The sequence below is a fragment of the Canis aureus genome, chromosome X (assembly GCF_053574225.1).
Source record: "Canis aureus isolate CA01 chromosome X, VMU_Caureus_v.1.0, whole genome shotgun sequence".
Classification (NCBI taxonomy): Eukaryota; Metazoa; Chordata; class Mammalia; order Carnivora; family Canidae; genus Canis; species Canis aureus.
This window is the reverse complement of record NC_135649.1, coordinates 70,347,041-70,491,219: the sequence shown is the minus strand read 5'-3', so window position 1 is coordinate 70,491,219 and position 144,179 is coordinate 70,347,041. Positions and strand designations below refer to the sequence as shown.

Here is a 144,179-nt window from a genome sequence, read left to right as displayed (position 1 = left end):
ATATCTCATTATTGTTTTAATTGGCAATCCCTAATGACATATGTACTGTTAGTCCTCCAACTTTGTTCTTCAATATTGAGTTGGCTAGTCTGCTCTTCTGAATCTCCATATAAATTTTAAAATCAATTTGTCTCTATCCACAAAATAACTTGATGGAATTTTGATTTGGATTCTATTCAACCTACAGATCAAGTTGGAAAGAACTGACATCTTGACAATAGTCAGTCTTCCTATCCATAAGCACAGAATACCTTTCCATTCATTTAATTCTTCTTTGCTATCTTTCTTAGAGTGTTGTAGTTTTCCTCATCTAGATCCTGTGCATATTTTGTTAGGTTTATAAAGATGTACTTCATTCTTTGTGCTAATGTAAGTGTTAATGTGTTTTTAATTTCAAATTCCACTTGTTCACTGTTGCTATAAAGAAAAAGAATTGATTTTTGTGTATTAACCTTATATACTGCAACCTTGCTATAATTACTTACTAGTTCTAGGAGGTTTTATTTTGTTAATTCTTTTTAAAAAGTATTTTATTTATTTATTCATGAGAGACACACAGAGAGAGTCAGAGACATAGGCAGAGGGCGAGGCAGGCTCCCTGCGGGGAGCCCAATGCAGGACTTGATCCCAGGACCCTGGGATCATGCCCTGAGCCAAAAGCAGACGCTCAACCACTAAGCCACCCAGGTGCCCCTATTTTGTTAATGCTTTCATATTCTCAACATAAACAATAATTTCATCTGTGAACACAGACAGTTTTCTGTCTTCCTTCCTGACCTATATACCTTTGATTTCCTTTTCTTGTCTTATTATATTAAGTAGGACTTCCAGTACAATGTTGAAAAGTAGTGGTGAGAGGGTCACACCCTTGCCTCATTCCTGATCCTGGTGGGAAAGCTTCAAATTTCTCACCATTATGTACAATGTTAACTATAGGTTTTTTGTAGACATTCTTTATCAAATTGCAGAAGTTCCCCTCTAATATTAGTGTGCTGCGTTTTTATCATGAAGTGTTTAATTTTATCAAATGCTTTTCTGTACCTATTGATATAATCAGGTGATTTTTTTCTTCTTTAGCATGTTGTTGTGATAGATTACATTAATAGATTTTTGAATGTTAAATGAACTTTGCATACCTGGGATAAATCCCACTCAGTCAAATCATTTTTCTCTTCATGCTTTCAAAATTTTCTCTGTCTTTAACTTTCCACAATTTCATTATAATGAGTCACAATAATTTGTTGGTTAATTTTGCTTTAGGGTACTTTGAGCTTCTTGTATCTGGATGTCCATATTCCTCTCAAGATTGTGGAAACTTTCAGCCAATGTTTCTTTAAATGAGGCTTCTGTCCCCTTCCCCCTCTTTATTCTGATTCTAGGAACCCTAAAATGCATGTATGTTCACTCAAAGGTATACAATAGGTCCTGTATGCTTTCTTTATTCTTTGTTGTTGTTGTTCCCTTAACTGGCTAATTTCAAATGACCTGTCTTTAAGTTCACCAATTATCTCTTCTGCATGATTTAGTCTGCTGTTGAAGCTCTTTATTAAATTTTTCAGTTCTGTCATTTTGTTCTTCACCTCCAGGATTTCTGTTTGGGCTTCTGTTTCTTTATTAAACTTCTCATTTTGTTCATGTATTGTTTTCCTGATTTTGTTTAGTTGTCTGTATTCTCTTGCAACTCATTAAGCTTTTTTAAGATGATTACTTTTAATTCTTTGTCAGGCAATTCATAGATCTTCATTTCCTTGGGTTGGTTACTGGAGCTTTATTAGTTTCCTTTGGTGGTGTCACATTTGCTTGGTTCTTCATAATCCATGTAGCCTTGTGTTGGTGTATGTGCATTTGAAAGAGCATTTATTCTAGGCTTTACAAACTGGTTTCAGCAAGTAAAGATCTTCTCCTGTCAGGTACCTGGGATGATGGTACTGTCTCTGGGATTACAGTGAAGTGAAGTTGAAACTGGGTCATGTGATTGCTGCTGGGTCCTCACTGGGATCCATGAGTGTCAGACCAGTTACCAGGGCCTTGGGAAGGCATGGATTCTGTCTGCTTCCTGTGTGGACAGAACTGCCTCTAAGACCTTGGTCAGTAGAGCTGGCTGGTCTGCTCCTGGGTAAAAGACAGCAGGTTTGTTATCAGATATGCAGATGAGTGTGGTTCCCATTGAGCCTGTGGGAAGGCTTCAGGAGGTAACTGGGACTTTCCCTGGGTGGGAAAAATTGGCCCTGGAATGAGGCTGAGAAGTAATGGAGTTGCGTTACAGGGTCCATACCTGGGAACAGGCTTGCCTTCAGGGGAATGGGCTGGCCTGCCTCCTACCAGATTTCTGCAGTCAGGGCTGCCCTTCACACTGCAGCTGAGTGGAACTGGAGCCAGATCACAGGACTGCTTCTGGACCAACAGTCAGGCCAAGATCAACAGGCCTGCCTTCAGGGGCACAGAGAAGTGTGCCTCCCATTGGGTTATTGCATGGGCAGGCCTGCTCCTGAACCATGGTTGAGAGGTTGAGAGACCCAAGTCACAGGGTCACATCAGGCTCTGCAATCAGACCAAGATCAGTAGGCTTGCCTCCTGCTGGGGCACAAATTAGCACATCTCCTTCCAGGTCCCTGGGTGGGCAGGTCCATGTCCAAACAGTGGTAGCAAGGGCCTAAAGTTGGGTTACAGGGACGCTTCAAGATTTGCAGCCATTCCGAAGTCAGTAGGTCTATCTCTGAGACCATGGATGGATATATCCCTTCCAGTCTCTGGGTAGGCAGGACTGGCCACTAATAGGAGCTGGGCCTGTGTCATAGGCCACTTAAGGTTCTACAGCCAAGAGGCACAAGCAGGCATGATTCCTGCCAAGCCCTTTGTCAGACAGTACTGGTAACAGGACCAAGGCCAAATGGGGTTATAGCCAAGTCCACAGGTGGGTAGGGCTGTTTCTGGATCTGTAGCTGGACTGTGGTCAGTGAGTCTACCACTGAGGCATAGTCCTGCCTTCTCAAAACAGCCCTCCTCAGTCTTTAGCTCCAATGGGAGTTTCATAATCTCCTAATGGATCCCAAAGCTCCTATAAAGGCATTTTGTCCATGTTTGGCTGCCAAATTTTTGTTGTTGAAGAGGGATATGAGCAAAGAACCTTCTACTCTGTCATCCTGTTGATACCACTCTGCCTTGTGTGGTTTTAATTGAGCAATTTCTATTATTCCATTCTCTCCTTTCTTAGCATATCAATTATACCCCTCTCTTTTACTTTTTTTTAGTGGTAGCTCTAGTTTGCAATATATGTTTAAAACTAATAGAAATACACTTTCAAATCACACTATATCACTTCATGAGTAGTGCAAGTACCTTTTAATAACAAAATATTCCTAATTCCTCCCATGTATCCCTTATATCATGGTTGCTATTCATTTCACTTGTATGTATGCATACATAACCATATAGTCATATATATGACATATATAAGCATACATAATCAAATACATTGTTGCTATTTTTATTTAAACAAACTTATCTTTTAGATCAATAAAGAATAAGAAAAAATGTTTCTTGTTTTTTTTTAAAGAATCCTTCTTTTAAAAAAGATTTTTTTAAAAAAGATTTTATTTATTTATTCATGAAAGGCAGAGAGAGAGAGAGAGAGAGAGAGAGGCAGAGACACAGGCAGAGGGAGAAGCAGGCTCCACACAGGGAGCCCGACATGGGACTCAATCCCGTGTCTCCAGGATAACATCCTGGGCTGAAGGCAGGTGCTAAACCGCTGAGCCACCCAGGGATCCCCGAATAAAAGTTTTTATTTTATCTTAACTTATTCCTTCTCCAACACGCCTCTTTTCCTTATATAGATCCAAGTTGTTGACCTATATCATTTTTCTTCTCTCTGAAGAACTTCTTTTAACATTTCTTGCAAGGCAGGTGTATTGGCAAAAACTTCCTTCAATTTGTGTTTGTCTGAGAAAGTCTTTATTTCTCTTTAACTTTTGAAGTATAATTTCACAGGGTGTAGAACTGTAAGTTAGTAGGATTTTTCCCTCTCAACACTAAATATTTCACTCTATTATTTTTTCCAAATTAATTTTACTTATTTGATTGGTTTTTAAGTTCTTATTTAAATTACAGTTAGTTAACATACAGTGTAATATTAATTTCAAGTGTAAAATATAATGATTCATCACTTCCATACAACACCTAGTGCTCATCACAGCAAGTGCACTCCTTAATCCCCATCACATGTTTAACCCCTCCCCCTCCCCCACCTCCTCTCTGGTAACCATCAGTTTGTTCTCTGTAGCTAAGAGTCTGTTTCATGGTTTGCCTCTCTCTCTTTCCTTTTCCTTGTTTTGTTTCTGAAATTCCACATATGAGTGAAATAATATGGTATTTGTCTTTTTCTGACTGACTTCTTTTGGTTAGTATAATATTCTCTAGCTCAATCCATGTCGTTGCAAATGGCAAGATTTCATTCTTTCCAATGGCTGAGTAATATTCCATTGTATATAAACCACAACTTCTTTATCCATTCATCAGTTGATGGACTCTGTTCTTGCTTGCATGGTTTCTGAGAAGTCAGATGTAAATCTTTTTTTAAGATTTTATTTATTTATGAGAGACACAGAGAGGCAGAGACACAGGCAGAGGGAGGAGAAGCAAGCTCCATGCAAGGAGCCTGATGTGGGTCTCAATCCCGGGAATCCGGGATCAGGCCCTGAGCCAAAGGCAGACACTCAACCGCTGAGCCACCCAGGCATCCCGAGATGTGATTCTTACCTTTGCTCTTCTATAGGTAAGGCTTTTTTGCCTCCAGCTTCTTTTTAAAAAAATTTTATTTTAATTTATTCATGAGAGACACACACAGAGAGAGGCAGAGACATAGGCAGAGGGAGACACAGGTTCCATTCAGGGAGCCTGATGTGGGACTCAATCTCAGGACTCCAGGATCACACCCTGAGCCAGAAGGCAGACGCTTAACTGCTGAGCCACCCAGGCGTCCTGCCTCCAGCTTCTTTCAAAAGTTTTTTTTTAATCTTTAGTTTTCTAAAGTTTGAATATGGTATGCTTAGGTATATTTTCTTTTACTTTTATACTACTTGATATTCTCTGAGCTTCTTGGATTTGTGATTTGATATCTGACATTAACTTGGGGGAAATTCTCAGTCATTGCTTTAAACATTGCTTTTATCCCTTTCTCTCTTTTTTCCTCCATATATTCTAGTTATGAGTATATTACATTTTTAGTAGTTGTCCCACAGTTTGTGGATATTCTGTTTGGAGTTTTTTTCCAGGCTTCCCCCCCTCCCGCCTTTGTTTTCAGTTTTGGAAGTTTATATTGTCATATTCTCAAGCTCAGAGTTTCTTTCCTTAGCAATGTACAGCCTATTAATGAGCCCATCAAAGGCATTCTTCATTTCTGTTACAGTGTTTTTGATCCATAGCATTTTTCTTAGAATTCATATATTTTTGCTTACATTATCTATCTGTTCTTGTATGTCATTTACTTTTTGCGTTAAAGCCCGTAGCATATTTTTTTTCAAATTTTCATTTAAATTCTAGTTAGTTAATATATAGTGTAATATTGGTTTCAGGAGTAGAATTTAGTGATTCATCACTTACATATGACACCCAGAACTCAACCAAGTACCCTCCTTAATACCCATTACCCATTTAGGCCATCCCCTCCATCAACTCTCAGTTAATTCTCTATACTTAAGACTCTCTTATGGTTTGCTTCCTTCTCCTTTTTCCCCTTCCCCTATGTTCATCTGTTTGATTTTTTAATTCCACATATGAGTGAATTCATATGGTATTTGTCTTTCTCTAACTGACTTATTTCACTTAGCATAATATCATCAAGTTCCATCCACGTCATTGCAAATGGCAGGATTTTATTCTTTTTGATGGCTGAGTAATATCCCATTGTATGTATAAGCTCTTAGCATATTAATCATAGTTTAAGAAAATATTTGTTCTGGTAATTCCAACATTCCTACCATATCTGAATTTACTTTTAATACTTGTTCAGTGTTTTCAAACTATGGTTTTTTTTTGCCTTTAGTATGTCTTGTAATATTTTTCATTGAAGTTTAATTAACATGCAGTGTTATATTAGTTTCAAGTGCACAATATAATGATTCAACAATTCTATACTCCTTATATAACTCCATAATAACTATACTCCTAATACTCTTTTTTCACCCATTTCCTCCACCCATATCCCCTCTGGCAGCCACTAGTTTATTCTCTGCTTTTAAGAAACTGGCTTTTCTGCTTGTCTCTTTTTCTTTATTTATTCATTTGTTTTGTTTCTTAAATTCTACACATGAAATTATATGGCATTTGTCTTTCTCTGATTGACTTACTTCATCTAGCTTTATACTCTCTAGGTCCATCCATGTTGTCACAAATGGAAAACTCTCATTTTTTTTGTATATTTTTTATTGGAGTTCAATTTGCCAATATATAGTATAAAACCCACTGCTCATCCTGTCAAGTGCCCCCCCCTCATTGTCTGTCACTCAGTCACCCCATCCTCCTGCCCACCTCCCCTTCCACTACCCATTGTTCATTTCCCAGAGTTAGGAGTCTCTCATGTTATGTCAACCTCTCTGATTTTTCCCACTCATTTTCTCTCTTTTGTCCTATAATCCCTTTCACTATTTTTTATATTCCCTGTATGAGTGAAACCATATAATGTTTGTCTTTCTCTGATTGACTTACTTCACTCAGCATAATACCCTCCAGTTCCATCCACATTGAAGCAAATGGTGGATTTTCATCCTTTCTAATGGCTGAGTAATATTCCATTATACATCTTCTTTATCCATTCATCTTTCGATGGACACCAAGGCTCCTTCCATAGTTTGGCTATTGTGGACATTGCTGCTATAAACACTAGGGTGCAGGTGTCTTGGTTTTTCGCTGCATCTGTATCTTTGGGGTAGATCCCTAGCAGCGCAATTGCTGGGTCATAGGGTAGCTCTATTTTTAACTCTTTGAGGAACATCCACACAGTTCTCCAGAGTGGCTGTACCAGTTCACATTCCCACCAACAGTGCAAGAGGGTTCCCCTTTCTCCACATCATCCCCAACATTTGTTGTTTCATATCTTGTTAATTTCCCCATTCTCACTGGTGTGAGGTGGTATCTCATTGTGGTTTTGATTTGTATTTTCCTGATGGCAAGTGATGAGGAGCATTTTCTCATGTGCTTGTTGGATATGTGTATGTCTTCTTTGGTGAAATTTTGTTCATGTCTTTTGCCCATTTCATGATTAGATTGTTTCTTTGCTGTTGAGTTTAATAAGTTCTTTATAGATCTTGGATACTAGCCCTTTATCTGATATGTCATTTGCAAATATCTTCTCCCATTCTGTAGGTAGTCTTTTACTTTTTTTAAGATTTTACTTATTTATTCATGAGAGACACACAGAGAGAGAGGCAGAAACACAGGCAGAGGGAGAAGCAGGCTCCACGCAGGGAGCCCAATGTGGGAACAGATCCAGGGTCTCCAGGATCATGCCCTGGGCTGAAGGTGGGGCTAAATCGCTGGGCCACCAGGGCTGCCCTGTCTTTTACTTTTGTTGACTATTTTGCTGTGCAGAAGCTTTTTATCTTGATTAAGTCCCAAGAGTTCATTTTTACTTTTGTTTTCCTTGCCTTCGTAGATGTATCTTGCCAGAAGTTGCTGTGGCCAAGTTCATTTTTTTTTAAATTTAAAAAAAAAATTTTTAATTTATTTATGATTGTCACACACACACACACACACACACAGAGAGAGAGAGAGAGAGAGAGAGAGAGAGGCAGAGACATAGGCAGAGGGAGAAGCAGGCTCCATGCACCGGGATGTGGCCAAGTTCAAAAAAGGTGTTGCCTGTGTTCACTTCTAGGATTTTGATGGATTCTGGTCTCACATTTAGATCTTTCAACCATTTTGAGTTTATCTTTGGGTATAGTGTAAGACAATAGTCTAGTTTCATTCTTCTGCACTTGGCTGTCCAATTTTCCCAGCACCATTTATTGAAGAGACTGTCTTTTTTCCAGTGGATAGTCTTTCCTGCTTTGTTGAATATTAGTTGCCCATAGAGTTGAGGTCCCATGTCTGGGTTCTCTATTCTGTTCCATTGATCTATGTGTCTATTTTTATTCCAATACCACACTGTCTTGATGCTCACAGCTTTGTAGTACAACTTGAAATCCGGCATTGTTATGCCCCCAGCTCTGGTTTTCTTTCTCAATATTCCCCTGGCTATTCGGGGTCTTTTCTGATTCCACACAAATCTTAAAATGATTTGTTCCAACTCTGTGAAGAAAGTCCATGGTATTTTGATAGGGATTGCATTGAACGTGTAAATTGCCCTGGGTAGCATAGACATTTTCACAATATTAATTTTTCCAATCCGTGAGCATGGAATATTTTTCCATCTCTTTGTGTCTTTCTCAATTTCATTCAGAAGTGTCCTGTAGTTTTTAGGGTATAGATCTTTACCTCTTTGGTTAGGTTTATTCCTAGGTATCTTATGCTTTTGGGGGCCATTGTAAATGGGATTGACTCCTTCATTTCTCTTTCTTCAGTCTCATTGTTAGTGTATAGAAATGCTACTGATTTCTGGGCATTGATTTTGTATCCTGCCACACTGCCGAATTGCTGCATGAGTTCTAGCAATCTTGGGGTGGAGGCTTCGGGTTTTCTATGTAGAGTATCATGCCATCTGTGAAGAGGGAGCGTTTGACTACTTCTTTGCCAATTTGAATGCCTTTTATTTCTTTTTGTTGCCTGATTGCTGAGGCTAGGACTTCTAGTACTCTGTTGAATAGCAGTGGTGAGAGTGGACATCCCTGTCTTGTTCCTGATCTTAGGGGAAAGGCTCCCAGTGTTTCCTCATTGAGAATGATATTGGCTGTGGGCTTTTCGTAGATGGCTTTTAAGATGCTGAGGAGGGCAGCCCTGGTGGTGCAGCAGTTTAGCGCCGCCTGCAGCCCGGGGTGTGATCCTGGGTACCCGGGATCGAGTCCCACGTCGGGCCTCCTGCATGGAGCCTGCTTCTCCCTCTGCCTGTGTCTCTGCCTCTCTCTCGTTCTCTCTAAATAAATAAATAAATAAATAAATAAATAAATAAATAAGTCTTTAAAAAAAATAAGATGCTGAGGAATGTTCCCTCTCTCCCTACACTCTGAAGAGTTCTGATCACGAATGGATGCTATATTTTGTCAAATGCTTTCTCTGCATCTATTGAGAGGATCACATGGTTCTTGTTTTTTTCTCTTGTTGATATGATCTATCACGTTGATTGTTTTACAAGTGTTGAACCAACCTTGCATCCCAGGGATAAATCCCACTTGGTCATGGTGAATAATCTTAATGTACTGTTGGATTCTACTGGCACAGTATCTTGTTGAGAATTGTTGCATCTGTGTTCATCAGGGATATTGGTCTATAATTCTCCTCTTTTGGGTGGGGTCTTTGTCTGGTTTTGGAATTAAGGTGATGTTGGCCTCATAGAACGAGTTTGGAAGTATTCCGTCCCTTTCTATCCTTTGGAACAGCTTTAGTAGAGTAAGTATTGTTTCTTCTTTAAACGTTTGATAGAATTCCCCTGAGAAGCCATCTGGCCCTGGACTTTTGAGTCTTGGGAGGTTTGTGACTGCTTCAGTTTCCTCACTGGTTATTGATCTGTTCAGGTTTTCTATTTCTTCCTGTTCCAGTTTTGGTTTTGGTAGTTTGTGGTTTTCCAGAAATGCAACCATTTCTTCTAGATTGCCTAATTTGTTGGCGTATAGCTGCTCATAATATGTTTTTAAAATCATTTGTATTTCCTTGGTATTGGTTTTGATCTCTCCTCTTTCATTCATGATTTTATTGAGTCTTTTCTCTTTTGTTTTTAATAAGGCTGGCTAATGGTTTATCTATCTTATTAATTCTTTTGAAAAACCGACTCCTGGTTTTGTTGATCTTTTCTACAGTTCTTCTGGTCTCTAGTTCATTGAGTTATGCTCAAACCTTTATTATCTCTTCTTCTGTTTGGTGTAGGTTTTATTTGCTGTTCTTTCTCCAGTTCTTTTAGGTGCGAGGTTAGCTTGTGTGTTTGAGTTTTTCCCAATTTTTTGAGGGATGGGAAAACTCTCATTTTTTCTTATTTCTGAGGACTGTCCCATGTATGTATGTATGTATGTATGTATGTACGTGCATCGTATTTTCCTTTTTTCCCAGGTTTTTATTTAAATCTCAGTTAGTTAACATACACTATAATATTAGTTTCAGGTGTAGAATTCAATATTCATTACTCACACACAACACTCAGTGCTCATCACAAGTGCTCTCCTTCATACTCATCACCATTTTTCCTTTTAATAACCTCCTTAATGCCCATCACCATTAATCCCACTGCCCACCTCCCCTCCAGTAACCCTCAGTTTGTCCTCTGTAGTCTGTTTTCTGCTTTGCCTCTCTTCTTTCCCCATATGTTCATCTCTTTTTTATCTTAAATTCCACATATAAGTGGAATCATATGGTATTTTTCTTTCTCTAACTGACTTATTTCACTTAGCATAATACTCTCTAGCCATAACCATGTCTTTGCAAATAGCAAGACTGCATTCTTTTTTATGGCTGATTAATATTGCATTTTATATATATCTTCTTTATCCATTCAGCAGTCAACGGGAATTTGGGCTCTTTCCGTAATTTGGCTTTTGCTGGTAATGCTGCTATAAACATCAGAGTGCATGTATCCCTTTGAATCAGTATTTTTGTTTCCTTTGGGTAAATACCTAGTAGTGCAAATACCAGATCATAGGATAGTTCTAGTTTTACTTTTTGAGAAACCTCCATGCTGTTTTCCAAAGTGGCTGCACCACTCTGCATTCCCACCAACAATGTAAGAGGGTTCCCCTTTCTCCACATCCTCACCAACACCTCTGTTTTTCTTCTGTTGTTAATTTTACCATTCTGACTGGTATGAGGTGATATCCCATTGTAGCTTGGATTTGTATTTCCCTTATAATGAGTGATGTTGAGCATCTTTTCATGTGTCTGTTAACTGCCTTCTTTGGAAAAATGTCTATTTATGTATTCTGCTCATTTTTAACTGGATAATTTATTTTCAGGGTGTTCAGTTTTGTAAGTTCTTTGTGTATTTTAGATACTAACTCATTATCAGATATGTCATTTCCAAATAACTTCTCCTATTCCATAGGTTGCATTTCAGTTTTGTTGATTGTTTCTTTTGCTCTGTAGAAGCTTTTTATCTTGATGATGTCCCAATAGTTTAACTTTCACTTTGGTTTCTCTTACCTCCGGAGACATAACTAGGAAGAAGTTGCTATTGCAAATGTCAAAGAGGTTACTGCCCATGTACTCCTTTAGGATATTAATGGTTTCATATCTTACATTTAAGTCTTTAATCAATTTCAAATTTATTTTGCGTATGGTGGAAGAAAGTGGTCCAGTTTCATTCTTTGTTTGCATGCTGTTGTCCAGTTTTCCCAACACCATTTGTTCAAGAGACTTTTTTTCCATTGGATATTCTTTCCTGCTTTGTCGAAGATTAATTGACCATAGAGTTGTGCATTCATTTCCGAGTTTTCTATTCTGTTTCACTGATCTATGTGTCTGTTTTTGTGCCAGTATCACACTGTCTTGATCACTACAACTTTGTAATATAACAACATCTGGAATCGTGATGCTTCCAGCTTTGCTTTTCTTTTTCAAGATTGCTTTGGCAACTCAGAAGCTTTGTGTTTCCATACAAATTTTAGGATTGTTTGTTCTAGCTCTGTGAAAAATGCTGTTGGGATTTTGATGAGGATTGCTTTAAATCTGTAGATTGCTTTGAGGAGTATAGACATTTAACGATATTTGCTCTTCCAAACCATGAGCATGGAATGTCTTTTTATTTCTTTGTGTCCTCTTCAATTTCTTTCATCAATGTTTTATAGTTTTCAGAGTACAAATCCTTAACCTCTTTGGTTAGGTTTATTCTAGATATCTTATGGTTTTTTTGTGCAATAGTAAATGCAATTGGTCTTTGATTTGTCATTCTGATGTTTCACTACTAGGTGTATAGAAATGCATCAGATTTGTGAACATTGATTTTGTATCCTGAGACTTTACTGAATTTATGTATTAGTTCTAGCAACTTTTTGGTGGAATCTTTCAGGATTTATACATGGATTTATACATTTGCAAATATCATCTGCAAATACTGAAATTTGACTTCTTCCTTGCCAATTTTGAAGTCTTTTATTTCTTTCTGTTGTCTGATTGCTGGGGCTAAGACCTCCAGTGCTATGTTAAATAACAGTGGTGAGAGTGGACATCTGTCTTGTTCCTGACCATAGAGGAAAAGTTCTCTGTTTTTCCCCATTGAGGATGATATTAACTGTGTTTTTTTTTCATATATAGCTTTTATTATGTTCGGGTATGTTCCCTCTATGCCTACTTTGTTGAGGGTTTTTATCATGAATGAATATTGTACTTTGTCAAATGCTTTCTCTGCATCTATTGAGAAGATAATATGGTACTTTTCCTTTTATTAATGTGGTGAATTACATTTACTGATTTGTGTACATTAAACCACCCTTGCAGCCTAGGAATAAATCCCACTTGATTGTGGTGAATGATTCTCTTAATGTACTGTTGGATTTGATTTGCTAGCATTTTATCCAGAACTTTTGCCTCCACATTCATCAGGGATATTGGTCTTTAGTTCTCTTTTTTAGGGGAGTCTTCTTGTGTTTTTGGCATCAGGGTAATGCTAACCTCATAGAATGAATTTGGAAGTTTTCCTTCCTCTTCTATTTTTTGGAATAGTTAGAGAAGAATAGGTACCAGCTCTTTAAACATTTGGTAGAATTCACCTGTGAAGTCATCTTGGCCCTGGACTGTTGTTTGTTGGGAGATTTTTGGTTACTGATACAATTTCTTTGCTCCTTATTGGTCTATTCAGGTTTTATTTTTCTTCTTCTTTCAGTTTTGGTAGTTTTTATGTTTCTAGCAATTTATCTTTTTCTTTTGGATTATCCAATTTGTTAACATATAGTTTTTCGTAATTGTCTCTTACAATTGTTTGTATTTCTGTGGTGTCGGTTGTTATTTTTCCTCTCTCATTTGTGATTTTATTTATTTGGGTCCCTTCTCTTTGATAAGTGAGTACGGCTTTATCAATTTTATTAATTTTTTAAAGGAACCATCTCCTGTTTCCATTGATCTGTTCTACTGTTTGTTTGGGTTTTTTTTAGTTTTTTTTTTAAGATTTTACTTACTTATTCATGAGAGACACACAGAGAGACAGAGACACTGGCACAGGGAAGAGAAGCAGGCTCCATGCAGGAAGCCAGATGCAGGACTTGATCCCGGAACTCCAGGATCACGCCCCAAGCCAAAGGTAGACACTCAACCACTGAGCCACCCAGGCGTCCCATATTTTTCATTTCTATGTCATTTATTTCTGCTCTAATCTTTATTATTTCCCTTCTTCTTTTGGTTTTAGGTTTTGTTAATTACTCTTTCTCTAGATCCTTTAGGTGTAAAGTTAGGTTTTTTATTTGAGATTTTTCTTGCTTCTTAAGCTGGGCCTGTATTTCTATATACTTCCTCCTTACGACCACCTTTGCTGCATTCCAAAAGTTTGGGACCATTGTATTTTCCTTTTCATTTGTTTCCATGTATTTTTAAATGTCTTCTTTAATTTCCTGGCTGATCCATTCATTCTTTAGTAGCATATGCTTTAACCTCCATGTATTTGTGCTCTTCCTAAATTTTCCTTCTGGTTGACTTCAAGTTTCATAGCATTGTGGTCAGAAAAGATGCATGGTATGATCTCAATCTTTTTGTACTTGTTGAGGCCTGAATTGTGACCTAGTATGTCATCTCTTCTGGAGAATGTCTCATGTGCACTTGAAAAGAATGTGTATTCTGCTGCTTTTAGATGAAATGTTCTGAATATATCTGTTAAGTCCATCTGGTCCAGTATGTCATTCACAGCTCTTGTTTCCTTGTTGATTTTCTGCTTAAATGATCTGCTCATTGATGTAAGTGGGATGTTAAAGTCCCCTACTGTTATTTTATCATTATCAATGAGTTCCTTTATGTTTATTATTCATTGTTTTATATATTTGTGTGCTCCAATGTTGGAGACATAAATGTTTACAATCATCAGATCTTCTTGTTGAATAGTCCCCTTATTGTGATATATTGCCCTTTTTCATCTCTTGTTAGAGCCTTCAATTTAAAATCTAGTTTGTCTGAGGGCACCTTGGAGGCTCAGTTGGTTAAGCATCTGACTCTTGATCTGAGCTCAGGTCTTAATCTCAGGGTTGTGAGTTGAAGCCACATGCTGGGCTCCATGCTGGGTGTGGAGCCTACTTGAAAACTAACTAACTAACTAACTAAATAAATAAATAAATAAACTCTGTCTGAAATAAGTGTTGCTACTCCAGGTTTTTTGACATCCATTTGCATGATATATATTTCTCCATCACTTCACTTTCAACCTGTAGGTGTCTTTAGTGCAAAAATGTGTCCATTGTAGGCAGCATATAGATGGGTCTTTTTTTTTAATCCATTCTGACATCCTATATCTTTTGATTGAGCATTTAGTCTATTTACATTCAGAGTAATTATTGATAGATGTATATTTAGTGTCATTTTATTCCTTGTTTTGTCATTGTTTCTGGATATTTTTTCTATTCCTTTCTATTTTTTGTCACTTTTGGTCTTTCCAACTCAAAGATTCCCCTTTAGTATTTCTTGTAGGGCTGACTTAGTGTTCACAAAGTCCTTTAGTTTCTGTTTGTCTGGGAAACTCTATTTTATGAATGATAGTCTTGCTGGATACAATATTTTTGGCTGCAGATTTTTCCCATTCAGTACATTGAATATATCATGCTATTCTCTTCTGGCTTGCCATGTTTGTGTGGAGAGGTCTACTGCTAAACTTATGGGTCTTCCCTTTTAAGATAGGGACTTTGTCTTGTTGCTTTTAGGATTTTTTTCTTTATCACTATATTTTGTAAATTTAACAACAATGTATCTTGGTGTTGGCCTGCTTTTGTTGATTCTGGTGGAAGTTCTCTGTGCCTCCTGGAATTGGTTGTCTATTTCATTCTCCAGATTAAGGAAATTTTCAGCTATTATTTCCTCAAATAAATCTTCTGCCTCATTTTTCCTGTCTTCTTTTTTTAAAAAATATTTATTTATTCATGTGAAACACACAGAGAGAGGCAGAGACATAGGGAGAGGGAGAAGCAGGCTTCCCGTGGGGAGTGTGATGTGGGACTTAACCCCGGGACTCCAGGATCATGCCCCAAGCCAAAGGCAGACACTCAACCACTGAGCCATCCAGGCATCTCTCATTTTTTCTGTCTTCTAGAACTCTTGTGATATGAATGGTATTATATATGATGGAGTCACTGAGTTCCCTAAGTCTAGTCTCATGATCCATCATTTTTCTTTTTCTTTTGTGCAGTTTAATATTTTCCATAATTCTATATTCTGTATTATTTATTTGTTCTGCTTCTTCCATCCTTGTGGCCATTACATCTAATCAGTTTTAAATCTCAGAAATTTCATTTTTCATTTCTGCCCGATTTTTTTAGCTCTTTTATCACTGCAGTAAGGATCTCCCTGATGTCTTCCATGCTTTTTTTAAGCCCAGAAAGTATCCTTAAAATTATTGCTTTAAATTCTGAATTAGACATATTACTTATATCTGTTTCAATTAGATCTCTGGCCATGATCTTTTCTTGTTTCTTCTTTTGGGATGAATTCTACCATCTTGGCATTTTGTCTGGGTCTCTGTCTTCTGTATGTTAGAAAAGCCTGCTATGTTTCCTGCTTCTGTGAGTAATGGCTTTATGAAGAAAAGGTCATATAATATCCAGTGTCTGGCACTTCAGGAAGTGTCTCTGGTGTGTGCTGCATGCACTCTGCTGCTGTGTTTTGGCTGTTCTATCCCTCAGGTCAGTCATCTGCAGAGGCTCTCTTTGCCTATAGTGAACAGGGTTTGGACCTTGGCCAGAGTGTGGTGAGTTTTAACTATATGTGCTCTGATCTGCTTGTTAGATGAGACTTAATTCTATTTCCACTATAACTGAAGATTTGCAGAACTCTATGGTCAGTAGACATAGTGTTATGTGGGGGTTTGTGCTGGTCTTCTGGGGAAGGGGCCTGATGCACTGGTCTTTAGGCATACTTCCCCGAGAAAAGCAGTACCAGCAGTATGCAGGGGTGCAGGACCTGGTGTAAGGTTAGGCAGCCAGTGTTGGTTATGTGCTCTTACTAACTTGGTTTATGCTGAGGGCAGGGGAGAGAAATGTCACCAGCAACTCCTTTGTCCCCAGAGAAAGGAGTTCATACTTGCTACTCTCAGGGAAGCCCCCTCAGAAGAGCAAGTAATTTCCCATCATGCATCCTAGGCATTTTTCAGATAGCTGTTTTCACACTATCTGGGTTGCTTGCCTGCCTGGAGTAGTGCACTGCATATTAGGCATTCCACCTAGTAGTGGAATTATTGTATTATATGGTAATTATATTTTTAATTTTTTGAGGAAACTCCATACTGTTTTCTACAGCAAAAGAACTTACATTCCTACCAACAGTGCACGACAGTTCTGTTTTCCCCACATCATCACCAACACTTATTTCTTGTGTTTTTAATTTTTGCCATTCTGACAGGTGTCAGGTGAAGGAAAGCTTCCGAATTCATTCTATGAGGGCTACGATTACCTTGATAAAACCAGATAAAGATGCTACAAAAAAAGAAAACTACAAGCCAATATGTCTGATAAATATAAATGCAAAAATTCTCAACAAAATATTAGCAAAGTGAATCCAACACTACATTAAAAATACTTAGCATGATACAGTTGGATTTATTCCAGTGATGCAAGGTTTATTCAGTATTTGCAAATCAATCAACATGATACATCGTATTATAAAGAGAAAGGATAAAACCATAATATCCTCCAACAGAAGCTGAAAAAGCATTTGACAAATTACAATAGTGATTCATAATAAAAACTCTCAACAGAATAAATCTAGAGGAAAAATACCTCAAAATAATATGCTTGGTAATTTTTTGTTGAAAGGTAGACATGATGTACTGGATAAAAGGAGCTATGATAAGTGGGTCTTTAGTAAAATAATGGTAAATTGCATGAGAGGGAGTAAAGTGCTCTAGAGTCCTATGATTAGGGCTCAATCTTTTGTTCAGCCTACACTTCTAAACTGAACTTCACCAGTGTTTCTCAGTCATCCCCTCCCCATTAGGTGGAACAAAAGGGCTAGAGGGGACTGGAGTTGGGTATTTCCCTTCTCCCACATGGAAGATGAGTGCTGGTTGGAGTTGGATATTTCTCTTCTCCTTGTAATTTAAGTTCTGTTAATATCCCAGCAGGTTAGGCTGTGGTTAAGTAATTTGTCCTGAAGGCATACCTTGTGAAGAACAGAAGGCTCTGGTATATCTCAAAATGGTTCCTTTCCCTCTCCTCCCGCTGGAAGCACAAAGGAATATTTTGCTGTGAGAACCTGGTAGGACTCCTAGAACTAAAATTCTCAAATGCATAGGTACCCTGCTATGACTTGGTCCCCCTGGAATTTTTAACTTTCAGACTTGTCAGTCTAAGCCTCCAGTAATTTATCAATTACAGTTCAGATTTTCTAGCCTGGCACTGGCTCCCCCCAGAGGTTTCTGCTTATTAGTTTCTGGTATTAGTACTGGTAGGTTGTGATTCTGTTTCCACCTGTCCATCTGTCTTTCCAAGTTTGGAGGCAACCGTCTTCCCAGTGATCTCACTTCTCTGACGGTTCAAAGAAGAGTTGTTGATTTTTCAGTTTCTTCATCTTTTTTTTGCCAAGATGCTGTGGTGACTTCTGAGCTCCTTGTATACTGGACTGGAAACTAGAAATCCTATGTGTTAAATTAAAATATAAAATTTTAAAAACAAAAAAATTCTCAGCTATACCCATAGTCCAATGATGACTCATTGCCTTGTACAAATAATGGTGAGGGGCATGAATGGGCTTGAGATAAAGATTACAAACTTTCAGTGATAGCCTGTAAGCCCCAAATCTGTCATATGTTCTTGATCACTTGGGAGTTTGCTATTCAAATACTGTTGGCACTTAGTCTACTGTTAACTAAACCAGTGGTTCCTAAAGCTCAGTGGCATCAGAACTATTTTGAAATAATTAATCCTGGCCTCCATCCCCAGAGTTTCTGATTTAGGAAGTCTAAGTTAGGCCCTAGGATTTCTGTGTTTGTCTTTATATTTCTTTTCTTGGCTGTTTTTTTCTTCTCAGCCATTCTGATGTACAGCAAGATTTAAAAATTGCTACTCTTTCAGTCAAAAATCTAAAATTCAAATTCCAAGCTTTCAATATGCATTTCTTCTGTATGACCTGCAGGTGGTGTTGTTGTAGTATCTCACTATAACTGAGCCCAAGAACTAAAAGGGAAATAGGTTTAGGGAGGAATTAATACAAATTTAGGGCCTTAGATCCAACAAGAATAAAAGATCTCATTGTTCAGGTGACAGAACAATGAAGGTTCATTCATAGCAATTATATTACTAATATAATACCTTATATTACCCCCCAGTGGTTCTGAAATAACATTTTTAGGGGAACTCCAACTCAAATGAGGCTATACATAGCTACCCAGTAGGTTCAGGTTTATAAATACTTGGGCTCCTTTTATAACATCATTGCCTTTAACTACTGGAGAGTTACCATAACCAGAAATCTCTATTAATCTTTTACAAAAAAAAAAAAAAGCCAATGCCCCTGGAGAGATTTGAAGATTAAATAAACCTCTGCCATAGATTTTATACATGGATATTATGTCTAGACTCCTAAATCAGAGTGTAAGTCCTTTCACTTCTCAAAGATGAGCATCCTGACTATAAGACTCAAAAATCAGGGGTGCTTGGGTGGCTCAGTTGGTTGAATGTCTGGCTCTGGATTTCAGCTCAGATCATGATCTCAGAGTTGATGGATCAAGCCCCACATTGGGCTCCATTCTCAGCATGGAGTCTGCTTGAGATTTTTTCTCTCCCTCGCCTTCTGTCCTTCCCCCTACTTGCATGCTCTCTCTCTCTCTCAAATAAATAAATAAAATCTTTGTTTAAAAAAAGACCCAAAAATCAGTTGAAGATCTGATAAGGAGTAGCATTTCCATTTCTTGTTCCAAAAACATCTCTCAGGTAGGTGACAATTTACTTGCAAAGTGGGTTATCTGGCCACAAACCTGGCCCTACGATAATGTTGGTAGCACTTGGAGATAAAGTTCAGGCTCTCAATTGCTCCAGGAAATGATGTTTGTAGATCTTAAGATAGTTATGTCCTAGGTCAAACAGGCACATGATCAGGGAGTAATGGTTTATACTACTTATTTCTGAGCTTCCAGGGCATAGGTGCCATCAGAAGCAAATGCCCTTCAATAAAGCAGAGCTTCCCAAACTGTGAGCTGCAACACAGATATTAATCCCTCAGCCTTGGGGATCCCTGGGTGGCTCAGCAGTTTAGTGCCTGCCTTTGGCCCAGGGTGCGATCCTGGAGTCCCGGGATCGAGTCCCGCATCGGGTCCCGCATCGGGCTCCCAGCATGGAGCCTGCTTCTCCCTCCTCCTGTGTCTCTGCCTCTCTCTCTCTCTCTCTCTGTCTATCATAAATAAATAAATAAATCTTAAAAAAAATTTTTAAAAAATCCCTCAGCCTTAGGTAGCTGGGCAGAACCTGAGGCAGCTGGAGCCTGAAGCAGCCAACTCTGACTATGAGTAGACTTCATTTAATTCATTGCACTATACAAGTGCTATCATCTTCTATGTGCACTTTAGCATGAGAAAGATTGGGGTTTTTCCAATAAATTCTGCCATGACTAGGTCAAGCCTGGGCCAGATCAGTGTACTGGGCCTACTAGACCAAATTCCCCAATACTCCCAAAGACCAAGCATACATTTTTTTAAAAAACTGGTACCACTACCCTCTCTATAGTTTCTTTGATAGCCAGGACATTTCCCGACTCAGTGTGAGGCTCAGATAAAATTAGGGTTATGCCTGAGCCTACCCCATTTTCCTGTCACTAGCAGCTAGAATGTTTTCCAGACATGGGTTCAGGCCACACAGCACAGGGTCCTCTTTTGGCCTGCTCACTAAGCTACTATCAACTAAGAGTATCTCTCTCTCTGACCTATATCCTCATGCACTGTCTCAAATGTATTCTGTACTAGTCTCTATATCAGTGTGACCAAGAGATAAAGTCAAGTGACCAGCAGACTCTTAATTATAGGGTGTCTAGGAGTATGGCTGGTTCAGTAGTCTAGGCTAGTTTGTCTCAGATAAGACTCCTTCTTGCATAGCCTCAGGGTAAGATTGTTCGTGTGTGTGTGTGTGTGTGTGTGTGTGTGTGTGTGTGTATGGACAGGTCAGTAGAATGTGATGGAATAATGACTTACTGATCTTTACTCATAGTAAAGGCAGAAAAGAGAGGTGTTGGCATGTTCTATTAAGACATGGATGTAATGTGGCTAGAAATATCATGGAATCTTTTCTGAGGGGGCTACTGCCTACGCATAAGGAACAAACTATCTTTCCCTTATAATAAACCTCCCTTATCATCCCTGCCCACCCACCCCACCCCCGCCCCCATGCTTGGAGATACATTCCAAGGCCCCTGGTAGATGCCTGAAATCATGGAATAGTACTGAACCCTATACACACTATGTGTTTTTTCCTGTACATACCTACCTATGATAAAGTTTAATTTACAAATTATAGTAAGAGATTAACAACAGTAATAAAATATAGCAATTATATTGTATTGTACTGTACTCACTCTTGTGATGATGTGAATGATAAAATGACTATGTAATGAAACCAAATGAGGTGAATGACGTAGACATTGTAACTAGGAGCATTAGGCTACTAATGACCTTCTGACCATACGTGAGGAGGATCATCTACTTCCAGACCACTGTTGACTACAGGTAACTGAAACTGCAGAATTGAAACCATGGATAAGAGAGGATTACTGTACCTATTTGCCTCTCAACTGTACCCCCTTAGGAGGTTAGTAGATCTGTGATAAATGCCATTAACTCAGGAAGTCCATGGAAGTCTACAGTAATAGAGACAAAACCCGTTGTTGGAAGTCCAAAGGCATTAGCTTGAGTCCAAGGATCATCAGGACTATGAATACAAGGTTAGCATCTCTGCCCTGGCCTCTCCTCTTGGGGAAAATGTAACTTCCCTCCATCATTCCAAATTCTCAGTAAAGTCCAATATGCACACTTAGCCTTTTGTGGTGAAGTATGTTGAATAAAGGGATAGGGTTTCAAAGGGGATGTCCTGTACCCTGTTCTCCCACTCAGTGAGGCCTCTCAGTGAGGGAACTATAGTTCAGGATGTATATATAGGTGGTGACATGGTGAAGCAAAGGGCAATAGTAGCAAGGATAAGCATGTGGAACAGAAAAGCATTACTCAGTGTACAACTCAGTGGTAGACATGAGACAAACCTCCTACCCCCCTCAAAATATACCAGAGGGTATGACTCTTGAGAGAACTTTGATATTGAAATCCTTAAATATTTATTATTTTAAATAATAGCTTTATCAATATATAATTGACATATCATAAAATTCAGTTTAAAGTCTACAATTTAGTTGTTTTTAGTATACTAACAAAGTTGTGCAACTACAACAATCAATTTAAAAATATTTTCATTCCTTCTAAAAGAAAACTCATACTCCTTAGTAATCACTCCACATGATACCACTAATCAACTTTCTGTCTTGTCTCTATGGATTTTCCTTTTCTGGACAATTCATATAAATGGAGTCATACAATATGTGGCCTCCATGATTTGTTTCTTTCACTTAGCATAATGTTTTCAAGTTTCATGCATGTCGTACCATGTGTCAGTCAGTACGTTATCCCTTTTTATGGCCAAGTAACATTTCATTTCATTTTATTTTTTTAAAAAGATTTTATTTATTTGGGATCCCTGGGTGGCGCAGCGGTTTAGCGCCTGCCTTTGGCCCAGGGCTCGATCCTGGAGACCCGGGATCAAATCCCACATCAGGCTCCTGGTGCATGGAGCCTGCTTCTCCCTCTGCCTGTGTCTCTGCCTCTCTCTCGCTCTCTCTCTGTGACTATCATAAAAAAAAGATTTTATTTATTTATTCATGAGAGACACACACAGAGAAAGATACAGAGACATAGGCAGAAGGAGAGGGAGGAGAAGGCAAGGAGCCTGATGCAGGACTTAATTCTAGGACTCGGGGATCACGACCTGAGCCAAAGGCAGACACAACCACTGAGCCACTCAGGTACCCCATAATATTACATTTTAAAGATATACCACTTTTATTTATCCATTCATCTATTGATAGACATTTGGGTTGTTTATACTATTTGGTTATTGTGAATAATGCTATCATAAATATTAGAGTACAAGTCTTTGTTTTGACATATGTTTTTATTTCTCTTAGGTAGATACCTAGGAGTAGAATTGTTATTATATAGTAACTCTATATTTAACTTTTTGAGAAACTGCCAGACATTTTTTTATTTTCTAAAGTTATTATTACGAATATCTACTGTTTTTAAATAAAAAATAAAAATAAAAATTCACAGTAGAGAGTTGAAACCAGAAAAACTTCTATAATCATCATAAACTGACTCAGAAAATCACTCAGAACTCATATTGTCACTTTCTTCACACTTTTCCTTTTTTTTAATTTCTTTTTAATTCATGACATTCACACACAGAGAGAGAGAGAGAGAGGCAGAGACACAGGCAGAGGGAGAAGCAGGCTCCATGCACCGGGAGCCCGACGCGGGACTCGATCCCGGGTCTCCAGGTTCGCGCCCTGGGCCAAAGGCAGGCACCAAACTGCTGCGCCACCCAGGGATCCCCACACTTTTCCTTTTGTCTGACCCCTAGTTTCTGTCCTATTGGTATTGTACCTAAATGAAGGCCATTATGCCGGGAGTGGCAAAGGCTCTCAGGTTTGAAAGTATACTTGCTGAGCTCAGGGAACAATAGCAAACAGGTCCATGTGCCTGGAATAGAACAAGCAAACAAGTGAGAGTGGTAGATGAAGGAAGAGAAGAAACAATGTCAGTCAAGGAAGGCCTCTCTGACAAGGCAGTACTTGAGCAGTTATCTGGAGGAAAGCATTCCAGAGTAAGGGAACAACCAGTACAAAGGCCCTATGATGGGAACATGTTTGGCTTGCTTGAGGAATAGCCAAGGAAGCTGATATATGGCTGGAGGAGAGTGAGGTTGAGAGTGAAAAGTGAGGAGGGCAGTGAGGCACGGGGTGGGGCAGATATTGTAGAGCCTTGAAGGCCATTGAGAGGGTATTTACTTTCAGAGAAATAGGGAGCAATGGGAGCGTTTTAAGGAGAGAAATGACATGATCTGACTTATCTTTTAGAAGAATCTCTCTGGCTGCTGTGTGAGGTGAGGCTGCAGAAATTAACAGGAGTTGGGATCCCTGGGTGGCGCAGTGGTTTGGTGCCTGCCTTTGGCCCAGGGCGTGATCCTGGAGACTCAGGATCGAATCCCACATCAGGCTCCTGGTGCATGGACACTGCTTCTCCCTCTGCCTGTCTCTCTCTCTCTCTCTCTGTGTATGTGACTATCATAAATAAATAAAAATTAAAAAAAAAAACAGGAGCTCTTTAACTACCCTGACTTTTTGAACCAACTGAAATGAAACCCAAGCTTTACAAAGCCTGATATACAGCTACATCAGCCAGAGATTTGTTTTGTTTTTACTAAGTTAAATTTGACTAAAGTGTCCCCTGTTTAACACCCTCCAGTATCTCCCCATCACACTCAGTAAATTCCAGTGTCCTTGCCTGGTGATTTCTTTGTCCTCTCCACCTCCTACTGTCTCCCTTCCTCTCTCTACTCCAGCCACATTGGGCTGCCTTCCTAGTTGCCTTCTTCTACATCCATCAGATTTATTCTTGCCTCTAGGCCTTTGCACTTGTTCGTTCTGCTCGAATGTTCTTCTCTAACCTCTTTCAATGGCGTGCTTCTTATTAGTATTCAGATCTTAGCCAAAATGTCACCTTTTCAGAGAAGCTTCCCTAACCTCTCACTATAAAGTAGCCCTCAGGGCTCTCTGTACCACAGCACCCAACTTTCTTCCTTCTCAGAACTTATCTATCTTTGCAATTCTATAGACTATTTACTTACTATCTAAGTTCATCACTAAAATGCAAGCTCCTTAAAGATAGGGACTTTATTTTATTTAGTGTTGTATTCCCAGGAACCTAGGATAGTATTAGTACATAGTACGCAATTAATAAATGCTTGCTGAACAGATGAATGTATGAAAATCAAGCCTTTTTCCTCTTGATTTCTCTACCACTGTAGAGACAAATTTGATTTCTTGAAAGAAAATGCACAAAAAATAAAGAAGGCTAAAAATAAGATGAAAGAAAATGCAAAAAGTATAACAGAGCTTTATAATAAAGTATGGGTCACTGAAAGACTTAGTGAGACTGCATCTACCTGAAACCAACAGGTAACATCCATCATACTTAATAGTGAAAGACTGAAAGCTTCCTGCTAAAACCAAGAAGACACAAATGTCTACTCTTGCCAATCTTTTTCAATACTGTACTGCAAGTTCTAGGGAAATTGGGAAAGAAAACCAAATAAAAGACATGCAGTTTGGAAAAAAGTAAAACTACCTCTATTTGCAGACGGCATGATTTTGTATATAGAACATCCTAAAGAATCTACTAAAGAACTATCAGGAATCCCTGGGTGGCGCAGCAGTTTGGCTCCTGCCTTTGGCCCAGGGCGCGATCCTGGAGACCCCGGATCGAGTCCCACGTCGGGCTCCAGGTGCATGGAGCCTGCTTCTCCTTCTGCCTATGTCTCTCTCTCTCTCTCTCTCTCTCTCTGTGACTATCATAAATAAATAAAAAAAATAAAAAATATATTAAAAAAAAAAGAACTATCAAACCAATAAATAAGTTGAGCAAGATTGTAGGCAGCTTCCAGGGCAAGAAGAGCTAGGAAATGGGTTTTCCTGCCCCTCCCAAAACTGTTGGAGTAACTCACACACTTCCTCGGTACCGTTTTCACAGAATGAAAAAGTCTAGATAGACAAAAGCTCTTTCTGCCTTCTTGCAAGTTTCTCCCTTGCCCCATCTCCATCAGTCCTTTGTGAAAAGATTGAAGGATTATATTCTCATATCCTGTGTGCCCTGTTAGCTGTGCCAGCCAAGCTAATCTGTAGTCAGAGTATAGTTATCTCAGGATAAGGAATCAGGACTCTGTAATGTATCTTTTCCTAAGCTTTTGTATTTTTCCCCCTCTCCGGTTTGTTTTTCACTTGGTTTCCTAGCAAATTTCCTTTTGAGAAATTCCAATATTGTCTCATCTGAACCGAAGGAAATAGGATTTGTCTACATCTCAGCTGCTACACAGGACTAGCTTGGGAGGTCGGAGGTCCCTTAAGGCCAGGTGTGGGGGTGGCTGAAGCCAGCACAGCTGGAGATGCAGGGAAGGGTTGGAGCTGTGCAGATTTGTGGGGTGGTTGTTTTTTTTTTATGGATGATGGCTTAAGATACTGAAATGATAGGCTTTTGGCTAAGGATCGAGTGCATCTCACTAGGGAAGAATGTGGTTGCCTGGAGACTTGCCGATCTGATCAAGATGACTTTAACTGGAAATGGGGGAGGGGTGCAAAACATGCCCATATCAGACCATAAGGCCAAATACTATAGACAACAACAGGCATGTCAGCAACAGAAAAATAATAGTGAGAGACACCCAGTGATTTGTAGAAGAAAATGACTGGGAAGGAAATTGGGAATGGTGCTTCCAACCTCAACTGTCAATGTGTCAGTGTGAAAAGTGAGAGCAGAAAATAAAGTAAACTGGGATTTTTAATACAAAGAAGTAAAAAAAAAAGTCAAAGATATAACTAAGACTTAGAAGAAAGGAATTCACAGCTGAGATGTACTCAAATGTATTCATGAGCACTTCTAAAGACACAAATTGATAGAAAGATTCAGGTTACCCATCAGTAGGAAAATGGACCTCTGCCTGCCTGCTCCAACTTTGTGGCAGCCTAAGGGTTAGGTTAAGAATAGAGAATCAGGGAAGGAAGTGCTAAGGGAAATCAAGAATTGTGAAAATTCACCATTTCCTCATTTATTTAGTGCCCTGCATTCATGAGAGGGCAGTGAACAAGTCAGACAAGATTCCTATTCTTATGGAGCTAGTTTTGAAGGTAAATAGACAATAAACACATGAACAAGTCAATTAACAAGATAATTTCAGATAGTGAAAAGTTCACAGAAAAAATAAAACTGATAGACAGTGAAAGACAAAGAGAAACTATTACAGTTTGGGTGGTCTTGAATGGTCTATCTGCAGAGGTGACTTTTGAACGGAAATAGCGGGGGAGGGGGGGAGGTGTGGTGTGGTGGTAGATAAGCTATGCAAACATCTGAAGGAAGACCATGGAAGCAGAGGAAATAGCAAAGGCAGGACTTGGAGCAGGAACAAGCTTGACCTGTTGGAGAAAATGGAAGATGGCCATTATCTCAGTTTTATTTCACCCAGATGCAGAACCTGAGACAAGAATTTGAGTGCTGGTAGTTTATTGGGATATGTGGTGAATACCAGTAGGTCAGTGAGAAAATGACACAGGGAAAGAAAGGCAGCTGGTAAAGGGTATGTTAATAAGCCAGCTGCACAGTGGCTACAGCCCTAATACCTCAGGGAAACACTTGGAAATGGACAAAACATGTCTCAAAATTACCCCATTCACGGTGTAAGAGAGTTGAAGTACTTATGCTCAAACTCCCAGAGTCACTGGTTGATCACTGTTCTCCATGAACAGAGTGACCTTCCAAGCCTCCCAGAAAAAGCAGCCAGCACAAAAATGCAGATATTGGTCAACGGAAAGTAAAAGTGCACTGAAATGACAGATCTGAGGGATATGAGAAATTGCTGACAGTGTCTGCTATACCTAGTAAGCCTGGGAGCGAAATCAGAAAAAGGGCCAGCTGGAGAGTCAACCAGGGACCCAATCACCTAGAACAAAGACCAGTTGCAAACTAGTGGCAGGCAGAGGAGTGTGGCCAATGTTTTGAACAATGTTTTTTCTTGTTTGTGTTTATTTTTATTCTGTTTTTAATTGCCAATAATTTTTAATTATTGATTTTTAATCAGAAGATCTCACATCTAGACCTAGATTTCCAGTTCTCTTGGGGGAAGAAAATGTAAGATCTGAAAACAGTGAGTCCTCATTTGGCAAGGACTCATTTGACAATCTATTGGAACTGAGTAGCAGATCCTCATTTACAGAAGGGTCATGTGTTATCCACTTAATCAGTCCTCTTCGAGCTTTGAATCAGTGTCTAGGCATTGTAGGACATGATTAGGAGTTAGGGTTTCATTCTAGAGTATGGGCAGATTCTTAGCTGTGTGCAATCCATTCTGTGTGCAGAAAGAGTCAAGAGTAGAAGCAGGTAGATAAACAAGGAAGCTGTGGGAATAGCTTGGGCAAGAGATAGCTCAGCCTCTGGGGTCTTAGAAATGGGTTACAGTAGAGATGGAAAGCAGTGAACGAATTCCATATATAATTTGCAGTGGATTTGAAAGAATGTGCCAATGGAGGGAAAAGGAGACAATTAGGATTACATCCACATTTCTGACTTTAGTATCCATGTGTATAGTACCACAACTCACTGGGACTGAGATGAAGAGAAACTGTTTTTTTTTTTTAGATTTTATTTATTTATTCATGAGGACAGAGAGAGAGAGAGAGAGGCAGAGACACAGGCAGAGGGAGAAGCAGAAGCAGGCTCCATGCAGGGAGCCCATGTGGGATTCGATCCCGGGTCTCCAGGATCATGCCCTGGGCCGAAGGCGGCACTAAACTGCTGAGCCACCAGGGCTGCCTGAGAAACTGGTTTGAAGGGAAAATCAGAAGTTCTATGTTGAACATATTATGTTCAAGATGCCTATTAGACATCCAAGTGAGGATGTGAAACAGGATATATGTGGTATCTCCTATCTAGGAGTATGGGGTGAGGTCAGAGGAGACAAATTTGGGAGTTATCAAACTATAGAAATGGGAATATACCTTCCATTACTGGCAACATTGTACATGAGATACTGACAATACCTTCCTCTTTTGGTTGAAGGAGAGATTTGCCACCAAACATCACACTATCCTTTTAAAAAGGCCCTGTGCAGTTTTGTCTTTGGATTTACTTTTAATATCCTCTAAATTTTAAGCAATTACATGACCAGTTTTAAGGTACACTATCAACAAAATTAAAAGCAACAAATAATTAAATGTTAAAATACCAATGTCCTCTCATGACTTACTTTTTCACATCCAGACCTGGAACACACTCATTTTTCTATCTTTTGATACTATTTTTAAGATGATTTTTAATGAAGTGTGATATAAACAGAAAAGTATTCACTCTCTCCCAAAGATAATGCTATCCTAACTTCTAACATCATAGACTAATTTATCTGTTTTAGAACTTTATAGAATGGAATCATATAGTATGTATTCTTTTATGTCTGGCCTCTTTCACCCAATATTGTATTTGTGAGAATCATCCATCCATGTTGTGGTGTGTAGCAATAATCCATTCATTCTCCATTGCTACATAGTATCCCATAGTGTGAATATACAATTTATTTGTTCACTCAACTGTTGATGGACATTTGGGTTGGTTTTGGTTTGGGGCTATTATAAATAGTGCTGTTGTAAACATTGTCTTTTGTCTTATACATGTCTATTGGACATATATATGTAATTTCTATTGGGAACATACGTAGAAGTGGAGTTTTCTTTTGATTATCCCTTGCATTATTTCCTGGGTTTATCTTATCATTGAGTCTATATCATCTTGTCCAGGAGAAACAAGTCTATGCCATCTTAAACACCTCTCCCATCAGTTTTCTTCTATTTTTTTTATTTCTAATCATTTTCTATTTTTTTGTTGAGATACTCTATTCATCCAATTATTACAGCCATTTTTTTCCCATTCCTGTTTATTAAAAAAAATCTTTAAAGTCCTTCTTTACCAATTCCAACGTATGACTTATCTTCCATTGGTTTATATTGACTTCTGTTTCTCAACATTGGGTCACATTTTCTTGTTTCTTCACATGTCTACTAATTTTTATTTTATCTTTGACCTTATGGATTATACAGTGTAAAAGCTGTAGATTTGATTTTGTCTTCTAAAGAGTGATTTTTTTAATAATAAATTTATTTTTTATCGATGTTCAATTTGCCAACATACAGAATAACACCCAGTGCTCATCCCATCAAGTGCCCCCCTCAGTGCCCATCACCCATTCACCCCCACCCACCCCCCGCCCTCCTCCCCTTCCACCACCCCCAGTTCGCTTCCCAGAGTTAGGAGTCTTCATGCTCTGTCTCCCTTTCTGACATTTCCCACACATTTCTTCTCCTTTCCCTTATATTCCCTTTCACTATTATTTATATTCCCCAAATGAATGAGATCATATAATGTTTGTCCTTCTCCGATTGACTTATTTCACTCAGCAAAACACCCTCTTGTTCTATCCACGTTGAAGCAAATGGTGGGTATTTGTCGTCTCTAATGGCTGAGTAATATTCCATTGTATACATAGACCACAGCTTCTTTATCCATTCATCTTTCAATGGACACTGAGGCTCCTTCCACAGTTTGGCTATTGTGGATGTTGCTGCTAGAAACATCGGGGTGCAGGTGTCCCGGCATTTCATTGCATCTGTATAAAGAGTGATTTTTGTTCTAGTGGACAAATAAATCACTGATTGATAACACTGAACTTGTGGGGGCACACCTGAAAATACTGGATAAAAGATCACAAATATTCTTTTAAATACATGGCCGAGCTCAAAAGGAACCAAGTGAAATCCCAAAGAGCCAAAACAGGAGCCACGCTTAAAAGAAGAGCCCTGGGCTGATGCTACTTTATGAATACCCTGAAAGCAACTATGAATTACTAGCCAAATAGACATTGAAGAATTTGGGGTTTGTTTATTTTGGATCTCTTTTGGTTTTATACTTTTTTAAGGGTGTATCTATTTCAATTTTGCCCTTAGTCTTAGGGTAAGCCCTTTCATCTTTCAAAATAGTCTCTACTCCAAAGTAAATTGTCTTCTGGGATTTCTTTTATTTTAAAGATTCTTAAAAAAGACTTTATTATTTATTTATTTATTTATTTATTTAGATTTTTTAGAGAGCAATGTTGTTTTAATAGTAAGCATAGCAAAAACCTCAGCAAAGAGAAGTCCTATTTCATTTTTTCTGGATAGCTGCTTATGACCAAAAGCAGGTTAAATTAAATTAGATGATGAAGAGGTGGGTGGTTGAAGCTTTTGTAGCAGCTCTGACGTTTATTTCAGGGTGCTTTCAAGGGCTTTAGAGTTGTTGACTTTGGTTCTTTTTTATTTTTGTATATTTTTTTTAGTGGAGTTCGATTTGCCAACATATAGTATAACACCCAGTGCTCATCCCATCGAGTGCCCCCTCAGTGCCCATCACCCAGTTATCCCATCCCCCCACCTACCTCCCTTCCACTACCCCTTGTTCATTTCCCAGAGTTAAGGAGTCTCTCATGTTTTGTCACCCTCTCTGATTTTTCCCACTCATTTTCTCTCCTTTGTCCTATAATCCCTTTCATTATTTTTTATATTCCCCGTATGAGTGAAACCATATAATGATTGTCCTTCTCCAATTGACTTACTTCACAGAGAGAGAGAGAATGAGTGAGGGGAAGCAGATTCCCCACTGAGCAGGGAACCCAATGTGGGGCTCAATCTCAGGACCTTGGGGTAAAGACCTGAGCCAAAGGCAGACACTTAACCAACTGAACCACCCAGGCATCCCTGTCTTCTGGGATTTCAGTGGAAACTTTGGGATATTTACCCCTTTTATTGGCAGTACTCAAACTATAAACCCTGTCTTCCCTGGGCAGCAGGGGGCAGCAGCTAAAATCTCTGTTCAGGATTTTTAGCATTCTAGCTGTTTTGTTTGTTTGTTTGTTTGTTTGTTTGTTTTTGCCACGTCCTTGGAGTACCCCCACGCATGTGACGTTCAGGGTTAATCAAAGATTTTAGGAGCTCACTCCATAGTTCCCTTTTTACCATACTTCTCTCTGCAATTCTCAGCTGCTCTGGCAAGTACAAACTCTGTTTTCTGACACTTCAAGAAAAAAATGATATGACTTTCCGCTTTAATTCAAGCCATTCTGTGACACAAGAACTGAGGATTGTTCTCAGGGAATAGGACATATAATTTTGGGTCCAAACCTGGGAGATTCTCTTATTTTTAAGAGTCAAATATCTTCTAGTTTCTGCCTGGTTTTGTTCAATGCATTCAAGTGGTTGGTCATTTTTCAAATAGTAGTTTTAAAAAGATTTGTCTAGAGTTTATTATTGTTATCTGTGGGAAGGCTAATCTGATACAACCTACTCTGCTATTACTGGAGCCCAAACTCTCTCTTGACCTCTCTTTTAACTCGGAGCCTCATTATCTCTGATCTAGGCTATTGTAATAGATTCCACACTGGCTCCATATCTCCAGTTGCTCTTGTAATTCATGCTGTGCATTACTGTCAGAATAATTTTTGAACGTATAAATTTGATCCTGGTATCTTCTGATGACAATTCTTAAGGGCCCTTCCCTCTTCAACATATGTAAAATAAAATCACAGTTCCTTAGCATGACCAGGTTCATGCCTATCTCTTCTGCTTCATATTTGGAGAGCTTCTCATCCCCCTTGATATCTATGCTATAACCATACTGAATTATTTGCAGTTTCTCTATTATAACCTGCTATCTTGTTCAAGGGCTTTTGAACCCTGCTCTCTTGCTGATATTAAAACAAAAAGATTGAAAAACCCATACTGTGATAATAATGATAACAGACAATATTTATTGTGTGCATTCTATGTGTCAGGTGCTACACTAGCAGCTTTTGCAGTATTTTCTTTAGTTTTTGCAACAACCTTAGGAAGTACATACCACTGTAATCCTCATTTTGCAAGTGATAAAACTGGCTCAGAGATGGTAAATGTTAGAGCAGGGTTATTCTAGAATCAGACTATTCTCTACTGTCTCCCACTCAAGCAAAATATACTTATAGGACTTAGAAATGAAAGAACTAAAATTGCCCTTGAGAGTTAAACTGTTGAATTAACATAAGATGAATATTAACAGAGATATGCAGTGACATCTTAATAAGACAGAATGGCTTCCTTGTCAGCAAGGCTTGACTATAACCTGGTGGAAGTCATTGGCATATCTAAAGAAATAATGTGTTAAACAGACAAGCAGCTAGTAATCTATGAATGCACACACAGAAAAAGCTACAGAGACAAACATGAGTAGCTCTCTCCAGACACATTCCAAAGTATATAGCATCTTAGCCTAAAGACCTAACCCTGAAAACCAGCATACTTATTGTGGAGAGGGAGATATCTAGATTTCTGGCCAATTTTTTTCTTAAAGATTTTATTTATTTATTCATGAGAGACAGAGAGAGAGAGAGGAAGAGACATTGGCAGAGGGAGAAGCAGGATCCACGCAGGGAGCCCTATGTAGGACTAATCCCAGAACCCCAGGATCACAACCTGAGCCTAAGGCAGATGCTCAACCACTGAGCCACTCAGGCGTCCATGGCCAAATATTTTTATATATTTAAATAATATAACTAGTTTTCTTCACTTTTATTTCATGCTCATTAGATACGCTTCCTTTTATAATTTTGACTTCTACTAGTCCTTGCCTACAGGTAAGAGAATGCACAGGTAAGATTTACATATATGTTTTGCAACCACTAGGGGAACTAGAGTAAGAGAAAATGTTAAGGATGGTATCATGGCTAAGGTGGCAGAGAAAAAGACATACCTTAGATTCTACATGATATTGCGGAGTCACTGAATTAAGCAGCTTGGAACTTTCCCTGTCACTAGAGTTCTTGTTGTGGGTGAGAAAGTGCATGTTCTTTATTATTTATATCAGTTGATTTGGCATTTTCTATTATATGCTGCCCAAAGTAGCCCAACTTTTGGAATGAGGCAAATGCCAATCTTTAATGAATGTGGGCAGAGGAGGAATTACTGGAATATTGGCAGAGGACAGAAGTGAGTTGGAGGAAGGGCAATATTATTGATGAAATGAAACTGATAGGAAACAGGTAATGCCTAGCACATCATTATCACCAGGATGTTTTCCCTGCGTTACTCCATACTTCCTCTTAACCAATCAGATCTTGAACTCCTCCCGGTCTTTTCAAATAGCCTAAACCTTTCTACTATGCCCTCTGGAACTCACACCTTTGATCAGCCAAATCCCCTCAGGTACTTCTTGAAATGTTTCATCAATCTCCTGCCATAATTACAATCTAGATGGTCCCTTAGCACACCAATTTTCCTATGGGAGGTTTTTCTTTTATATGTCATACATCAGAAATGTGAGATAAATATCCTTCTTGCTCTCCATTTTCCCCTACAAGCCATTATATTCAATCCTTGTGTAAAATCCCTGCTCGTGCCATCATTCATACTCAATTGTCTTTGCCAACTGGCTCTGGCTAATGGAAAACACTGATTGGAAATTGGAGTGTGGAGGCGGGGCAAGATGGCGGAAGAGTAGGGTCCCCAAGTCACCTGTCCCCACCAAATTACCTACATAACCTTCAAATCATCCTGAAAATCTACGAATTCGGCCTGAGGTTTAAAGAGAGAACAGCTGGAATGCTACAGTGAGAAGAGTTCGCACTTCTATCAAGGTAGGAAGAGGGGGTGGGGGAGGAAGAATTAAAGAAACAAAAGGCATCCAAGGGGGAGGGGCCCCGCGAGGAGCCGGGCTGAGGCCGGGGCCAGTGACCCCAGGACAGGAAAGCTCCAGCCGGGAGAAGCAGGAGCTGCACCAATCTTCCCAGCAGAAAGGGGCTCCCAGGGAGTTGGAGCAGGACCCCAGGAGGGCGGGGAAGCCCTCGGGCTCCCTGGGACACTAACAGCCACGAGCGCCCCGGGGAGAGTGCACCATACCCCGCGGCCGAGCTCCCTAAGGGCTGCAGCGCACACGGCGGGACCGGGAGCAGCTCGGAGGGGCTCGGGCAGCGGCTCTGCACGGAGGGGGCTGCACGGCCAGGAGCGTGAATACGACAGCGCAGGCCCCAGAGCACTGGGTGCCGGGACACAGCCCAGGATCCAACCTCTCCCCGGACAGGCAGAGGCCGGGAGGGCCCAGGACAGCAAGGACACTCCTGCCCTGAGCTGAGCAGATCAGCGGCCCCGCCCCGGAGCCTCCAGGCCCTGCAGACTGAGAGCTCCGGAGTTACTGCGGGAGCTGAATCCAGGGCTCCAGAGCTGGCCCCGCCACTGGGGTTGTTCCTCCTGCGGCCTCACAGGGTAATCAACCCCCACTGAGCCCTGCACCAGGCAGGGGGCAGAGCAGCTCCCCCAAGTGCTAACACCTGAAAATCAGCACAACAGGCCCCTCCCCCAGAAGACCAGCTACACAGACAAGTTCCAGGGGAAGTCAAGAGACTTAAAGTAAACAGAATCAGAAGATACTCCCCCGTGGGTGTTTTTTTTTTTATATCTGATTGCTTCCCCCACCCCCTTTTTTCCCTTTCTTTCTTTTTCTTCTCTTTATTCTTTTTTTCTTCCTTTTTATCTTTTTTCTTTCTATTTTCTTTCCTTCTTGCTCTCCTCTCTTTTTCTCCTTTTCCCAATGCAACTTGTTTTTGGCCACTCTGCACTGAGCAAAATGACTAGAAGGAAAACCTCACCTCAAAAGAAAGAATAAGAAACTGTCTTCTCTCCCACAGAGTTACAAAATCTGGATTACAATTCAATGTCAGAAGGCCAATTCAGAAGCACTATTATACAGCTACTGGTGGCTCTACAAAAAAGCATAAAGGACTCAAGAGACTTCATGACTGCAGAATTTAGAGCTAATCAGGCAAAAATTAAAAATCAATTGAATGGGATGCAAATAAAACTAGAAGTCCTAAGGACTAGGGTTAACGAGGTGGAAGAACGAGTGAGTGACATAGAAGACAAGTTGATAGCAAAGAGGGAAACTGAGGAAAAAAGAGACAGACAATTAAAAGACCATGAAGATAGATTAAGGGAAATAAACGACAGCCTGAGGAAGAAAAACCTACGTTTAATTGGGGTTCCCGAGGGCGCCAAAAGGGACAGAGGGCCAGAATATGTTTTGAGCAAATTCTAGCTGAAAACTTTCCTAATCTAGGAAGGGAAACAGGCATTCAGATCCAGGAAATAGAGAGACCCCCCCCCTAAAATCAATAAAAACCGTTCAACACCTCGACATTTAATAGTGAAGCTTACAAATTCCAAAGATAAAGAGAAGATCCTTAAAGCAGCAAGAGACAAGGAATCCCTGACTTTTATGGGGAGGAGTATTAGGGTAACAGCAGACCTCTCCACAGAGACCTGGCAGGCCAGAAAGGGCTGGCAGGATATATTCAGGGTCCTAAATGAGAAGAACATGCAACCAAGAATACTTTATCCAGCAAGGCTCTCATTCAAAATGGAAGGAGAGATAAAGAGCTTCCAAGACAGGCAGAAACTGAAAGAATATGTGACCTCCAAACCAGCTCTGCAAGAAATTTTAAGGGGGACTCTTAAAATTCCCCTTTAAGAAGAAGTTCAATGGAACAATCCACAAAAACAAGGACTGAATAGATATCATGATGACAATAAACTCATATCTGTCAATAGTAACTCTGAACGTGAACGGGCTTAATGACCCCATCAAAAGGCACAGGGTTTCAGACTGGATAAAAAAGCAGGACCCATCTATTTGCTGTCTACAAGAGACTCATTTTAGACAGAAAGACACCTGCAGCCTGAAAATAAAAGGTTGGAGAACCATTTACCATTCGAATGGTCCTCAAAAGAAAGCAGGGGTAGCCATCCTTATATCAGATAAACTAAAATTTACCCGGAAGACTGTAGTGAGAGATGAAGAGGGACACTATCTCATACTTAAAGGGTCTATCCAACAAGAGGACTTAACAATCCTCCATATATATGCCCCGAATGTGGGAGCTGCCAAATATTTAAACCAATTAATAACCAAAGTGAAGAAATACTTATATAATAATACACTTACACTTGATGACTTCAATCTAGCGCTTTCTACCCTCGGTAGGTCTTCTAAGCACAACATCTCCAAAGAAACGAGAGCTTTAAATGACACACTGGACCAGATGGATTTCGCATATATCTACAGAACTTTACATACAAACTCAACTGAATACACATTCTTCTCAAGTGCACATAGAACTTTCTCCAGAATAGACCACATACTGGGTCACAAATCGGGTCTGAACCGATACCAAAAGATTGGGATCGCCCCCTGCATACTCTCAGACCATAATGCCTTGAAATTAGAACTAAATCACAACAAGAAGTTTGGAAGGACTTCAAACACGTGGAGGTTAAGGACCATCCTGCTAAAAGATGAAAGGGTCAACCAGGAAATTAAGGAAGAATTAAAAAGTTTCATGGAAACTAATGAGAATGAGGATACAACCGTTCAAAATCTTTGGGATGCAGCAAAAGCAGTCCTAAGGGGGAAATACAATGCAATACAAGCAGCCATTCAAAAACTGGAAAGAACTCAAATACAAAAGCTAACCTTACACATAAAGGAGCTAGAGAAAAAAGAGCAGATAGATCCTACACCCAGCAGAAGAAAAGAGTTAATTAAAATTCGAGCAGAATTCAACGAAATCAAGACCAGAACTGTGGAACAGATCAACAGAACCAGGAGTTGGTTCTTTGAAAGAATTAATAAGATAGATAAACCATTAGCCAACCTTATTAAAAAAAAGAGAGAGAAGACTCAAATTAATAAAATCATGAATGAGAAGGGAGAGATCACTACCAACACCAAGGAAATACAAACGATTTTAACAACATATTATGAACAGATATATGCCAATAAATTAGGCAATCTAGAAGAAATGGATGCATTCCTAAACAGCCACAAACTACCAAAACTGGAACAGGGAGAAATAGAAAACCTGAACAGGCCAATAACCAGGGAGGAAATTGAAGCAGTCATCAAAAACCTCCCAAGACACAAAAGTCCAGGGCCAGATGGCTCCCCAGGGGAATTCTATCAAACGTTTAAAGAAGAAACCATACCTATTCTACTAAAGCTGTTTGGAAAGATAGAAAGAGATGGAGTACTTCCAAATTCGTTCTATGAGGCCAGCATCACCTTAATTCCAAAACCAGTCAAAGACCCCACCAAAAAGGAGAATTACAGACCAATATCCCTGATGAACACCAATGCAAAAATTCTCAACAAGATACTAGCCAATAGGATCCAACAATACATTAAGAAAATTATTCACCATGACCAAGTAGGATTTATCCCCGGGACACAAGGCTGGTTCAACACTCATAAAACAATCAATGTGATTCATCATATCAGCAAGAGAAAAACCAAGAACCATATGATCCTCTCATTAGATGCAGAGAAAGCATTTGACAAAAGACAGCATCCATTCCTGATCAAAACTCCTCAGAGTGTAGGGATAGAGGGAACATTCCTCGACATCTTAAAAGCCATCTACGAAAAGCCCACAGCAAATATAATTCTCAATGGGGAAGCACTGGGAGCCTTTCCCCTAAGATCAGGAACACGACAGGGATGTCCACTCTCACCACTGCTACTCAACATAGTACTGGAAGTCCTAGCCTCAGCAATCAGACAACAAAAAGACATTAAAGTCATTCAAATTGGCAAAGAAGAAGTCAAACTCTCCCTCTTCGCCAATGACATGATACTCTACATAGAAAACCCAAAAGACTCCACCCCAAGATTGCTAGAACTCATACAGCAATTTGGTAGCGTGGTAGGATACAAAATCAATGTCCAGAAATCAATGGCATTTCTATACACTAACAATGAGACTGAAGAAAGAGAAATTAAGGAGTCAATCCCATTTACAATTGCACCCAAAAGCATAAGATACCTAGGAATAAACCTAACCAAAGAGGTAAAGGATCTATACCCTAAAAACTATAGAACACTTCTGAAAGAAATTGAGGAAGACACAAAGAGATGGAAAAATATTCCATGATCATGGATTGGCAGAATTAATATTGTGAAAATGTCAATGTTACCCAGGGCAATTTACACGTTTAATGCAATCCCTATCCAAATACCATGGACTTTCTTCAGAGAGTTAGAACAAATTATTTTAAGATTTGTGTGGAATCAGAAAAGACCCCAAATAGCCAGGGGAATTTTAAAAAAGAAAACTGTATCCGGGGGCATCACAATGCCAGATTTCAGGTTGTACTACAAAGCTATGGTCATCAAGACAGTGTGGTACTGGCACAAAAACAGACACATAGATCAATGGAACAGAATAGAGACCCCAGAAGTGGACCCTGAACTTTATGGTCAACTAATATTCGATAAAGGAGGAAAGACTATCCACTGGAAGAAAGACAGTCTCTTCAATAAATGGTGCTGGGAAAATTGGACATCCACATGCAGAAGAATGAAACTAGACCACTCTCTTGCACCATACACAAAGATAAACTCAAAATGGATGAAAGATCTAAATGTGAGACAAGATTCCATCAAAATCCTAGAGGAAAACACAGGCAACACCCTTTTTGAACTCGGCCATAGTAACTTCTTGCAAGATACATCCATGAAAGCAAAAGAAACAAAAGCAAAAATGAACTATTGGGACTTCATCAAGATAAGAAGCTTTTGCACAGCAAAGGATACAGTCAACAAAACTAAAAGACAACCTACAGAATGGGAGAAGATATTTGCAAATGGCGTATCAGATAAGGGCTAGTTGCCAAGATCTATAAAGAACTTACTAAACTTATTAAACTCAACACCAAAGAAACAAACAATCCAATCATGAAGCGGGCAAAAGACATGAAGAGAAATCTCACAGAGGACGACGTAGACATGGCCAACACGCACATGAGAAAATGCTCTGCATCACTTGCCATCAGGGAAATACAAATCAAAACCACAATGAGATACCACCTCACACCAGTGAGAATGGGGAAAATTAACAAGGCAGGAACCCAAAAATGTTGGAGAGGATGTGGAGAAAGGGGAACCCTCTTACACTGTTGGTGGGAATGTGAACTGGTGCAGCCACTCTGGAAAACTGTGTGGAGGTTCCTCAAAGAGTTAAAAATAGACCTGCCCTACGACCCAGCAATTGCACTGCTGGGGATTTACCCCAAAGATTCACATGCAATGAAATGCCGGGACACCTGCACCCCGATGTTTCTAGCAGCAATGTCCACAATAGCCACACTGTGGAAGGAGCCTCGGTGTCCGTCGAAAGATGAATGGATAAAGAAGATGTGGTCTATGTATACAATGGAATATTACTCAACCATTAGAAACGACAAATACCCACCATTTGCTTTGACGTGGATGGAACTGGAGGGTATTATGCTGAGAGAAGTAAGTCAATCAGAGAAGGACAGTGTATGTTCTCATTCATTTGGGGAATATAAATAACAGTGAAAGGGAATATAAGGGAAAGGAGAAGAAAAAGACTCCTAACTCGTGACACGAACTAGGGGTGGTGGAAGGGCAGGAGGGCGGGGGGTGGGGGTGAATGGGTGACGGGCACTGAGGGAGGCACTTGACAGGATGAGCACTGGGTGTTATTCTGTATGTTGGTAAATTGAACACCAATAAAAAATTAATTTATTTTTTAAAAAAAGGAAATTGGAGTGTGGAGGAAAACACAAACAAGGGTATTTTTCCCTCTCTTTCCATCAAGGGGTATTTTCTGACAGTTGGCTGCATCTTCCTCCATTGTTTCAGCTCCCCATCAAGTATCTCCATTGCAATCCCAGATTCCTCCAGCTGGCTTTGGCTTTACCTAATCCCGTGTGTTTCCCCAGCACAGGAGATGGTAGAGGCTTCCTGCTATGACTAATCTGTATTGCTTTGCTACCCTCCATTTGGCTTCTCAGCTCTTTCTGTGTTACCAATTCCCTATGTTAAATTTTCTCTGTTTTATCCTTTTTCACAGTAGTCCCAAGAACTTTAGTGTGAGTTGCACTTCTTAGAAACCCTTTAGTCACTCTATCAGTTTTTGATCTGCAAAAACCTCCCCAGCCCTCTCTACTTTCCTCTCTTTTCTTTCTCCCATCCCCCAAACCTGCTTATTTCTTTTTTTTTTAAGGGGTATAAGTGTTTTTATTTTTAAAGTTTTTATTTTAATTTCAGTTAGTTAACATAATGTTATATTAGTTTCAGGTGTACAATATAGTGATTCAATAATTCCATACATCACCCAGTGCTTATCACAACAGGTGCCTTCCAATCCCCATCACCTATTTAACCTATTTCCCACCCTCTCCCCTCTAGTAAACATCAATTTGTTCTCTATAGGTAGGAGTCTGTTACTTGTTCTCTACCTTTTTTCCATTTCCTCTTTTTTTTTTGTTTCTGGAATTCCACATATAAGTGATATCATATGGTATTTGTCTTTCTCTGACTGATTTATTTTGCTTAGCTTAATACTCTCTAGCTCCACTCATGTTGTTACAAATGGCAAGACTTTGTTCTTTATATGGCTGAATAATATTCTATTGTATAAATATACCATTTTTTCTTTATCCACTCATCAATCAATGGACACTTGGGCTGCTTCCATATCTTGACTATTGTAAATAATGCTGCTACAAACTTAGGGGTGCATGTATCCCTTTGATTTACTGTTTTTTTTTTAATTCATTGGGGAAATACCCAGTGATTGCTGGATCATATGGCAGTTCTATTTTTAACTTCTTGAAACTCCATGCTGTTTTCCACAGTGGCTATACCAGTTTGCATTCCCACCAACAGTGCAAGAGAATTCCTTTTTCCACATATCCTCACTGTCTGTTGTTTCTTCTGTTATTGATTTGCCATTCTGACAGGTGTGAGGTGAGATCTCATTGTAGTTTTGATGTGCATTTCCTTGATGGTAAGTGCAAATGAACACCTTTTCATGTATCTGCTGGCTATCTGGATATCTTCTTTGGAAAAATGTTTTTTCATGTCTTTGGCCCACTTTTTAATTGGGTTGTTAATTTTTCAGGTGTTTAGTTTTATATGTTCTTCATATATTTTGGATACTAACCTTTTATCAGATATGTCATTTGCAAATATCTTTTCTCATTCCATAGGTTGCCTTTTGGTTTGTTTATTGTTTCCTTCACTGTGCAGAAATATTTATTTTGATGAAGTATGAATAGTTTATTTTTCTTTGATTTCCCTTGCCTCAGGAGACATATCTACAAAGGAGTTCCTACAGCCAATGTTAAAGAAGTTACTGCCTCGGTTATCCTCTAGGATTTTTATGGTTTCAGATCTCACATTGAAGTCATTAATCCATGTGAATTTATATTGGGGTATGGTATAAGAAAGTGGTTCAGTTTCATTCTTTTGCATGTTGCTGTCTGGTTTTCCCAGCACCATTTGTTGAAGAGACTGGCTTTTTCCCATTGGATATTCTTTCTTGCTTTGTCAAAAACTAATTGACCATAACTGTGGGTTTTCTATTCTGTTCTAATGATCTATGTGTCTATTTTGTGCCTATTTTGATCACTATAGCTTTGTGATATAACTTCACATCCAGAATTGTGATGCCTTCAGCCTTTCTTTTATTTTTCAAGGTTGTGTTGGCTATTCAGGGTCTTTTGTGGTTCCATACAAATTCTAAGATTGTTTGTTGTATTTCTGTGAAAAATCCTGGTGGTATTTTGATAGGAGTTGCATTAAATATGTAGACTGCTTTGGGGAATATAGACATTGAACAGTATATGTTCTTCTAATCCATGAGCATAGAATATCTTTCCATTTCTTTGTGTCTTCTCCAATTTCTTTCATCAGTGTTTTATAGTTCTCAGAGTTCAGGTCTTTCATCTCTTTGGTTAGGTTTATTCCTAGGTATCTTATTATTTTTGGTGCAATTATAAATGAGATTGATTCCTTAATATCGCTTTCTGCTACTACATTGTTGGTGTATAAAACTGCGACAGATTTCTGTATGTTGATTTTGTATCCTGTGACTTTACTGAATTCATGCATCAGCTCTAGTAGTTTTTGGTAGAGGTTTTTTTGGGGGAGGGGAGGGTTTCTATACATGGTATCATGTCATCTGCAAGTAGTGAAAGTTTTGCTTTTTCCTTATTAATTTGGATGACTTATTTCTTTTTGTTGTCTGATTACTGTGGCTAGGACTTCCAATACTATGTTGAAGGAAAGTGGTAAGAGTGGACATCTTTGTCTTGTTCCTGATCTTAGGGGAATAGCTCTCAGGTTTTCTCTGTTGAGGATGATGTTAGCTGTGGGTTTTTTATACATGTTGAGTTATGTTCCCTCTAAACCTACTTTGTTGATGGTTTTTTTTAATCATGAATGGATGTTGTACAATGTCAAATGCCATTTCTGCATCTAATAAAATGACCATGTGTTTCTTACCCTTTCTCTTATTGATGTGATGAATGATGTTGATTGATTTGTGAATATTGAACCACACTTGCAATCTGGGAATAAATCTCACTTGATTATGGTGAATGATTTTTTAATGTATTTCTGAATTCACTTTGCTAGTATTTTTTAAAAGATTTTTTAAATAAATTAATTACTTTATTTAAAGCATGATTAGGGGCAGGGCAAAGAGAAAGGGAGAGACTCTGAAGCAGACTGTGGGCTCAGCATGGAGCCCTATGTGGGGCTCAATCTTACAATCCCAAGATCATGACGTGAGCCAAAATCAAGAGTCAGAAGCTTAACTGACTGAGCCAACCAAGGTGCCCCCAGTTTGCTAGTATTTTGTTGAGGTTTTTTGCATCTATGTTTACCAGGAATATTGGCCTACTACAGTCCTCTTTTACAGTGGTGTCTGTATCTAGTTTTAGTATCAGGATCATGCCGGCCTCACAGAGTGAATTTCAAAGTTTCCCTTGTTCTTCTATTTTTTGAAATAGTTTGAGAAATATAAGTGTTAACTCTTTTTTAAATGTTTGGTAGAATTCATCTGTGAAGCCATCTGGTCCTGGACTTTTGTTTGTTGGGAGGTTTTTTTATTGTTGTTTTCTTTAGTTTTGTTTGAGAGAGAGAGAGAGAGAGAGAGAACAAGAGCTTGAGTGAGGAGGGAGGGACAGAGGGAGAAAGAGAGAGAATCTTAAGTAGGCTCCATGCCCAGCATGAGCCCAATGTAGGGCTTGATCTCACAATTCTAAAATCATGACCTGAGCTGAAATCAAGAGTTGGACACTTAACCAACTGAGCCACCCAGGGACCCCTGTTGGGGGTTGATTATGGATTCAATTTCCTTGCTGGTTATCAGTCTATTTGAGTATTTTAGTTTTGGTAGTTTATATGTTTCTATGAATTTATCCATTTCCTCTAGCTTGTCTGATTTGTTGGCATTATAGTTTTACATAATTGTCTCTTATAATTATTCATATTTCTGTGGTGTCGGTTGTTTTCTTCTCTCTCGTTTATGATTTTGAGGTTCTTTCTCTTTTATCTTGATAAGTCTGGCTAGAGGTTTATCAATTTTTATTTATTTTCAAAAAAAGACCATCTGGTTTCCTCGACCTGTTCTACTGTTGGTTTTTGTTTTGTTTTATTTTTAGGTTCTATATCATTTATTTCTGCTTTAATGCTATTTCCTTTTTTCTGCTGGTTTGGAGTTTTGTTTTTTGTTCTTTTAGCTCCTTTAGGTGTAAGATTAGGTTGTTTATTTGAGATTTTTCTTGCTTCCTGATGTAGCCCTGTATTGATATAAGCTTCCCTCTTAGAACCACTTTTACTGCATCCCAAAGATTTTGGACCATTGTATTTTCATTTATAATTGTTTCCATGGTTGACCTGTTCATTGTTTTGTAGCATGTTATTTTACCTGGATATTTTTTTTTGCACTTTCCAGAATTTTTCATTGGGCCCATTTCTGATTTCATAGCATTGTGGTCAGGAAAGATACATGGTATGACTTTGATCCTCTTGAATTTGTTAAGGCTTGTTTTATGGGCTAAGGTATGATCTATTCTGGAGAATGTTCTGTGTACACTTGAAAAGAATGTGTATTCTCCTGTATTAGGATGGAATGTTCTGAATATATTTGTTAAATCCACCTGGTCTAGCGTGTCATTCAAAGCCATTTGTTTCCTTTTTGATTTTATGTTTAGATGATCTGTCTTTTGATATAAGTAGGGTGTTGGAGTTCCCTGCTATTATTGTATTATTATTGTTTAGTTCCTTTATGTTTCTTATTAACTGTTTTATGTATTGGGGTGTTCCTATGTTGAGTGTATCAATATCTACAATTGTTACATCTTGTTGTTGGGTTGTCCATATAATATTACCCGTCTTTTTCTCTTGCTACAGTCTGTGTTTTAAAGTCTCTTTTGAAAAATAAAATAAAATAAAATAAAGTCTCTTTTGTCTGATACAAGTATTGCTATTCTGGATTTCTTTTGCCATCCATTTGCATGATAAATGTTTTTCCATCTTCTCACTTACAATCTGCAAGTGATTTCAGGTCTAATATGAGCCTTTTGTTGGCAGCATATAAATGTGTTTTATTTTTTAATCCATTTTGTCACATTATATCTTTTGATTGGAGCATTTTGTTCATTTATATTCAAAGAAATTTTTGATAGATATGTATTTATTGCCATTTTAGTATTTGTTTTGTCATTGTTCAGAAGATTGTCTCTGATATTTTCTTGTCTTTCTCTCTTTCATGGTTTACTGATCTTTTTTAGTAATATATTTGGATTTTTTTCATTATACTTTGCATATTTATTGGTGGCTTTTGACATATGGTTACCATTAGGTTTGTATATAACTTCTTCTGCATATAGCAGAAGTTGATGTTTAAGTTTGAACCCTTTTATTTCTCCTCTCCTCCCCATCTTTTAGATATATATTATTATGTTCTATATCTTTTCTTTTTTTTTGTTCTATATCTTTTCTTTGATGAGTTCCTTGACTAACTTTTTACAGAAATATTGATTTTTACTACTTTTGTGTTTCCTGCTTTTATACTGTCACTATTGGTCTCTCCTTTCCACTCAAAGAGTTCCCTTTAATATTCCTTCCAAGGATGGTTTTGTGGTCATGAATTCCTTTAGTTTTTGTTTATTTGGGAAACTTCTTACCTCTCCTTTTATTCTGAATGATAGCTTTGCTGGTAAGAATACTCTTGGCTGCAGGTTTTTCCCATTCAGCACTTTGAATATATTATGCCACTATCTTCTGGCTCAGAAAGTTTCTGTTAAAAAAATCTGCTAGCTATATGGGCTTTCTCTTATAAGTTACTGACTTGTTTTGCTTTACGTTTTTCTTTATCACTGTATTTTTCCAATTTAACTAAAATATGTCTTGGTGTTGGCCTGCTTTTGTTGACTTTAATGGGAGTTTTCTGTGCCTCCTGGATCTGGATATCTGTTTCCTTCCCCAGATTAGGGAGGTTTTCAGCTATTATTTCTTGAAAACTTTTCTGCCCCCTTTTTTCTCTCTTCTTCTTCTGAGATTCCTATAATATGAATGTTATTACATTTGATGGAGTCACTGAGTTCCCTATGTCTATTCTCATTTTGGTTAATTCTTCTTTATCTCTTTTGTTCAGCTTGAGTGCTTTCGATTATTTTGTCTTTTAAGTCACAAATTCATTCCGCAGCTTCTTCCATCCTGATGTTCATTCCATCAAGCACTTTTCTCATTTTGTTTACTGAGCCCTTTATCTCTGTTATATTATTCCTTATTTCTGTGTTAAGGGTCTCACTCATTTCCTCCACTCTTTTCTCAAGTCTAGTGAGTATCCTTATGATCATTGCTTTCAATTCTCTTTCGGGCATGTTATATCTGTTTGACTTAGATCTCCTTCTTTGGCCTTGTCCTGTTCTTTTTTGGAATAAATATCTCTGTCCTCTCATTTTGTCTGTCTCTTGGTATCTGCTTCTGTGTGTTCAAAAAGTCAGCTATGTCTTATACTCTTGAAAGTAATGACTTCATGAAAAAGAGGTCCTAGAGTGCCCTGCAGTGCAGTATCCTCTGTTCACAAGAATCCAGCATTTCAGGAGAGTATCCTATGTGTGTTGCTTATGTCCTGCTATTGTGTGAGTCACTTATCCTTTCAGTGCAGTCAGCTGCACTGACTCTACCCATTGTGTTCTGTGCTTTCTCTCTGTGGTATTAGTGGGACCCAGGCAGGCCAGCTCTGAGTGGGTTTGCCGACCAGGGAACTTGGGAGTGGAGCAGGGTTGTTAGCAACATTTGCTCTGGGCCATTAGTCCTATGCCAGATCCCCTGAAGCATTGCAGTGACTGGGGAACGTGCGCCAGGTTGGCCAGGAGTGCCAGACTGGGTGTGGCATGAGTGATGGCTGGGTGTGGCAGCAGTTGTGCACCTAGTGGCTGGTTGAGGCATGGGCATGACCTTGATGAAATTTGCCCTGAGCCCAGGGCCAAGGCTATCAGTCTTGTGGACAAGTCCTCAGGAAAACTCGTGGGTATTGCATATTGCTGGCAGGTTGGATAGCAAATACTGTGCAGCCCCGCCTCTCACAGATGGCTCTGTGTTTATGCTGGGTGGTGGAGGATGAAAATGGCACCTGCCAGCTACCTCATTTATAGAGAAGTCCCCCAATATGCTCTGAAATCAGTATGAACAGATCTCTACCTAGTTTGCCCCCAGTGTTGTGTAAACTGCCATTTTTATGTTGCCTCTCTGCACACGCTGCCCTCTCTTTAAAGGGCAGTGGCCCAGTTCTCACTTGCCCTCCAGGCTCAACCACTGCTGAGTCAGCTGACTTTTAAAGCTCCAGGCTTCATGTCTCACTGATTTTACAAACTCATAGAATTTGGTCCCTCCATTTTTAAAGCTAAACATTATGGGGATTAATCCTCCTCATGTGAGCTCCCTTGTGCAAGGGCTCATTTCTCTGCCCTCTCCACTTGTGCAGCCCCTTTCCTCCTGTGAGCAGCCTCCCTCCAACTTTCTGACCTTCCTAATCGTTCAGATGCAGCTTCTTCTCTATATATAGTTGTTCTGTCAGTCTTCAGGTTGCTCTCAGGTTTTTGATTTGAATGTGGATGAAATCTAGTTGTAAACGTGGGACAGAAGAGGCTTAAGGTCCTCCGATCCTGCCATCTTCCCAAGCTCTGGAAAATTTTTTCTGTTTTAAATATCTAGAGTGTTTTTTTTCTTTGATTCCAATGCCTACAGTGACTTGACTGTGACTGTGCTACATTCTTTCCAAAAATAATGTTAGACTTTGAAATAATGTTGAGCCAGGAACTCCTCCCACATGAGTTAGACCTGGCCTCTCAGGTTTCACTTTCAAAAAGAGTATGTCTTAAGGACTAGAATATTTTCCTGTGACTGTTGATGCAGATGATGTTTTATTTATTTGGTTTTAAACTTATTGAGAGACCAGGATGCCTTCTTCATAGCATTGAAGCTCTTTTTCTGGATATCCAAGATGTGTTAATAAAAGAATGGACAATGAAATTCCTCATTGTATTTTTTCTGGGACTATTGGGTAAGATGCACACTCTTACTCTCTGAGATCAAAGACACTAATGGACCGTGTAAGCCTGGAGGTGACAGAGGCTGTCTTTATAATCAGAAATCCAGGGACAAAAGCTAGCAAAGATAAAAGCAGAGCCAAGAGATAACTTTCTACACAGATACTTGGTGATATCATTTGACATCTGTATCAACTTGTACCTGTACCTGGCTAGTTATACTTATGCACTTCTTCTTTTATCTTAAACTACTTTTGGTGGGTATTCTGGCACTAAAACTGAAAGAGTCCTGACTGTGGCACTCAAACTTTTACATTTTAAATGTCACTTTAAGAACACTTTCATGCAAATAGACCAGAGAAATTTAGATATGTTTACACTAGGTGAAGTCACAAAATTTACAAAGATGTACAAATATTTTCAAAGATGTGAATTCAGATTTCAATTTCAAAGATGTAAGGCGATTATAATTTTATGCCTCTCTCTGCCTTCCATACTACAATTCACAAATTTATGGAAGGTCACAAGTAAGTTACAGAGGTTAAACCTATTTGACTTGCCTGTATTTGATCTAGAACACATTCCATTTTTTCCCCTGGGTCCTCTGGAGATTTTCCTTGATGATGATTTGGACTTCCTGAAAATAGTCCAGGGTTTGTTATCAGAAGTCACATATAGCACCATCAAGGACCAACACCATAAAGAGTGCACAAGGATTAAGTAAAGAGAAAAGATAACTGTGGTCTAATATAATCCTGTCCAGAGTCTCTGAGTTCATATTCTTTGATTTTGAGGAGTAAATGTAACAAAATATAAAGAACATGGGATTTATAATCACATAGGCTTATTTTCCAGTTCTACTTTTGCCATTTCCTAATTGGGTAGCCCTTAAAAAAATAACTTCACTTCTCTGAGCCTCAGTTCTTCCAACTACAAAATGAAGAATGTACCCTACAAGTTTGTCTGTGAGGAGTAAATAAAATGTCAACACCTATGATTGAGGTGGCTGCACTGACTTTCTAACAAGTATCCCTGTTATTCTTGCTCCCTACTGTTCATTGCCCACACAGTAACCAGAAAATTAAATAATTTGAAATAAATAAATTTAATAACATTTAATTCTATTGAGTTATAATTCACATGCAATAAATAATTCAGTTCAATAGTACAATTTGAAGGCATGACTTCTTAGGTTTTGACAGATGTATGCATCCAAGAGACCACTACCAGTCAGATACAAAACATCTTCATCATTCTCAAAAGATTCCTCATGCCCTTTATTGGTCCATTCCTCACTTCAATCCCAGCCCCACAACCAAAGTGACTTTTTAAACATGTAACTCAGATCATGCTACTTCTCTATTTCATAAACTACAGTAGCTTCCTACCCCTAAGGAAATTAAATTCCTTACCATGTCCTTTCATGATCTCTTGTGTTATGAATTTTGCTATCTTTTCCTCTCTTCCTATCACTTACTGTATTCCAGCCACACCGATCACTTCTGTGTTCATAGAACCTGCCAAGCCCTTTCTCACCTCCAGGCCTTTGCTGTTTCTTCTATTTGACACCCTCTTCCCTCAATTGTAATCATCTTACTGGCTTGTTATCTTTTAGGTTTCAGTTTAAATGCCACTCCCTCAGAGAAATATCCTATGACCATTCATGGAAAATAGATTCCTTTAATTACCTTTCTTTTTCAATACTTTATTTCTTTCACAGCCCTCATTTATTTGCTTACATGGTATCTGTCTCATTTAGTTGACTATTGTCTCCATAATATAGAGATCATAAATCTCTTGTTACCCATTGTATCCTCAGTGCCTAGGACATAATAAGCACTCAAAAAATATTTGTTGCATGACTTACTGATGCATTAACACACCTAAAAGCATGCCTGGCACATAACATGTATGGAATAAATATTTGTTTCCTCTGACAAGCCCTATCTCATCTTCCCTAATGTATTAAAGGCCATATATTAAAAAATCAAAGCTAATATCATATTCAATTGTGAAAAGCCAAAAGTTTTACCCTTAAGATAAAAAAAGACAAAAATGCCAGCTCTTACCAGTTCTTTTTTTTTAAAGATTTTATTTATTTATTCATGAGAGACAGAGAGGGAGAAAGAGGCAGAGACACAGGCAGAGGGAGAAGCAGGCTCTATGCAGGGAGCCTGATGTGGAACTCAATCCAGGGTCTCCAGGATCAGGCCCTGGTCTGAAGGTGGTGCTAAACCACTGAGCCACCCAGGCTGCCCTAGCTTTTACCAGTTCTTATCAAAATTGTATTGAAAACTGAAGTCAGAGCAATGAGACACACACACAAAAAGAAATTTTAAAAATCTTATTTTCCAATAAAAATTTGAAAAATATTTGAAAAATTATGTTTGCAGATGACATGATCATTCATATAGAAAGCCCTAAAACTGCCCTCCCAACACAACACATACACACACACACACACACAAACACACACACACAAATTGCTCTTAAGGCTCATAAATGAATTCAGCAATGTTGCTGGATACAAAATCAACAAAGAAAAATCTGTTGCATTTTATACACTAGCAAAAATTCAAAAAAGAAATTAAGAAACTATTCTATTTAAAATAGCATTTAATATAATAAAAATACTTGGGGATAAATTTAACTAAAAAACAAAAGACTTATACATTGAAAACTATAAAACATTGCTGAAAGGAATTAAAGATGTAAATAAATGGAAAGATAACCTGTGTTAATCAGTTGGTAGACTTAAAATTGTTATGATGACAACAGTATCCAAAGTGATCTACACATTCAATACAACCCCTGTCAAAATCTCAACAGAATTTTTTGCAAAAAAGGAATTCATCCTAAAACTTACATGGACTCAAGGAACCTTAAATAGCCGAAACACTCTAAAAAGAAGAAAACCTTACCACAAAGGTACAGTAATCAAAACACTGTGGTACTGGCATAAGAACAGATATATAGACCAGTGGTATAGAATAGAAAGCCCAGAAATAATCCCTTGTATATATGGTCATTTCATTTTTGACTTGGGTACCAAGACCATTCAATGGAGAAAGGACAATCATTTCCACAAATGCTGTTGAAAAATGAAGGTATCCATATGCAAAAGAATGAAGCTGGACCCAGGAGATCTGGGTGGCTTAGTGGTTAAGCATCTGCCTTTGGCTCAGGTCATGATCCTGGAGTCCTGGGATCGAGTCCTACATCAGGCTCCCCTCAAGTAGTCTGCCTCTCCTTCCACCTCCACCTATGTTTCTGCCTCTCTCTGTGTATCTCATGAATAAAGAAAAAAAAATTAAGTTGGGCCCTTACTTTATGCCATATATAAAAATTAACTCAAAATAGATAACAGGGAGATCTCTGGGTGGCTCAGCGGTTTAGCGCCTGCCTTTGGCCCAGGGCGCGATCCTGGAGTCCCGGGATCGAGTCCCACGTCAGGCTCCCAGCATGGAGCCTGCTTCTCCCTCCTCCTGTGTCTCTGCCTCTCTCTCTCTCTCTCTCTCTCTCTCTCTGTGTGTGTGTGTCTAAAATAAATAAATAAATAAATAAATAAATAAATAAATAAATCTTAAAAAAATAGATAACAGACCTAAATGTGAGGGCTAAACCTATAAAGTTCTTAGAAGACAAAGGGTAAAATCTTTATGACATTAGATTTGGTAATGATTTCTTGGGTATGACACTAAAAGTACAGGCAACAAAAGAAAAAATAGATAAATCAGTCTTCATCAAACTTAAAAACCTTTGTGCATCAAAGGATACTGTCAAGAGAATGAAAAGACAACCTACCAAATGAGAGAAAATATTTACAAATCATATATCTGATTAGGAATTGATATCCACAATATATAAAGATATTCAACTCAACAACAAAAGAAACTAAGAACCCAGATTGAAATGGGCAAAAGACTTGAGTAACATTTCTCAAAGAATATATACAAATCTCTAACAAGCAAAAAAAAATGCTCCCTTCCGACAAACATTATATGGTCTCATTCATTTGGGGAATATAAATAATAGTGAAATAGAAGGGAAGGGAGAAGAAATGTGTGGGAAATATCAGAAAGGGAGACAGAACATGAAGACTCCTAACTCTGGGAAATGAACTAGGGGTGGTGGAAGGGGAGGAGGGCAGGGGGTGGGGGAATGGGTGACGGGCACTGAGGGAGGCACTTGATGGGATGAGCACTGGGTGTTATTCTGTATGTTGGTAAATTGAACACCAACAAAAAATAAATTTAATATTAAAAAAAGATGCTCCCTTCCATTAATCATTAGAAAAATACAAATTGAAACCACAATGAAATACCGTTTAACAGCCATTAGGAGGACTATTCTGAAAAATAGGACATAACAAGTGTTGGCAAGGACATGGAAAACTTGGAAGTTTTGTGCATCACTTGTGGGAAAATAAAATGGGGGAAGCAGCTGTGTAACATAATTCAGTGGTTCTTAAACATAGAACTGCCATATATGTTATATGACTACAACATCATTCACAATAGTCAAAATGTGCAAATAACCTAAATGTTCAATAAAAGATGAATGGATAAACAATGTGGTAAGTACATATAATTGAATATTATTCAGCCTTAGAAACTAACAACATTCTGATATATGCTATAACATCAATGAACCTTGAAAATATTACACCAAGTGAAGTCAGACACAAAAAGACAAATATTGTATGATTCCATATTTTTTTATGATTCCATTTCTATAAGGTACTTAGACTAGGTAAATTTATAGAGCTAGAAAGTAAAATAGAGGTTACCATTGGCAGAGAGGAGGGAGGAATAGGGAATTATTGTTTAATGGATACAAAGTTTCTGTTTGGGAGGACAAAAATGTTCTGGAAATAGATACTGGTGATGATTGCACAAAATTGCAAACGTACTTCATGCCATTGAGTTGTACACTTAAAATGGTTAAAATCATAAATTTTATATTATGTATATTGCCACAAAAAGAAAATGCAAAAGAACTAAGCTAACTTGAAAAAAATAAACAGATAAAGGTATACCATGCTATCATTAATCAAAGAAAGCTGGAACAACTATATTAATTTCAGACAAAGAAGACTTCAAAAGAAGGAAAATTACCAGGGATAAAGAAGGAACAACATAATGATAAAGGAGCCAATTCTCCAAGAAGGCATAATAATCCTTAATATGTATGTGTCTAACAACAGTATCAAATGTACAAGGCAAAACTGATAGAACTGCATGGAGAAATAGACAAAACCCACTATTGTGGTTGCAGACTGTAACAGACTTCTTTCAGTAATTGATATATCAAGCAGGCAGAAAATCAGTGAGGATATAGTTGAACCGAACAGTACCATCAGTCAATAAAATCTAATTGACATTTATAGAACACTTCAATCAACAAGAGCAGAACGCACATTCTTATCAAGTTCACATGGAACATTCACCAATTCAGACTAAATTATGGGTCATAAAACACACTTACTCAAATTTTTAAAATAGAAATCATACTAAGTATATTCTGAGTCCCTAGTGGAATTAAACTTAAAATCAATAACAGAAAGATAGCTGGAAAAATCCCAAAATATTTAGAGATTAATCGACATATTTCTAAATAACAAATGGATCAAAGAAATTGAAGAGAAAATTTAAAACCTTTTAGATTAAATGAACATAAAAATACATCTTATCAGAATTTGCTGATGCAGGAAAATTTAGAGGGGGAATTTGTAGCATTAAATTAATATATTAGAAAAAATATAAAACCAACAATATAAGCTTCTACCTACAAAACTAAAGAAAGCAGAGCAGTTTAAGCCTAAAGTAAGCAGACAAAAGAAATAATGGAACAAAAGCATAAATAAATAAAATTGAAAACAGGAAAATAATACAGAAAATCAACAAAACTAAAGCTTTTTTGAGAAGGTAAATATGAACAATAAAGCTCTAGCCAAAATGACCAAGATAAAAAGAGAAGATACAAATTTTCAATATAAGACACAAGAGATGGGTTGTCACTACTGATCCCATGGATATTAAAAGGATAATAAAAGGCAAGATGGTGGAAGAGTAGGGGTCCTCAACTCACCTGGTCCCACAAACTTACCCAGATAACTTTCAAAACATCCTGAACACCTACAAATTCGACCTGGGATTTAAAGGAGAACAGCTGTAATGCTACAGAGAGAAAGTTTTTGTTTCTAACAAGGTAGGAAGGCGGGGAAAAAATAAATAAAAAAGATTAAAGTCGGGGAGGGGAACCATGAGTAGTCAGGCCAAAGTGGAGCAGAGAAAGCCTCTAGGACAGAAAGACCAGCCCTGGAGAAGTGGGTACTATAAAAATCCGCGCCAGTTTTTTCCCAGACAGAAAAGTGCTTAGCAGGGAAATCAGGCAAAATCCCAGGAGGGGCACTGAAGCCTCAAGATTTCTGAAATCACTATAAAAGGAGGGGCGCCTGGGGAAAACCTCACCACAAACCACAGTCAGATGTCGGTAAAGGGCTGGAGTGCCGCAGCCCTCCAGGGCATTTGGGAGAAGCCAGTCCATTAGGCAGGTGGGCTCCAGGCGGAGGTGGCTGAGCCTCATTCCCTTGAGGAGAGGCAGCCCACAGGAGCGCAGTTCCAGCGGCAGAGGGCCCTGGACCCCAGGGCACCCAAGAGGACAAAGCTGGAGATCCTGTGTTCCCTCTGGGACAGGTGGAAGTGGGGAGGGCACAGGACAGCGAGAATTCTCCTGCCATTGGCACCCCCAAGCTGTGCATATCAGCGCACCCACACCAGCCCCCAGGAGCTTCTAGGCCAGTACGGACTGGAAGACTGCGGTTAGTTACTTGCAGGGAGCTCGACCCCAGAGCTGGAAATCTGGCCGCTGCCATTGTGCTTTTTTCTCTTTGTTTCACTGTATGCCTGGGAGAGGGGGGCCACCAGGGAACAAAGGCCTCATGGGGTAAACAGCTCACACTGAGCCCAGCACCTGGCAAGGGGCAGGGTATCTCTGCCCAGGCACACGCAACTGAGAATCAGCACAGCAGGCCCCTCCCCCAGAAGAACTGCTGGAAGTACAAGGGAAGAGCAACTTTACTGAACAAGCAGCCCTGGAAAAGCTCCAGGACTGAGGGAAAATAGTATATAAAACCGGAGGGTCCTTTTTGTTCTTTTTCCATTATGACTCATTTTTATATCAGACTAAAGATTTCCAATATTTTTTTCTCTTTTCCCACATTAACTATGATATTTTACTTGCTCTTCATTTTTAATGTTTTTTTTCCTTTTTGAATATCATATTTCTACAATTACATATCTTAGATATATTTTTCACTTCTGGATTGCCTTTAACATGTTCAATTTAATTTTGGGAGATATACGAGATATGTTTTTTTGTGTGTTTTTTTTTGTTTTTTTTCTGGCTTGTTTTGTACTATAAAGGTGGAAGTTAATACCTTCTAAAGCACGACCAGTATACACCCAGAACCAAGTGGAATACCGTGCTAGTTCATTCTGTGAGATTATATTCATTCCTCCTTCCCATTCTGCCCCACTCTTTTATCTAGTTTATGTTTCAGTGGTCAATGTTGTGGCTATCTATAAGTATTGCTGGTTTGTATAAATTGGGGATTGAGCATCTTCTAACATAAAGAACAAAATACACTCAGAACGAAGAGGATCACCTTCTTCACCCCTCAGGTAGACTATATTTTCTCTCCACTACGACTTTTGCACCACCACCCTCTCCCAGCGCCCCCTCCCCTTTTTCTTTTTTCTTTTTCCTCTTTTCTTTACTTTTTTCTTTTTCTTTTTTCTTCTTCTTTGTGATTTTCGGCCTTTTATTTTTACTACTTTGTTTTAAAATTTGTTTTTCACTTTAGTGGTCCTTTTGTTTTATTTTATTCTGATTTTCTTTTTCATTTTCTGGTCTCTGACCTCTGCAGAACCATCTAGGGTGTATTTTACTTAGGTAGTGGTTGATATTTTTGACTCAGTCTTCCCATACACCCACTCTGCACTGGACAAAATAACTGGAAGGAACAATACACCAAAAAGAAAGAACCGGAAAGAGTACTCTCTGCCACAGAGTTACAAAATATGGATTTCAATATGATGTGAGAAAGTCAATTTAGAAGCACAATTATAAAGCTACTGGTGCCTCTGGAAAAAAGACTCTAGACTTCATTACTGCAGAATTGAGATCTAATCAGGCCTAAATTAAAAATAGATTAAATGAGATGCAATCCAAACTGGATGTCCTAACAGCTAGGGTTAATGAGGTGGAAGAAAAAGTGAGTGACATAGAAGACAAGTTGATGGCAAGGAAGGAAGCTGAGAAAAAAGAGAAAAACAAGAGACCAAGAGGAGAGGTTAAGGGAAATAAATGATAGCCTGAGAAGGAAGAATTTGTGTATAATTGGGGTTCTAGAAGAGGCCGAGAGGGAGAGGGAAACACAAAGTATATTTGAACAAATCATAGCTGAGAACTTCCCTAATCTGGGGAGGGAAACAGGCATTCAGATCCAAGAGATAGAGAGGACCCTCACACACACACACACACACACACAAAAATCAATAAAAACCATTCAACATCTCAACATCTAATAGTGAAACTTGCAAATTCCAAAGATAAAGAGAAAATCCTGAAAGCAGCAAGAGACAAGAGATTCTTAACTTAACAGGGAAAATATCAGATTAATATCAGACCTCTCCACAGAGACCTGGAAGGCCAGAAAGTGCTGGCAGGATATATTTAGCATACAAAATGAGAAGAATATGCAGCCAAGAATACTTTATTCAGCAAAGCTGTCATTCAGAATAGAAGGAGAGATAAAGAGCCTCCAAGATATGCAGAAACTGAAACAATATATGACCACCAAACAAACTTTGCAAGAAATATTAAGGGAGACTGTTAAAGAAAAAGGAAGCCCAAACATATAATCCACAAAACCAGGACTGAATAGGTATTACCATGACACTAAATTCATGTCTTTCAATAGTTATTCTGAATGTGAATAGGCTAAATGATCCTATCAAAAGACTCAGGGTATCAGACTGGATAAAACAGCAAGACCCATCTATATGCTGTCTATAAGAGATTCGTTTTAGACCTAAGGACACCACCAGCCTGAAAATGAAAGGTTGGAGAACAATTTACCATTCAAATGGTCCTCAAAAGAAAGCTGGGGTAGCAATCCTCATATCAGAGAAGTTAATTTCAAAGACTGTGGTAAGAGATGCAGAGGGACACTATATCATACTCAAAGGGTTTATACCACAAGAAGACCGAAAAATTATGAATATTTATGTGAGCTTCCAAGGATATCAATCAATTAATAACCAAAGTAAAGAGATACTTAGATAATAATGCACTAATAGTAGGAGACTTCAACACGGCACTTTCTGCAAATGACAGATATTCTAAGCAGAACATCACCAAAGAAACAAGGACCTTAAATGATACATTGGGCCAGATGGATTTCACAGATATCTACAGAACTTTCCATCCAAACACAACTGAATACACATTCTTCTCAAGTGCACATAGAACGTTCTCCAGAATACACCACATACTGGGTCACAAATCAGGACTCAACTGATGCCAAAAGATTGGGATTGTCCTCTGCATATTTTCAGACCACAATGCTTTGAAACTAGAATTCAATCACAAGAAGAAACCTGGAAGAAATGGAAACACATGGAGGTTAAAGCGCATCCTACTAAAAGATGAATGGGTCAACCAGGATATTAGAGAAGAATTAAAAAGATTCATGGAAACTAATGAAAATGAAGATATAACTGTCCAAATCTTTGGGATACAGCAAGAGGAGTCCTAAGAGGGAAATACATCCCAATACAAGCATCCCTCAAAAAATTGGAAAAAAACTCAAACACAAGAGCTAACATCACACTTAAAGGAACTGGAGAAAGAACAGCAAGTAAAACCTACAACAAGCAGAAGAGACTTAATAAAGATTCGAGCAGAACTCCATGAAATAGAGACCGGAAAAACTATAGAACAGATCAATAAAACCAGGAGTTGGTTCTTTGAAAGAATTAATAAGATAGACAAACCATTAGACAGCCTTATTAAAAACAAAAGAGAGGGCAGCCCGGATGGCTCAGCGGTTTAGCACCACCTTCAGTCCAGGGTGTGATCCTGGAGACCCGGGATCCAGTCCCATGTCGGGCTCCCTGCGAGAAGCCTGCTTCTCCCTCTGCTTGTGTCTCTGCCTCTCTCTGTGTGTATCTCTATGAATAAATAAAGTATTTTTAAAAAATAAAAGAATAAAAATAAAAACAAAAGAGAAAAGATTCAAATTCTTAAAATCCTGAATGAAAAAGGAGAGATAACAAACAATACCAAGGAAATACAAATGATTTTAAAAACACATTATGAAGAGCTATATGCCAATAAATTAGGCAATCTAGAAAAAATGGATGCATTTCTGGAAAACCACATTACCGAAACTGGAACAGGAAGAAACAGAAAACCTGAATAAGCCAACAACCAGGGAGGAAATTGAAGCAGTCATCAAAAACCCCCCAAGACACAAAAGTCCAGGGCCAGATGGCTTCCCAGGGGAATTCTATCAAACGTTTAAAGAAGAAACAATACCAATTCTACTAAAGCTGTTCCAAAGGATAGAGAGGGATGGAATACTTCCAAACTCGTTCTATGAGGCCAGCATTACCATGATTCCAAAACCAGACCAAGGTCTCACCAAAAAGGAGAATTACAGATCAATATCCCTGACGAACACAGATGCAAAAATTCTCAACAAGATACTAGCCAATAGGATCCAACAGTACATTAAGAAGATTATTCACCATGACCAAGTGGGATTTATCCCCGGGATGCAAGGTTGGTTCAACACTTGTAAAACAATCAATGTGATAGATCATATCAACAAGAGAAAAAAGAACCATATGATCCTCTCAATAGATGCAGAGAAAGCATTTGCCAAATACAGCATCCATTCCTGATCAAAACTCTTCAGATTGTAGGGATAGAGGGAACATTCCTTAGCATGTTAAAAGCCATCTATGAAAAGCCCACAGCAAATATCATACTCAATGGGGAAAAACTGAGAGCCTTTCCCTTAAGATCAGAAACATAACAGGGATGTCAACTCTCACCACTGTTATTTAACATAGTACTAGATAGAAGTCCTAGCCTCAGCAATCAGGCAACAAAAAGAAATAAGGCATTCAAATTCACAAAGAAGAAGTTAAACTCTCCCTCTTCACAGATGGCATGATACTGTATGTAGAAAACCCAAAGCCTCCACCCCAAGATTGCTAGAACTCACACCGCAATTCAGCAATGTGAAACGATACAAAATCAATGTCCAGAAATCAGTGGCATTTCTATACACTAACAATGAGACTGAAGAAAGAGAAATTAAGGAGTCAATCCCATTTACAATGGCCCTCAAAAGCATAAGATACCTAGGAATAAATCTAAGCAAAGAGGTAAAGGATCTATACCCTGAAAACTACAGGACACTTCTGAAAGAAATTGAGGAAGACACAAAGAGGTGGAAAAATAGCCCATGCTCATGGATTGGAAGAATTAATATTGTGAAAATATCAATGCTACCCAGGGCAATTAACACATTCAATACAATCCCTATCAAAATACCATGGACTTTCTTCACAGAATTGGCACAAGTCCTCTTAAGATTTGTGTGGAATCAGGAAAGACCCCAAATAGCCAGGGGAATATTGAAAAAAAAAAAAAAAGAACAGAGCCAGGGGCATCAAATGCCAGATTTCAAGCTATATTAAAAAGCTGTAAAAAAAAAAAAAAAGCTGTGATCATCAAGACAGTGTGGTTCTGTCACAAAAACAGACACATAGATCAATCGAACGTAATACAGAACCCAGAAATGGGTCCTCAACTCTATGGTCATCTGATATTCGACAAAGCAGGAAAGACTATCCGCTGGAAAAAGGACAGTCTCTTAAATAAATGGTGCTGGGAAAATTGGACAGCCACATGCAGAAGAATGAACCTAAACCATTCTCTTACACCATACACAAAGATAAACCCAAAATGGATGAAAGATCTAAATGGGAGACAAGAATCCATCAAAATCCTAGAGGAGAACACAGGCAGCACCCTTTTTGAACCTGTCCACAGCTACTTCTTCCAAGATATATCTATGAAGGCAAAGGAAACAAAAGCAAAAAATGAACTATTTGGGACTTAACCAGGATAAAAAGCTTCTTCACAGCAAAAGAAACAGTTGACAAAACTAAAAGGCAACCTACAGAATGGGAGAAGATATTTGCAAATGACCTATCAGATAAAGGGCTGGTATCCAAGATCTATAAAGAACTTATTAAACTCAACAGCAAAGAAACAAACAATCCAATCATGAAATGGGCAAAAGACATGAACGGTAATTTCACCAAAGAAGACATACATATGGCCAACAAACACATGAGAAAATGCTCCACATCACTTGCCATCAGGGAAATACAGATCAAAACCACAATGAGATACCATCTCACACCAGTGAGGATGGCAAAAATTAACAATACAGGAAATAACAAATGTTGGGGAGGATGTGGAGAAAGGGGAACCCTCTTGCACTGTTGGTGGGAATGCAATCTGGTACAGCCACTCTGGAAAACAGTGTGGAGGTTCCTCAAAGAGTTAAAAATAGAGCTACCCTATGACCCAGCAATTGCACTACTGGTATTTACCCCAAAGATACCGATGTAGTGAAATCTCAGGCCCCTGCATCCCAATGTTTATAGCAACAAAGTCCACAATAGCCAAACTGTGGAAGGGGCCTCGATGTCCTTCAACAGATGAATGGATAAAGAAGATGTGGTGTATATATACAATGGGATATTACTCAGCCATTAGAAAGGACCAATACTCACCATTTGCTTCGACATGGATAGAACTGGAGGGTATTATGCTGAGTAAAGTAAGTCAATCAGAGAAGGACAATCATCATATGGTTTCACTCATAGGGGCAGTATTTCTTATAAGGGATTATAAGGGAAAATGAGTGGGAAAAATTAGAGAGGGAGACACACCACGAAATACTCCGAACTCTGGGATACGAATAAAGGGTTGTGGAATGGGAGGTGGGCGGGGGAATGGGGTGACTGGGTGATGGGCACTGAGGAGGGCACTTGATGGGATGAACCCTGGATGTTATACTATATGTTGGCAAATCGAACTTCAATTTAATAAATAAATAAATAAACCTGAAAATTAAAAATAAAACAAGGATAAGAAAAGAATAGAATAATATAAACATTTCTGTGCCTACAACTTGATAACTTAGATGAGATGGACCAACTTCTTGAACGATAAATTACAAAAATCATACAAGAAATAAATAACCTGTGTAGGCCAGTTTCTATCGGACAATTTGAATCAATAATAACTTGCAAAAAAGGAATTACCAGGCACAGACTGTTTCACTGGTAAATTCTACCAAACATTTAAAGAAGAAATGATTCCAAGTCTCTGCATTCAATTTCAGAAAATAAAACCAAGCACTTCTTAACTCAAATGATAAGGCCAGCATTACCCTAATATCAATACCAGATGAAGACATCACAAGAAAAAATTACGGACCAATATCTTTGATGAATACAGATGTGAAAATCCTCTATAAAATGTAAGCAAATCAAATCCAAAAATGCATAAAATGAATTATACACCACAACCAAGTGATATTTATTCCAGGTATGCAAGGTTAGTTCAACATTTGAAAACCAAATAATAATCAGTCACATCAACAAGCAAAAGAAGAAACATGATATAATCATAAAATCAATGCAGAAAAAGCATTTCAAAAAATCAAAACCTATTCATAATAAAAACTCTCAGCAAACTAAGAAAAGTTCTCCAATTTGATTTTAAAAATCTACAATAATTCTGCAGCTAATATCATACTTAATGGTAAGAAACCAAATGCTTTCTCCTTAAAACCAGGAACAAGGCAAGGATGTACCCTCTCATCACTCACATTTAACATTGTACTGAGTGTCCTAGCCAGTGCAATAAGAGAGGGAAAGCAACTAAAAGTATACAAATTGGGAAGGAAAAAAAAAACTATGCATGTTCACAGATGACATTATTGTCCGTATAGAAAGCTTCAAAGAATAGAAAAAAGACTCTCCTGGAACTAACATATACAAAATTTGTCTGCTTTCCTATGCTAGAAATAGGCAATTAGAATTTGAAGTTAAAAATACAATAGCATTTTAAAAAAGAAAAAAAAAACATAATACTACTTGCAATGACATAAAAAAAGAGAAATACTTAGGTATTGGATATGGTATAAGAAGGTGGTCCAGTTTCATTCTTTTGCATGTTGCTGTCCAGTTGAAGAGACTGGCTTTTTCCCATTGGATATTCTTTCTTGCTTTGTCAAAAACTAATTGCCCATAACTGTGGGTTTTCTATTCTGTTCCAATGATCTATGTGTCTATTTTTGTGCCACCACCATACTATTTTGATGACTACAGCTTTGTAATATAACTTCACATCCAGAATTGTGATGCCTCCAGCCTTTCTTTTCTTTTTCAAGGTTGCGTTGGCTATTCAGGGTCTTCTGTGGTTCTATACAAATTGTAGGATTGTTCTAGTTCTGTGAAAAATACTGGTGGTATTTTGATAGGGGTTGCATTAAATGTGTAGATTGATTTGGGGAATATAAACATTGAACAATATTTGTTTTTCCAATCCATGAGCACAGAATGTCTTTCCATTTCTTTGTGTCTTCTCCAATTTCTTTCATCAGTGTTTTATAGTTTTCAGAGTGCAGGTCACCTCTTTGGTTAGGTATCTTATTTTTGATGGAAATATAAATGAGATTGATTCCTTAATATCACTTTCTGCTACTACATTGTTGGTGTATAAAACAGCAACAGATTTCTGTATGTTGATTTTGTATCCTGTGACTTTACTGAATTCATGTATCAGCTCTAGTAGTTTTTGGTGGAGGTTTATTTTGGGGGGGGGGTTCTATACATGGTATCGTGTCATCTGCAAGTAGTGAAAGTTTTGCTTCTTCCTTATCAATTTGGATGAATTTTATTTCTTTTTGTTGTTTGATTGCTGTGGCTAGGACTTCCGATACTATATTGAAGGAAAGTGGTAAGAGGAGACATCTTTGTCTTGTTCCTGACCTTAGGGGAATTGCTCCCAGTTTTTCTCTGTTGAGGATGATGTTAGCTGTTTTCATACATAGACTTTGTTATGTTGAGGTATGTTCCCTCTAAACCTACTTTGTTGAAGGTTTTTATTATGGATGGACATTGTACTTTGTAAAATGCTTTCTTTGCATCTATTGAAACAATCATATGGTTTTCATCCTTTCTTTTATTAATGTAGTATATCACATTGATTGACTTGTAAATATTGAAGCTTCCTTGCAACCAAAGAATAATTTCCGCTGGATCTTGGTGAATAATATTTTTTAATGTATTCCTGGATTCAAATCACACTTTATTCACAATTTTATTGAGTATTTTATTAATATTCGTATCCATGTCATCAGGGTTATTGGCCTGTAGTTCTCCTTTTTAGTGGGGTGTTTATATGGTTTTGGTATCAAGGTAATGCTGGCTTCATGGATGAATTTGGAAGTTTTTATTTCTTTTCTATTTTTTGGAAAATTTTGAGAAGAAAATGTATTAACTCTTCTTTAAATGTTTGATAGAATTCACCAGTGAAGCCACCAGACCCTGGACTTCAGTTTGTTCAGAGGTTTTTTATTACTGATTCCATTTCTTTGCTGGTTATTCTTCTGTTCAAGTTCTCTATTTCTTCCTTTTTCAGTTTTGGTAGTTTACGTGTTTCTAGAAAGTTATCCATTTCTTCCAGGTTGTCCAATATGTTAGCATATCATTTTTTCATAATTTCTCTTATAATTGTATTTCTGTGGCGTTAGTTGTTATTTTTCCTCTCTTATTTGTGATTGTATTTATTAGGATCCTATCTCTTTTCTTTTGGATAAACTTGGCTAGAGGTTTATCAATTTTATTGATTTTTTTCTTCAAAGAACCACTTCCTGGTTTTGTTGATCAGTTCCATGTTTTTTTGTTTGTTTTTAAGTTTCTATGTTATTTATTTCTACTGTAATCTTTATTATTTTCTTCCTTCTTCTGGCTCTGGATTTTTTTTGTTGTTTGTTTTCTTGTTCTTTTAGGTGTAAGGTTAGGTTGTTTGAGATTTTTCTTGCTTCTTCAGGTATGTCTGTATTGCTATAAAGTTCCCTATTAGGGCCACTTTTGTTGGATTCCAATGGTTTGGGACCATTGTATTTTCATGTTCATTTTTTCTATGTATTTTTATTTCTTCTTTGATTTCGTAGTTGACCCATTCATTGTTTAGTAGCAGGTTGTTTAACCTTGATGTATTTGTGGTTTTTCCAAATTTTTTCCTGTGGTTTATGTCTAGTTTCATAGCATTGTGGTCAGATAAGGTGTATAGTATAATTTCAGTGTTTTTGTGTTTGCTTAGGCCTGATTTATCACCTAATATTTGATCTATTCTGGAGAATGTTCTGTGTGTACTTGAAAAGAATGTGTATTTTGCTTGTTTTAGGATGGAAGGTACTGAATATATCTCTCAAGTCCATCTGATCCACTGTTTCATTCAAAGCCATTGCTTCCTTGTTGATTTTCTGTTTGGATGATCTATTGAGGTAAGTGGGGTGTTAAAGTCCTCTGGTATTATAGCATCATTATGAATGAGTTCCTTTATGTTTACAAATTGTTTTATATATTTGGGTGCTCCCTTTTTGGATGCATAAATATTTACAATTATTACATATTCTTGTTTTATTGTCCCCTTTATTATGATATAGTGTCCTTTTTCATCTCTTGTTACAGTGTTTTGTTTTGTTTGAGAGAGAGAGTACACACAAGTGGGGGTGGGGTGTTTCAAGAGGGAGAGGAAGAGAAAGAATCTTAAGTAAGCTCCATGCTATACACAATACCATGTATAGATGTGGGGCTCGAGCCCACAATCTTGAGATCATGATCTGAGCTGAAATCAAGTGTCGAACGCTTAATGGAATGAGCCACCCAAGTGACCCTACAGTCTTTGTTCAAAGTCTAGTTTGTCCAGTATAAATATTGCTACTTCAGATTTCTTTCGACATCTTTTTTGAGCAATAAATATTTCTCTATCCCCTCACTTTCAATTTTCAGGTGTCTTTAGGTCTAAAATGCATCTCTTTGTAGGCAGCACATAGATGAGTCTTTTTTTATTTTTTTTATTTTTATTTTTTTTATTTTTTATTTATTTATGATAGTCATACAGAGAGAAAGAGAGAGAGCCAGAGACACAGGCAGAGGGAGAAGCAGGCTCCATGCACTGGGAGCCCGACATGGGATTCGATCCCGGGTCTCCAGGATCACGCCCTGGGCCAAAGGCAGGCGCCAAACCGCTGCGCCACCCAGGGATCCCTTTTTATTTTTTAATCCATTCTGACACTCTATGTCTTCTGATTGGAGCATTTAGTACATTTATATTCAAAGCAATTAGTAATATGTATGTATTTATTGCCATCTTATTACTTGTCTTGTCATTATTTCTGGAGATTTCTCTGATATTTTCTTGTCTTTGTCACTTTTTATCTCTCTTGTACTGAAAAAACCCTTTAATATTTCTTGCAAGGATGGTTTAGTAATCATGAACTTAGTTTTCATTTGTCTGGGAAATTATTTATCTTTTTCTGAATGATAGCCTTGCTAGATAGAGTATTCTTGGTTGCACATTTTTCCCATTCAGCACTTTGAATATATCATGCTACTCCCTTCTGGCTTCCCAAGTTTCTGTTGAGAATTCTGCAGCTAGCCTTATGGGTTCCCCCTTTAAGTTAAGTACTCCTTTTGTTTTGCTGCTTTTAAAGATTTGTTCTTTATCACCATATATTTCCAATTTAATTATAATATGTTTTGGTGTTGACCTGTTATCGTTTATTTTTTTAAAAGATTATTTATTTATTTATTCATGAGAGAGAGAGAGAGAGAGAGAGGGAGAGAGAGGCAGAGACACAGGCAGAGGGAAAAGCAGGCTTCATGCATGGAGCTCAACGTGGGACTCAATCCTGGGTCTCCAGGATCACACCCTGGGCCGAAGGCAGAGCTAAACCACTGAGCCACCTGGGCTGCCCTGTTATTTATTTTGATGGGAGTTCTCTGTTCCTCTTGGATCTGGATGTCTGTGTCCTTCCCCAGATTAGGGGAATTTTCTGCTATTACTTCTTGAAATAAATTTTCTGCCCCCTTTCCACTCTCTTCTTCTTCTGGGACTCCTAAATATGAATGTTATGACATTTAATGAAGTCATGGAATTCCCAAAATCTATTCTCATTTTGCATAATTTTTCTTTCTTCCTTTTGTTAAGCTTGAGTGCTTTCCATTATTTTCTCTTTTTTTTTAAGATCTTATTTATTTATTCATGAGAGACACAGAGAGAGAGAGGCAGAGACACAGGCAGAGGGAGAAGCAGGCTCCACACAGGGAGCCCAATGCGGGACTCGATCCTGGGACTCCAAGATCACGCCCTGGGTCAAAGGCAGGCGCCAAACCACTGAGCCACCCAGGGATCCCCTTATTTTGTCTTCTAGGTCACTAATTTGTTCCTCTGCTTCTTCCATCCTGCTGTTCATTGCATCAAGACTGCTTCCAACCTCATTTATTGCATTTTTTCATCTTTGATTGATTCTTTTTTAAATCTTTTATCTCTGTGGTAAGGGTCTTACTGATGTCTTCTATTTTTTTCTCAACCCCAGTAAGTATCCTTATAATCGTTGCTTTAAATTCTCCATCAGGTATGTTACTTATATCTGTTTCTCTTAGATCTCTGGCCATGGCCAAATATTGTTCTTTCATTTGGAGTACATTCCTCTGTCTTGGCATTTTGCCTATGTCTCTGCTTTCTTCTGTGTTTTAGGAAAGTCAGTTACGTCTCCTGCTCCTGAAAGTAATAGCTTTGAAGAAGAGGTCATGTCATGCCCAGGGCCTAGTGCTTTAGAGAGTGTCTCCAGTGTAGGCTACAATGCTCTGCTGTTGTGTTTTGGAGGTTCTATCTTTCAAGCCAGTTGTCTGCAGAGGTGCTCCTTGCCTTCGGTAGGCAGTGGTTGGTCCTTGGCCTGGATATTAACTAAGTGTGCTCTGGTCTGCTTGTGAAATGACATATGACACTAACTCCACCAAAACTGAGTCCCTAGAAACTCTGGTCTGGAAATGAGGAGTGGTCAGGAGTTGGTGCTGGTCTTCTGGGGGAGGGTCCCATCGTGCTGGGATTGAGTCATCCTTGACTGAGAAGGGCAGTTGCACAAGAACCAGGCATGGGAATTAGTGTAAGTTAGGCAGCCAGTTTGAGTGCTGTGCTGTTTCCTGCAGGTGGCTCTGTGATTATGCTGAGGGATGGGGGAGGAAAATGGCATCAGCAGCTCCTTTGTTTCCAGAAAGGCATCTCTGTGAACACTGCCTCTCAGGGATGCACTCCCAAAGGAGTGAATAATCTTCCCCTACATGCCCCAGCCGTTCTTCAGATAGCAGTTTCAATGCCTTCTACCTCCAGATTGTTTGCTGGCCTTCTCTCCAAGAACAGGTAATGAGTGCCCTCTGAGCTCTATCGTAGTCAAGTACACTGATCTTTAAAGCTCTAGGCTTTAAGCTCCTCTGGTTGCAAGAACACAAAATTCAGCCCCTTTTGTCTTCCAAGCCAATGGCCTCAGGGAATTGTTTTTCTTGTACATTGTCATGTGTGCTGTGCACTAACCTATAACCCTTCTCAGCAACGACATCTCCTTCCCCTCTGCAGCACCCATGGTCCGTTTCTCCCCTAAACCATGTCTCTGCACTTCTCACCTTCTTTGATGTTGCCTCTTCTCTCTCTATAGTTGTAGAGTTTGTTCTGTCAGTTTTCAGTTTGTTTCCGGGGTATTTGGGATGATTTGATAGTTATCTAGTTGTGTTCATGGGAGCCAGATGAAGCAAGGGTCTTCCGACTCCACTGCCATATGCCTCTCTCTTGAGAATAATTAAGAGAATGGTTAAAATTTTAAAAATTGAAAATATCTAATGCTTGAGAGAATGGATTCATTGTTAGTGGGAATGCAAAATGGTGCAACAACTTTAGAAGTCAGTTTGGCAATTTCTCACAAAGCTAAATATTGTCTTATCATATGATGTAGCAATTGTGTTGCTAGATATTTATCCAATTGATTTAAAAACCTATGCCCACGTGGGAAAGTGTCATGGTTCTGGTGGCATCCAGTGAGTTGGCCCTTAAAAATCCAGGAGACAGGGTATAAATCTTACAACAAACCATATCCATATCCACAGCAGTTCTCCAAGGAGAACAGCCTCTGGCATGTTGGAAAAAATGATAATATATAAAAATAAATAAAAACCTATGCCCCCATAAAAACCTGAATAAATATTTATAGCAGCATTATTAATAATCACCAAAAACTAGAAGCAACCAAGATGTCCTTCAATAGGTGAATGGATAAACAAACTGATATATTCATACAATGGGATATCATTCAGTGCTAAAAAAAAATGGCTCAAACCACAAAACAATATAAGGAATCTAAATTCACATTGCTTAGTGAAAGAATCCAGTCTGAAATAGGTTCATAATGTATGATTTGAGTTGTATGACATTCTGGAAAAGCCAAAACTATAGATACAATGATAAGTGGTTTTCAGGGGCTCAGGGAGGTGGAGGAATAAAGCACAGGTGATCGTTAGGGCAGAAAGTATCTGTATGGGCTTGGGGTCAAGATGGCAGAAGAGTAGGGTCCCCAAGTCACGTGTCCCCACCAACTTACCTAGATAACTTTCAAATCATCCTGAAAACCTACGAATTCGGCCTGAGATTTAAAGAGAGAACAGCTGGAACGCTACAGAGAGAAGAGTTTGCACTTCTAACAAGGTAGGAAAATGGATAAATAAATAAACAAATAAATAAATAGAATCAAGTGTGGGAGGGGCGCCCACAAGGATCCAGGCTAAAGCCGGGAAGCAAAAGTCTCCAGGACAGAAAAGCCCAGTCCAGAAGCAAGAACTTTAAAAATCTTCCCAGATGGAAAGGAGCTTGCAGGGAACTCGGGCAGGATCCCAGGAGAGGCAGTGGAGCCTCTAGTCTCCCGGAGTCACTAACAGAGTAAGTGCGCCCGGGGGAGAGCGCGCCACACACCGCGGGCTGAGCACAGTAAAGGGCGGGAGCACTTGCCCAGTGGGGCCTCGGGAGCAGCTCAGGCGGCGGCTCCAGGCGGAGGGGGCTGCGCGCCCTGGGAGCGTGATTCCAGCGGCACGGGCCCCGGATCCCAGGGCGTCGGGGGACATAGCCCAGGATCCTGCGCTCCCCCCGGGATAGGCAGAGGCGGGGACGACACAGAACAGCAAGAACGCTCCTGCCGCCAGGCGCCCCCAAGCTGTGCAGATCACCGCCCCCTGCCCCCGGGAGCATCCAGGCCCCTGCAGACTGGGAGACTGTGGTAGTTACTGCGGGAGCTGACTCCAGGGCTGGAGAGCTGGCCGGCGCCAATGTGGTTGTTCCTGCTGGCGTCACCCTGTGCCTGAGAGGGGAGGGGCCGCCAGGGAACAGGGGCCTCACCGGGTAAACAGCTCCCACTGAGCCCTGCACCTGGCAGGGGGAGGGCAGCTCCCCCAGGTGCACACACCTGAGAATCAGCACAGCAGGCCCCTCCCCCAGAAAACCAGCTCTGGCCCCTCCCCCAGAAGGACAGGGGAAGAGCACGTTCTTGGCCAAGCGGCGCTGGAAAGCTCCAGAGGAAGTCAAGGGATTTACATAGAACCAGAGGATACCCCGCCTTGGTTTTTTTTTTTTTTTTTTTTGTTCTTTGTTTGTTTTTCCCTTTTTTTCTTCCTTTTTCCAGTACAACTTGTTTTTAGCCACTATACACTGAGCAAAATGACTAGAAAGAACTCACCACAAAAGAATCAGAAACAGTCCTCTCTCCCACAGAGTTACAGAATTTGGATTACAATTCCATGTCAGAAAGCCAATTCAGAAGCACAATTATAAAGCTACTGGTGGCTCTTGGGAAAAGCATAAAGGATTCGGGGATCCCTAGGTGGCTCAGCGGTTTGGTGCCTGCCTTTGGCCAGGGGCCTGACCCTGGAGTCCGAGGATAGGGTCCTGCACCTGGCTCCCTGCCTGGAGCCTGCTTCTCCCTCTGCTTGTGTCTCTGCCTCTCTCTCTCTCTCTCTCTCTCTCTGTCTATCATGAATAAATAAAATCTTTAAAAAAAATAAAAGCATAAAGGATTCAAGAGACTTCATGCCTGCAGCATTTAGATCTAATCAGGCCAAATTTAAATATCAATTAAATGAGATGCAATCAAAACTGGAGGTCCTAACGATGAGGGATAATGAGGTAGAAGAACGAGTGAGTGACATAGAAGACAAGTTGATGGCAAGGAAGGAAGCTGAGGAAAAAAGAGAAAAACAATTAAAAGACCATGAGGAAAGGTGAAGGGAAATAAATGACAGCATCAGAAGGAACAATCTACATTTAACTGGGGTTCCAGAGGGCGCCAAAAGGGACAGAGGACCAGAAAGTGTATTTGAACAAATCATAGCTGAGAACTTCCCTAACCTGGGGAGGGAAACAAACATTCACATCCAGGAGATAGAGAGATCCCCCCCTAAAATCAATAAAAACCGTTCAACACCTCGACATTTATTTATTTATTTTATTTATTTATTAATGAGAGACACACAGAGAGAGAGCGCAACAGAGACACAGGCAGAAGGAGAAGCAGGCTCCATGCAGGGAGCCTGACACGGGACTTGATCCCGGGTCTCCGCCCTAAACGGCTAAGCCACCTGGGCTGCCCAACACCTCGACATTTAATAGTGAAACTTAGAAATTCCAAAGATAAAGAGAAAATCTTTAAAGCAGCAAGAAACAAGAGATCCCTAAACTTTACAGGGAGAAGTATTAGGTTATTAGTCACTATATTATTTTCTCTTCCTTATGATTTTCTAAATAGCATTTTCTTTTCTCTACTTTACTTTATTATAAGAATACAGCATATAAAAAAAGAATACAGCATATCATACAAGTAACATGTAAAATATGTGTTAGTCAACTATTTATGTTATCAGTAATGCTTCCAGTCAAGAGTAGGCTATTAGTAGTTAAGTTTTGGAGAAGTCAAAATTTAGTCACAGATTTTCAACTGCACAGGGGTCAGCACTCCTAACCCTCATATTGTTCAAGGGTGAACTGTATTATTGCTTTATCTTCTGAACTTTGTTGCTTTTGATAAGCCTGCTCTCAGTAACCATTCTTTAAGAGATATTCTGTCATTTCTGTCTGGCTCCTCTTCAGACATTATTTTTTTTTTTACCACAATGTGTCTGTGCACAGATTTCTTTGTATTGTCCTGCCTGAGATTTGTTGCAATTCTTGAATTTAAGTATTCACGTTTTTCATCAATAAAGGAAAGCTATCAGCCAATTACTCTTTTAATTTTGCTTCTCTCTCATTTTCTGCATTCTCTCCATCTTGAAATGCAATTATATTTATGTTAGATTTCTCATTCTATCTTCTATTTTTTAATTTCTCATTTATAAATCCTACCCCTTTTGCTCTCTCTCTATTGTATTATGAGTAATTTCTTCACATCTACTTTTCAGATCACTAACAGTATCTTTAGTTTTATTTTGCTATTTAACCTGACCACTAATTTTTTTAATTGAAAATTGTAATTTTTATTCTAGAAAGCCTATTTCGTTCTCTGAAAAATTTACCTAGACTTCCGACTAAAAGTCCTGGCCATGACAATCAGACAAGAAAAAGAAATAAGAGACATCTATAATAGTAAAAAGAAGTTAAACTGTCACTATTTATAGCTGACATGATACTATATACAATACAAATTCCTGAAGACTCCATAAAAAAACTACTAAAGGTAATAAATGGATTCTGTAAAGTTATAGGATACAAAATTATTACACAGATATCAGTACCCTTTCTGCACACTAATAACAAAGAAGCAGAAAGAGAAATTAAGAAAACAACATCATTTACAATTGCACAAAAAAGAATAAAATAACTAAGAATAAACTTAAAGAGGTGAAAGACCTGTACTCCGGAAACTACAAAACACTGATGAAAGAAACTGAAGATGACACAAATAAATGGAAAAATATTCCATGCTCATGGATTGAATGGAAAGAATTAAAAGTGTTAAAATGTCCATCTTACCCAAAGGAATCTACAAATTCAATGCTATCCCTATAAAAATATCAATAACATTTTACACAAAACTAGAATATTAGAATTTGTATGGAACCACAAAAGACCACGAATGACCAAAGCAATACTGAGAAGAACAAAGCTGGAGTCATCACAATTCCAGATTTCAAGATATACTACAAAGCTGTAGTAGTCAAAACAGTATGCTACTGACACAAAAATAGACACATAGATCAGTGGGATAAATAGAGAACCCAGAAGTAAACCCATTATTATATGGCCAATTAATCTATGACAAAGAGGCAAGAATACACAATGGGAAAAAGACAATCTCTTTTGGTGCTGAGAAAACTGGAAAGCTACATTTGAAAGAATGAAACTGGACCACCTTTTAGCACCATATACAAAAATAAACTAAAAACAGACTAAAGACTTAAATGTGAAACCTGAAACCATAAAAATCCTAGAAGATAACATAGGCAGTAAGTCATAGCAACATATGTATCCTAAGGCAAGGGAGACAAAAGCAAAAATAAAATATTGGGACTATATCAAAATAAAAAGCTTTTGCACAGCAAAGGAAACCCTAAAAAAACAAAAAGGGAGCCCACTGAATGGGAGAAGATATTTGCAAATGATATATCTGATAATGGGTTAATATCTAAAGCATATAAAGAACTTATATAACTCAATACCAAAAAAACCCCAAACAATCTGATTTAAGATGATCAGAGGACTTAAATAAATGTTTTACCAAAGAAGACATTACAGATGGCAAACAGACACATGAAAAGATGCTCAACAGCACTAATCATCAGGGAAATGCAAATCAAACCACAATGATATATCACCTTACACCTGTTAGAATGACTAAAATCAAAAAGACAAGAAAGAAAAAAAAAGTGTTGGCAAGGATGTGGAGTAAAAGGAACCCTTACACACTGTTGATATGAATGTAAATTGGTACAGCCACTGTGGAAAACAGTATGGAGGTTTCTCAAGAAATTAAAAATAGATATACCATAAGATCTAATAATTCAACTATTGATTATTGACCCAAAGAAAGTGAAAACACTAATTTGAAAAGATATATGAACCCCTATGTTTATTACAGCATTATTTACAATGGCTACATATAGAATCAATCTGTGACGATCGACAGATGAATGAAGAAGGAGAATATGCTATGTACACACATACACAATGGAATATTACATTGCCATATGGATTATTCCATTTGAGCCATCATGGATAGACCTAGAAGGTATTATGATAAGTGAAATAAGTCAGACAGAGAAATACAAATATTGTATGGTTTCACTCATAAGTGGAATCTACAAAACAAAAGAACAAACAAACAAAAAGCAGAATCAGGCCTATAAATATGGAGAACAAACTGGTGATTGCTAGAGGGGACAGGAAGGGGGTAGAAGGTTGGGCAAAATGAGCAAAGAAAAGTAAGAGATACAGGGACACCTGGGTGGCTCAGTGGCTAAGGATCTGCCTTTGGCTCAGGTTGAGATCCCAGGGTCCTGGGATTGAGTCCTGCATCAGGTTCCCTTCAGAGAGCCTGCTTTTCCCTCTGCCTATGTCTCTGCCTCTCTCTCTTTCTCTCTCTCTCTCAAATAAATAAATAAAATCTGTTTTTTTTAAATAAAAGAAAAGTAAGAGATAAAGACTTCCAGTTATGGAATGAATAAGTCAAGGAATAAAAGGCACAGCATAAGGAATATAGTCAATGATATTGTAATAGTGATATACCAGGACAGATGGTAGCTACACTTCTGGTGAACACAAACAGCATAATGTATAAACTTGTTAAATCACTATGTTGTACATCTGAAACCAATGTAACATTGTGTGTCAACTATACTAAAAAAGAGAGAGAGAAAGAGACAATGCATGGACCTTGTTTGGATTCTGATTTGAATACACCAATGGTAAAATAAAGTTTACCAGACAACCAAGGAAATTTGAAAATTGACTGGAAATTTAATGACATTAAAGAGTTAGTGGTAATTTTTAGGTGCTATAAGGTGTATTGCTTTTGGTTTTTTTAAGCCTTTTTGGGGGGCTACATATTAAAATATTTATGAATGAAATTATATGATGCCCAGGATTTGCTTCAAAGCAATCCAGTGTTGATCACATTTTTTGAAAATTGCAGAGAGTAGGGAGACCCTAAGTTTGTCTCATCACTTGAATACAACTAAATAGTTATCAAATCATTCTAAATACCTGAGAAATCAATCAGAGGTCTGAGAAAACAAATACTGCAAGTCTACAGGTAGAAAAGTGACCATCTTTTGGACATTTCTTTTAACATGCAGACCAAAACATACCCAGGATCTAGTTTTGTTGTTGTTGTTTCATTTTCTTTCTTCTTTTCTTTTCTTGACAAAATGACAAGATGGAGAAATTTACCCCAAAAGAACAGGAGGTAGTACTCATAGCCCAGAATTTAATCAATACAGATAAAAGTAAGATGTCTATACTAGAATTTAAAACAATGATTATAAGGATACTAGCTGGAAAAAACATGGAAGATACTAGAGAATCCCTTACTGTAGAGATAATAGAACTAAAATTTGGTCAGGCTGAAATTAAAAACATTATAAACGAGATGCAGCACAAAGTGGAGGCCATAATAATAAGGATGAACAAAGCAGAAGAGTGAATCGGTGATACAGACAATAAAATTATGGGAAATAATGAAGCAGAAAAGAAGGGGGAAAGAAAACTATTAGAACACAAGGGTAGACTTAGGGAACTCAGTGATTTTATATAGTAAAATAACATTCATATTATAGGAGTCCCAGAAAAAGAACAGGAAAAGTAGGCAGAAGTTTTGTTTTGTTTTGTTTTGTTTTGTTTTGTTTTTTTAGGAGGGCAGAAGTTTTATTTGAAAAAATTACTTCCCTAATCTGGGGAAGGAAATAGGCATTCAAGTCCAAGAGGCACAGAGAACTCCCCTCAAAATTAACAAAAATAGGTCAACACAGTGACATATCATAGTGAAACTTGCAAATTACAAAGATAAAGAAAGGGCAGCCCGGGTGGCTCAGCGGTTTAGTCCACCTTCAGCCCAGGGCCTGATCCTGGAGAGCCGGGATCGAGTCCCACGTAGTCGGGCTCCCTGCAAGGAGCCTGCTTCTCCCTCTGCTTGTGTCTCTGCCTCTTTCTCTCATTCTCTCTCTCTCTCTCTCTCATGAATAAATAAGCAAATAAAATATTAAAAAAAAAACAAAGATAAAGAGAAAATTCTGAAAGCAGCTTGGGACAGAGGTCCTTAATCTACAAGGTTAGACACATAAGGCTGGCAGCAGACCTGTCTACAGAGAGCTGGCAGGCCAGAAAGGACTGGCATGATATATTCAACGTGCTAAAGGGGAAAAATATGCAGCCAAGAATACTATATCCAGCAAGGCTGTCATTCAGAATAGGAGAAATCAAGAGTTTCTAAGACAAACAAAAATTAAAGGCATCTGTGAACACTAAACCAGCCCTGCAAGAAATATTCAAGGTGACTGAGCAGAAAGAGAGATCAAAAGTAACAAAGACTAGAAAGGAACAGAGACAATCTACAGGAAAAGCAACATTACAGGTAATACAATGGCACTAAGTTAATATCTTTCAATAATTACTTTGAATGTAAATGGACTAAATGTTTCCATCAAAAGACATAGTTTATCAGAATGGATTAAAAAAAAAAGACCCGTTGATATGTTGCTTACAAGAGATTCATTTTAGACCCAAAGACACTCCCAAATAGAGACAGAAGGGGAGAGAACCATTTACCATGCTAATGGATATCAAAAGAAAGCTGTAGTAGCCATCCTTATATCAGACAAATTAGATTTTAAACCAAAGACTGTAAGAAGATATGAAGAAAGACACTATATCATAATAAAGGTGTCTGCCCACCAAGAAGATCTAACCATTGTAAATATTTATGCACCTAACTTGGGAACAGCCAAATATAGAAATCTAATAAGAAACTTAAATTCCTTGATAATAATACAATAATAGTAGGGGACTTTAAGATCCCATTCACAGCAATGGACAGATCATCTAAGAGATCCACAAGGAAACAAGGACTTTGAATGACAAACCAGACCAGATGGACTTGACAGATATGTTCAGCTCATTTCATCCTAAAGCAGCAGAATACACTTTCTTTTCAACTGTACATGGAACATTCTCCAAAATAGATTACGTAGTGGGTCACAAATTAGGTCTTAACTGGTACAAAAAGGCTGAGGTCATATCATGCATATTTTCAGACCACAATGCTATGAAACTTGAAATCAACCATTAGAAAAAAATTTGGAAGGACCACAAATAGATGGAGGTTAAAGAACATCCTACTAAAGAATGAATAGGTCAACCAAGAAATTAAAGAAGTTAAAAAAATACATGGAAGCAAATGAAAATGAAAACACGACAGCTCAAAACCTTTGGGATGCAGCAAAGGTAGTCTTAAGAGGGAAGTATATGGCAATACAAGTCTATCTCAAGAAGCAAGAAAAGGTTCAAATACACAACCTAACTTTACACCTAAAGAAGCTAGAAAAAGAACAGCAAATAAAGCCTAATTCCAGCAGGAAAAGGGAAATAATAAAGATTAGAGCCGAATTCAATGATAAATTTAAAAACCCAGTAGAGCAGATTAATGAAACTAGGAGCTGGTTCATTGAAAGAATTAACAAGATTGATAAACCCCTAGCCAGATTCATCATAAAGAAAAGAAAAAGGACCCAAATAAATAAAATCATGAATGAAAGAGGAGAGATCACAACCAGCACTGTAGAAATACAAACAATTATAAGAGAATATTATGAGCAATTCTGTGCCAACAAATTAGGCAATCAGGAAGAAATGTATAAATTCCTAGAAACATGTAAACTACCAAAACTGAAACAGGAAGAAATAGAAAATCTTAACAGACCCATAACCAGGAAAGAAATTAAATCAGTAATCACAACCTCCCAACAAACAGGAGTCCAGGGCCATATGGCTTCCCAGGGGAATTCTACCAAACATTTACAGAAGAATTAATACCTATTCTTCTGAAACTGTTCCCAAAAAATAGAAACAGAAGGAAAACTTCCAAACTCATTCTATGAAGCCAGCATTACCTTGATTTCAAACCCAGAAAAAGACCCCATTAAAAGGAGAACTACAGATCAGTATCCCTGATGAACACAGATGCAAAAATTCTCAAGAAGATAGTAGCTAATTGTATCCATAGTACATTAATAGGATTATTCACCATGACCAAGTGGGATTTATTCTTGGGCCTCAGGAGTGGTTCATCATCCATGAATCAATCAACATAATACACGACATTAATAAAAGATAGGATAAGAACCATATGATCCTCCTAATAGATGGAGAAAAAGCATTTGATGAACTATAGCATCCTTTCTTGATAAATACCCTCCACAATGTAGGGCTAGAGGGAACATAACTGAACATCATGAAGGCCATATACAAAAGACCCACACATAATATCATTCTCAACAGGGAAAAACTAAGAGCTTTTCTCCTAAGGTCAAGAACACAACAGAGAAGTCAACTCTCACCACTGTTGTTCAACATAGTACTGGAAGTCCTAGCCTCAGCAATCAGACAACAAAAAGAAATAAAAGGCAAACAAATAGGCAAACAAGAAGACAACCTTTCACTCTATGCAGACAACATGATACTCTATGCAGAAAAAAGCCAAAAGATTTTACAAAAACATACTAGAAATTATACAGGAATTCAGTAAAGTCAGCGGATATAAAATCAATGCACAGAAGTCTTTTGCATTTCTATACACCAACAATAAAGTGGCAGAAAGGGAAATTAAGAAATAAATCCCATTTATAATTGCACCAAATCCCATAAGATACCTAGGAATAAATCTAGTCAAAGAGGTGAAAGTCCTGCACTCTGAAAACTATAGAACACTTATGAAAGAAATTGAGGAAGACACAAAGAAATGGAGAAACGTTCTATGCTCATGGATTGGAAGAACAAATATCATTAAAATGCCTGTACTACCCAAAGAAATATACACATTCAATGCAACCCCTATCAAAATACAGAAGCATTTTTCACAGAGCTGGAACAAACAATTCTAAAATTTGTATGGAACCACAAAAGACCCCGAATAGCCAAAATAATGTTGAAAAAGAAAACCAAAGCTGAAGGCATCACAATTCTGGACTTCAAGCTGTATTACAAAGCTGTAACCATCAAGACAGTATAGTACTGGCACAAATACAGACACATAGATCAATGGAACAGAATAGAGAACCCAGAAATGGGTCCTCAACTCTATGGTCAACTAATCTTCAAGAAAGTAGGAAAGAATAACCAATGGAAAAAAAGACAGCCTCTTCAACATATAGTGTTGGGAAAATTGGACAGCCACATGCAGAAGAATGAAACTTATGCTATACACAAAAATGAATTCAAAATGGATGAAAGACCTAAATTTGAGACAGTTATCCATCAAAATCCTAGAAGAGAACACAGGCAGCAACCTCTTTGACCTCAGCCACAGCAACTTCTTGCTAGACAAATCTCCAGAAGCAAGGGAAACGAAAGCGAAAATGAACTATTGGGACTTCATCAAGATAAGAAGCTTTTGCACAGCAAAGGATACAGTCAACAAAAAACCTACAGAATGGGAGAAGATATTTGCAAATGACCTATCAGATAAAGGGCTAGTTTCCAAGATCTATAAAGAACTTATTAAACTCAACACCAAAGAAACAAACAATCCAATCATGAAATGAGCAAAAGACATGAACAGAAATCTCACAGAGGAAGACATAGACATGGCCATCATGCACATGAGAAAATGCTCTGCATCACTTGCCATCAGGGAAATACAAATCAAAATCACAATGAGATACCACCTCACACCAGTGAGAATGGGGAAAATTAACAAGGCAGGAAACCACAAATGTTGGAGAGGATGCAGAGAAAGGGGAACCCTCTTACACTGTTGGTGGGAATGTGAACTGGTGCAGTCACTCTGGAAAATTGTGTGGAGGTTCCTCAAAGAGTTAAAAATATACCTGCCCTACGACCCAGCAATTGCACTGTTGGGGATTTACCCCAAAGATTCAGATGCAATGAAACGCCGGGACACCTGCACCCCGATGTTTCTAGCAGCAATGTCCACAATAGCCAAACTGTGGAAGGAGCCTCGGTGTCCATCGAAAGATGAATGGATAAAGAAGATGTGGTTTATGTATACAATGGAATATCACTCAGCCATTAGAAATGACAAATACCCACCATTTGTTCAACGTGGATGGAACTGGAGGGTATTATGCTGAGTGAAGTAAGTCGATTGGAGACTGGTTCTCATTCATTTGGGGAATGTAAATAATAGTGAAAGGGAATATAAGGGAAGGGAGAAGAAATATGTGGGAAATATCAGAAAGGGAGACAGAACATAAAGACTCCTAACTCTGGGAAACGAACTAGGGGTGGTGGAAGGGGAGGAGGGCGGGGGCTGGGGGTGAATGGGTGACGGGCACTGAGGGGGGCACTTGACAGGATGAGCACTGGGTGTTATTCTGTAAGTTGGTAAATTGAACACCAATAAAAAATAAATTTATTATATAAAAAAAAGAAATGGGTAGAAGACATGAACAGACATTTCTTCAAAGAGGACATACAAGTGACTAACAGAGACTTGAAAAAATGTTCAACATCACTCAGCATCAGGGAAATACAAATCAAAACTATATTGACATACCACTTCAGACCAGTAAGAATGGTTAAAATTAACAACTCAGGAAACAATAGGTGTTGGCAAGGATATGGAGAAAGGGGAATCCTATTACACTGTTGGTGGGAATGCAAACTAGTGCAGCCACTCTGGAAAAGAGTATGGAGGTTTCTCAAAAAGTTAAAAATAGAATACCCAAGACCTACCAATTGTACTACTAGGTATTTATTCAAAGGATACAAAAATAGTGATTTGAAGGGACACATGCACCCCAATATAGCAGCAATGTCCACGATAGCCAAATTATGGAATGAGCCCAGATGTCCATCAACAGATGAATGGATAAAGAAGATGTGAGATATATGGAATGGAATATTACATATTATATATATTATATATATATAATGGAATATATTATATATATAATGGAATATTACTCAGTCATCAGAAAGAGTGAGATCTTACCATTTGCAATGACATGGATGGATCTAGAGGGTATTATGCTAAGTGAAACAAGTCAGTCAGAGAAAGACAAATACGATATGATTTCACTCATATGTGGAATTTAAGAAACAAAACAGACGAACATAGAAGAAGGGAAGGAGGGCAGCCCCGGCGGTGCAGTGGTTTAGTGCCGCCTGCAGCCCGGGGTGTGATCCTGGAGACCTGGGATCGAGTCCCACATCGGGCTCCCTGCATGGGGCCTGCTTCTCCCTCTGCCTGTGTCTCTGCCTCTCTCTCTCTTGCTCTGTGTCTCTCATGAATAAATAAGAAATAAAATATTTAAAAAAATAAAGTCACAGAAATTTAAAAAAAATTAAAAAAAGAAGGGAAGGAAAAATGTAATAAGATTAAAAACAGAGGGAGGCAAACCACAAGAGACTCTGTAGTATAGGAAACAAACTGAGGGTTTTGGAGGGGAGATGGGTGATGGGCATTAAGGAAGGCACTTGATGGAATGAGCACTGGGTGTTATATGTAACTCATGAACTAAATTATATCCTTGAAAATAATAATAATAATATACTCCATGTTTACTAAATTTAACCTGAATTTTTAAAACTACATGGAATTAAACACAGGCAGACAGACACACATGAATACAAGTAAATATGGGGAAATCTGAATAAATTGAATTCTAACAATGCTAAAATCTTGATTATGATGTTGTACTGTAGTTAACATGCTGTCACCCTTGGGGGAAACTAGGTAGAAGGTGCACGAAATCTTTCTGTATTTCTTAAAACCGTATGTTAATCTGCAATTATGTCAAAATAAGGTTAGTTTTGCAAGAACCGTAAATAATGTGGTATATTCATACAATGGAATATTACTGATCAATAAAAAGGAATGAGGTGATGATCAATTTCCAGAATGTCCATGTGAGGAATGCTGTGAGCCCTCTTCTCAGGGAAAAAGACAATTTCACTGCTGAAAAGTATTTTATTTTATTTTTTAAGATTTTATTTATTTATTCATGAGAGACACAGAGAGAGGCAGAGACAGGCAGAGGGAGAAGCAAGCTCCTTGTGGGGATCCTGATGTGGGACTCAATCCCAGGACCCCGGGATCATGACCTGAGCCAAAGGCAGATGCTCAACTACTGAGCCACACGGGTGCCAATGAAAAGTATTTTAAAAAACAATCATTTAAGTCCCTGGAAATTGTTCTAAGGATATACACTAAATGGAGAAACATTTATTTTTTAAAAAGTTGTGACAGTAAGTGTCTGTGGCATTTGAGCCTTACACACTCCCTTATCAACACCCCAGCTCCTACCCTAGTCATGTGCAGTCAAGACAAGCCTCCCTCTCCATCTTGCTCTCATTCTGGTACTGTGGTTTTGCCTTTGGAGGGACAGGCCACCAATATCTCTCATCTCTCCAAGATTCATGTTGCAGATGTCTATTTTGGGCAGACAGTGACAAGAAAACAAGTCTCTTTCCCCAACCCAACCCCAACCTCTGCTGATAAAGCAGAGGCTTTACTCCAGATATGACAGACTGAGAAATCTGGGACTCAGATGTCCCTGTTTCATCTTGTTTAGAGGGTAAATGGGTAAGTTAGAATGAGCTACTGTCCCGTCTGTAAGCCCTGCTCATAGAGCAGTAGTGCCACTCTGGAAAAATCAGACCATGGCCCCTGCCCCCATAGCTGTATATTGTCACTGAGGGGGATCCCTGGGTGGTGCAGTGGTTTAGCGCCTGCCTTTGGCCCAGGGCGCGAACCTGGAGACCCGGATCGAGTCCCACGTCGGGCTCCCGGTGCATGGAGCCTGCTTCTCCCTCTGCCTTTGTCTCTGCCTCTCTCTCTCTCTCTCTCTCTCTCTCTCTCTGTGACTATCATAAATAAATACAAATTTAAAAAATAATCATTATTGTCACTGAGGTTTTGCCCAGGGCAGAGACAGAACACAAGAACTGATCAGTCTGTAGCTCTGTCCAAGGAAACTGACATTGGAACAGAGCGTGAGGAAGTTCAGGTCTAACGGTGTTGTTGAAAACAAAGGAGATCTTGGTGGTGAGAACTAAAAGGAGGCTAGCAGTTCCAGAATACTAAAAGCAAGAAGCAAAATGATATACCATCTAGAAGTTTAACAAAGATACACAGGCAAAAAAAACAAAAACAAACAAAACAAAACAAAACAAAACAAAACAGCTAAGAAGAATATACCTGACAACTGGTAGCCACAAAGATTGGTAACACCTTGCTCCCACAAAGAGTCAACTTTTACCAGATCAGACCACAGCAATTTATGCCCCAGAGTAACATCAAAATCAACAGAGCAATCAGATAGCAATTAGTTGAGGCTAGCAACTTGGTGGGATAGCAATAGAGACAGACCAGCCCAGGCACTTGAAGAGACCGTGAACTTATTCAAGGCTCTGCCTCTGAGGAGTAACCTTTATTTTAAGATTTATTTATTTATTCACAAGAGACAGAGTCAGAGACAAAGGTAGAGAGAGAAGCAGGATCCCTGTAGGGAGCCTGATGCGGGACTCAGGATTACACCCTGAATGGAAGGCAGACACTACCTCTGAAGAATAATCTAACAGGTGGCATACTGTGGGGGAAATAGAAGTTGAAACATCAAGTCACTAAACCATAACCAAGAAAACAAGCAAAAAACAATAAAATACAGTCCCAGAGGAGGAAGGGGATCAGTAGCCAGGAATGCTATGATGTATTATCTAAAATAACCATTTTTCCAAAAATATTACAAAATATGCAAACAACAGGAAATTATGACCCCTAAACAGGAAATAAAGCAGGCAATACAAATTGGCATTAAGCGGGCCTAGATGTCAGACTTTGCAGACAGATTTCAAAACAGCTATTAAAGGTATATTCAAAGAACTAGAGGAAACTGGGGTGCCTGGATGGCTCAGTCAGTTGAGTGTTTGCTTTCAGCTCAGGTCGTGATCCCAGGGTTCTGGGGTCAGCCCTGCATTGGGCTCCCTGCTCAGCAGGGAGTCTGCTTCTCCCTCTCCCTCTGCCTCTCTGCCCTTCTTGTGCTCCCTCTCACACACTCTCTCTCTCTTTCTCAAATAAATAACTAAATAAAAATCTTTAAAAAGAACTAGAGGAAACTCTGATTTAAAAAGTAAGGTAAGATACACCTCAGTGGCTTAGTTGAGCATCTGCCTTCAGCTCAGGTCATGATTCCAGCCCTGTATCAGGCTCCCTGCTCAGTGGGGAGTCTTACTCTCTCCCCGCCCAGCTTGTTCTCTCTCCTTTTTCTTTCTCTCTCTCTCTAATAAATAAATAAATAAATAAATAAATAAATAAATAAATAAAATCTTCAAAAAATGAAAAATAAAAAGTAAGAAGCTATGATGACAGTGTTTCTTTAAGTAGAAAATATTAACAGAGATAGACATTATTTTTTAATGAACCAAATGGACGTTCTGTGGTTAAAAATACAATAACTAGCCTTTCGGCACTGTGGCCACAGCCATGAGTATGCTCAGGCTTCAGAAGAGGCTTGCCTCCAGTGTCCTCTGCTGTGGCAAAAAGAAGGTCTGGTTGGACCCCAATGAGACCAATGAAATTGCCAATGCAAACTCCCGTCAGCAGATACAAAAACTGATCAAAGATGGGCTGATTATCTGGAAGCCTGTGACTGTCCATTCCCGAGCTCGGTGCCAGAAAAATACTCTGGCCCACCAGAAGGGCAGGCATATGGGCATTGGTAAGAGAAAAGGTATTGCCAATGCTCAAATGCCTGAGAAGGTAACATGAATGAGAAGGATGAGAATTCTACGCAGGCTGCTCAGAAGATACCGTGACTCTAAAATTGACCACCACATGTATCATAGCCTGTGCCCGAAAGTGAAGGGTAACATGTTCAAGAACACGTGGATTTTCATGGAACACATTCACAAGCTGAAGGCAGACAAGGCTCGCAAGAAGCTTCTAGCTGACCAGGCTGAGGCCCACAGATCCAAGACCAAGGAGGCCTGCAAGTGCCATGAAGAGCGGCTCTAGGCGAAGAAGGAGGAAATCATCAAGACTCTGTCCAAGGAGGAAGAGACCAAGAAATAAAACTCCCTCTCTCTTGTCTGTACATAGTGGCTTCAGCATTAATCAGATCAGTAATTCAATAAAACAAACCTTTATCTGCCAAAACAATACAATAACTAGAATAGAAAATTCACTACAGGGGTTCAAGAGTAAATGGAGCTGATAGAAAAAAAGAATTTATGAACTTGTAGAAAAATCATTAGAGATTGTACAATATGGAAATCAGAAAAAAAAAGAAAGAAGAAAAGGTAACAGAACCTAAGAGAAATGTGAGATACTATTAAGTGCACCAATATACATGTATTGGGAGTACCAGAAGGAGACCACAGAAAGGATACCTAGAGATAATGACTGAAAACTTCCCTAATTTGATTTAAAACATTGACCTACACATTCAAGAAACTTTATGAAGTTCAAGTAGAATAAAGGCAAAGAGATCTACACCCACACACATCATAGTTAAAATGCTGAATGACAAAGTCTAAGAAAAAAATCTTAAAAGCAGCAAGAGAGAAATAAATCATAATATGCAAGGGGTCCCTTGTAGCTGACTTTTAATCAATAACAATGAAGATCAGAAGGCAGTGAAATGACATATTCAAAGTACTGAAAGAAAAAAATCAACCAAGAAATTTATATTCAGTAAAACTGCTTTTTCAATTTTATGTTTTAAATTTATTTTTGAGTGAGAGAGAGTCAAAGTGAGGGGAGGGGCAGAGGGAGAGGGAGACAAGTGGATTCCCCACTGAGCAGGGAGCCCAACATGGGCCTTGACCCCAGGACCCTGAGATGATGACCTAAGCTGAAATCAAGAGTCGGATGTTCAACTGACTGAGTGCCCCAGATGCCCCAAAAACTATTTGTTTAAAATGAAGAAAAAAATTAAGACGTCTCCAATTTGGTAGTTATTCTAAATGTAAACACGAAGTTACTTTATAAGAGCAATTCCATTCTTAGGTATATAGCCAAGAGAAGCTTTTTAAAAAATATGTCTACACAAAGATGTGTACATGAATATTCATAGTAGCATTATTTATCTTAGCTAAATGCTGCTTTCACCAGCAGATGAAATAATAAACAAAATGTTCTATGTCCATACAATAGAATATTATTTGGCCATAAAAAGGAATGAAGTACTGATACATACTACAAAATGGATGAATCTTGAAAACATTATACTAAGTGGATAAAGTCAGCCACAATAAAAACACATATTTTATGATTCCATTTATATGAAAGATCCATAATAGACAAATCTATAGATATATAAAATAGATTATGATTGCTTAGGGCTGGTGGCAGGAGCAATAGGGAGCTGAAGTGTTGTGGCTAAAGGGTACAGTGTTTCTTTTGGGACTAATGAAAATGTTCTAAAATCAATTGTGGTGATGTTTGTACAACTCTGTGAGTAGACTAAAAACCAGTGAATTATACACTTATATGGGTAAATTCTATGGTATGTGAATTATATATCAATAAATCTGTTACGAAAAAAGGGAATAAAATATGTGATATACATAACGATATGTAGAATATAGAAAACATTATATGACCAAAATAAGTAGAACCCCAAAGAGTATACACTGTGTTATTCCATCTATTTGAGATTCGAAAACAAGAAAACTAATCTATTATAGTAACAGAAAACATATGCATGGTTGCCTATGGGAGCCAAGGATTAATTGAAAGTGGAAATGAAAAAACATTCAAAGTGATGGAAATGCTTTATATATTGATTTAGAGAGGTAGAAGTATCCTATATACATTCATGAAAACTCACTGAGTTGTTTATTTAAGATGGGTGCATTTCATTGTATGTAGATTTTATTTAAATTAAGAGAGAGGGTATAGGAAACAGGAGAAAGGAAGAGAGGAGGGACAAAAAAAGGGAGAGTGGAGAGAGCAGATACAGAAGCTATTTATGAAGTAGATTCTATATGTTTGACATCTGGTAGGTTATAAGATCAGGAAAAGGAAGGTGTCCAAAACAACAAAAGGTGGCAGAGTAATATTCTGCAAGAATATCATTGACTTTATTTTTATTTATTTATTTTTTATTTTTTTTTTTATTTATTTTTTTTTTTCTCTTGGTCTGCATGGAATTGGATACTTTTCTTTTTTTTTTTTTTTTCCTTTTTTTTTTTTTTTTTTTTATTGGTGTTCAATTTACTAACATACAGAATAACACCCAGTGCCCGTCACCCATTCACTCCCACCCCCCGCCCTCTGCCCTTCTACCACCCCTAGTTCGTTTCCCAGAGTTAGCAGTCTTTATGTTCTCCTAAAGCTGTTTGGAAAGATAGAAAGAGATGGAGTACTTCCAAATTCGTTCTATGAAGCCAGCATCACCTTAATTCCAAAGCCAGACAAAGACCCCGCCAAAAAGGAGAATTACAGACCAATATCCCTGATGAACATGGATGCAAAAATTCTCAACAAGATACTGGCCAATAGGATCCAACAGTACATTAAGAAAATTATTCACCATGACCAAGTAGGATTTATCCCTGGGACACAAGGCTGGTTCAACACCCGTAAAACAATCAATGTGATTCATCATATCAGCAAGAGAAAAACCAAGAACCATATGATCCTCTCATTGGATGCAGAGAAAGCATTTGACAAAATACAGCATCCATTCCTGATCAAAACTCTTCAGAGTGTAGGGATAGAGGGAACATTCCTCGACATCTTAAAAGCCATCTATGAAAAGCCCACAGCAAATATCATTCTCAATGGGGAAGCACTGGGAGCCTTTCCCCTAAGATCAGGAACAAGACAGGGATGTCCACTCTCACCACTGCTATTCAACATAGTACTGGAAGTCCTAGCCTCAGCAATCAGACAACAAAAAGACATTAAAGGCATTCAAATTGGCAAAGAAGAAGTCAAACTCTCCCTCTTCGCCGATGACATGATACTCTACATAGAAAACCCAAAAGTCTCCACCCCAAGATTGCTAGAACTCATACAGCAATTCGGTAGCGTGGCAGGATACAAAATCAATGCCCAGAAGTCAGTGGCATTTCTATACACTAACAATGAGACTGAAGAAAGAGAAATGAAGGAGTCAATCCCATTTACAATTGCACCCAAAAGCATAAGATACCTAGGAATAAACCTCACCAAAGATGTAAAGGATCTATACCCTCAAAACTATAGAACACTTCTGAAAGATATTTTTTATTTATTTATGATAGTTACAGAGAGAGAGAGAGGCAGAGACACAGGCAGAGGGAGAAGCAGGCTCCATGCACCGGGAGCCCGATGTGGGATTCGATCCCGGGTCTCCAGGATCACGCCCTGGGCCAAAGGCAAGCGCCAAACCGCTGCGCCACCCAGGGATCCCCTATCATTGACTTTAAAGACAGACAGATGTGTACAAGTTTCCTCCAATATCTGTGGGACCTTTTGGCAATTATCTCACTTCTCAGAGCCTTGGTTTATTCATCTATTAAAAAACCAATAGTGATCCCTCTTCTGTAAGGTTTTTACGAAGATTAATGAAATAATACCTATAAAGTAACTAGAGGGTTTGATTACTATAACACAGATTTCTTTTTTTATATAATAAATTTATTTTTTATTGGTGTTCAATTTACCAACTTACAGAATAACATCCAGTGCTCATCCCGTCAAGTGCCCCCTCAGTGCCCGTCACCCATTCACCCCCACCCCCTGCCCTCCTCCCCTTCCACCACCCCTAGTTTGTTTCCCAGAGTTAGGAGTCTTTATGTTCTGTCTCCCTTTCTGATATTTCCCACACACTTCTTCTCCCTTCCCTTATATTCCCTTTCACTGTTATTTATATTCCCCAAATGAATGAGAACATATAATGTTTGTCCTTCTCCGATTGACTTACTTCACTCAGCATAATACCCTCCAGTTCCATCCACGTTGAAGCAAATGGTGGGTATTTGTCGTTTCTAATGGCTGAGTAATATTCCATTGTATACATAAACCACATCTTCTTTATCCATTCATCTGTCAATGGACATCAAGGCTCCTTCCACAGTTTGGCTATTGTGGACATTGCTGCTAGAAACATTGGGGTGCAGGTGTCCCGGCATTTCATTGCATCTGAATCTTTGGGGTAAATCCCCAACAGTGCAGGGTCGTAGGGCAGGTCTATTTTTAAATCTTTGAGGAACCTCCACACAGTTTTCCAGAGTGGCTGCACCAGTTCACATTCCCACCAACAGTGTAAGAGGGTTCCCCTATCTCCACATCCTCTCCAACATTTGTATTTCCTGCCTTGTTAATTTTCCCCATTCTCACTGGTGTGAGGTGGTATCTCATTGTGGTTTTGATTTGTATTTCCCTGATGGCAAGTGATGCAGAGCATTTTCTCATGTACGTGTTGGCCATGCCTACGTCTTCCTCTGTGAGATTTCTCTTCATGTCTTTTGCCCACTTCATGATTGGATTGTTTGTTTCTTTGGTGTTGAGTTTAATAAGTTTAATAAGTTCTTTATAGATCTTGGAAACTAGCCCTTATCTGATACGCCATTTGCAAATATCTTCTCCCATTCTGTAGGTTGTCTTTTAGTTTTGTTGACTGTATCCTTTGCTGTGCAAAAGCTTCTTATCTTGATGAAGTCCCAATGGTTCATTTTTGCTTTTGTTTCTTTTGCCTTCATGGATGTATCTTGCAAGAAGTTACTGTGGCTGAGTTCAAAAAGGGTGTTGCCTGTGTTCTCCTCTAGGATTTTGATGGAATCTTGTCTCACATTTAGATCTTTCAACCATTTTGAGTTTATCTTTGTGTATGGTGCAAGAGAGTGGTCTAGTTTCATTCTTTTGCATGTGGATGTACAATGTTCCCAGCACCATTTATTGAAGAGACTGTCTTTCTTCCAGTGGATAGTCTTTCCTCCTTTATCGAATATTAGTTGACCATAAAGTTCAGGGTCAATTCTGGGGTCTCTATTCTGTTCCATTGATCTATATGTCTGTTTTTGTGCCAGTACCACACTGTCTTGATGACCACAGCTTTGTAGCACAACCTGAAATCTGGCATTGTGATGCCCCCAGATATGGTTTTCTTTTTTAAAATTCCCCTGGCTATTTGGGGTCTTTTCTGATTCCACACAAATCTTAAAATAATTTGTTCTACCTCTCTGAAGAAAGTCCATGGTGTTTTGATAGGGATTGCATTAAACGTGTAAATTGCCCTGGGTAACATTGACATTTTCACAATATTAATTCTGCCAATCCATGAGCATGGAATATTTTTCCATCTCTTTGTGTCTTTCTCAATTTCATTCAGAAGTGTCCTGTAGTTTTTAGGGTATAGATCTTTACCTCTTTGGTTAGGTTTATTCCTAGGTATCTTATGCTTTTGGGTGCAATTGTAAATGGGATTGACTCCTTCATTTCTCTTTCTTCAGTCTCATTGTTAGTGTATAGAAATGCCATTGATTTCTGGGCATTAATTTTGTATCCTGCCACGCTACCAAATTGCTGTATGAGTTCTAGCAATCTTGGGGTGGAGTCTTTTGGGTTTTCTATGTAGAGTATCTTGTCATTGGCGAAGAGGGAGAGTTTGACTTCTTCTTTGCCAATTTGAATGCCTTTAATGTCTTTTTGTTGTCTGATTGCTGAGGCTAGGACTTCCAGTACTCTGTTGATTAGCATGGTGAGAGTGAACATCCCTGTCTTGTTCCTGATCTTAGGGGAAAGACTTCCAGTGCTTCCCCATTGAGAATGATATTTGCTGTAAGGCATTTAAGATGTTGAGGAATGTTCCCTCTATCCCTACACTCTGAAGAGTTTTGATCAGGAATGGATGCTGTCTTTTGTCAAATGCTTTCTCTGCATCTAATGAGAGGATCATATGGTTCTTGGTCTTTCTCTTGCTGATATGATGAATCACATTGATTGTTTTAGGAGTGCTGAACCAGCCTTGTGTCCCGGGGATAAATCCTACTTGGTCATGGTGAATAATTTTCTTAATGTACTGTTGGATCCTATTGGCCAGTATCTTGTTGAGAATTTTTGCATCCATGTTCATCAGGGATATTGGTCTGTAATTCTCTTTTTTGGTGGGGTCTTTGGTTTTGGAATTAAGGTGATGCTGGCCTCATAGAAGTACTCCATCTCTTTCTATCTTTCCAAACAGCTTTAGGAGAATAAGTATGGTTTGGTTTCTTCTTTCAATGTTTGATATAATTCCCCTGGGAAGCCATCTGGCCCTGGACTTTTGTGTCTTGGGAGGTTTTTGATGACTGCTTCAATTTCCTCCCTGGTTATTGGCCTGTTCAGGTTTTCTATTTCTCCCTGTTCCAGTTTTGGTAGTTTGTGGCTTTCCAGGAATGTGTCCATTTCTTCTAGATTGCCTAATTTATTGGTGTATAGCTGTTCATAATATGTTTTTAAAATCGTTTGTATTTCCTTGGTGTTGGTAGTGATCTCTCCTTTCTCATTCATGATTTTATTAATTTGAGTCTTCTCTCTCTTCTTTTTAATAAGGTTGGCTAATGGTTTATCTACCTTATTAATTCTTTCAAAGAACCAACTCCTGGTTCTTTCTGTTGATCTGTTCCACAGTTCTTCTGGTCTCGATTTCATTGAGTTCTGCTCGAATCTTTATTAACTCTCTTCTTCTGCTGGCTGTAGGATCTATTTGCTGTTTTTTCTCTAGCTCCTTTATGTGTAAGGTTAGCTTTTGTATTTGAGTTCTTTCCAGTTTTTGAATGGATGCTTGTATTGCGATGTATTTCCCCCTTAGGACTGCTTTTGCTGCATCCCAAAGATTTTAAAAGGTTGTATCTTCATTCTCATTAGTTTCCATGAATCTTTTTAATTCTTCCTTAATTTCCTGGTTGACCCTTTCATCTTTTAGCAGGATGGTCCTTAACCGCCACGTGTTTGAGATCCTTCCAAACTTCTTCTTGTGATTTAGTTCTAATTTCAAGGTATTATGGTCTGAGAGTATGCAGGGGGCGATCCCAATCTTTTGGTATCAGTTCAGACCCGATTTGTGACCCAGTATGTGGTCTATTCTGGAGAAAGTTCTATGTGCACTTGAGAAGAATGTGTATTCAGTTGAGTTTGGATGTAAAGTTCTGTAGATATCTGTGAAATCCATCTGGTCCAGTGTTTCATTTAAAGCTCTCGTTTCTTTGGAGATGTTGTGCTTAGAAGACCTATCGAGGGTAGAAAGAGCTAGATTGAAGTCACCAAGTATAAGTGTATTATTATCTAAGTATTTCTTCACTTTGGTTATTAATTGGTTTAAATATTTGGCAGCTCCCACATTCGGGGCATATATATGGAGGATTGTTAAGCCCTCTTGTTGGATAGACCCTTTAAGTATGAGATAGTGTCCCTCTTCATCTCTCACTACAGTCTTCGGGGTAAATTTTAGTGTATCTGATATAAGGATGGCTACCCCTGCTTTCTTTTGAGGACCATTTGAATGGTAAATGGTTCTCCAACCTTTTATTTTCAGGCTGTAGGTGTCCTTCTGTCTAAAATGAGTCTCTTGTAGACAGCAAATAGATGGGTCCTGCTTTTTTATCCAGTCTGAAACCCTGTGCCTTTTGATGGGGTCATTAAGCCCGTTCACGTTCAGAGTTACTATTGAAAGATATGAGTTTAGTGTCATCATGATATCTATTCAGTCCTTGTTTTTGTGGATTGTTCCACTGAACTTCTTCTTAAAGGGGAATTTTAAGAGTCCCCCTTAAAATTTCTTGCAGAGCTGGTTTGGAGGTCACATATTCTTTCAGTTTCTGCCTGTCTTGGAAGCTCTTTATCTCTCCTTCCATTTTGAATGAGAGCCTTGCTGGATAAAGTATTCTTGGTTGCATGTTCTTCTCATTTAGGACCCTGAATATATCCTGCCAGCCCTTTCTGGCCTGCCAGGTCTCTGTGGAGAGGTCTGCTGTTACCCTAATACTCCTCTCCATAAAAGTCAGGGATTTCTTGTCTCTTGCTGCTTTAAGGATCTTCTCTTTATCTTTGGAATTTGCAAGCTTAACTAGTAAATGTCGACGTGTTGAACGGTTTTTATTGATTTTAGGGGGGGATCTCTCTATTTCTTAGATCTGAATGCCTGTTTCCCTTCGCAGATTAGGAAAGTTTTCAGCTATGATTTGCTCAAATACATATTCTGGCCCTCTGTCCCTTTCGGTGCCCCAATTAAACGTAGGTTTTTCTTCCTCAGGCTGTCGTTTATTTCCCTTAATCTATCTTCATGGTCTTTTAATTGTTTGTCTCTTTTTTCCTCAGTTTCCCTCTTTGCCATCAACTTGTCTTCTATGTCACTCACTCATTCTTCCACCTCGCTAACCCTCGTCATTAGGACTTCTAGTTTGGATTGCATCTCATTCAATTGATTTTTAATTTCTGCCTGATTAGCTCTAAATTCTGCAGTCATGAAGTCTCTTGAGTCCTTTATGCTTTTTTCTAGAGCCACCAGTAGCTGTATAATAGTGCTTCTGAATTGGCTTTCTGACATTGAATTGTAATCCAGATTTTGTAACTCTGTGGGAGAGAGGACTGTTTCTGATTCTTTCTTTTGAGGTGAGGTTTTCCTTCTAGTCATTTTGCTCAGTGCAGAATGGCCAAAAACAAGTTGTATTGGGCAAAAGAGAAAAAGAGAGGAGAGCAAGAAGGAAAGAAAAGAGAAAAAGAAAAAAGGAAGAAAAAAGAAAAAGAGAAAGAAAAAGAAAGAAAGGAAAAAAAGGGTGGGGGAAGTGAACAGAAAGCAAAAAGAAAACAGAAAAAAAAAACACGGGGGAGTATCTTCTGATTCTGTATACTTTAAGTCCCTTGACTTCCCCTGGAACTTGTCTGTCTGGCTGGTCTTCTGGGGGAGGGGCCTGTTGTGCTGATTTTCAGGTGTTAGCACTGGGGGAGCTGCTCTGCCCCCTGCCTGATGCAGGGCTCAGTGGGGGTTTACCCTGTGAGGCCCCAAGAGGAACAACCACAGTGGCGGCGGCCAGCTCTGGAGCCCTGGATTCAGCTCCCGCAGGAACTACAGAGCTCTCTGTCTGCAGGGCCTGGAGGCTCCAGGGCCGGGCCGCTGATCTGCTCAGCTCCGGGCAGGAGCGTCCTTACTCTCCTGGGCCCTCACGGCCTCTGCCTGTCCCGGGGGGAGGCCGGATCCTGGGCTGTGTCCCGGCACCCTGTGCCCTGGGGCCTGCGCTGTTGGATTCACGCTCCCGGGCCGTGCAGCCGCCTCTCCGCGGAGCCCCGCCGGAGCCCCTCCGAGCTGCTCCCGGGTCAATGCAAGCACGCGCTGCAGCCCTTTAGGGAGCTCGGCGCACTCTCCCCCAGGCGCAGTTGCTCTGTTAGTGTCCCAGGGAGCCTGAGGGCATCCCTGCCCTCCTGGGGTCCTGCTCCAACTCCCTGCTAGCGCCTTTCCGCCCTGGAAGATTAGTGAAGCTCTTGCTTCTCTGGGATGGAGCTTTCCTGTCCTGGGGGCAGTCGCCCCGGCCTTAGCCAGGCTCCTCGCGGGGCCCCTCTCCCTTGGATGCCTTTTGTTTCTTTATTTCTCCCCCCCCCCACCCCGTCTTCCTACCTTGATAGAAGCGCGAACTCTTCTCACTGTAGCATTCCAGCTGTTCTCTCTTTAAATCTCAGGCCGAATTCGTAGGTTTTCAGGATGATTTGAAGGTTATCTAGGTAATTTGGTGGGGACAGGTGACTTGGGGACCCTACTCTTCCGCCATCTTGCCCCGCCTCCTATAACTCAGATTTCTAACTTTGCCCTTAGATAGGTCAAGCCCTGTATCTAGAACAAGATAAAGGTCTCAGATACAGGGAGGAGTTGTACAAGGAATACCCAAAGAAAGAAGTCAGAAAGTGAGGATGAGCAGGAGTTTTCCAGCATAATGAGGGGTAGACTTGAAGCCTAGGATGAACATTACGAGATCTACTTCTAGAAACCCTCTCCCAACCCAATTCTCAAGCTGGGAGGTGGGATGCTAGTGGTATCACCACTCTGTCAGCTCATACTCAGAGAGGCATAAACTCTTCGAACCTGTCTTCTTATTTCTGCCTGGATGGTCAGACCAGTTTTCTGTGCTGTAGATAAAGGGGCACTCTCTCAGAGAGCAATGGGATATTTCCCTGAGGTCTGTGGGGAAGCCCACATCTTTTGCATCAGATCAAGAACCTGCACCCTTTTCCATCCATGCTCTAGTGCCCAAAGTCATGCAGAGCCCAGAAGGTGGGAGATGGGCTAATACACTTTTCTCCCAGCTCATGTACCTCTGAGCCAGAGCTATCTGACAAAAAGCAGAAGTTGAGTCATGGTTTCTGGGTTAACTTCAAGGCAGACTTGGGAAGGATCATATTCTTAGATCTTGAGATGGGTGCTTGGAGATCATAGGGGGCTTCAGGCTGGTGATTTTGAGGCTGAGAATGCTCTGAGAGAAATCATTCCATTCTCAGTGTCTTAAATGCCTGGATTTTTTTCCCGTTCACTTTCCACATCCCTAGAAGAGGTCTGAGAGGTGGGGGAGTCTGGATACAAGCCAAAGTGGGTGCCAGTACTTTCCGGTCATGGCCTGAACCTCTCCAGTATCAGAATCTGACAGGTTATTTCCTGCCTCTCTCCCAAGAGATAGCCATGTTCCTGGCAGCATTGGAGAGAGGACTAGGGGTGGCTATAAGATGCTGGGGAAAGTGGCCAATAATTTGGAGGTCTCACAACCTTTTTTCAGAAGTCACCTCAGGTGAGGAAAAGTAACCTTATTTACCATGGAGGGGGCAGCAGAGGCCAATTTACAAAACCTTTACCCTACACTCAGAACTCCTGGGTTAGAATCTGTTTGTGTTTGTGCATGGAGTCATATCTGGGTTCAGCTCAATGCCAGGCAGTATGACCTCCCGGTAGGCCAGTACAGACCTGACTCAATGTAGGGAGTGGAGGAAGTCCAAAAAGCAACCAGAGAAATCAGAGAAGAGGAATGGCTCCAGGGAAGTGGGATAGCCTTGAAAACCCAAAATGCCACAATAGGTAAGTCCAAAGCATGGTTAGGGAGGAGGGCAGTTATTTATATATAGTCAGTTTTTACTATGTGCACAGATATCTCTCCTTCCCTAACTGACTTTCACATAGAAACATTCTTATCCCACTTCTCATATTCTAGGCTGAGCTCTCCTAGCCTAGAACTCCTGCTCAGAAATATTGCTTCAACTCCTCTCCCAGATCATTCTAGCAATGGCTTTTTCCCACATCCACCATACTGGCCTCTCTGGACTGGAAAAGCTTACTTCTTAACCTTTATGGTCCATAAATTTAGGCTACCCAATTCAGGGACCCTAGGGAGAGTTTCACCCTTCCCCTAGGTATACCAAAAAGGATTAGTCATTGGTCATTTCTTGGGGAAGAGGGAGAGTCTGGTAACTAGTGCTAGTTTGATTAGTTACTAACTCGGAAGACATCGGCCATCTACATTCTGCAAATGAGCTGAAAGCCAGAAACACTCGTGAAAGATAGGTCATTATTGGAGGAGTCCAGAAGCAAGCTCAGACGTCAGAGTGGAAAGGGATAGCCTGTTAACTGACATAGCAAAGCACACAATGGCATAGACTTAGGAGGCCACATAGCTGATAAAGTAAACAAGTACAGCTATAAGCCTAGACCAACTCGTGAAGGTGCTGAGCTTCCCTGAGATACATCCTAGGGAAGTCTCATGTGCTTTTCCTCCTAAAGTTCTAGACCATGTGTCAGGTTCAGACCAACCCCAAGAGATCTACTGGCTTCTTTCCTAAAGGCCTTCCTTCTTAAAGGACTCAGTCTCCTTTCCTTTTCTCTCTAAAGCCGTCCTTGGCACTCATCTCTTTGGTCGGGGCACAGCTCTTCTTTGGACTGGCTAAAGAGTGGGATGAAGTCATTCTGGCACTCCCCCCAAAATAAATCTAATGACAAACCCTCAGGTAAAGATCTCTACTGATCACCACCCAGGCAAACAGAACAGAGGTAAAAATAGCAACACAATGCCCAGACTAGATTTGGCGAATTGTTACAGTGGGATGAACATAAAACGGCAAAGGTTCCATCTTCTGAAGCCCCCCAGATTGAGGAGCCTGAGATTGAAGAGATTAGTCTCTATCTCCTGACTTCCTTCTGAGATGACCACTAGAAGTTCTATGAGGCTTTTTCCCTCTGTATTTCTTATCTGGAGGATGGGGGTCACTTCCCCCTAACACTCCACCCCCACACACAAACATTTCTCTCAACTCATGCCTGAGAAGCCCCTTCTGGGCATGGGAAACTTTTATCTCTGAGGATATTCTTCCCTGGCCCACAAGCTTCTGCTATACACAGAAATTGTCCCCTCTGGGAATTTCTTCCCAGCAGAGAAACTGAGTTAATAATCTGCTGGCAAATGTGTTTCAAGCAACAGAATAGAAAGCACCATGAAAGAAGAAAAAGAGAACACTTACCTTGTCCTACAAAGAATAGTTCAGGGTGGGCTAAAATATACTGAGGACCATGTACGAGGCACTTTGGAACCATCATGACATTTCTTCTACATTAGAGACTTATGAAGTAGCTGTTTTTCCTATTTCACTGATAGGAAAACTGAAAGGTTCTAACCACTTGTGCTCACTGGGATGTAAACCCAGGCCCGCATGACTCCAAAGTCTGTGCTATTTTGACTACCAATGTGCTGCTTTCTGAAGAGGGTGGGATCCATAGACCAGAACCCACAAGGTCAGCTGAAAGAGGCAACTTCTAGATCACTATGGCAAATCCCAAACCTGTGGAAATGAACCAGAGACCAACCCTCTGGAGGACAAGATAGCTACAGAGCCAAAATGCAGCATACACCAGGCTGTGGGCCTCTACCCAGAAGCATTGCAGGAAGAGGTTGAGGGAGGGACTTAAAGAGAAGCCCAAGTCTAGGCAACCCAGGCCTTCCCTGGGTCAAAGTCCCAGGTCATGTATAGAACAGCATTCAAGGTGACTCAGACCCTAGTGCTCAGCCACTTCTGCTGCTTTGAGACCTTCACTTCATTCTCTTTTATATCCAGCTCTGTTGGTGGCAGGGGATGAGGCAGACAGTGACAGTAGTATTGAGTTGTGGAGGATGGAACTTCCTTGTCCTCTGGTTCTATCTTTCACCTTTCACTAGGTTGTTCTCTGTGGCAGATGAGGCAGGAAGTTGTAGAGGGGGGCTTTCTGGCCTTCACAAGCAATCTGCACCATATCCCAGACCAGTAGCATTTTGGCCAAGGTCTTGCCTAGCTTACGGGGCTGGCTCCAGAGAGGACCTGAAGAGCAGTACTGAAGGGGCCTATCTGCCCACCAACAGCTGGAAAATCTACCTCTGTCTCTACAGATAGGTCTCTTATTGACCCATAAGAAAATACCTAGTAAATAGGGGCAGCCCCGGTGGTGCAACGGTTTGGCGCTGCCTGCAGCCTGGGGTGTGATCCTGGAGACCCGGGATCGAGTCCTGCATCGGGCTCCCTGCTTCTCCCTCTGCCTGTGTCTCTGCCTCTCTATCTGTGTCTATGAATAAATAAATAAAATCTCAAAAAAAAAAAGAAAAGAAAATACCTAGTAAATAAAGAAACCACTTCCCTTCTTAGGAGAAACCAATTGCATTGAAAAGAGAACCTTCATGGGGGAAGGACCTGTGATGACCTCCCAACTCTGCCCCATTAAATCTTCTTTTCCCTTTAAGGTCCTAGGTCTCACTCTGACCTTACCACTCTTACTCGCTTGGTAAAACAGAACACAGAGTCTGCCAGATTGGAGCAAAGAGAACCTTGGGAAGGAGAGCATGCTGGAGATTAACTCTCATTCCTGACATCCACCAGTGGGCCCCCATAGTAGGGCTCTGCCTCTATCTCATCCACCCCTGTTGTCACAGTATTTGCACAAAGAAATTCCTGAAACACACTGGGGGAAGCACAGGGCAATATCAGAAACCCAAACAGCCCAGATTCCACAGCACCCAACTGTGAGCCAACCATGGCTAATTCTTTACTGCGACTCACACACTGTCTGTACTACATCTGGGTTCCAAAATGGCATATGCCTGGCTCCTTCCCTTTGGGCCATAACCTTTGTTCACAAGGAGGGCAATTCATAACTCTAACCTCAGTGGGCAAGTGTTTGAGGACTGGATTCCCTCCTCAGCCAATACTGCAGAAATCTGAATCCCAGACTTCCTAGAGGACTCCTTTTTTCAGCCCTGGTGAATATGTTTCTTTCTCAGGTGATTCTCAGGACTCCATTGTGATGGATATCATTTATTATCCAGTTCAGGTAAAAGCCAGTCCCCTACATTAAGAGGCATGGCTTTGACCTTTATAGGTCTATACAGGCTCCATAGTTTGACAACGCTTCAGTTTTAGAAGACCATTAACATACAAATACTAAGCGTAGCCTACATACAGTATAACGATGGCACCTCTGTACTGTGAAATATGGGGACTTGCATGTAGCCCCAAATAATAACCTTTATAACTCTTTGGATACAACTAAAACAGCATATTTCCATCCTTGCTATGAGAAGCATGAGAAAATAGGTTTATATTTTGCTTTGGTTTGTTTTTTGTTTTTTGTTTTTTTGGTGTTGATTGCTTGTTTCTAACTCTAAAGACAATTTTATTTTAATTAAACCAAGAGCCTGAAATTATCTTTAGTACCAAATATTATCCCAGATTCATGTGAACTTGAAAAAACATTTGGGTTAGTTTCTGAGTTTTGGAATGCCCAAATCTTACAAGTGCTTGCCTTTAAACTAATGAAATAGAGTTCCTATACAAATGAATTTTAGCAATACTATCCACAGGTAGAAAAAATACAACCTACACAGACACCCATACAGACAAGACAGATGAACACACATACACAGACAAGATACAATCTCCTAGCTTTTGTTTTTACTAATATTTGTGAAAAAAACAATAAAAGCCCAATTTCTAAATATCTCCCTTTTTTTATGAAAAACTTTTCCCTATAGTTCTCCTTATTCTTTATTTCAAAGAATTGCTTGGGGCACTTGGGTGGCTCAGTTGGCTAAATGCCCATCTCTTGATTTTAGCTCAGGTTATGACCTCAGGGTCATGAGAATAAGCCCCACAAAGCTGGCTGCATGGAGCCTGTTCTTAAACAGGCTGTTCTTTCTCCCTCTCTCTTTGCCTGTCCCACACTGCTAGCATGTGCTCTCTCTTCCTCTCAGTCCCTCTTAAAAGAAAAGACAAAAAAGACAAAGAATTGCTTAGGTCTAGAGAAGATGGGGCAGAAAATTTACATCACAAAGGCAGAGAGAGAGCATCTACATTTCCTCCAAAGTGAAAATCTGGTGTATATGTTTTTGCGAGGTGCTAGAGTCTGGACATTCTAGTAGTTTTTCTTTTTTAACTCTTTTTCTCTTTTACTTCTTCAGTTTCAGCCAATTGTAAGCTGTTTTTACATTTAAAGATGTAAGATGTATAATTTCACTGTATATAAAGAATGCAGAACAATTTTTGTTTGTTTTCCAGAATTTCAGGGTACTTGCAATTTAAAATTAACCTTCCTTTCTCCTAAATACAGTACAATTTTGTTCCAATTGCTTGTGTTTTTACAATATCCACAAACACTTAAAGAGGAATAGGCAAGGGCACCTGGGTGGCTCAGTGGTTGAGTGTCTGCCTACCCCTCAGGACCCTGGGATCAAGTCCTGCATTAGGCTCCCCATAGGGAGCCTGCTTCTCTCTCTGCCTGTCTCTGCCTCTCTCTGTGTCTCTCATGAATAAATAAATAAAATCTTCAATTAAAAAAGAGGAATAGAAAAAAAAGAGAAAAAATAAAAATAAAAAAGAGGAATAGGCAAGGTTTGGGATTGGTACATAGGTGCACCTTGACATGTTTCTGGAGTTCCATTTCTGGTTTCATAGAGATTTGTAAGACAGAGTTGTTTTTAATTTTCTAAAGAACTAGATTCCAACCTCAATATTAAGCAAGTATTGGCCTGCCTTTTTAACTGAATTTACTTCTTTATATTAGGGAGATTTTTAACTAAAATTGGAATCAAAAGATTTTTGTCTATATAAAACATTTTTTAAAAGCCTTCTAATTCACACTTGGTTTCTATTAATCACTGAATATTGGTCTTTCACAGATCATTTGTAGGAAGGACTAAGAGAAATTTTGGTTACCTTTTCCCCTGAAGGGAAGGCAGTAAATAAGTCATCAACCTTTTAAATTTCTCTCTGAATTTTATGGGGTCTTTTAAAAGTGGAGGTAAAAGGGCTTATAATTTAAGACTTTGCTGCTACCCAGGAGACACAAATTCTTTTGCAGTGAGGGATCTCAGATACACCTGAAATAGACATTGCTAATGAATGCTAGGAGCTAGAAGAGCCTGGATTATCAATCCCTGAAAGGTAGGAGCAGAGCAAGCCTATTGCCACTCTCAGGTGCTTTTGTTAAATTTATTTCCTGGCTTTCAGCATTTACATGAGAAACCTGTACATTTTGAACCTAGAGATTAGAGAAGAGTACCCTGTAAATCTTATAGAGCAGATGAGGCCAGATTTTAGAGGAAATTTACGCTGGATGTTGACATTTATTTCTGTCTTAAGCTTAATTTCTGTGATTTTATCTTGTCAAGGGTGTCCCTGAGACTGGCCATTCTACTACTAAGATAGTTGAGAGCTCTCTATAAAGAATATTTTCTTTTAAATATAGTCAATTTAAAGGATCCATTGTTTGACCATTGACAAGTAGGATTTAATAGCGACTCAAACCAAGCCTTAATGGTTTAACCAAAGATACAAGAAGACTATCTCTGAGAGGATATGGATCAGTTACCAAAGAGTTCTCTACCAAATTTAACCAAAGAGTCACTAGGCCCTAAGAACTAGTTCCACAAATATTTTCTCCTGTTAACCTAAATTTAGAAAGAGAGAAAAGGACTCTCACCATTCTAGCTCCTTTGGACTTTGCAGATAGATATTCTAGGGGACTAACATGATAAGAAATCTCACTTTCTGCTGGCTGCTTGTCAGATGTCCCAAGGATCTCTCAGCTGCAGCAGCATCCTGGGCGAGTGGTGTCCAGCAACTTAAAGTGATCCTGACAACTATGCCAACTGTCAGAGAGGAAGACCTTCCTCTGCCCTATGGTCCTTCTAGCTGGATTTAGAATCAAATTGACATGAGACAGATCAACGGGAGAAAATCAAATTTAATAGGTATATATATGGGGAATCTACAAAGACATGAAATTCTCATGAGGAAATAGTTTTAAATTTAGGCAAGAAAGATGAAAATTAGTGGCAAGATTGCCAGTGAATGATGGGCTTGAGGAGAACTGTAGAAGTGGAAGAACCTCTACCCCTTTCAATCTTCAATATAGGAAAAATGCTGATCCTACCAATTATGTACTAAAAGAGAATTTCTTTTAGGAAGGAAGGAAATTAATGAGGTGATTTCAACGAGCTTAGGGTCTACAGCGGTTTCTTCCATGTCGTTTCCATTTTCCATCTCAGAGGATATTTGAATCCTCTTTGCTTGAGTCACCCCATTTATGTACCAAACCCTAAAATCACAAAGCCTTGAATGGCAAAAGCTTTAGAAATCTCATCTTGTGGTTATTTAAGCAGAGAAAGTTATTTAACTTCTACTTAGATACCTCCTTGCAGATTTCTTCACTAAAGGGAATTCACTACCTTTAGAGGTAACTATGATAGAAAGATCCTCTGTTTCTGCATGTTGTGGTTCATGCTTTGTATTAAAACACAGTCATGGGCAGCCTGGGTGGCTCAGTGGTTTAGTGCTGCCTTCAGCCCAGGGCGTGGTCCTGGAGACCAGGGATCAAGTCCCATGTCGGGTTCTCTGCATAGAGGCTTCAACCTCTACCTGTGTCTCTGCCTCTCTATCTATGTGTCTCTCATGAATAAATAAATAAAATCTTTTAAGAAAACAGTCATGAGGGATCCCTGGGTGGCGCAGCGGTTTGGCGCCTGCCTTTGGCCCAGGGCGTGATCCCGGAGACCCGGGATCGAATCCCACATCGGGCTCCTGGTGCATGGAGCCTGCTTCTCCCTCTGCCTGTGTCTCTGCCTCCCTCTCTCTCTCTCTGTAACTATCATAAATAAATAAAAATTTAAAAAAAAAGAAAACAGTCATGATCTGTTAGACACATGCAGCAGATCTGTTAGAGTAAAGCCACACCCCTGTGATAGGGTGGGAATGGTCTCACTTGAAGTATCTATTTATCCTTTCACTCATTCATGCATTCACTCATTCAACAAATACTGAGTGTCTATATGTTAGGTACTATACCTGCTGCTAGAGAAACAGGGAAAAATAAAAACAGATATGGCTCTTGCTCAGACGGAGTTTGAAATGTAGTGGTTGTGATAGTAATAAAATAAGGAATCACACAAATAGGGGTGAAATACAACTGAAATAAAAGCTATGAAGAAAGGAAGACAGTTCTATGAGAAATGTAACAAAGGAACCTGGTCTAGCCTAGAGGGACAGGTCTAGGAAATCTTCTATGAGGAAGTGATGCTGGAACTGAAATTTGAGTATTAAGTAGGGTTAGCCAAATGAAGTAGATGGAGGTGGAAAGTGGAGAGAGTGTTCTAGGAAGAAGAAAAGGCATGTGCAAAGGTTCTGTGGCCAAAAAAAAATGGTATATCTGGAACTGAAAGAAGACCAGTGTGGGTGGAGCTTGAAGCATATGGGACAATGTGATGTGAGGCTGGGGATGTAAGTTTGGACAAGACCTTATAGGACCCTGTAGGCCACATTAATGATTATTTCCTCAAGTGTCATGGGAAATTATTGGACAGTGTCTACACAAGGTGATAACACAATCAGCTTTAACTTTTGAAAACATTACTCTAGTTGCTCTATAGAAAATGGGTTGGAGAGAATCCAACACGGATATGTGGAGACCAGTCTGTTGTAATAGATAAAATGAGAGATGATAGTAACATAGACAAACGTGGTGACTGACAGTGTCATTGAAAAGATGTGGATGTTACAATGACATGGATGGAAATGGAGGGTATTATCCTGAGCAAAATAAGTCAATCAGAGAAAGACAATTATCATGTGATTTCACTCATGTGAAATTTAAGAAACAAAACAGAGAATCATAGGGGAAAGGAGAGAAAAATAAGATGAAATCAGAGAGGGAGACAAACCATAAGAGACACTTAACTATAGGAAACAAACTGAGAGTTGCAGGAGAGGAGTGGGGGGATGGGGTAACTGGGTAACTGGGTATTAATGAGGGAACGTGAAGTAATGAGCACCAGGTGTCCTATGCAATGGATGAGTAACTGAACTCTACATCTGAAACTAATGATACACTATATGTCCATTAATTGAATTTAAATAAAATAAAAAATAAAAAAGAAGAAAAAGAAAGGATGACAGAAAGATGCTTTAAACACAGAAAAAAAAAGAAAAGATGTGGACGGACTAAGAAACTTTTGAGAGGTAAAATCAATAGGAACTAGTGATGGACTGGATATGAAGGAAAGGGGTGGCCAAGAATGACTCCTAGGTTTTTGAACTGCATGACTGGATAGTTGGGATGCCATTCACAGAAAAGAGGAAAACTGGGAGGAGATCATAGGTTTGGTCTTAGATGTACTAAATTTGAGTTGTGTTTCAGTCATCTCAGTAGAGATAAATATGCAGTACATACCATAGGCATAGGCATGGATGACTTTTCCTAATGAGAGAGTATAGAGTGAGAAGATAATGCAGCTTTGAGGAACTCCAACATTTAAAAACCAGTTAGGGAAAAATGAGCACCCCTCAAAGAAACCAATAAGGAGTCATCAGAGAGGGGGGGAGAAAAACAAAGAAAGGAGGCTAATGGAAGAAAGTATCTCAATAAAGAGGAAGCAATCAACAATGTCAAATGCCACTAAGAAGTCAAGTGAAACAGGGATCCCTGGGTGGCGCAGCGGTTTGGCGCCTGCCTTTGGCCCAGGGCGCGATCCTGGAGACCCGGGATCGAATCCCACATCGGGCTCCCGGTGCATGGAGCCTGCTTCTCCCTCTGCCTGTGTCTCTGCCTCCCTCTCTCTCTGTGTGTGTGTGTGACTGTCATAAATAAAAATAAAAATAAATTAAAAAATAAAAAAAAAGAAGTCAAGTGAAACAAAGATTGAAAGCATCCTTTGGAGGTACTAAGCTCATTGGTGACCTAAATGAAAGCACTTTCAGGGTAGTAATGGAGCAGAAGCATGAATGGAGTAGGCCAAGACGTGAATGCAGATAACTCTTTTGAGAAGTTTATTTGGAAGGCAAGAACAATAAGTGGTAACTGGAGGGGAGTGTGGAGTTGCAGGGGGTATTATTTTAAGATGGGAAAGATTGTTTTACCTGCTACTGAGAAGGGTCCAGTTGAGAGAAAGAGGTTGAATACATAGGAGAGAAAAGGGATAATTGATACCGTAAAAAAGTGGGAAGGGATAGGCTACAAAACACCAGTGCAAGGAATGGTCTTCTAAGAATAAAGAATACCGTTTACAAGTTACAAGTGCAAAGTCCCATGTAGTCCTACGTAGTTCTACTCCACTGTTACAAGTGGAAAATCCTGCGTAGAATGTCATTGAGGTAATGTAGGAACAGAAGGCCCTGCCTGATGCATTAATCTTCTTGGTGAAATAAATGATAAGGCGATCTGTTATGAGAGAAAGTGAGAGGATAGACACAGAAGTTGGAGGTTTAAGGAAAGAGTGGAGAAGATTTGAAATAATCATCCAACACAGGGAGAGGTACTAATGAAATTTAGCATGTAGTAGGATTGTGAAGCAGAGAAGAGGATGTCTAGAAACCAGGAGGTCTAAGTGATAGCTAAATCATCAACATGGACACAGAAGTCTCCTAGGATGGTGGCAGGACTTGCAGTGGGGGAGGGAAAGCCAGTGAGATGGAAACCAGTCTTCGTTGAGAAAAAAAAAGTGTGTGTTCATTACTTAGGGCTTCTCTAACAAATTACCACAAACTGGGTGGCTTAAAACTACAGAAATTTATTCTCGAAGAGTTCTGAAGACCAGAAGTCCTAAATCACGGTGTTGGAAGGGTTGGTTCCCTCTAAGGACTCTGAGGGAGAGCTATGCCATGCGTCTCTCCAAGTTTCTGGTAATTGCTGACAATCCTCAGCATTCCTTGGCTTATCTTGCAGACATATCACTCCAATCTATGCCTCTGTCATCACATGACCATCTTCCCCCTGTGTATGTCTGTGTCCAAATTTCCCTCTTTTTATAAGGATATCAGTCAGGGGCTCACCTAATCCAGTATGACCACATCTTAACTTGATTACATCTGTAAAGGCCTTATTTCCAAATAAAGTCACCTTCACAGATACTAGGGGTTAAGACTTCAATATATCCTTTAGGGGGTCACAATTCAATGCACTACAGAGGATAATGACCAGGAGGACTGTCCATGACAGAAATGAGAAGGGGTGAGTTACATGTCAAAATGATGTTTGTCTCAAAAAAATCTGTAGTTTTTGCAAAAGAGAAGAAAACAAATGGTCCGGAAGTAAGGTCTGGGGGCAAGGAAGACACCCACCCCACTTTCTGACTTTAAAATACTGGAAAGGAAAACAAACACTCTCACATAAGAAGACAGCAGGGGAAATGGAGCCCTCTGGGTAGAACTAGGTTTCTGTTAGGCAAAAGAGGTTGAGAATGATGATTAGGGAGCATCTGATCAAGAGGGCTCTGGTGGACAGCTTGGGGAGATGAAGTAAAACTGGAGTGATGGAGGGATGGAGGAGCTCAGGTTAAAAGCAGAGCATTATGAGAAATAATGTGAGGGTAAAAGTGAGGCTTACACTTTGAGAGTAGACTGATCACTTTGGGAGTTGTGGGGCAGGATGAATTTAGTCCTGGTATCTTTGAGAAGTTATCAGGCTTTAGGCATGGTGGCCAGAAAACCAGCTCTCTCATCTTGGGTTGGTGGCAGCTTCAGGAGCTGTAGACTCTGCATACTACAAGCTTTAGAGTAGTGGTGGGGGGATCCCTGGGTGGCTCAGCGGTTTGACGCCTGCCTTTGGCACAGGGCGCGATCCTGGAGTCCCGGGATCGAGTCCCACATCAGGCTCCAGGCATGGAGCCTGCTTCTCCCTCCTCCTGTGTCTCTGCCTCTCTCTCTCTCTCTCTCTCTCTCTCTCTCTCTCTCTCTGTCTGTCTTTCATAAATAAATAAATAACATAAAAAAAAGAATTAAAAAAATTGTTTAGAGTAGTGGTGGCCCCAGAATTGACCATCTCTGTACCTTTGAGGTCTAGAGTGGAATGGAGTCTACACGGGGTCATTCTGTCAGTTACCCAGGGATGAGTCTGTATTCCTCATACAAGAAATTGGAAATGAGAGGGAAAGCTAAGGTGGGCTAAGAGGTGGACATTTACTTCTCGTGGTCTTGACTGAGAAGGTATTGAAATACCTAAGAGGAATCCCCTGGGTTGTAGGTTTTAAAATAGGGTCCTCTATCTCTTTGCCCTATTTGCAAATTCACCCACCACTGCTGAACAATCCAGCAAGCTGCAAATGCTATCTGGTGCTCAATCTAGGTGATTACCCAGAATCACTAACACTCTTCTAAAGTGAGCGTGAACTCTTGTGTTCAAATTTTGCCTCAGCCACTTGCTAACTGTGTGACCTTAGACAAGTAACTTGATCTGTCCCTCAATTTCTTCATCTGGAAAATGGAGAAAATGATAGTTCCTATCTCACAGAATTGTTGTCACAGAGGATTAAGTAACTTGACATCTGTCAATGCTTAGAACAGTATCCAGTACATACTAAGCACTATATAAGCATTTTTATTGTTATTGATTCTCTCTCTCATCCCCTCACTTAATCACTTGACACTACCCTGCTTGCTGTAATCATCTTGGCTCTGAACCCTAATTTGAATAACTACTTCTGATTGGTCCCCTATGGGGGCTCTTCCCTGGGTCTCTTTACCTCTAGACCAATTAAGCCTAGGTCCTTCAACTGTTCCTTATATGATGTGACAGCTGGTGCACCAGCCTAGTGACCCACCTTTGGACACTTTGTCAATGTATCCCTGTTTAAATGGGTTGTCCAGAATGGAGCACAGTGCTCCAGGATGTGATAAGTATAGGCAGAACCATCTTTTCTCTTGTTCTAGTTCTATACTTCTACTAATGCAGCCTAAAATCTAATTAGCTCTTTTGGCAGCATCATCACTCCGTTGACTCATCACTCCGTTGACTTTATGATCAAATCAAGGTCTTTTTCACATGTGCTGCTGTTAAACCAGGCAGGTCTCTTCTATGCTGTGCTAGAGGAACAAAACCTCTGTACTTGCTGAAAGGAAGTCAAGTCTAGCAGTCAAAGCCCAGTGTATGAAGGGTTTAGTAAGGAAGGGCAGTCAAGGCAAGCAGTTAGTTGGTGGTTGGGGTTCATGGTAGATGCTACCAATTGCCTGCCCAATAAGGATTTCCTTCTTCTTCCTTACTCACAGAATTCCAACTTTGTTCAGAGCAGCATTGTGCCCAGCTAAAAGTATTGGACTTTCTGGCTTCCTTTGCAGCTGGGAGTGTTCTTATAACACAGTTCTAGTCAAAGAGATGTAGGTAAATGTCACTGGGGAGAGTGCTCCATTCTTAATACAAAGCCTCTCTAGAAGGTTCTTTTTGTCCTTAGTCTTCTTGCCCTACAGCTGTTTTCCTTTCTTCCTGTCTATAATGCAGACATGAGACCCAGAGCTGTAGCAGGTGTCTTACGACCATGAGACAAAAAGCAAATCTACCCCTAAGGACAGCGGAGATGAAAAGCCAGGGCCTCGATGGCATTGTTAAACTGTCAAACCAGTCCTGAACCATGTATTCAGGGAATTTTTGGTACACAAGACAAATAAACCTCTATCTTACATAGCCACTATTGTTGACATAATATTTGCAATTAAAAGCATACCTAACTGACATAGGATTACCAATTGGATAACGGGGGATCCAAGTGGAGGGCTAACATGACTATAGGAATTTAGACATTTAGAAATACAAGTGGGCATTTGGGGTCAGAGGAGTCCATTAGTATAGGCCATCAGCCCTCAGTCACTTGCGGGGCGGGGCTTGGGGTCAGGACCTTCTTCTCCCTAGATGGTGGACTAAAAGAGCATACTGGTCCTAGGACTTGATAGGGGAGGATCTGGCAGGATCTCTGACTAGGGGGCTCAGCCATAGGACAGGAGACAGAAGGCCAGGGGTCGAACTGAGCAATGAGATAGAGGCTCAGTGGAAATTTGAAATAAAGCTCAGACTGGTGACAAAAGGGCTACTTGATCCTGAGTTCCAGAACACAGAGTAAGGTTACTTCCATCCTTTCTGTCTTAGGACAGGTGTAGCCTTGGGCAGGAGGGAAAGTACTCCAACTATAGAGGGATGGGGGGAGGGGGGCAGGGGAGGGGCAGGGGCTGGGATCCAGGCAGAGCCTGACAAGTTTTAGTTCAAGCGTGCTTTAGCCATCCTGACACTCTTCTTACAGGTTCTTAGATTTGGCCTTAATTACAAGCTCTTGTTCCCATCTTTTTCCTATGACCTTTTAAGATCTGAGCTTAACGGAAAGCTCCCTATGTAACCATAGTAGTCTCTTTAAATGGCTCCCACTTTTTATTCTTCCTAATTGTCAGGATTTCACAGTGAAAAACCTTCCCTTCCTCCTTCTACTCCAAGGTGTCTTCCCCTTACCAGGTTTGGGGGCACCCTATCACTCTTGCTAGGCAGGCTGGGTCCCATCAGAAGTGATCCACCTTTACCCTCCAGTGTTAGCCTCTGCTAACCTGCAGCACGTAGAGAAAAAGGGCTAGGCGGAAAGCTGGCCAGGGCCCACCAATTCTGGAGAGCCCAGTCCCCCACCTACACCTGGCTGTTCTGTTCCTAGGGCCTGATTAGAGGCCCATGCCTCCCCTTTCCCAATCCCAATTTCTTGTGTAATCTAGAGGGAGAGAATGAGAGCTTCCTCTGACGGCTGGCATGCTACCACTTCTTTGTTTGCAGCAGGTAAGTTACTGTTATATTGTGCTCCTGTGATAAATGGACTTTTGTGAGGCACTTTTTGCCCTGTGTGTGCTTGAGGAGGGAGGGAGTCTTGCCTGAGTGACTTCTCACAGAAAGCTCCAGAGGTGCTTAGAGCTGATAGCCTAGGCCGGGCAGGCTGCTCTTTCATTGGCATTTGAGGGTGTCAATCACTGTGGCCCTGCCAATCAGCTCAGAACCAGGTATCTGTAAGCGATTAGCCTTCTTTGTTAAACAGAACACTGAACCCTCCAAGGACTAAACAAAGAATGGCTCTGGAAAGACAGTTCCTAGGGAGGCAGGGGCAGCCATGCCAGTGTGACAAACTCGAACCCTTTGGTTTCCTCTTGCCTCAGGCCCTACTTTATTCCTTACATCTAGGCCAGTCCCCGTTTTAATTCTACCTGTCATTTCCTTCCCATGTAATTCTTCTCTTTACTCCTTCTGCTGCTTTGTTTAGCCCTCAACACCTCTCATCTGAACTACCAACTAGTCTACTAACCAGTTTCCCTGCCTCCAGTCTCCCCCTGCCCCAACCCAATCTCCCTCATGCAGCCAAATGAGTCTTGTAAAAATACAAATCTGATTGTGTGACCTCCTGCTGAAAACCTTTCAGCCTCTTTTGTGGCTCTTAGTACCCCGGGGATAAAGTCCAAACTACTTAACACGGCACCCAGGACCCTTCATGATTTGGCTCCTGCCAAATCCTCAGCCTCATTTTTGGCAGTGCTCCCATTTCACACCTATTCACAATGAACTACTTTGTAGGTTTCTGAACATGCCATTCTTGGCTTTGCTCCTGGGCCTTTACACATGACATTCCCTCTGCCTGGGACATCCTTCACACACCACCTTCTCTCCTATCTGTCTAGCCAATCCTTACTCATCCCTAAGACTTCAACTAAACTCCTTCGGCCCAAGACACATATTTTGTGCATGCCTATACCTTTGATGCCTAGTACAGCATCTGGAACATAACAGATCCTCAAAAGATGTTTGCCAAATGAATGAATGAATGCCCCCAACTCATATGGCTGTGTGCAAAGTTGTCTCTGAGGGAAGCTGGCAGAGTGGATCAGTCCTTTCCCTTATGGGAGGAAAATCTCTCCTTCCTCCCACTCTTATTTATCCATATTGCACTGGGTTGCAATTTCTTCCTTAAAATGTCTGTATCCCTAATTCTACTGTGAGCATTTCAAGGGTGGGGCCATGCCTGATCCATTTCAGTCTCCTACCTAGTGCCCAACATAGTACCTGGAACATAATGAATGAATAGGCCTCCCAAATGCCTGACAGTTTTGTTCCTTGTCTCATATCCCTCCACTCCCTTCCCCACAAGCTCTCACCACCAGTACAGCCAAACTGTCACACTTGTGGCTTCACAACCTTACAGGGCTCCTCTTCATCCCTGAAACATTCACCTGCATTCCTCCTAAGTGGAATGCCCTTCCAATCCCCACCCCAATCCTGCTACTTCTTTAAGAACTAGCTCAAATTTCCACTCTTCAAGAAACCATTCATGCATCTATCCCAGCCCACCCCAGCTAGTGCTAATGATTCCCACCTGTCTCACTTAGCCCTTGGTATCCCCTCCTGTTAATCAGGGGGAAACCAAGTCTCAGAGAAAGGACTCTCTCAAGGACACATGTTATGTTCTGTGGAAGAACTATTGTTTGAACCCTAGTCTCCAGCCCATGAATCCTCCCACTAGCCAACTTACATGATTTCTTTCCTCCTGTATACTATAACTTCCTTTAAGTCAGGACTGTGTGTCCACCCCTTCATCTTTCCAGGGCTTCCCTGGAGTGTGAAGAGAGCTCTAGAGCCATACAGCCTGGGTTTCTGCCTTGGCTTCATCAGTTGCTAGCTTTGTGGCCTTAGGAACTTAACCTCTCTACATCTGGGCTGACTCCTATGTAAATGAAGAAAACAATATAGTGCCAACCTCACAAGATTGTTGTGAAGATTAAATGAAATAATGTAAGCAAGGTACCTAGAGCAGTAACCTAGCACCTAGTATTCTCTCAATAAAGGCAATTTTCTTTATTGCTGTTATTCTTAATATCAACACATTTTTACTGGTGATGGTTGATTAAAAATTTGAATGGAGGAGTTACTTGGAGTGGGAGGGAGTGAGGAAAAGAAGTAGACAACAGGACCAGTGTGAGATTTGGTGGAATCTAAACAAGGTTAGTGGCGCGGCTGGACCTTTGTACGTCTGAGTTCCTAGTGCCATGTGACTCTGTGAGGGCCCCAAGCACATGGTTCCATCCGGGCCGCGCAGCTTCCCTAACTCTCTTAGCTATTCTCAGCAGCCTGTAGGGGGAGCCAGGAAGCTAGGAAAGGGGGAGAGGCTGCTGTAAATCTTACTAAGGGCAGAAACCCTATCTCTACTACCCATCTTAGCCCACCGTCTTGCCCCCTCCAGGGCGCTCTCCGGGCTCTGACCTCTTTGGCAGCAGAGCTAGGAGCTGTCCTTCAGCACCAGGGGCCGTCTGGGCCTCGGGCAGGGCAGTGAGGGCGACTGCTGAGTTAGGGACATGGGACTGGTCCGATCCGCAGCCGGCTCCAGCATCGCCTAGTCACGGGGACGGGGGAGGCGACTCAGGGAGGCAGCAAGACGCTAACGAGAAGCCTCCTGCCTCCTGCCACCAAGAATCACCCTCAGAAGTCCCCTAGCCCTCGGCGGGGAGTGAGCAGCCGCCCTGGGGAGGGAGGCGGGCACCCAGGTGGGCGGGGGAGGGAGAGCGCCGGGGCCTGGGACTCAGCGTGTGGCGTGTGCACGCGGGGAGCCGGCGGATGAACGGAGGCGCTGAAGTGAATGGAGTTGGGGGTGGACTGGAAACATCCCCAAACAGCACAGGCTGGGGCCGGCTGGGGCTGCGGGGGGGGGGGGGGGCGCGAGTCCTGAGGCGCAGGCGCAGTTGGGGCCCCAGTCCCGCTCCCTCCTCCTCTCAGTGCCTCTTTCTCCGCCCCGCTCCCCCCCCCCAAACACACTCGCACACGGGCTCTCAAGGTGTTCTCCGCACAGCAGAAGATGGCGACAGACTGAGGGGGCATGGCCAGCGGGAGCCACGGGGCCGTGCGGCTCGGCGGCCGCCACAGCGGTGCTAACGGGAGACGGAAGCTAGCGGCGCACTAAGTGAAGCCCGGTGTAGGGTCCGGCGCCTGTGGCGCCGCCGGGAGCCAGGTGGCCCGCCCGAGCCGGAACTCCGGGAGCAGCAGGCGCCGAGCCGGAGCGGAGCCGGCCCGGGACCGGCCCGGGCGAACGGCCAGAGCGCGAGGGAAGCCCGAAGGGCCGGGCGGCGGGCCGGCCGGCGGGCCTAGGAGGGCGCAAGCAAGGCGGGGAGCCGCGCGGAGCAGGCAGCAGGCGGGCTGGCCGACGGGCGGGCGGGAGCGGCGCGGCGCGGCGCGGCGCGGGGCGAGCGAGTGGAGCGTGGTGGCCGGGCCCGCACGGCGGCGCTGAGGGGCGCAGAGCTGCGCCGAGCCGAGACGGCCAGAACAGAGTGCGAGCCGGGCGGCCGCCGGCGCGGACCAGAGTGGCGCGGAGCCCTGGGCAGCTGAGGGGCCCGACACTATGAGGAGTGCGGCGCCGCCGCCGCAGCCGCCACCGCCCCAGTGCCCCGCACCGCCCCCCGCCGGGACGCCGGGCAGTGCCTAGCGGGCCGGGCGGCAGCGCCCGGGCTGCGAGCGAGGGGGCGCGGGAGGAGCGCGGGGACGGCACGAGAGCACCCCGCGACTCTGGCCTGAGCGGGGCCCCGGGCCGGCCGGCCTGCCTCACCATGCGGCCCCCGAGGTAGAGCCTGGACGGCGCGGAGGAACGCGGAGCGGCGTGCAGCCGGCTCGCCCGCGCGTGACGGCTGTCCGGCCTCGCGCCCGCCTGATCCCTCCGGCCCGGACCCCCCCTGAAATATGTTCAGGGGCGCTTGGATGTGGCCCGGGAAAGACGCCGCCGCGCTGACTATCTGCTGCTGCTGCTGCTGCTGGGCTCCCAGGCCGAGCGACAAACCTTGCGCTGACTCTGAGCGGGCGCAGCGATGGCGACTGTCCCTGGCGTCCCTGCTCTTCTTCACCGTGCTGCTCGCTGACCATCTGTGGCTGTGCGCGGGGGCCCGGCCCCGGGCCAGGGAGCTGAGCAGCGCCATGCGGCCGCCCTGGGGGACCGGCCGGGAGCGGCAGCCGATGCCTCCTCGCGCGGTGCTGCCCCTGCCGCCGCCGCCGCCGCCGCCGCCGCCCGGCGAGCCCAGCGCGCCCCCGGGCACCTGCGGCCCCCAGTACAGCAACCTGACCAAAGCCGCCCCCGCTGCCGGTCCCAGGCCGGACTGCGGTGGCGTCCCAGAGCCCACGGGGCTGGATGCAGCTTGCACCAAATTGCAATCTTTGCAGAGACTTTTTGAACCGACAACCCCAGCCCCCCCACTGCGGCCCCCTGACTCCTCTTCCCGTGCCCCGGCCGAGTTCCCCTCCGCCAAAAAAAACTTGCTCAAAGGCCACTTTCGGAACTTCACTCTCTCCTTTTGCGACACCTACACGGTCTGGGACTTGCTGCTGGGCATGGACCGCCCCGACAGCCTGGACTGCAGCCTGGACACCCTGCTGGGGGACCTGCTGGCTGTAGTGGCCAGCCCGGGCTCCGGGGCCTGGGAGGTTTGTAGCAACTGTATCGAGGCATACCAGCGGCTCGACCGACATGCTCAGGAAAAATATGACGAGTTCGACCTCGTGCTGCATAAATACTTACAGGCAGAAGAGTACTCAATCCGGTCCTGCACGAAAGGCTGTAAGGTAGGGACTGGCGTCCGCGGGCACGACACCTCCCTCTCGGCAGCGGTAGCGGTGGCCGTGAGACTCAGAGACAAAAGGAAGTCTCCCCCTCCACCCCCCTCACCTCCTCCAACATCCCCACCGTTCACAGCAGGGCACCATGAGTACTACCTTGGGACCCTCCCCAGAGAAGGGGGCCTCAGGGATTCAGGTCAGTTTAACCACCCGGCCAACTTCTATTAATTCCGGGTTTGGGCACCTTCTGACTCGGGCTTCCAGGTGTCCCGCCCCCACATGAGGTGGGAGGGGTCACAGACAAAGGGATGGAAAGACGGATCTGGCTACCCCTCAACATCCATCCCCCACCAGCGGTGCCCCCTTCCTTTCCTGAGTCGGAATTGAAAGTCCTGTTGGAGGCGGAAGGCCAAAGGTGGAAGGAAAAATATTTGGCAACCTAACCTGTCCACCCTCTGGCCCCTGCCAGTGGTTGAGAGAAGAAGCATTCCAGCTGGTGGGGTGCGGGGCTCTAGTGACCTTAGATGACCCGAGGTATAGTCCACCAGGGGTGCCTGTCTTCTCTCAAGTAGGGAACCTGCCAGCTCCTCTTCCCTGATAACAAGAGTTGGGGAACAGGGCACAGCGGTTTGTGGGAGGGCCACTGGAGGTTGGTGCATTACAAAACTCCCAATGCCTTCCCAACACACTGGGGTAGCAGTGGAGGGAAAGCTGGTTATCTGGCTGCTGGGGACAGGCGTCCAGAGGAGAGGGGAGGCCACTGCAGAACGGGCCTTCCTAGGGAAGAGCTGGGTATGGAGAAACTTCTTGACCCTCGGTAGGGTCATTCTGGACAATAGGTGCATGGAGGCTATCAACATTTGGGATGTGGTGCTACTGCTCTGTTTGCTCTGCTTGGCCAGGTGACCTGCCTCTGGGAGAAAAGAGAATAGCAAGGTCAAAGGGTCAAGTGAAGAAGAGACCAGGTGGGGTGGTGGCCTCACTCATCCTGGAGCTGGGGGCTGAGAGCTGGAGAGAGAGACAGTGACTCCTATCCTAGTTTGTCTCCCTCAGAGGCCTCAGGGAGGGGCAGAAAGTGCTCCTTTCCATCTAATGCGACCCCTGTGGACTTCTTCAGGGTTCCATGTTCTCGGTGGGCTCCTTAAGGATTTAGGCAGGGGTCGGGGAGGAAAGGGCTAGCTCCTTGCTCCTGACTTCACTTTCTCATTCTCCTTTTTCCCCATTCTCGTAACCTAGCAGTCTCCCTCCCGCCTCCCTCAGCCTCAGCTGACTCACTGCCTCACTCACACTACCAAATGAGATATTCCACTTCTTAAAGGTGTACAGACAGACAAACACACACTGCCATACACCACCACCACCACCCCAGGCAAAGTCATGCAGAGATACAGAGAGGTCATCACATCCTCAAACGGTGCCATCGAAGCAGACACCCTGTCTCACACACACACACACACACACACACACACACACAGCTCCCTACGGTGTCAGGCGGCAGAAGAAGTGTCACATGAAGGAGGACACATTTTGTCATCTAGAGAGACACACACCCTCCATGTCAATCACAGATACACACTCAGCCAAAGTGGAGGGGCATGGTCCACAGCAGACAGAATAAAGGATGTCTATTTTTGTGGTCCTCCCTCCGGTCCTGTGGCCCCAGTCATTCTTCTTCTCTTCAGTTACCAGGCTGACTGAGAGACCACACTACAAGTTTCCCTCAGGTATTTCCCCCCTGTGGCAGTTGGCTCCAAGCTCTGTCCGATCCCACACTAAATAATAATCCCCCGTATTAATTATGTTTTACCAAGCAGTTTGATAGAGAAGAAAGCCAACCAGTGCCTTGGATTTAGGAGGCCTTATCACCTCTACCACTTGTTAGCAGTGTGACCTTGGGCATGTCACTTCACTTTCCTAAGCTTCCATTTCGTCATTTGTAACACAGGATCCATAATCCTTGCTCTGCCCCCATCCTGAGTCCTTCATGAGATTTAAGTGGGAAGAGATAGCTATTAGCATTTTGTAATGATAATATAACACCTGACATTGGTGTTTCACTTAGCGTTTTAACCTCTCTCACAAATATTACAAGATCACAACTGCCCAGGGAGGATGGCGATACCAGCACCATCATCCCCATTTTACAGACGAAGAAACTGAGGTGCAGGGGGATCGAGCCCTTTGTCCTGAGGTCACTTAGCTGATGAGCAGGAGTGCCGGGCCTGCAACCTTCATGTTCTGCAGAAGAGCAGAGGCATGCTTTTGCCATAGCCTCGCATCAAGCTCCCCATGGCCAGGGCCCTCCCTGCTCTCCTTTGTCTCCTTGTCGCTGTTGCTGTCGCTGTCACTCTCTTGTTCTCCCTCTCAAATGAACTCCGCCTGCTCTCTTGCTGCCAGCTGTGCTGGGAGAAGGGCAGTGCCAGCTTTCTCCTGGCGTCTCCCACTCTTCTCCAGCTGAGGCCTACACCCACAGGACTCTGGATTCCACTGTTTTATGGGCACTGAGGGAAAAGGCAGCCCTGCTCATGCTTCTACCTGCAGCCCCTCTCCCTTCACTCCACCACTCCACCTCTATCCCAGTCCTTCTTGCCCATTCCCAAGCTTGCCCCCAGGCTCCAAGCCCTCCTGTCCAGCCCCTACCCCAAAGGGGATCCCTTGGGATGATGCCTCATCCTCAAAGCTTCTCCTGGGTGGAGAGCCCATAGCCCAGGCCAGGAAACCAAGCTTTTGGAGCCTCTGCTCCAGGGTCAGGGCACACCCTGCCCTGGGGCCTGTCCTGAGCATCTCAGTCAGATCTTTCCTGGGGAGTTCCAGAAACCCTGTTCTCCCTCATCCCTCAGCGATGCCTGCCCCTGTTTCAGGCCATGTGGGGCCCCACGAATCATACCTGTCCTCACTGCTGCCTGTGACACCTCCCAATTTAGTACCAGCTGCAACATTTCCTTAATGTGCGACTGACTTCCTCTTGCACAGCAGGGATGTTAACTTAGGCAGACCGATGCCCATCCCCACCCTGGCCTCTTCCAAACTCAGGCTGCTGTTCTACCCCACCCTTATCTTCTTGTGCATACAGCCCCTGAGCCCTCACCTCCCTTTACCCTTGGCCCTTCCTCCCAGCCCTGCTGGACAGCTGCCTCACTCCCCAACAGCTCTCCATCCTCCCAGCCCTGCCGCACCCCTGCTGGTTCTGATGGCCTCTGTTCCCACCTTTGTCCCTCTCTGACCTAAAATTTAGAACAGCGCAACTAGGGGGAGTGGTGGAAATGCAAACAAAACCCTGGCTCCTTCTCTCATAGTTCTGATTCAAGAAGAGATAGAAGCCCAAGAGAAGGACAATTAACTCTCTTACCTGCCACAGGGCCACAGAAGTAAAGGTTGGTGCCAAGGAAGGATGTGATAGTTATATTCTGTTCCGAACAGGCCCAAACCCACCTGGGCAGACTGGGTGTTTCATTCTGGATCTCACACTGAGCAGATGGGGAGGAGGCTGGAGCCCAGGTTCTCCTGGACAGAGTCAAAGGAGCTGTTTCACCTGGAGAAGAGGAGAGTCAGGAGGATGTGGTCTCTGACTTTAAATCTCAAGAAGAGTTGTCATGGTACAAAAGAGGCATGTCTTGCTTACCCCCAAAGTGACTTTGTAGTTAGAATGTCCTGGGTTCAAACCCAGCTCTTTTATCTATTCCCTGTGTGACCCTTGAGCTAGGGGCTTTCAACTCTCTGAGCCTTACTTTTCTCATCTATAAACTGGAGCTAATTCATCATAACAGCTCTGTGAGGTCATTATTAATGACAAGCCTGCACAGTACCTAGGCCTGGCACATTGGAGTGGCTCACTTAACAGCTTCTTTCCTTCCAAAGAGGGAACAGACTGCCCTAGGAGGAAGTGAGCTCCTGTTCCCAGGAAACATCTGGCCTGACACAGGTAGACTCTTGAAGGAAATGCTGTGGAGATGACTCTAACTCCAGGTTATGGGGGGAGTTGGCCAAGTGACCTCTAAGTCTGTTCTAATGCAAGGTTGAAGCCCCATGAGCAGAGCCTGCTCCCTGAACAGTGGCATTGAATGGGAAGAGCTGGAGAGGGGCATGACACCTCCACACAGAGGAAGGGGGACTGCCAGAGCCGGCTCCTCGCCTTCTGTCCATACCCATTGGGACCTTGTTCTTCCTCCACTCTGGCTGGCAGCTGTTTCTGCCCCACTGCCTTCCTTTCTCCTCCCACCTGTCACAGCTTTCCTGCCAAGCAAGACTCCTGGGCTAACACTGATACTAAAAGGAAGGACTTCAGGTCACTGGGCAAAGGGCAGATGCTCTAAGGTGGCCAGCAGTCCCTATTGTCACCCAAGCTTGCAGGCTGGGAGTGGAGCCTCGCAGTCAGCCTCCCTGATCGATGATTCTCCCAGGCAAAGAGGGCTCTGGTTTGTGCTGGGGGAGGGGGCGGGGGAGGAAGGGGGAAGTACTCAAGACATGGCCTTCTGGGAAGCATGACAAAGCCTCCATTGGAGAAAAGCCTCAAAATCCACAAAAGCTCGTTGCTCAAGAATGTGAGCACTGGGCTTCTGGGACAGAGCAGAGGCAATGTGTAATAGCTCAGACAAGGATATAGTGGATTAAATGTAGGAGTGTAAAAGTGACCTCGTGCTGCCCACACCTCTCCAGACTACCTCACCCCCATCCTGACCCACCCCAGCTCCATATTCTTCCCAAATTTTAGCCCATACCCAACCCCCCCATCCACATACCAGTGGCCCCATAACCTTTCCCATCTCTTCTGAGAAGATCTCCCCAGACCCTTCCTAAGACCACACCCCATGCCTCACTTGCTAATACTCACACCTACACACTCCCAACCCCCACTTCTCCCAACAGTTATCTCCAGCCCCTTGCCCCATCACTCATCCCACCTTATCCCCTTATCACCCATCTGTACCACATACCCTTCCTAACTCTTAACCCATGTCCTTCCCCTCTTCTGGCCTTCCCCCCAGCTCCCCCGCCTGCCCTGTGCCTCTTGTCCTGAATAATGTCCATGCCCCCTTACCCGTGCATCTCTCACACTCCATTCACACCTCACCTCCCTCATCCTTGTGCCTTCTCCTGCCTCCCCTTCCATCTTCTAGTCCCCTCTTCTGTACCCTCCCTTCCTCCCCCCTCCCTTTCTGCTTCTGTGTCCTCCCTGCCTTCTCCCCTAACTGCTCAAGGCAGAACAGTGTATGTGTGCAAGCACACACACTTAGACACAGACAGACACACACACAAACACACAGTCTTCTTCATGGCTACTTTCCATCCTTTCCACAGGCTGGTGCCTGACTACTATAGTCACCATAGCAACGGGAACCTCCAGGAAGGATACACTGGTATCTCCTGAAGGTGTGGGGGGGGGGAGCTAGGTGGAGAAAGGTGAGCCCAGCAGCCTCCCACTTAGTTTCATGGTTTGGCTGGAAGAGTCTACTGAACAGGGCGGAGGCAGTGGAGGTAGGGGTGAGGAAAGGGAAAACGGTGGGCGGGGCTGACAATAAAAAGAGGATCAAGGATCTCTGAAGACCTCACAAGCCTGAGAGGGTGCCTCTAAGTCCTGTGGGTGCGTGTCATCTCCCCCCTCCCCGCCAGGCATTGGTGCCTCATGGAAAGGGCACAGTCACCCCTTGGTGTGTGGGTGGGTATGTAGGAGAACATCTCAGGCTCAAGGGTGGAAGTTTGACCTAGAAAATCTTGTCCCTGAGGGCAGTTATTTAGTGTTTCCACCCTCTGAGGCTGTTTACCTGCTCTGTGCCCATGTAAACTGGGCATCAAACCTGCTCCCCACCCCTGCCTTAGCTCCTGTCTCGGCCACACGCAGATTCCAGCTGCAGCTGTTCACTGGAAGGCCAGGGGCAGCTTCTAAGGGGTCTAGACCAAGACAGGCTTCCAGAAGCACCATTCTCCAATGCTGACCTGGGAGGTCTCAGGGGACTGCGTGTGTCGTGCTCCCTGTGGTTACAGGCACACAGACTAGAGTGTATGCAGGTGGCCAGGGATGCTGGATCAAACTTTCCTCCCTAGGCATAAGAGGAGGTTCAGCAAAGCCTGGATTTTTGACACCTTGAGCCAGGTAGCTACTTAGAGGGGAGAGCAAGGGTACAGGCAAGCTGCAGCTGGCCCTGGGGAGGAAAGGCGTTACTACAGAGTGACAGGGGCTGCCAGGACCAAAGCTCCTGCTCAGATGGATCCTGGAGAAGGAAGATGGAACCTGAGCCACAAGCCTCTGGGCTAGGCAGACTGGTGCCCAAGAAGGGGGAAAGAAAACTGCAAGCTTTTGAGTGCCTGGGAGATGAGAGGGGCTTTATGTGTGTCCATAAACTCATTTAAATGCCATCATGCCAGCAGGCAGTTACTGCCGTTATCTTCACTTTGCAAATGACTATAACTGAGGCTCAGTGAGGGGAAGTGACCCACCCATTCCACAGAGCCAAAAGGTAGGGAGACTGGGATACAAAATCAGGTCTGTCTGTTCTTTCCCCAGAGCATACATGTATAAAGAATATATTAATGATCTCCTCCAGCTCTCAGAAGCAATGCCCAGCTGGCTATTGAGAGACTGGGCTGCAAAGCCACGCTGACCTCAGAGGGGGTCAAGCAAGGCCTCCTGGCAGCTTAGGGCCTCCTGGGGTAGTTCAGGTGCAAAGTAGGGACCCACCAGCATCCTCTTTGTTCAGCACTCCCAATCTCTTATCCTTGAAACTCAGTAACAATTCCAGTATCCTTTTGGGAGAGTGACAGGGGATGGCTACCAGGAAGGGAAGTGTTTGCTGCCTCCTTTTTCTGCAGGCTCTGCACAGGAGGTGGGAGGAGCCAGGCGCCCCTTGCCTGGAAGGAAGGTAACTATTCTTATTCTTGAAGGACCAACTGGTGCAGGAGGGGAGGAGGTCCTTCCTAGGCAGGCCTCGTGCAGTGGAGCTGGTAGTGGAAACAGTGAGACCTTGTTAGCCCAGAGCCTGCTGACCCCTGCCCTGAGCTTTGGACACCCACTTCCCATGCCACTCTTTTGTTGAGCCCTGGCCTGCGATGGCTAGGCTTTTCTTGGGGGGTAGAAGGAAGTGCCAGCTCACCAAGTTCCACCTGCCTACCAAGGGACATGGCGTGGTGATGGGCATTACCATTGTTTCCTATCATTTTATTTGGCTTCCAGCAGATAGCCTGGTTACCTGACACATCTGGGAAAGGTGAACATATCTGCTTTAGTGTTCAACTCAATGAGAACTTCCAGCCCAGTCAGTCCTCCAGAACTGTAGACTCAAAATCTTTTGAAAATACCTTTTTTTTCCAATTACCTAAAAAAAGGTCTTTGAGAAATTATGGAAAACAGAAGCATAACAGGTAAAAGGTCCCAGAGACCCTCTTAATGTATAGTGTATTTCCTCATAATATGTCTTTTTGTGGAATATTTTTTTTAAGATTTTATTTTTTTAAAGATTTTACTTATTTATTTATTCATGAGAGACACAGAGAAAGATTGAGAGGCACAGACACAGGCAGAGGGAGAAGCAGGCTCCATACAGGGAGCCCGCGGTGGGACTCGATCCCGGGTCTCCAAGATCACACCCTGGGGCTGAAGGCGGCGCTAACCCGCTGAGCCACCAGAACTGCCTAAGATTTTATTTTTTAAAAGATTTTGTTTATTTCTGAGAGAGAGTGAGAGGGAATGGGGGGAAGGGGCAGAGGGAGAGAGAATCCCCAAGCAGACACCCCACTGAGAGAGGAGCCCGACTCTGACTCAGAGCTCCATCCCAGGACCCCTGAGACCACGACCTGAGCCGAAATCAAGAGTCGGCTCACTTAACTGACTGAGCCACCCTGGTGCCCCTACATAGATCTTTTTGGCTTTTTCATTATAGTAAAATCTGCGTAACATAAAATTTACCATTTTAACCACTTTTCAGTGTATAGTTCAGTGGAATGAAGTACCCTCGCAATGTTGTATAGTCATCAACACCATCCATTTCTAGAACTATTTTATTCTCCCAAGCAGAAACTCTGTACTGATTAAACAATAACACTGCATTCCTCCCTCCCCCAGCCCCTGGTAACCTTTATCCTACATTCTCTCTCTATGAATTTGTCTAGTCTAGGAACCTCATATATGTGGAATCATACACTACTTATCCTTTTGTGTCATTACATTTTGTTGTGTTAAAAACATTTAACATGTTTTCAAGGTCCATCCATGTTGTAGCCTATATCAGTACTTCATTCCTTTTTATGGTCGAGTAATATTTTATTGTCTGGATATGCCATATTTTGTTTATCCATTCATCTCTATGGACACTTAGGTAATTCCCACCTTTTAGCAATTATGAATAATGCTGCTGTGGACAAGCTTTTATGTGCACATATGATTTCATTTCCTTTCACCTTTCGTCTATTGTGAATAATGTCATTACGGACATCAGTATCCAAGTATCAGCTCAAATCCTTGCTTTCAGTCATTTGAGGTACATACCTAGATGTGAACTTGCTGAATCATATGGTATTTCTACGTTTAACTTTTTGAGGAAAAAAAAAACTTTTTGAGGAACCCCCACCCTATTTTCCACAGTGGCTGTACCATTCTGCATTCTTATCAGCCATGCACAAGGATTCTTAATTTCTCCACATCCTTCCCCACACTTATTATTTTCCATGTTTCGATAATAGCCATCCTAATAGATAGAACTATTTTTACATAGTTGAAATCATACAGTTCTTTTTACCCTGCTCTTTTTCGATTATTGTTAAAGTTATACTGAGTATCTTTCTATGTAATTAAATATTCAAAAACATCAGTCTTGATGAGTGTACAATATTCTAGCGCATGAATATAGTGTGATTTAAGTAGTCCCTTTTGTGAGATATTTACTTTACTTCCAATTTCTATTATAATTAATGCTGTGATGAACCTTTGTCCATAAAGCTTTGTCAGATCTCTGACTCCTTTTTTTAATAAATGCTATCTCAATCATTTTTTTCATATTTCTCTACTTTGCTGAGTTTCTTAAATCACAAAATAAAGCATGCTCATTGTACCAAATCTAACAATATAGGGGTGTACAAAGAAAACATTAATAATCCTTCCAGTGCCAGTGCCACTGCCCTGAGGTCACTGATGGTAACAATTTGGTGTGTATCCTTCCTGCCCCTCTCTCTGAGCTTACATAAACATTTACACACACAATGACTTTTTCTTTCCTTTGTTTTGCATACAAATGGGAACATAAACATTAATTCTGCAGAATGAACATTTGGGACTCCTCTCACAGAGTCAAAGAGTATTAACCTTTTCAAGGCTCTCGACATACAAATTTCTTTCTTGCCACATTTCTTTCCAGAAGGATTATTCTAGTGTATACCTTCACCAAAAGCGTGGGACTAATTTACCACCCTTTTCCAGTACTGAGTATCATATTTTTAGTGCTTTACTAATTTGGGGTTGAAGAATGTTATAGCATTGGCTTTTACTTGGCATTCCTTAGGTCAAAAATTTGTTTTACTTGTTTATAAGGCCATTTCTATTGCCCGTTTTGTGAATTGTCCATTTGTGTCTTGTGGTTTTTTATTGATTTTTATGTACTTTTTATGTATTATTAATGATTTTAACCTTTTTATGATCACATTTGTGGCAGCTATTTTTCTCATTTGTTATTTCCATCTTAGAGCTGAAAGGAAGGAATGGAAAAGCAAAGAACTGTCCCAGACCTTCATTCTTACATGTGCCTTGTAAAGTGCAAAAATATTTATCCCCATTTTTCATAGGAGAAGACAGGTTCAGAGAGGTTAAGTAGCTCAAGGTCATTCAGCTAGTAAGAGTTGGAGCTGGGATTTGAATCCAGGTCAAATCCAGGAGGCAGTGGTACTGCCTCATCTGTGCCAGTGCAATTAAACCACTGGTAAAACTTTGTGCTAGTTGCTTTACAGACATAATTTATAGAAAGGTAGGGATAGGTGCCTTTATTGTCTCCATTGTGCAGGTGAGAAAAATGTAGATCAGGAAATTTAAGTCACTTGCTTGAGGTCTCATAACTGCTAAGAGCAGACCTGGGACTTGACCACAGGACTAAGTTTAAAGATGTTTGACCCTGTCTTCTCCGCACACCTGCTGCGTCCCTCCGGACCATCTTCTTGGCTCCATATTGACGCCTAGAGAGGGAAAGTACTTTGCTCATAGTCACCTCGCAAATTAGTGGCCGAGTCCCCTGCCTCCTTACTGATGACTTGTCCACATTCACAAAGCTAGCCACTGGCACGGCCAGAATCGGAACCCTGCTTTAGCTAACTCTCCATCTGCCTCAAGCGAAGGCTTTGCAATGCAAAACATTTCTGGGGCATGCTGGGTAGGAGCCATTAGGCAGAGTGCCCTGAGACCTTTCTGAAGGAATGGATTCATGCACTGGAGTCTTCCTGGGCAAGGCATTTCCAGAAGCCCCTAAATGATAGGACCTGGATCAGGAGAGCTAGTGTCCAAAGGCAAGAAAACCTTTCTACAAGGAGACAGCTGCACTCCCTTTACCAGCTGCTGAAGATTAAAGCATAAATAGTGGACCTTCGTCTCTGGGTAGGAAGCTGGTGGTGAAACAAAGCAGTAGTTGTCTCTTTTCAACATCTCCATCTCCCAGGGTGTGTGTTTGTATGTGTTTCGAGAAAAGTGAGAAGGGAGTACTTTGACGGGAGAATGGAAATGCTCACGTGTAACCCCTACCTAGCCCCAAAATGTTCTTCCCTTCACATTCCCTTACAAAGAAAACCTTACTCCGATAAAAGATGGGCTGAATACACTGATTGTAGAAAATCACTCTCCCATCCAGTCCTAGAAATCTCTCCCCAACTTGACCTGAAATTCCATCAAAAAGATTTGTTTGAGTAATGAGCTAATTCCTTCAGTGGTAATAGTGAAACAGAGATACGGCATCAGCTAGGGCACTGAAGTCCAGGTGAATCTGGCTTTGAAATCTGTCTCCTCTGTAAAATAGTTGTTGAGATCTTGAGCATATTCTTTCACTCCCTTGGAACCTCACTTTTTTCACATTTGAAATTAAGAAATAGGGCCATTGTGGGACACCTGGGTGGCTCAGCGGTTGAGCTCCTACCCTCGGTTCAGGATGTGATCCTAGAGTCCTGGGATCGAGTCCCACATCAGGCTCCCTACATGGAGTCTACCTCTCTCTCTCTGTGTGTCTCTCATGAATAAATAAGTAAAATCTTAAGAAAAAAAGAAAAAGAAAGAAATAGGGCCATTGTGATGCTTAAATGACATACAGCCTGCTAACCTCTTAAAACTGCAGTACCCGTGAGATGGAAAATGTTCAGGAAATGGTAGCCGCCATTATTATTACTGGCTGTGTGGCCTTGGGCAAGTTATTTAAACTCTCTGATCCTTCCTGTCTTCACCCACAAATATGTCTCCACCTTGGGGGGGTAGTTGTGAGGATTCATTGAGTTAATAAATGTCAGTTGCTTAGAACAGAGCCTGGCCTATAGCAAGCACTTAATAAATGGCAGCTAGTATTATTCTCACCTTAATTAGATGTGTTTAATCCAAATGACTGTTTAATACCCAATCGAGATTGACAACACTGGGATGGACTGCTTAGGAGAAGGAAAAGGTAGTTTGGGAGCAGGAGGTGAAGTGTCTGGTGTGGGAGTGGGAGATTGGAAGCCAGAAGGCAACTGGAGAGATTCTAGTAAGGGAGGGCACAAAGACATAGCTTAGGTGGGGGAAGAAAGAAGCAGAGATGGAAGGACTCCAAACCCTTGATTCACCTCATCCCTAGAGACCAAGCACAGCTGACAGATCCTTTTATCAGGTCTCTCTTCTCCCCGGTCTCTCATCTGTCTATCAAGGTACTACATTTGGGGAAGGAGGTGAGGTAGGGTCAGGGAGCTGGTTTCACAATAATCCCTGAGGAAGGCTAGAGACTGCTTTCTGGGCCTTGGCCCAGGGCTAGCAATGTGTGGCAGACAGCTGTGTCTGGGAGAGGGCACTGGGATTTTATGGTGCACATATCTGTGTGCAGCTCAAAGGAAGCTATGCTGTCACTATTGGCGCTGGCAACATTCCTGTGGTGGCCTGCACAACCATTGGACACAGAAGCCCCCACAGCTCCTGTCCTCACATATTAGTTCCTCTCTTTGGCTACAGAACCACTCTTTCAGGGCAGCCCCGGTGGCACAGCGGTTTGGCGCCGCCTGCAGCCTGGGGTGTGATCCTGGAGACCCGGGATCGAGTCCCACATCGGGCTCCCTGCATGGAGCCTGCTTCTCCCTCTGTCTGTGTCTCTGCCCCTCTCTCTCTGTGTCTATGAATAAAAAAATAAAATCTTAAAAAAAAAAAGAACCACTCTTTCATTCTGTTGGCCTGTTAAACAGACCTGGCCCAATCCCATGGCCTAGGCAGTGGTGGTGGAGTAGATGATCCAGAACTGCACAGTGCAGGGCCTGGAGTTTTGGGGCTGAGTCTGGGTGAGGTTGGTCAGATTAAATCTTAAACATTTTGTTTTGTTTTTTGAGGTTCATGGATGCAGGTAAGTTTATCTTTTTGTTTCATTTTCATTTTATCAAAGTATTATATGTCCGTAATTTTAAGAATCCTGTATAAGCTACATATGTATACTCACTCTTCAGAGTTAAACACTTGAAATTCTCTTACCTTTTTCTTCTGATATTTATCTCCACATTTCTAATGGTATGCCAATACTGCTATTTCTTGACTTTTCTGTTTTAAATATCAGTGTGTGTGTATACATGTGTGAATTATATATATGTAATTTAATGTCTTTTAAATGATATAGATCTCAAAGCTTATAATTAAAACAGAAGCTTTTTGTTCAACCTCTGAGCCTCACTTTTCAGAATTAAATATTGTTTCTTCTGATATTTACCCCCACATTTCAAACTGGCATGCCAATACTACTGTTTCTTGATTTTTTTTTGTTTTAAATATCTATTGACTTTATTTTATTAGAGGAGGATTTAACTCTCTTATTACCAGCAGCACTGTATGTGCACACATATTTCCCCTCCCTTCCTACATCCAATATTGACATATCACAATTTCTGATATTGACAATATTCCATTTTTACATTATTAGGACTATAAATATTGTTCACAGCTGAGTCATGTAGAACACTGGATTACATTTCCTTCCTTGGTCAACTTGTTTTCCTGGAGTTAATATTTGCCTCTTTTTTGCTTAGTTTTATATGACTTTTTTTATTTTTATTTATTTATGATAGTCACAGAGAGAGAGAGAGAGAGGCACAGACACAGGCAGAGGGAGAAGCAGGCTCCATGCACCAGGAGCCCGACCTGGGATTCGATCCCAGGTCTCCAGGATCGCGCCCTGGGCCAAAGGCAGGCGCCAAACCGCTGCGCCATCCAGGGATCCCAGTTTTATATGACTTTTTGCTAATATGCCTCCCATTTCCCCATCAGAGCTGTAAAATTTATGCAAACACATTAACATTACATAATTCATTACTTCTACCTTTTCTTGCAGTTCTCCACCTTACTCCAGTCTGGGCTAGTTGTTGGAGGCTTCATTTTCAAGTGCTCAGATTTCAAGCACTTAGCAAGCACCTTTTCTGTATACCTAGTTCCATGTGAAACACTAAGGGCAATGCACAGATAAGTAAGATACAGTCCCTGTCGTCAGGGAGTCTACAGCCTCAAGGACTGATTTTTTACAGATGTCCTACCAGAAGCCGTGGGCTCCTTGCAAGGACTTTGATCAGGCTGTGTCTTTGATCCCACACTCCAGGCAGACCTATCTCTTTCCATCTCTCTCCACTGAATTGCCAGAAGAACACAACACAACCCCCAGGAGAGCAAATGTGGTCTTAGACTGCATTAACAGAAACAGAGCTTCCAAGTCAGGAGGGCTGATACTTCTATTTGACTGTGTTGATAAACTCTATTTGAGAATTGGGTTCATTTGCAAGGGACACAGAAAAGTAGGCACTCATCTGAATATAACAACCAGGATAGAAGAGAGAACTGGAAATCACATCCTATGAAATAATAATAATTTAAAAACCCGGGAATGGGACACCTGGGTGGCTCAGCGGTTGGACATCTGCCTTCGGCTCAGGGCGTGATCCCATGGTCCCCGGATCGAGTCCCACGTCGGGCTCCCTGCGTGGAGCCTGCTTCTCCCTCTGCCTATGTCTCTGCCTGCCTCTCTCTCTCTCTGTCTCTCATGAACAAATAAATAAGATCTTTAAATTAAAAAAAATTTAAAAAATATATAAAATAAAAACCTGGGAATGTATGGCTCCTTAGAAGAGTAGTCTACACATAGCTATCTCCATTTTTCTTCCTTCACATTTGCTTTTAAATTGGCTACAAAATAAAAAAATAAAAAAATAAATTAGCTACAGTCTGGTTTCTGCCCCCATTGCTCTACTGAAATCATTCTCACCATGATGAGACTGCCAGCATGTTTCTGTCTAAGTCCTCATTTGCTGACCATTCCTTCTTCTTGGAAACTCTCCCTCTAATTTACAGAATGCTACTCTTTTCTGTTCTCCTCCAATCTTTTACGCCACTCCTCCATCTTCATCAGATTCCCTTCCTCCACCTTTCTCTTCAATGTAGTGTTTTCCAAGGATCTACTGTTGATCCTTTTCTCTTTGTGCTTGCTCTCCCTAGGCAATATCAACCACTTTGACTTCCATTCTTGCTTTATCAGTCAGGGTGAGCTAAGTTATGCTGTGGTAATACACAGCTCCTAATAATCTGAAGCTTAACAGTTATTTCTTGCTCACAATACATGTCCAAAACAGGTCAGCAAGGAGCATCTGTGCATGATCATCACCAAGAGACCCAGGCTAACAGAGGGTCCATTTCAACACTGCTTCCACAGTCAGCAGTAGAGGGAAGAGAATGTGCCAAATCATATACCAACCCTTAACGCTTGTCCCCAAAAGTGACCCATGCCACTTCAATTCACATTTCATTGGCCAAAGTAAGTCATTTGGTCATGCCTAACTCCATATAGTAGTGTAAATTATAGTCCTACCATGTTTCTAATGATTAACCCCTTATCCCTTGGTGATTTATCTCTGGCCTAGACATTCCTTCTGAGCTCAGAGCATTATGTCCAACTGCCTACTTGACATTTCTACCTAGCTGGCCCACATGGACTTCAAAGTCAATATGGTCAAAAATGGAATTCATCTCCTTCACCCCCAAATCTACTCCTCCTCCTGATTTCCCTTCCTTAATGAATGAAACTACTATTCATCTTGCCATCTAAGCCAGAAACCTGATAATCATCCTGGACCCCGCCCTCTCCCTCATTCCCTAATCTCCATAAGTTATCCTGTTGATTCTACCTTCTTGACATCTCTTCTCATATACACCCCTTCTCTCCATTTCTTAATTGTGCTGCTACTGCCTTAGTTGAGGTCCCCATCATCTCTCACTCCAGATCATTGCAATAGTTTTCTGACTAGTCGTCCTACCTCCAGTCTTGATTCCTATACTCCATCATCCACACTTTCAGACATAGCCTGAGAAGTTAGCCACAGAAGTGATAAGTGATCTTTTAAAAAAGCAGTTATTTAAAATTCATTAAAGGCATTCAATTGCCTATAAGATGAAGTCCACCTTCTCCTCAGTATCCACAGCATACCATAATATGGGCATGGCTTTTCTCTGAAGCCTTACCTCCCATTACACCCCTTTTTGCAGCCTCTAACTATGCTAAATTACCTATGGTGTCTGAACCCAGCACTATTTCATACCTCCTGGCCATTATACCTACTGATTCTTTTGCTTAAAGTATATTTATTCCTGCCTTAGTCCACCTAGTGAAGTTCTACTAGTTTTGTCCAAGCCCCAGCTCAAGCCTCTTCCACATGGAGATGTTTTCCGGTTCTCAGCCTTCAAAACACAGTTGATCAGTCCTCCCTCTCTGCTACCACTGTACCAAGTACATACTTTTTATCACAGTGACTTATAATGTTTGATTCACATAGTTGTCTCTCCTTTTTCTTGAAGATAGCAATCTCATCTTTATCATATGTAGCCCCTCATCACAGTGCCAGATACTCATAAGATGTTCAGAAAGTGATCACTGCATGAACAAATGAATGGGAAGACCCCACTCAGGGAGTTTATAAATAACTGCAGGACTATCCGTTGGGACAGGAAGCTGACTGTAGAGCTAGTAGGAGCTATGAGTAAAGCCACAGAGAGACATTATCTCAGCTCAAAAGAAGGAAGAACTTCTATAACTGTTAAAGTTGTCTGAAGATATGGGCTGCTGTAGGAAAGAGTAAATGCCCTGTGACAATAGTGCTCAGCAGTGATGTTGGAGTGGAAATCCCAATAGCAGTAAGGAAAGTGGAGTGATGATGCACAGTCCCTTCCATTCTGGAATGGTCATAAACCTTCCTCCTCTGCTCATCTGATTGATATGGATCATCTAGATTCCTTAAGAGCTACCCCTGCATTAGGAACACCGCTTTTCCACTGACCAGACTGCCCCTGGCCAAAGCAGGCCCACCCAGCCATTGGCCTTTGAGCAAATGGCCTGGGAAGTTTGGAGGTATGAGGTCCCTGTGGAACTTCACTGGCTTTACGTTCTTACCCACCTCTCCACCCATCTTCCCTGCCTTTCCTCCAGGCCAGGCCAGGCCACTTTGACCCACGACTGCTCATTCTCTGAAGCAGGAAAGCTGTTGCTTATTTTTATAGCCACTTAAGTAAAGCCATATCATCCACCTGGATTTGCCCGGTAATGCCTCTAATCGCAGCCTGACTCTGCCAATCTCAATGAACTACAGCTGTCTCTAGAGTTCTGTCCCTGATCTCCTTCCCCTGAATTGGAGACTAACTTTGACCTTACCCTGTTCTGATCCAATTCCTTGAAAGCCCAGAATTAGGAATAGGAGCACATGGCTCTGCCCGAGGAGGTACCTCACAAAATTCGAGGTGTGCTGATGGATGTGGTGCAAAGAAGCATGGGGTTAGTCGTCAAAGTACCTGTTTTGAACCTGGCTTTGTAGTTGATTTCTTGCAAGCCTCTGACTTTGGCTAAACTAATCCCTTTCTTTATGCCTCAGTAAAATATGGGGGCAGGGTGGTTACTTGTGTACTATGGACAGTAATGAGTTCCATCCCCAAGTTCAGCCCAGATTGTTGCTCTGCCTCCACAGGCTCTGCAGCCGCAGTTCCTGGCCAAGGGTCTCAGGAGTACATTAAGAAAACAAGCAGCCATAAAGAGAAGGTCTGTAGGGAGGATTGGATGGGGAAATAGGCCCTCGGGATGTTAGCAAGTTGGAATCCAAGAAGGAAAGTGTGGGCTTTCTGGTTGGCAAGAACAGAAGCTCTCCTTCCTGGATGGTTTTCCAGCTCTTAAACCAAGGAGTCCAGGATGGCCTCCTCTAAACCCTCTGGCCCTGAGTCTTGGCTTTGGGCCGTGTGTGTACATACTCATTTGTGTGGGTTCACACAGCATCCTGGGGGCCAGGAGAAGTCAGACACTTCTTTCCAAAGGAGCATAGGGATGAGGATGCCCTGACCAGGGCTGCAAATCAGGAAGCAGGAAGGTAAGGCTTTCTAAGTTCTCCTGGTTCTCCCTCAACCAACAGCTGCAGAGCCTCATCTTTCCCATTCCCATTTCAAGAGTGGCTTAGCAGCCTAGTTGGGAGGAGATAGGGGGATAACCTTCCCAGCTTCCTTTTTGAGTTAATTGGTGTTCCCTCTAGTTACTCCCTGCTTCCTTCCCTTCCCAGTTCCCATAGCAACTTGGCTGCAGCAGCTGAGCCCAGCAGTGACCTAAGCTGGGAAAGGGGATTCTGTAGGAAGAGGAGGGCACTTCCAGGTCAAGTCTTCCAACCCCACCCATCTTCTGCTACTACCTCAAGGGTCCAGGCTGGTTAAGCTTAAAGAGCAAGCACATGATGAAGAAGCCTTGTCTGCCAGGGATGAAGTTTGAAGAGCCCGAAAGCCCAGAGCCACCGTGGTTCTCAGCCATCCTCCCCGCCCATGCCCTTGTGTGCCCTGCCCCTGAGTGTGGAATTTGCAGTCATTGGTAGGATTGTCCAGTAAGAAGAACCCTGGAGTCGGAGCCAAGAAACCGGGTTTCAAGTTTCTCCTTCTGCCATTATTTTATGGGACTATAGATAAGTCATTCGCCCTTTTTTGGGCCTCCGTTTCCTCATCTATAAACTACAAGTAGAGAGGCTAACCTGATAGTTCTCTGCACATTAAAGTTATCTAGGGTGTTCTGAAAAACTCTTATGTGTAGGTCCCACCCACAAGGAATCTGACTTCATTGGTCTGGAGTGCATTTTTTTAAAGACTCTCAGAGTGATTCTTTTTTTTAAGATTTTATTTATTTATTCATGAGAGACAGAGAGAGAGAGAGAGAGAGAGAGCGGGGCAAAGACATAGGCAGAGGGAGAAGCAGGTGCCCGATGTGGGACTCCATCCCAGGACCCTGGGATCACGACCTGAGCCGAAGGCAGATGCTCAACCACTGAGCCACCCAGGCATCTTCTCTGAGTGATTCTAATATGCAGCCAAAGTTGAAAGACTAGAGTAAGAGATCTCCAAGGGTCTCCCAACTGACAGCTGTCTAGTTCTGAGACCTTTCTTCCTTTTCCCTATGTGCCTCACCTCCAGCAAACCCCACAGCTTCCCTAACCCTGGCTCTCTTGGCTCTTCCCTATCCTTATGGATGATAAGTATTCAGGCTGCCCCTTTTAACTGCCCGAACAACCTGGTGCCCTCTGGCTCAGTCCTCACACTGATAAGTCAGGGCAAGATACTTAAACCCGGTAAGGGGAAAGGGCTGCAGAGACTAAGGCGGGCTTGCTGCCCAGATGGTAGTCCTGAGAGCCAGACTGTTCACTTGAGAAGGATCCCAGGCCATCTCTGAAGTAGGACGGCCGGCAGTGGCCTCAGCTGGCCCTTTGTAAGGCCAAGAAATTGAATTACCTCTCAGCCCCTTTTGGTTCTTCCTCCATTCACCTCACTAGCTCCTTGCCTGTTCCTGCCTAACCACCCACAGGCCTGGTGTCCTCCTCAGGCAATCTGCTCACCCACTTGTGATGGTGACCCAGGCTAGGGGTATGGGGCTTGAGGGAGGGTCTTCTAATTAAGGAGAAAGGCCACACTCCCACTGTCAGTCCACCCACCCCCTGCCTCCTTTTCTCCTTCCCTTTCTCCCTCCCTCTCTCCCAGAGCATACAGGTGAGTGCCCAGCTGTCATAGGGAGCATTATTGGCCTGTTATTAGGCCAATCAGTTGCCTGGGAAGAGGGCTGCAACTTCCAATTGGGCCTTTTCTTGAGACTAGAAGAGGGGATCCCTGGGTGGTTTAGCGCCTGCCTTCAGCCCAGGGCATGATCCTAGAGTCCTGGGATCAAGTCCCGCATCAGGCTCCCTGATTGTGTCTCTGTGCCTCTCTCTCATAAGTAAATAAAATCTTAAAAAACAAAACAGGGAGAATCCTACAGGGACCTCTGAACTCAGTCAGTGGAAGAAGCGATTCCACACCCTTGTGTGAGAGTGAAGATCGAAGAGGACCCTGGTTCCAGGCAGGAACTGCCGAAATCAGGGCAATGGCTGTGGACAGAGCCTCACCTTGGCCCTCTGGGTTCCAAAAGATGGAGGGCCCCTTAGCTCTAGGGATTTGCTTTTCTTTCTTTCTTCTACCCTCCTTCTGCTCTCTTATCCATCTTCTTACCCCTGTTTTCTTATATCCCTATCTTCCTCACCCACTTTTATTCCCCTGATCACTCTTACCCTCATCTTTGTGACTTCCTCTTTCTTACCCCTCCTCTTCACAGCCCCCCCTTTACTCCCTCTTATGTCCCCACCCTCTTATCCCTTTGCTCTTCCTTACTCTTCATCACTCACCCTCACTGCATACCTTTGCCTCCCTTACCCTCCATCTGTTATTCTTCTGCTCTTTCTCCCGGGTCTACTCCCATCATCACCATTTCTTACCCTCCAACTCCCTACTCTTTCTCACATATTCCTACCTTTTATCCCCCCACTCTCTTCTATACCTTAGCCCCCTTCTTACCCATCCACCTCTCTCTTACCCTGCCTCTTATTTTCACTTAATCTTTTACACCCTCCTTTCATTCCCTTCTCATTCCTTTGCATATACCTTTTATCCTAGTAATTTCACTTTTGGGAGTTTGTATAAATACATTTAACACAGGTGTGCAAGAGACATGTGTGAAGATATTCACCAAAGCATTGTTTATAATAGTGAAAACTTGGAAATAACTTAAATGTCCATCCACAGGGGATTGTTACCCTTCCCCCTCCATTCATACAAAACTATACTTTTAGCGCACCATGAATTTTACTTGCTTCCATACTTCCACATAAGCTGTCACCTCAGCCTAGAATGATGTCCTTTAGTCTCATCTCTACCCATCTAAAATCCTACTTTGAGTTCAAGCTCAACTATTACCTTCTCACTGAAATCTTTCCAAGCTATTCTATTTGCTACCCTTCAATGGCCAGTAGTTTACCTCTCCTACAGGATAGATCATATGCCAGGGATTCAAATTAGATGCATCTACCTATGAAACTGGAATTTATCTGAGAGTAGGGACATTTCCTCATTTACTTGTACTCTCCATTCAATCAACAGACATTTTTTATGTATTTGTGCTGCATACATAATGGTCAATAAGACAAACCCACGTCTGCGCTCATGCATCGCACATTTTAGTGAGGTTGACTGAGAAAAACAAAACAAGGATGCAGACAAAGTCCTAATTGTGAAGAAACAGTTAAGAAAAAGAGGGAATAATGAGAAGGCATTCTCTAACTAGAGGGGTCAGGTTGACATTTGAACTGAGGCCTGAAAGTTGAGAAAGACCTAGCCATGCAAAAAGGCAGGGAGGAGAGCATTCCAGGCCAAGAGAACAGTATGAGCCAAGGTCCTATGGTAGGAATAAGTAGAGTACCTTCAAGGAAAAGAAAGAAAACCTATGTGTGTGCATGTGGAACATGATGAGCTTGAAGGGAGAGATAGGAAATGAGTTTGGAGAGACAGATGGGAGTCAAGTTATGCAGGGGCTTGAAGTCTGTGGTAAAAAGTTTGGGTTTTATTCTAAATGTGTTTCAAGGGTTTGAAGCAAGGGAGTAATATGATCTGGTGGTGTTTCCTGATCACTCTTACTCCTGTGTAAACAGTGGATTGGAAAGATGAAGAGTATAGGAGGCAGGGAGGCCAAACAGGAGACTTTTATACAGGTGACATTGGCCTGCACAAAGTTGTGGAATTGGGAGTAAGAATTGGCATGCCTCACTAAGGGACTGCATGTGGGGATGCATGGAAAGAGGAATAAAGGCTGATACTTAGGTTTCTGGCTCGAATACCTGGGTAGTTGGCCATGGCACTTCATTGAAATGGTTGAAAGTTGGGAGCAAGGGCAGATTTGGGGTAAAAAAAAATGAACTTCATTTTATGACTTAGAGCACATTAGATGTGAGATGCCAGTGAGAGATCAAAGCACCAAGCAACACTTTGTTCCTCAGGGGGTTGATTTACACTACAACCCTCTACCACCCACCACCACCACCCATCACCACCCCTTGCTGGAAAGGCTGTTGTGGGGATACACTGTAAACATTCATGCCCACAGTGAAATTATTTGTATTTTACTGTAAATGTTTAAAATCAGCGTAAGAAGCTCTAACCATATTGCTCACAGTGTGATTAAAAGGCTTCCAGCAGCACAATGACCAGGACCCTTGTTCAAAATGCAGATACCTAAGCCCACCTCAGTCCTCTTGCAGCTGGATTGAAGGGTGTCATCTGCCTATTTAGCAAGTTTTCCGGGGGATTCTGAGGCCCACTGAAATTTAAGAACCTTTGCTAGGACAAGAAACTATGAGAAGGTGCCCCTGAAGATATGAGAAGGGTGTGGGCAGAGCTGACCCCATACTTGAGAGTTACTCGGACATCCTGTTAAAATGCATATGCTGACATGGCAGGTCTGGGGCCCGGCCTGGAATTCTGCACTTCTCACAAGCTCCCAGGTGATGGTGATGCTGCTGGTCCAGGTCCACACTTCCAGTAGCAAAGGGCTAGATCAGTGGTTCTCAATGGGGGTTGATTTTCACCCCTCAGGGAAATTTGACAATGGGCAGAGACAATTTTTGGTTGTTGCAAAAAATGGGAGGGGGATATGACTGGCTACTACTAGGTAGAGTCAATAAATGCCACTCAATATCCTATAATGCAGTTCCCACTACAAAGGAGTATCTAATCCATGGGTATTAACCCAAAGAAAATAAAAACACTAATTCAAAAAGATACATACATCACTATGTTTATTGCAGCATTATTTACAATAGCCAAGATATGGAAACAACCCAAGTGTCTATTTTTTTAAGATTTTTATTTTTTTATAGATTTATTTATTTATTTATTCATGATAGACACAGAGAGAAAGAGAGAGGCAGAGACACAGGCAGAGGGAGAAGCAGGCTCCATGCCAGGAGCCCGACGTGGGACTCAATCCCGGGATTCCAGGATCACGCTCTGGGCCAAAGGCAGGCACTAAACTGCTGAGCCACCCAGGGATTCCCACCCAAGTGTCTATTTTCTTCCAAGTGTCTATTGATAGGTAAATGGATAAAGAAGATGTGTGTGTGTGTGTGTGTGTGTGTGTGTGTGTGTGTGTGTGTTTGCATAATGGAATGTAAAAGAATGAAAATAAAAGTCATAAAAAGAATGGGATTGTGCCATCTGAGACAACATGGATGGACCTAGAGGGTATTATGCTAAGGGAAATAAGTCACACTAAGAAAGACAAACACATATGATTTCACTTATATGTGGAATAAAAAACAAAACAAATGAATAAGAAACAAAAAGCAGAATCAGACCTAGAAATACAGGTTGCCAGAAGGGGAGGTGATGGGCAGAAGGGCAAAATGAGTGAAGGGGACTGTGAGATACAGGCTTCCAGTCATGGGATGAGTAAGTCACAGGAGTAAAAGGCACAGCCCAGGGATTAAAACCAATGATATTATAATAGTGTCAAATGGTGACAGATGGTAGCTATGCTTGTGGGGAGTATAGCAGAGAGTTGTTGAATCACTATGGTGTACACCTGAAACTAATGTAACATTGCATGTCAATTCTACTTCAATTTAATTAATTACTTAATTTCTAAAAAATTTACAGAATTTCGTGACCCAAAATGTCAGTAGTGTCACTGTGGAGAAACTCTGGGCTTGATGACAGTCAAAGAGTATAGAGCAGGAAAACTTAGCTAGTCCGCAGTGCCTGGTAAGAGTGGTCTAGATGAGAAACAGGAAGTATACTGTATAGTGAAACTGCAAAGCAGAGTTTCCAAATGAAACGTGGTATCTGCTCCACACCAAGGCTGAAGCCAACAGGACAGAGCAAGGATTAAGGAGAGCTTGAAAACACATGTGGTGCCTGGTAAGGCAGATTCTTGTTTTTATTAAAACTAACCCCTCACATTTGTATTGCACTTCAGAGTTTACAAAACATTTTTGTATGTGTCATATTATTTGATCCACATAACACCCTAATGAGGTAGAGCAAGGATTATTATTTCCATCTCTTTCTTGAATTCAGAAACTTGACACCATCAGCGAAGGAAACGTTTCAGGAATTGAACAGAACTGAAATTTACCTCATTATAAGTAACTTCAGACAAGTCAGATACCTCCTTGGATCAACTTAAAATAGCAGGGTTGGGTGGGATGCTTGGTAAGACTCCTTCCAGCTCTGACATAGGAGTAATTTTGCGATTTTACCAATGAAAAAATTCTAAGTCATGGATGACTGCAAATTAGGGGTCTTGGGACTTTTGGCTCTGAGATAGGCGATTTTAGAGTAGGATGTAGTGGTCTCCACTCAAACCCTTCTCCTCCCCCACCCCCCAGATCCTGGCATTGGGTGGGTAGGGCAAGTACACCCCTCCTTCCTTCCTTTCCTTTGAGAGAGGACGGGGCTGGTGCCTGGGCTGATGCTGTTTCCTCTCCCCACAGGCTGTCTACAAGGCCTGGCTGTGCTCAGAATACTTCAGCGTGACCCAGCAGGAATGCCAGCGCTGGGTGCCCTGCAAGCAATACTGCCTGGAGGTGCAGACCCGGTGCCCCTTTATACTCCCTGACAATGAGGAAATGGTGTACGGAGGGCTTCCTGGCTTTATCTGTACAGGTAAAGGCAGAGCACTGGTGAGGAGGGAGGTGGTGGGGGGCCCAGGGCAGGCACCAGCTTGGAGTGTGGGAGCAGGGAGGAAAACACGGAAGTCAGATTGGAAGAAGGTTGGTGCCTTGAAGAGTTAGCAGCGAGGTCCCTGGATTGGGATAGGGCCAAGGAGCACAGGGGCCATCTCTATCCACAACATGCCCTGGCCAAGGAGTCATCCCAGAGAAACCGTCTGGGATCCCTGGAAGAGAAGTATCCAGAAAGGGAAGGTGCTAAGGGACAGGGGGAAAGGAGTCTTGGGCAAGGCTACCAGAGCAGTCCCAGGTTTGAAAATCTCTCTAGGAAAGCCTTCTGTCCCCTTAGCACCCCACCACACCTTCCTTATCTATTGGCAGGGTTGCTGGACACTTTGCCAAAGCGGCCGGAAACCAAGTGCTGTGATGTACAGTGGGTCTCCTGTGAGTCGGAGAAGAAGAAGTTCAAGGAGACTGAGGCCCCCAAAACCCACCACCAGCAATTCCACCACTCTTATTTCCACCACTACCACCAACAGTACCACCACTACCACCCCCGCCATGACCCCCCAGGCCACATCAGCCACAAGCCCTCCCTGCTGCCGGTCTCTGGGGGCTCCCGCCTCAGCCCCAGCAGGATCCGGCTCTATGTCCTTGTTCTCATGCTCCTCCATACCATGGTGTCCTTCTCCAGCAGCCAGGGTGGTGGAGGACTGGGGCTGGAAGCACTGCCGGCCCTAGATGAGGGCTTGACTCGGGAAGAGTGACAGCAGGGAGGGAGGGCAGACCTCCACCACACACAGACATCAGCTCCAGCCCCCCCCCAGGGGGAGGGGGAGGGGCTCCTCCCATGGGAGGTATAGGGTCAGGTGGGGGGCTGGGGGAAATGGGGGGCCACACATCACCCCCAACCTACCCCTACCCCAGAAGCAGCTCCAACAGAACGGCCAGAGGGCCCCAGGGAGCTGCAAAACTCATCCGGGAGAAAAAGGCAGGAGCAGCAGATGCCCCCCCTCAGGTCCCTATCTATGGGGCTTAGCAAAAAAAAAAAAAAAAAAAAAAAAAAAAAAGCGGTGGAGTGGGGGCTGGAAGTACCCACTCCTGCTGAGGGTCCTGACCCTAGGGAAGGAGGCTGCTCACTGGGCCTTGGCCCTGCAGGGAATGTTGGAGGGCACAGAGAGGAGATGCTCTTTTCCCCCTCCGCATTCCTTTTGTTGCCAGGATCCTTAATTCCCTCCTGCCCATACCCCTACAGGCATTGGCAGACAGTGCAGCGGCCCTCCTCCCACTCCTGCGCACCTTGCCCCATGTGGGGCCGCCACAGGGAAGCACCAAGCTGGGAGATGAGGTGCACATAGTCATGGCTAGGTTGAGGCCCCAGTGATGCTTTGCCCCACCACCCTAGGCCATGAGGGGTAGTCATGGGGTACAGGATGAGTGATGAGAGAGAGTGGAGATAGGGAGGGGAGAGAGAAGGGGAGGTGGGAGGAGGAGAGGAGGGGAGAGGAGGGGTGAGATGCAGGCAAAGGGCCTAGAGAGATAGCTGAATGGTCTATAGTCACCTGGCTTGGGGAAGATGGATGATCAATGTTGACACAGGCTCCAGGACAGCTCTTCAAATCAGAAAGGGTGGCATAAAGAGTCCTGTGGGGAAAGAGCACAGGAACTTGGGTGTTGGGCCTTGAAACAGAAGGCTGATAGCACATGGTCAGACTGCCACTGTCTGAAGGGCCATTATCTTACAGAAGGTGCACATACTCCCAAGGGCCACTCTTGCCCTGGAGATCTTGGCCTTGAGGCCAAAGATGTTTCCATTCCTGATCTCCATGGGGAGGAGGGACTTAAGCCCAAGTGGGTCAGGCCTGGCCTGGGTCCCCATACACCCTCATTCTGTCCTAGCCCAGGCCTCCATGAAGGAGAACCTGGTGGCACTGCCCCAGGGCTTTCCAGAGATGAGCCTCCCCCGTCCCCACCCTGTCCCCATCCCCAGCCTACCAAAGAGTATTCATCCCTTCCCATCCCAGACCCCGTGGGTTACTATCTGAATTGTGGAACAACCAGACTCTTCCTCACCCTGTAGCGGGTCCCCTGATCCAGCCACTCCTGCCCCTTACTGGTGAAGGTCCAGAGACAGGCAAGTGGACCCACTGAATAAAGATGATGTGCTGTTGTCTCTTGGCTGAGACACTTGAATTGCTTAGGCAGGCTAGAGGGCTAGACAAGAAAAGAGGCATTGAGAGCCCCCTCGGGGGCTGTCAGCCTTGTGCTGATCTCCTGGCAGTGGGAGGCCACATTGCCTGGGACATCTAAAAACCGATACGAGTGGACAAGAAAGGGAGCCAGAACTGTGTTCCTGGGACAGGCCAAGGGGCTTTTGGTGCCAGAAGGGCCCATGTCCTAGGCTGTGATGCCAGTAAGGGCAGGGCTGGGCCTGGAGCTGCATCCGAAGAAGGGGATGGGGAGGGGATAGCTGGAAGTGGTTGGCAGGGGAGAGATGGGAGACCTCCCTAAGGAAAAGGAATCATCCGAGGACCTCTGCTGGGTCCCAAATAGGCTCTACGAGACTGGGGAGTCCTTCCCTGCCAGTTTTCTCATTTGTCACAGCCTGTTTCCTGCCCCCGACCCCTGTGCCCTGCCCACAGCACTTCCGGCCTAGCCACATGCCCTATCCCTAGAGTGCTCTTTTCAGCTGGGGAGGGGAAGAGGTGCTGGCTCCTTTCCAGAGATGCTTCTGTAGATGTGAGAGATCCTAGGTCCTGCCTTCTAACTCCTGCATCCTCAGGAGGCAAAAAGGGACTGGGAAGTAAAGGGGGGCCTTAGGACCCCAAAGAATGGACCCTTGGAGACTCCCATCCTCTCTTCCCCCTCACCAAGTGCCCAGGAGACCCCTGGCTCAGACCAGCCCAGGGCCTTGCCCAGTGGCAGGGGAAAGGGGCACCTCACTCCACCTCGAAGTCATTTGACTATCCCTGTCCACCTCCCCTCCCAGATCTTCCGCCACCCTTCCAGCTGCCCCTGCCCTCTGTCACAGGTAGCAGAGCTGGGCAGCTTTCTTATGCCATTTTCTACACTGTGCTTCATGAGTAGAACTTTCTTGCACTAGTTCCTACGACTGAGTCTCCAACCTGGATTCCGAGTAGTCCCCTGTCCCTTCCCTCCTCACCTGGCTATGATTCAGTTGTCCCCCTTCCCCTGCCTCTGTGTTTCAGTGAGAGTCTATGTATGTGTACTGCTTTCTGTTTTGTTGCATTGTGGGGCAGAGGTCTCTCTGCTCTCGTTTAACCCCATAAAGAAATAAATGGTAAGACTTGATGATAACCCTCCTTTCGTGGCTTTGTTCTGTGGAGTCAAGTGCTGCGAGAGAAAGAAGCCTAGGGCTTGCAGAAGGCGCGGGACCGGAGGATGCTGACCCTGTGCCCCGCGGGCTCCTTATGGGCTCAAAGCTCAGAAAAGAAAAAGAAGCTCTGTAGTAGGCCATTGAGACAAGGAATCACAAAATCAACCTTCTGCAGAGATCACACACAGAACTGTGAGTGAGTGAGGTGGACCAGGCTGAGGGGAAACTCAGACTCCAAGGCCGTGCGTGGTGACAAGTGCAGGGGGCACCTCAAGCTCAGGGTGGTCTTGTGGGAATGTGGGCCCAGTGATGCCAGAGCTCACGCCTTTTCTACGTGAAGCCCTCTCATTTCTAAATGTTGGCTCAAGTCTGCAGAAAACAAACCTCTAAAGGCTAGATTACCAATTTTCCACATCTGTTGCAGCCTTTGGCTCCTCACAGCTTCACTAAGCCCACATACTGAGCACAGAAGTGAAAAGCACCCAGGGAAGAACTGCTGCAAGGGTGACGACAGGGCCCTCCACCACCACCACCTTTTCCCATAAACAAGGGAAGGGGAGGACATGTGTTAGGAGGGAATCCGGTGTCTCCTGAATTCCTTTGCCAAGAAAACACAAGTTCCCCCAACACCGTCCCAAAGCAGCATAGCGTGGAGGTTAAGGGCATGGTCCCTGGAGCCAGTGTGTGAGTGCAAAATCTAGCACCACCCTCTCCCACTTGTAAGGCTTTGCACAAGTTCCTTGACTTCTTGGAGCCATGTTGACCTCATCTGTCAAAAGGGTTATTGTGTGAATTACATGGCATACCTAAGGCACTTTGCACAACAGCTGGCACAGAAGGAGCTGCACAAATGTTGATCATTATGATTGTCATTATTTTTCTTTTTCCTTCACCTCCACCTAAAGATTTATTTATTTATTTATTTATTTATTTATTTATTTATTTATTTATTTGAGAGAGAGAGTGGCAGGGAGGAGCAGAGGGAGAGGGACAAGCAGACTCCACACTGAGTGCAGAGCCCTACACGAGGCTCGATCCCACGATCCTGAGATCACTCCTGAGCTGAAACCAAGAGTCGGAGGCTTAATCGACTGAGCCACCCAGGCGCTCCCTTACCTCCACTTAAAATGGTCACCAAGTTTTATCAATTCTACTTCTGTCACGTGTCAACTCCTTCCCTTCCTTTCCACCCTGCTCCCACTCCACCACTTAGAAGCCTGCAGTAGCTCTTGCCTGGACTACTGCAATGACCTATCAACTCATCTCCTGTTGGATCGCTCCAACTCCAATCCACTCTTCCCCAGTATGGGGTGCTGAGGCACTTAGGAGGCACTCCAGAAATATTTCATGAAATAACTGCTGCTGTAGAGTACACATCTAATCTTCAAGTGAACAGATCACACTTGTGATCCAAATATCAGCTGGTTCCACATTGTACAACCAAGAGTAAACTTCTGAACATGACTTTCAAGGCTCATGTATTTATTCTGATCCTATCCCACCAGTCTGATATTCCACCAGAGGCTATCCCACACTCAAGTCCCAGCCACATTTCCCTGTTGGCTGTTCACTTGCCTTCTCATCTCCCACCCTTGGCTCACCTTGTTTCTTCTGTTGGAATGCCTTCTCTCCACCTCCACCTATCACTGCCTCATCTAGTTTTCACAGTCCAGCTCAAATGCTACCTCTGCTATGAAGACTTCCACAGTCTCCCTCTCCCAAGCCAAGAATGATCTGTACTTCTAGAACACTTTGCACACATTGCACCTTAATCATGGTACTTATTACATCCTGCCTCTATTCAACATAGTCATTCATTCACTGAAACATACTTACTGGGGTGCCTGGGTGAGCTCAGTCGGTTAAGTGTCTGTCTTTGGCTCAGGTCGTGATCCTGGGGTCCTGGGATTCAGCCCTGCATCAGGCTCCCTGCTCAGTGAGGAGTCTGCTTCTCCTTCTCCCTCTGCCTCCCCTCCCCCACTCGTGCTCTCGCTTTCAAATAAATAAGTAAATAAATAGAAACATACCTATCAAGCCATGACTGTGTCAGGCACTGTCCCCAGTGCTGGGACTACAGCAGTAAAAGATCCACACATGATCTATCTACAAGATAACATGATGTTCTGTGTTCGGCAACCATGATACGCTTACTATAACATATGAGTTTTTCTCTCACCACATGCCAATGAGGAGAGCCAGGCTCTCTTGGCATTGGACATAGGGATAAAAGGTGAGGGACTAAAGGAGGCTACACCCCCACAGTGCTGAGGGAGTAAAAGTTACTATGGCCATGCCAAGGAAGTACAGGCATACTTCAGACAGATTGTGTTTTTCAGTTCCAGACTAGTACAATAATGTGAGTCAAATGAATTTTTTGGTTTCCCAGTACATAGCAAAGTTATGTTTTCACTAGGCTGTAGTCTATTAAGTGTACAGTAGCATTACATCTAAAAAAATCGACATACCTTAATTAAAAATGCTTTATTGCTAAAAAAAAATACTGCTAACCATCCTCTGAGCTTTCTGGGAGTTGTAATTACTGATCACAGATCATAACCATAACAAATACAGTAATGATGAAAAAGTTCAAAATCTTGTGAGAATTAAGAAAATGTCACCTAGAGATAGGAAGTGATCAGATGCTGTTTCAAAAATGGTGCAAATAGACTTGTTCCATGCAGGGTTGCCACACGCCTTCTGTTAAAACAAAACCACCCTGCGGTCTCTGTAAAATGTGATAAAGTGAAGTACAATCAAACAAGGTATATCTGTAGCCCTACCAGCCCCATTTTGCTATTTGACTCCTGGAT

The 144,179-nt window shown here is 41.8% G+C and overlaps 1 protein-coding gene and 1 pseudogene across 1 annotated transcript; both read left to right on the top strand.

Annotated features, from left to right (window-relative positions):
• Nucleotides 1-83,483: 83,483 nt before the first annotated feature.
• LOC144307989 (large ribosomal subunit protein eL19 pseudogene) lies at nt 83,484-84,183 on the top strand (annotated as a pseudogene).
• Nucleotides 84,184-112,480: 28,297 nt separating this feature from the next.
• NALF2 (NALCN channel auxiliary factor 2) lies at nt 112,481-141,344 on the top strand. Its single transcript, XM_077890274.1, has 3 exons — nt 112,481-113,843; nt 137,856-138,027; nt 138,414-141,344. The coding sequence occupies exons 1-3, from the start codon at nt 112,971-112,973 to the stop codon at nt 138,797-138,799; spliced, it is 1,431 nt and encodes a 476-aa protein (XP_077746400.1). The 5' UTR covers nt 112,481-112,970; the 3' UTR covers nt 138,800-141,344.
• The last annotated feature ends 2,835 nt before the right edge of the window (nt 141,345-144,179 follow it).

Coding starts and splice junctions, on each gene's coding strand:
- NALF2 (XM_077890274.1), top strand. CDS start 112,971: ATGTTCAGGGGCGCTTGGATGTGGCCCGGGAAAGACGCCGCCGCGCTG. Junction 113,844..137,855: donor CCTGCACGAAAGGCTGTAAG/GTAGGGACTGGC, acceptor CTCTCCCCACAG/GCTGTCTACAAGGCCTGGCT. Junction 138,028..138,413: donor TCCTGGCTTTATCTGTACAG/GTAAAGGCAGAG, acceptor ATCTATTGGCAG/GGTTGCTGGACACTTTGCCA.